Raw genomic sequence first — 144,179 nt, 5'->3', positions numbered from 1 at the left:
GCATTGGGTAATACCCTTCCAAAGATATTAAATCATATATTCTGAATCAATTGGCATCCTAGAAAAGAAGTCTTTGTAGTTAACATAATTAAAAACCCCAAAGAAAATGGCTGCTGTTTCCTATATTTCTTTATTTTTTTTTACATTTTTAATTAAGTTTTTAATTTAATTCCATTACAGTTAACATACAGTATTTGTCAGTTTCAGGTGTACAACGTAGTGATTCAGCATTTCCATCCATTACTCAGTGCTTATCACGATAAGTGTACATTCCCAGCACCTATTTCACACATCTGCCCCACATCCCCTCTGGTCACCACCAGTTTGATCTCTGTAGTTAAGAGTCTGTTTCTTGGTTTGCCTGTCCCTCTTTTTTCCCCTCTTTGTTCATTTGTTTTGTTTCTTAAATTCCACATATGGGTGAAATGATACGATATTATTTTTGAAATGATATGATATATGAAATGATATTATTTTTCTGTGACTAATTTATTTTGCTTAGCATTATACTCTCTAACTCCCATCTGTGTTGTTGCATATGGCAAGATTTTTAATCTTTTTTATGGCAGAATAATACGTCATATACAACATCATCTTTATCCATTCTTCAGTTGGTGGACATTTGGGCTCTTGCCATAATTGGCTATTGCTGATAGTGCTGCTCTAAACACTGGGTGCATGTGTCCCTTTGAATCAGTAGCTTTGTGTCCTTTAGGTAAATACCTACTAGTGCAATTGCTGGGTCATAGGGTAGCTCTATTTTTAACTTTCTGAGGACGCTCCATGCTGTGTTCCAGAGTGGCTGCACCAGCTTGCATTTCCACCAACAGTGCAAGGGGGTTCCTTTTTGTCTACATCATCGCCAACACTTGTTGTTTCTTGTGTTTTTTAATTTAGCCATTCTGACAATTATGAGGTAATATCTTAGAGTTTTGATTTGCATTTTCCTGGTAATGAGTGATGTCAAGCATCTTTTTTATGTATCTTGTGGCCATTTGGATGTCCTCTTTGCAGAAGTGTCTGTTCATGTCTTCTGCCTTCTTTTAATTGGATTATTTGGTTTTTTGTATGTGTTTGTTGTCTTGCTTATGTTTCTGGTAAATTCTTACTCCTTTTCCACTCTTGGTAAACAAAGGAGTCCATGAAGAGATAAGTTGATGTAATGGTGAAGGAAGTAGAGCAGGTAACAAATAGAAGTGTTCGAGACCAATGAATGGCATTTGAGTGTTACAAGCACCTCATTGTGGCATAGCTGTTTTAGCTGTTTCTATAGATGAAGGAGTAGGCTTCCTTCACCTTATGAAGAACTTCTTCCACCATAGGAATATGGTTTCATAAAGACAGTGCAGTTTTCTGGGAAGAAGTTTGAAAGACACAGGCCCTTCGTGAATTAGTGGATGTTCATTCAGCACAGTCCTTATTGAAATACATGTTTTAGTGCCATTATCAATAATATCAGAGACCCTTCTATTCTCCGGCTAAGGTGGGGAGAACTTTGCCTTTCAGTGGGTGTGGAGTTCTATCTGAATTTTTAATAATTTGAATAACTTCTCTTAAATAAGGAAAGTGAAAGCTTCAAAAATTTAAGTTTCCCTAGTGCATCATAATGGGAGTCCCACATGTGTGGCTCATTCCTCTCCTGAATGCACGATCTTATTATGCAGAGTTATACTGATAATAAATGGGAAAGCCAGAGGAAGTTTTCATTAATGAAACTAGCAGTTACTCCCTCAAAATCTCTTGGTTGCTCCTGTCACCTGACGTGGCCTTCTGGCTAGTGACTGAGTGATGGGCGGATTCACGCAGGCTACAGCTTCACCTCTGAGCGTCCTTCTCTGCCTTACATGTCTGGCAGCGGCAGCATCTGCAGGGAGGGACAGGGCAGGTGAGGAGGAAGTTGTCACTGAAGTTACGACCCAGTACTTCCAAGTCTTGCTCTATCTCCAACCTTGACATTATTTTGACGTTTGATAGGGTGATTGCCATCCTTGCCCCAAGTCTAGGTTGTACAGGTGCCTAGCACTTTGTAAACACCTCAGAACGCACGTGTTTAATAAGTGAGAAAATGAGGTGCCTGGCTGGCTGGCTGTGGAGCATGCAACTCTTGACCTCGAGGTCGTGAGTTCGAGCTCCACATTGGGTGTAGAGATTACTTAAATAAATAAACTTTAAAAAAAATGTGAGAGAAGGAATTAATAGCTAAGTAAAATAAACAAACAAAAAAACCCATCAAAAACCCCAAAACAGCAATTGAGAATGACAACACAGATTCTTTTTTTTTTTTTTTAAAGATTTTATTTATTTATTTGTCAGAGAGAGAGAGAGGGAGAGAGAGCAAGCACAGGCAGACAGAATGGCAGGCAGAGGCAGAGGGAGAAGCAGGCTCCCTGATGAGCAAGGAGCCCGATGTGGGACTCGATCCCAGGACACTGGGATCATGACCTGAGCCGAAGGCAGCTGCTTAACCAACTGAGCCACCCAGGCGTCCCAACAACACAGATTCTTAATCACACCTACTGGATCAGAGTTTCCAGGTAACCTGTATATTTAACAAGTACCCCACAGATGAGTCTTAACAGCCAAAGATGGAGCACGCTGCCCTGGGGGAGAAGTTTCCAAACTTAGTAATAAAAGTCACCAGGGAGTTTTTAAGACTCATAGATTTCTGAGCCTTACTTTGGACTTCCTGAATCAGGGTGAAGATCCAAGAATCTGTGTTCCTAAGACAACTCTGATGGTTTTAAGATACGGGAACCGCTATAGCAGAATATGTTGGGCTGAATTTGCTACACATGAAATTGAGGTTGGACTTAATGGGTAATGAGATTAGCTTGTTTTTAAAAAAATAAATGCTTTTCTGGTTTGAGTGACATAGTTATATGTCTTTGTGAAAACTTAACTAAATAATTTAAGATTTGTGCATTTTACTTTATGTAAATTTTATCACAAATACATGTGAACAAATACTAAATTCTAGTTCATAATATGCATGCTGAAGTATTTAAAAGAACAGTGCACTGATGACTGAAGCATACTTTGAAATGCATCAAAACTAAGGCAGAGGGGCGCCTGGGTGGCTCAGTGGGTTAAAGCCTCTGCCTTTGGCTCAGGTCATGATCTCAGGGTCCTGGGATCGAGCCCCTCATCGGGCTCTCTGCTCGGCAGGGAGCCTGCTTCCTCCTCTCTCTCTCTCTCTGCCTGCCTCTCTGCCTACTTGTGATCTGTCAAATAAATAATTAATATCTTAAAAAAAAAATAAGGTGGAAGAATGAATACATACGTGATTAAGCAAACAGCATCATTTTAGAATCTAGGTGAATGGTATATGGGTATTCATTCACTCTGTAATATTCTCAACTTACTGATTGAAAATGTTTATAACATGTTGAGGAGACAGTCCCTTCAAGCACACAGACATGACCCTAAAGCACCCCATGTGATTTATGCAGATCAGAATTTGGGAACCATTTAAATTTAACTGACTGGTGTATATCAGCTTTGGGGCTGTTCATCATCTTTTAACAGTTTCATAGAAAAAGGGTAAGAAATGGGAAAAGGTGGTTTTTGGCCTTTGTCCAGGAAATCTCTCTGAAGCCTGTGTCTTGTTGATTCATTTTATGTATGAAAACTTTTGGAAACAAAAATACATTCAGCCTGTATTCAGTGTAAAGACAAAAGGCTTTCCATGTACTGGTCAAGCCTCAGTTTCCTCATCTTTGGCTGTTAAGACTCATCTGTGGAGGGGGCGCCTAGGTGGCTCAGTCATTAAGCATCTGCCTTTGGCTCAGGTTGTGATCCTAGGGTCCTGGAATGGAGCTCCACATCAGGCTCCCTGCTAAGCGGGAAGCCTACTTCTCCCTCTCCCGCTTCCCCTGCTTATGTTTCCTTTCTCTCTGTGTCTTTCTCTGTCAAATAAGTAAATAAAATCTTTAAAAAAAAGACTCATCTGTGGGATGCTTACTAAATACACAGGTTAACTGGAAACTCTGATCCAGTAGGTGTGATTAAGAATCTGTGTTGTCATTCTCAGTTGCTATTTCGAAGTGAGTAATACTCACTTCAGGCTTATGGTTGCTATATTGTTATTTAACTTGTGATAGGCTATGATATTTTAATTTCTCTTAATTACCTGTAATACACAAGCATTGTAGATTCTAAAACAAAACCAGAGGAAATAAAAATAGTTTATATTTTGGTGATAACCCCTATTAAAATTCTAGTATTTATTCTTCAAGGTGTCTTCCTTCATAATAAATACTTTGTCACTTTTTTTTTTATAAAAATGGAATATCACTATTATGTAGCTTGCTTTTTTTGACTTCATATTTTTTAATGTTTACCCAATTTACAAATACAAATTTACTTACATTTGAATGGCTGCATATTTATTGTTTAGATACCCTGTAAAACTTAGTTAACCGATCGTCTATTGTTGGATGTTTATTTCCCCTGTTTTTCTTTTTTCTTGCATAAACAGTGCTGAGATGAATCCATATACGTATGCAAATTATATATGTAAGCACATTTATCCAGTGATTTCCTTAGGATAAATTATAAGACAGGGAGGGTCTCTTCTAAATTGGGGAGGTCAAAGTTAATGACACAAATTCCCCTATTTCCTTCGCAGGCTTTCATGCCCCTACCATGTCCTGGCCGGTGGCAGGGACTCTCATGGTTGAGCCTACTGAGTCAGAAGACAAGGCAGAGCTGGATAGATTCTGTGATGCCATGATCAGCATTCGTCAGGAAATCGCTGACATTGAGGAGGGCCGCATTGACGCTAGGGTCAATCCACTGAAGGTGCGTAGGCACTGGTACTTTATCCAAAATGTTCCATAGAGAAGATTGAGTATGGCAGTGTGCCAGCAACTCCCGAACTCCCATCAGAAGATGAGATTATTCTTGCCTAGAATAAGATGATTCTTCTGAAAAAATTCATTACTTGCAAATTTAAATCTTCTTGAACAACATAGTAGCAGTTACTCAAGCACAATGTGGATGTTTTGAGATACGTTTAAATTTTGTTTATGTAATTGTTTTGTCATTGTGGGAGGTATATCTCCCACATGCACATGACTGGTTGCCAAAGGAGGGAGCAGAGGCTGAAGAACTGTGTAGTTGGGGAGTTTTACCATTCTGTGTCTCTGTTTGATACACTCTAGTGAGATTATTTACCTCACAAACTCTGGATAAAGACAAGTTCTTATATTGGAGCAGTTATTGCTTAGAACAACTAATTGGTACTTGGCCTTTTATAATGTTATGGCCTATTTTGGAGAAAATCTGAAACATGTTTGTTGTGAGCTTGTGAGCTGTAAGTCTCTTGTTAGGTCCAGACATTAAGCTGGGGGTGGGGGATCATGAATTGAAAATACAGTGAAGACTATGGTTGTGCTATTATGGTCCCAAGCCAGAGAACAAGTCTGAGACGGTTGGGGAAGCTCAGGCAAGTTCCAGAGTGTCCAGCTGAGGGCGGAGTACCTGGGCTGGCAGGAAAAGGGATCTTGCTTATTGTTACTTCTCTTTTCTGTGGATACTGCTGATTCTAAGGACTTAGGCCATTTTTAAAAATGGCAGTAGAAATCTAAAGAACGTAATACTAAGTTACAAAAACAAGTGGGGAATAATATTCACAGGATGATAATTAAGATTTTAAAATTAATATTTTAAAATTAAGATTTTAAAATGCATTTATGCATATATGCAGTAATAGTATAAAAACAACCAGCATGGTGAACACCAAATTCCACATAGTGGTTATCACTGGGGAATAGGGTTAGAGATGAGATGGATGGGATATATAGGCAGCCTCAACTGTATCTGCAAGTTTTTTTTTTTTTTTTTTATTTGACACAGAAAAGGAGAGCACAAGCAGGGGGAGGGGCGGGCAGAGGGAGAAGCAGGCTCCCCACTAAGTGGGGAGCCCTATGAGGGGCTCGATTCTAGGACATGTGGTTCATGACCTGAGCTGAAGGCAGCTGCTCGACCAACTGAGCCACCCAGGTGCCCCTGTTTATTTTTTTAAAGACTTATTTATTTTGAGATAGTGAGTGAGCACATGTGGGGATGGGCAGGGGCAGAGGGAAAGGGAGAATTCAAGCTGACTCTCAGCTAAGCATGGATCCTGACACAGGGCTCGGTCTCAGGGCTCATGATCTGAGCCAAAACCAAGAGTCGGACACTTACCTAAAGGAGCCAGCCACCCAGGTGCCCGTCTGCAATGATTATTTTCAAAGGTTAAGCAAATAAGACAAAACATTGATTTATGTTGGTTGGGTGGTAGATGTTCTAATATATTACCATAACTTTCTGACATTTGAAATGCTTCACAATAAAAAGTTTCCTATCAGTTTTTTCCCCCTTAAGTTGAAATTAAACAAAACAACAGCCATGTGTCCCTGGGCTTCCATCAGCTCACTGGCTGAAACAAAGCACAGGAGGAGAAGGCAGTGTTCTAGTCTGATCCCTTTCCCATCTGTGTGTCTGTTTCAGATGTCTCCACACTCCCTGACCTGCGTCACATCCTCACACTGGGATCGGCCTTATTCCAGAGAGGTGGCAGCATTCCCACTTGTAAGTTCTCCTCTGAAGCTGCACATGCCAGCTGGTAGTGTTCATGTGTGTATGAAGGGCCATCGCCGATCCGGTGGGGCTCCCATCCTTGCAGCCGCATTATAGTAACTATATGTGGGATGCTTTTTTTAAATATAAAGATTTTATTTATTTATTTGAGTGTAAGAGAGAGAGAGAGCAGGGAGTGGGGAGGAACAGAGAGAGAGGTACAAGCAAACTCCACGGTGAGCACAGAGTCCAATGTGGGGCTCAGTCTCAGACCTTGAGACCATGACTTGAGCTGAAATCAAGAGTTGGATGCTTAACCGACTGAGCCGCCCAGGCGCCCCTATGTGGGACACTTTCTTAAATGGGTCATGACAAGTGATACAGAGCACAGGCATTGGCTTTGAGAGGTCTGAGGTCAGAGTGTCAGCCATAGGTTTGGGAATCCACCAGGTACACGGTGGAGGAAGACCAAATAGGAGTCCCTGCCAAATTTCTACTGTCATCCAACAGGGAGATCGCTCCAAGTGCACCAAATACAGTCTTTGTTTCCTTTCTGATTCTTACATGCAAAAGGTACTCTGTAGTCTGTTTGGCAGGGTGGAGACAAGAGTCAAAAGTTGGGGTTTTGGGGGACAGTAACAAAGGGGTTGCTTTTAGCTTTTTTTGTATTGGAATATAGTTGACAATGTTACATTAGTTTTAGGTATACCATATAGTGACTTGACAACTTGGTACATTGGGCTGTGTTCACCACAAGGGTAGCTGTCATCTGTCACCATACAAAATGCTCTTACAATACTCTTGACTCTGTTTCCTGTGTTGTATCTTTTATCTCCCTGACTTATTCATTCCATACCTGGAAGTGTGTACCTCCCACTCCCCTTCACCCATTTTGCCCATTCCCCACACCCTCCCCTCTGTCAACTGTCAGTTCTCTGTGTTTATGGTTCTGTTTCTTTTTTGTTTTTTAGGTACATGTAAGTGAAATCATATGATACTTGTTTTTCTCTGATGTATTTCACTTAGCATAATACTCTGTAGGTCCATCCATGTTGTTATAAATGGCAAGCTCTCATTCTTTTTCATGGCTGAGTAACATTCCTGTGTGTGTGTGTGTGTGTGTGTGTGTGTGTGTGTGCGCACGCGCGCACGCGTGTCTTTAAAATCTGTTGGACACTTGGGTTGCTTCCATATTTTGGCTACAATAAATAATGCTGCAATAAAATAGGAGTGTGGGTTTTACCTTCTTATACTTTTGGGCACTTATTGGGGGTTAGGCTGTGGGGACATCACTGTAATCTCTTCTTTCCCCAAGAGAAATGTTTCAGAATACCCCAGAACATTTCCATCTTTTGTCCCTTGCAGCCCTTTGTGAAACCAGAGAACAAATTCTGGCCAACCATTGCCCGGATTGATGACATCTACGGAGATCAGCACCTGGTTTGCACCTGTCCACCCATGGAAGTTTATGAGTCCCCATTTTCTGAACAGAAGAGGGCCTCTTCTTAGTCCTGTCTCCCTAAGTTCAAGCAACTGACTTGATGTCTCACTCTGGAGCATTCAATGGGCAAGAACTATATAATTTTCTATCCCAGACTCAACTTGGGGTTTTATATACTGTATATATTTTTGTAATCTCTGTCAAGGTAAATGTAAATACCATTAGCACAGTGAGTGGAAACTCATTGGAAGCCTGATATGCCTCAGTGGCTGCTTCCATATGTAGTAGTTGATGTTCAAGTTGCCTTGATTGGGGGCCATTTAGATTTTTGCATAGAAAATTTTGGGTGTGCTAGGAACTTTAACTTTCTATGTAGGAAGTTCAGAGACATGATTGATAGAGGTTCTACTGTAAACTCTGATAGATTCTTGTTCCAAATAAGTCCTTGTGGACTGTGCCATCTGTGAGGAATCCCAGGGCAAATGTTTACATTTTATATACACTGAAGAAAATTTTTCTCTAATTTGCCTAATCTATAGTAGCATTTCTGAGTGTTTTCAGTTTTCCATGTGTGTGGTTTGCATTTGTCTGCAATTATTAGTATTCTAATAAAAGCATTTCACTTTGAAGAATGCCTTCTTGGTCTGTCTTTTCGATCTTCTTTCCACATAGCCCAGGTTCGGAGAGATTTGAAGGGCAGTGAGAATACCCAGCCCAATAGCCATTTTTACATGATCAGTTTTGTCTAGCAGTTTTTCCTCATTAACATAAGAGATAATAAGACAAGGTCTAGTGTTCCTTCAGTCTTCCTCTTGTGCCTTCCTTTGCATGTTGTCATCATCCTCATGGTTTTCAGATGGCTGCTGCGTATTGACATCACATAACCATTTTAGATAGGAAAAAGGGAGGAGAACAAAAGGCAAATTCCATCCACATTAACTTCTTTTGAAATGCTTTCTCAGAGATTCCACCCAGTAACTTCTGCTTGCTTTTATCTGGCCAGAATTGTTTCACATTGCCGCTTCTAGCTGCAAGGTAGTATGAGGAGGTCTTTTACCTGGGTATGTTAGTGCCCCAAAGAAAATCAGGAGTTTGTTAGATAAATTAAAGGGAGGAAATGGGTTTTACGTACCCAACTACCACACCTGCCACAAAATAACTTTCCCCTAGAAACAGCAAATGTTTCAGAGTTTCTTCCCTGATTGTGAGCACTTGTTCGATTCCTGATTACTTGGTTCTTTGCAGCTCACTCAATCGACTGTTATTTAAGCTATTATGATAGTCATCAGAAGAAAGGTCTTAGTGCTCTATTGAATGCTCTGCAAGTGGTCCACTTAAACATTTGTAGAATAATTTATTACAGCCTAACTAAGCAGTAGAGAAGTGATGAGATCCATGTGTGGGTTTTTTTTTTTTTTAACATTATAATTAAATGGTTAATATTTACTGAGTTCTCTGGGGTCAGGTAGTCTAAACGTTTAAGTTGTATTATCTCATTGGAGCCTCACAACAGTCTACTTTTACACAAGAGGTTATGGTGCAATGCCTAAGGTCACACAGCTGATTAGATGGAGAATCTGAATTTGAACCCAGGCTGCACAACTCCAGTGGCAGCTGGTCAAAACAGGTTACCACACCACCATGGTCACTGCATACCTGGAGACTGTCCTTCCTGAGCTGGAAACCAGGCTGTCAACACAGATTAGCCTTCAGGGTATGGAAAAGTCCCTTTGGAAGAAGGACAGGATATGAAAACAAATCACCGAAGTGAACAGCAGCTCTTTTCTTTTCACTGTAAAGTATATCAGAGGTGCAGGTGAGCAAATATTCAAATTGTCCTTGACTGTTAAGTCGCTCATATGTTCCCAAGATGCTCGTACCCATCTTTACCGCCCCTGGGTCTCTGCCTGAGTGGTGTCCTCCACCTGGAGCACTCTCCCCTCCTATCTTTGCTTTACTAGCTCCTGTTAGTTCATTTTAGCATTTCCTTAGGAAGATTTTCCATAGTCTGCCCTCCACCCCTGGAGTAGCTAAGAGAAAGCAGAACCAGGTTTCATACATGTGGCCAGCCAAACTGGCGTTCCTAGCCCGCTTCAGAGAATGGGTCAGCTACAGGGAAGAGCCTACCGTGGGAATGAAGGTGAGCCCAGGCCAGTTGCGTCACCTCAGAAACATGGGCCGCCCTGCCACTTCCGGCTTCTTTCTGGACTTGGAGGCCAGGCTGATCTTCTTCAAACACCTATTGCTTCGTAGGCCCAGGAGGGTATTTGTCGTTTTTCGTAGTGCTGTCATGTTTTTGAAAATGACTTAACGCCAGTAAAGAGCTTCGTCCTTGGTAGATGGTTAAGAAAGATCACTTTTCCTCTCTCATCTTATTTGCTTATTCTAAAACCTACAGTTAGCAGGATGAGTAGTAGTTTAGTCCCATTTTCCAGATAAAGAAACTGAGGCCGGGGCGCCTGGGTGGCTCAGTGGGTTAAGCCGCTGCCTTCGGCTCAGGTCATGATCCCAGGGTCCTGGGATCGAGTCCCGCATCGGGCTCGCTGCTCAGCAGGAAGCCTGCTTCCCTTCCTCTCTCTCTGCCTGCTTCTCTGCCTACTTGTGATCTCTCTCTGTCAAATAAATAAATAAAATCTTTAAAAAAAAAAAAGAAACTGAGGCCACTTGATCAAATGACCTGTTGTCCTAGGCCTAGAGTCTGCAGCATCTTTGGAAGAATGCCCTGGATCTGTTCTCATGCTTTGTTGCTTACTGCATTGCCTCTCCCTGCCCACCCCCAAAACAAGCATGTTTAAGGATATCCTGGATCTAGGGGGCCCTGGGTGGCTCAGTTGGTTAAGCAGCTGCCTTTGGCTCGGGTCATGATCTCAGGGTCCCTGCTCAGTGACTCAGCAGGGAGTCTGCTTCTACCTGTCCCTCTGATCCTCATCCTTTCTTGTGCTGTCTCAAATAAATGGGTAAAATCTTAAAAAAAAAAAAAAGAAACAAACAAACACCATCCTGGATCTAAGTAGAAGAGGAGCTTCAGGAAAGAACAACACCTGAATGGTTTAGGGATGAGGATTGGTGGGAATCAACTTCTGAACCCTCCTAGGGGCTAACTGGTTCACACCAAAACCTGCCCTACTTTGAATAGGAAGAGACTGTTATGTTTAGGTATTGTGTGGAGAAATAAAGAATTCATTTAGGGGGAAAAAAAAAAGGTCTTCCACACATCTGTGAAATGTGCTATGATTTTGTATCTTGGCACTCAGCTTGCTTTCCTTTACCCTTAGCACAAGTAATTACCCTGTTTACTTGGTTTTCTTCTACCTTAGCAGACTAGGTTCCCTGAGAGCAGGGACTATAAATCTCATTCATCATTGGATTCCCAGTGCTGAGCCAGGGTCTTCCACATAGTGTATGTTCAACCACAAGAAATAGGAATTGAGTAAAGGAATGACTTTTTTTTCTTAAGGTTTTATTTATTTATGACAGTGAGAGGGGGAACACAAGCAGGGGGAGCAGCAGGCAGATGGAGAAGCAGGTTCCCCGCTGAGCAGGGAGCCCAATGTGGGACTCAATCCCACGATGCTGGGATCATGACCTGAGGCCAAGGCAGATGCTTGTCTTAAAAGAGGGACACTCTTATGGAAACCAGTATTTCCAGTGCCTGCTGCAAGTAATTGTTCAAGTACAAAATGCCAGGCCTTAAAGACAAAGCCTCTAGATAGGTTTTGTATCGGATGCTCCCCTGTCCCCACCTTTTTTTTATTGTGGTAAAGTATACATAAAATTTACCATTTTAAATTATTCAATTCAGTAGCATTAAGTACCTATACAGTGTTGTGTAGAATGCGCCTTTTCAGCAGTTTTGAAGATGAGGATCTGAGGTAGACATGCACATACTTCGTATAAATGGAGGCATTCCCCTCTGCCCTCTCCCAACCCTGGGACAGGAAGCCACTGATGGAGCAATCATTGCCTTGCTGCTGTGAATGATAGAGGGCAAGGGCCTAGTGTGGAAACCCCACGAAACCACTATGTAAACATAGGGGTCATGTTTTCCAATGACAAAACTGGTGCCTATCATCCAAATAAAGGATGGAGGTGCCACTTTGGGGTATAAGAAGCCATCTGGGACAAGTAGTTTGGGAGCTGAGATGTTAGCACTTTTGGAGGGTCAGAGGGCTCTGGCTCAGAATGTGTAGGGTTTTTAATTGGTCAGGAATGTGTCCTAAGGCAGTGATTTTTAAACCTTAGCATGCATAGACCACTAGGAGGGCTTCTGAGTCCCTGGCCTCAGTTTGATACAGTTCTTGGGCAGGACCAGAGAATCTGCATTTTTAACATGCTCCAGGTAGTACTTCTCAGCCTTCTTTGTTCACATTTCAGACTTTAAAGGATGGGTTTTGAGAGGCTGAAGGTGGGTAAGAGGCTGGATTTAGTCAGCCTTGCATTTTTTTGTGCAAATCTTACCATTTCGAGAAAAATGCCTCTTTCCCCTGCTGTCATCAAGGATCCTAAGGCAGGAGGAGGCTCTTCAGGAGTGGAAGCAAGGCGGGCTTTGGCCACGCTCTCTGATCTAGTAGGCTTGCTCCTAACAACGTGGTATCAAGAATCAAGGAATTTTTCTCTTTCTCTCTTTCTTTCTCCCTTTCTTCTTTCTCTTTCTTTCTTTTTTTGAGTTCAAAATAATCAGCTTTATTACTAATAAAGCTGATTGGTAAATGGTGTTTTTAGTTGAATCAGAAGGGCTTGCTCTCCATTTTTGTCACTCTGATGCTTCTCCAATCTAAGCCTGGGATAGCCACTCAGGAAGACAGTTTGGGTCTGTAGAGCAATGCACCGGTGCAGAAGTGCTGCCCCGTGCTGATCCCAGGTGAACAGGGGAGATACCAAGGGGTCTCCCCTTACTAGTGGAGCACCATGGATGAATGGATGTTATCATCAGTTGTCTCCTCAACGGACAGCAGTGAAAAGTAGGCCAAGAGGCAGGACAAAATCCAGGAAGCAGGACTTAGTGCCCAACACACAGTATTCCACTCTTCTTGCTTAGGGTAGTGCAGGATGGCAATTAGAGTACTTGCTCCAGAGTCAGATCCTAGCTTCCCCATATCCCAGCTGGATGACCTTAGGATAAATAGCATCTCTCAGCCTCAATCTTCTTACCTGTAAAATGATATTACCTACCACTCTTGGGTGAAGTGTCAATATATTGCTCCAAACAGTGCCTGACACAACATAAGTGTTTATTAAGTTAGCTCTTACTTTCATTTTCATTAAGGATCTTGTGTCCTATACTGTAAATCCCTGCACTCTCTTCTCCAGGAGTGGGATGCTGACCCCATTTGGACCTACCTTGCATTCAGATCCATTTCCTTTGCTTTCCTTTCCATTTCCTCTGGATGGCCAGAGAAAGTAGAAGGAACATGGGCTGAGACTTCATACAGATCTAGATTAAATTCTCAGATATGCCAATTTTTTTGAGACAAAAGGCAAATTCACTTATCACTTCTGCACTTGAGTTTGTTAAGGTTTAAAATAGCAATAATATAGTACTTATTTTAATCAGGCTTGTTCTAAGGATTAAATGAGTTAACACAAAGTGAGCACCTAGCATAGTGTTCATAGAAATCATGAACTTATTCTGCGAATTCTGATTGAGCCATTTTGTACCAGGCACAATTCTAAATGATAGCTCTTTCATGGTGCAGCAAAGCTAGATGGACAAACAGATAACACATCAATCAAGACTTCAGTGTTAAACATTCCTTAGAAAACAAAAATCAAATGATATGTATGGGGGATTTAGAACCTTTTCACACTGGTAGGTAGGTAGGTAGGGAAGGATTCTCTGAGGAGGTGATTTTTCAACTAAAATCTGAAGAAAAAAAGAAGCCAGCCATAACTAGATGTGGGGAAGGGGTAGGGGAGTGTTCAGGAATAGAGAGAAGCATGTTTGAAGCATGTTAGTATCTCTATTGCAGCACTTGGTTATTTTCATATGTAAAGGTTTGAATCCCTGGGAAATATGGAGGGGAGAGAGAAGATGAGGAATAAAAGCTGAGGCTGGGGAGATGTGTGGGACTCCTTCTAGGAGTTATGAATAGTGAGGAGGGGTTTTAGCCTAGAGTCAAGATCACAGGGAATGAAAATAGGGTCCAGAGAAGAAAGGGACACTGATTCAGGTGAAGGGCTTTGAGGAAAAGGAAAAGGAGAAAAGAAATGGGGTGGGTGGAGGTCCTTGGGTCAGGAAGAGAGGGAAGGATCTATAATCGGGGACAAGAAGGGAGAGAGTAGATAGAAAGTGGGAGAAATATGCAAGAAGGAAAGGGTTGAGGAGGTAGAGAAGGGCCTCTGGTAGGGATGGGGAGAAGGAAGGGATTAAGATGTGGAAAGAGAAAGAACATCATCAACTCAATGACTAGACAGAAGAGTCAGGAAGTGCTGGGGTAGGAGAGATTGGAGAAAGCTCTCACAGTGGGAAATAAGAGAAGAGAGTCAAGAGAACGAGAAGGCATGGATCAAAAAGTGAGAGACGACTCTGTCAAATTAGGAAGAGGACAGGGAACGAGATGAGACTGGGGAAGGGGGATGGTTAACAGTATGTTGAGTGCAAAACTCTGGGAGGGTCGTTGGTCAACTGCAGGGTGGCCTCTTAGTAAAGGGGTAGAGAGAGAAGCCCATGATTGGAAGGGAAAGGTGTGTGAGAGGGGAGGACCCTAAGAGAAGAGAGGAGGTAAATCTTTTTTGGAAACCAACTAGGCAGTGAGATTGTTGAAGTAAGGGAGCCTAAACCTGAGGCCAGAGGTAAGGAAGCAGGAGGCAGGAAGAGAATGCCCTGGGGTTAGAATGTCTGCAAAATTGAAATCTGAGCCCAGGTTGCAGCAAAGTCCTGAATATAAGGCTGGTGGAAACTTCCCAGGACTATTCCAGTAACCCAGAATGGGAGGCTGAGGTGCTGGAAGACCCACTTGCTCATTACCAACTTTATACATATACAGGTGCCCTGATATGCATGATTTGTGTAGTGTGTTTATATACATCAGAGTATGATGTGCTTTTCCTACTGCTGCCTTTTTCTTCCTGCTCCTGTTCATACGCAATTCTCATTGCTTGCTTCACTGAATACTCTATCTTACCCTCTTCTCCTCCTCCTGATGCCCTCGAGTCCTTCCAGTTCAGGGGTGCTTCCAAACTGTTGCTTTACCTTGCCAAGCTTTAACCATCCAATTTTGTATACATTGTTCATCTAGGGATTTTCACATAGCTCTCACCTCTCATACATACAACTCACTGGGGATGGAGATAAGTCTCTGATATTAAAGAAGTTACAATTTGTGCTCTTGGCTCACCCATCCCCAAATTTGGAGAAATTTAGTTGTTTTGGGACAGGGGATGGACTCTGGAGCCTGGGACTGGCAAGGGATACCTTTTTCATAAAAGCAGCTTTGCTAAATTATGTTTTAATAGGCTTCTATACACTAACCTGGGAACCTACTCTTTTTCTCTGTATCATTGTTCCTATAGGTAATATTTGTACAAATTCATACAGATGAGATTATTACATTTTCAACCTACATCGAGTCAAAGATCATGGCCTTCATTCTTTTACAAATTAACTTCTAAAATACAAGTTGAAGATTGCCTGATATTTCTTCTAAATTCAACAGAATGGATGGAGGGTTGAAAAAAATGAAGTACAAATTTTTTTAATGAACCAATCTATCTGACTTTCTGGGTGTCTGGACCTCTCTTATTTTCAGAACCAATGCAAGAGAAATTTTAGTGTGCTTTTGATCTGTTTGTTGCACTGTATTTTAACCTTACCAATAAAGTGTTATCATTCAGGGTGTGGAAGATCATTTGGAAAAAAAATACAAAACTTGGTGAGATTTGAAGATTTAAGGGCTTTAAGTAGCAGCCAAAGTTATAAGTTCCCGGAAAAAAGGGTGTAATCCAAAAGCACCAGGAGCGATGTCAGTCATCCTAAAAATATGCAGACTTTCCCCCCAGTAGTGCTGCCACTGGGAACTTGATCCAAAACTGCTACTCACTGAAGTATGAGCAGCCAAAGCAGAATTAGATGCAAACAGATCCTTTCTTTAAAGTCTGGGCATAAAGAATGGAAAGAAAAAAATAACTTGCTTATGTTCAAGACATTCTATCCAATGTGAACTACAGATGAATATTAAAGCTCCCCAAAATATAAGAACTAGATGTTTTTATTGGTTAAAAGAAGCTGCTTCAAATGCATTCCAAAGACAATGAGGAAAATAGTCACCATGGAAAGAGACAGCTGGGTACGCTGTTAAATAAACTCGCAAATAGCAAAGGAGTGAGTATAGTAAGTGGTGCTGGCCATGCTGGGAGGGAGGGGTGGACTGTGGGGGGTAGCGCCATTTCTGTGGTTTGTCAAAGATAGGCTTTAGCTTGGGACGTACCTGCCATTCAGAAAATTGCTGTCAATCTGAAGACTAACGGTCCTAAGATGCTAAAAGGTGCCACAGGCAAACAGGCTCAGTACAGTTCTTAAGACAATTTTAGGATTTCCCAGAAATTAGTTGCCTTTAAGAATGAAACCAGGAAAAAAAAAAAAAGAAACCAGGGTTTTTAAGAGTATGAAAATGAGAAGAGCCTTTAAAAGAAATATGCACCAGGCAATAACCATTTGGATATTTTGAGATGAAATTCAGTCAGGTTGCACATGACTTCCCTCTAAGATAGTGTCCAAACCTGGTTTTCAAAGGCAAAAGGTTGTAGTATAAATTTAAAGTAAATACTGTAGTAAATAAATAACACTGAAGCAGAAAAACTAGCAGAAAGTAACACATAGCCTTAAGTTTAAATTCTATCTGCTGCCAACTACCTGTGACTTGGGGTGAGTAACTCTCTGAAATCATTTTACCTTGTCTGTAAAATGGACATAATACTATTTACCTCACAGAGTGTGTATGAGAAGTGAAATAATGTTGAAAAATGCTCATAGCACTTTTTTGGACACAGACTCCACAGATGTGAAAACTATTGCCATCCCTGCTGCAAATGAACATGTTAGGAAAATACTTCTTCCCCCAATTAAAAAAACAAACAAACAAACAAACAAACAAACAAAAAACAGGAAAATAAGAACTGGTTATTGAGGAAGAAAAGGAAAACTCTAGGTGGCAGAATCGAAGAGAGAACCCATAGGGTCTGAAACTACCTGGGCCATAAGGAGACTGGACTAGATGTGTGTTTTATGATTGGGGTTTCAATGATGCCAGGGAATGAATGTTAGAATTTAAAGCTGCATTTATAATAGATAGTAAGGAACAGAAATGAGGCATGTTCAAAACTGGGAAAGCTCTATTCCAAGAGAACTGAGTTATCATTCTACTAGCCCAAGGTCAGGAAAGAGGCTTTCTATCTGAGGTCACGGGTGAAAACAGATTCAATAAAATTCACATAACAACTGGTTCAGTTTTAGGAAACCTCTAAGGGCCCTAGAAGAAACAAATCTAAAAATTTCTCCAAAGGAAGTGACTACACACAAAAATAAGCCATAAGGAAAACTCTCTGAGAAGAAAATGCCACAGAAGATGAGCTCACAAATTTACAAAACACAATGAAGTTCAATGTTAAGCACCAACAAATGGCAGAATTCTTACTTAAGGAACCGGAAATGACAGAAAACACCTTTGAAATAAGTATGTTTTAAATGCTCAAGGAGAAAACAGAAGGACTAAAATCCATAAATGAGAACAGGAGATTATGAAACAAGAACAGATAAATGTGACAACAAAATTAGAAGAAAACAGTTGTTAAAGTCAAATATAACATTAGATGGTTAAACAGTAGGCTAGATTAAAAAAGAAAATTCAGTGAATTACAAGATATGAGGAATCAGGGCGCCTGGGTGGCTCAGTGGGCTAAAGCCTCTGCCTTGGGCTCAGGTCATGATCCCAGGGTCCTAGGATCAAGCCCCGCATCGGGCTCTCTGCTCAGCAGGGAGCCTGCTTCCTCCTCTCTCTCTGTCTGCCTCTCTGCCTAGTTGTGATCTCTGTCTCTCAAATAAACAAATAAATAAAATCTTAAAAAAAAAAAAAGATATGAGGAGTCACCTAGAATACAGCACAGAGTGGGTAAAGAGATGAAAAATGTAAGAGATGTTAAGGTAAAGCAGATCAAGAAGGAGACAGAGGAAACAGGAAAAGTTCAATGTTTTTAGGAGAAAGTAAAAAATTGCCGAAATGAAGACATGCATTCCCAATTCAAAGACATACAATGAGTCCCAATACAAGCAAATAAAAACTAATCCACACCTAGGTGGATTTCAGTGAAACTCCAAAGCTATTAGAGAAGCTACATCCTTAAAAAAAAATGACAAATTGACACCCAACATTTCAGTAACAAGAGATGTCAGAACATAATGGAATGTCTATAAGACGCTGAACAAAGATAACTAGCAACCTAGACCTAAACCAAACCAATTTTTCTAACAGTGTGAAAAATAAAGACATTTTCAGACATGCAAGATTGAGAACATTTATTGAAAACAGACATTCACTGGAAGGTCTATGGTACAAAAACATCTTTGAGTATTCAACAAGAAATAGTGAACAAGGAAATAGACAAAACTTGTCAGTAAATCCATAAGTCACATATTTTAAAAAACAACTCAGGTTTTAAAGAGTTCTAACTAATATAATAAACACATGGAAAACAGATCAGAAAAGGTATTTGAAGGCTGGTAGTAAAAAATAGGGTGAGATACTTATTCAGGAAAAAACAGAGACAATGGCCATTTTATAAATATTTATATGCTCCAAAGTATAGGTATGTTAAAAACTTACGAATGAGTACAAAATTGGGGTGGCTGGGGGCTCAGTTGGTTGCGTGCCCAACTCGACTTCAGCTCAGGTCATAATCTCAGGGTCCTGGGATGGAGCCCTGCTTTGGCTTCTTGCTCAGTGGGGAGTCTGCTTCTCTCCCTTTCCCTCTGCTGCTCCCCCTGCTCTCTCAAATAAAAGATAAAATTATAAAAGAGTAAAAAATAATAACTGATTTAATATGTAAATAACTTTTGGTGCTGTGCAAGGGAAAGAGGGTAGGTTCAAACCCTCTTTAGAGGTAAGGACAAGAGGGAAAGTTAAGACAGGAATTACTCCTGCCCTTTTCATAATAAAGATAAATAGAAAACAAAATGCAATGAGAGGAATAAGTCTAAATATTTCAGTACCATAACAAATTTACCTTTTTTAAAAGAGAAAATTAACCCAAAGCACAAAGTTGGTAAAAAAGCTAATTGCAGAGTACATACAATATACCATTTACATAAAACTTAATACTTGAAATACTATATTTTATGAATACTTATATAAATGAATACATAATAAAAAGTAAACTGAGAAGGCATCACTAAATTCAGGATAATTTCTTGGGGTGGAGGGAAATATGGAAAGGATGACAAAGTTGTCAACTTCATTTGTAGTTATTTTGTTCTTTATTTAAAAAAATATGTTAACAATGACTGATACTGAGTAGTCTATATGCAAGGTGTTTGTTACAATTTCTTTGTAATTTTTTATACTTTAAAAACAATCAGGCAGGGATGCCTGGGTGGCTCAGCTAGTTCAACAACTGACTCTTACTGATTTTGGCTCAGGTGTGATCTCAGGTTCAGGAGATTGAGCACCTGGCTGGAGGTTCGGCTCAGGTACTCAGCGGGGAATCTGCTTCTCTCCCTCTGCCCCTCCCCATACTCACAAACTCTAATAAATAAATCTTAAAAAGCAAAAAAAAAAAAAAAAAGCAAAATCCCCACAGGCATAGAAGTTACTTTCCTTCCCCTGGCTCGAGTGTGTTTTATAATAGAAGGAAATAATCTTCTTGGTTTGTTGGAAATTTTTAATATTACTTAGTATAGTGTTTGATACCTAAGTGCTTAATGTCAGTTTCCTCTCAAATAGAGTTCCTTTAATATTAAACATGCTTTGGTTTCTCAGTAGGTAAAAATTCGTTTTTGAAAGGCTACTTGGGGGACTTCAAGTTTCACACAAGATGAAGTAAGTATATTCCACTCTATCCCTGCCGCTAAATATAACTAAAAACCCAGGAGGAAATACATAAAGCAACAATTAAGACTCTGAAAGGTGGGAAAAATGAAGGTAGCCTGAGGCTAGGCATTTTGGAGCTTGAGAAAATGATCTGGCAGTAGTTTCCTGGGGGTTTTCTTTTTTGCCTTCTTTTTACCTTCTTTGCTTGGGTGCAAGGAAAGTTATAACCTGAAAACATTGGTGGGCACAGCCACCCTGCTGCTGCTCCCCCCCCCCCCCCCAACTCCTCCCAACAAAGCCTTATTACAAAGCCAAAGGAATGGGAAAAGGGTGACCTGTATGAAAAACCCAGTTGATTTTACCTGCCCCACTCCTGGTGAACACCCATCTCCCTACTCACTGATGTGGCCAGGCCTATGGGGAGGAGCCTTGCAGACCATCCCTAAGTGACCAGCTGCAAAGAGGCAGCCCCTTAACTATCTCTACTGGAGACTGAGGGAGGATTAAGGAGGAAGCTGGAGAAAGGGTTCCTTTAAATCTGTATATGAAGTCCTGGGGAGTTCCTCAAGCAGACCATGCATGAAATAAACCATAATCAGCACAGCAAAATGAACTGTGTGGACTATTGCCCAGGTTTCAGATTGGGTGCTGGGTAAGACCCAAGTGGATGCAGACCAGAATAGCAAAGCAAAAGCTTAGAAAATTAAATTGACAAGGACCCACATAAGTGGAACAGAATATGCATTCTGAACCTAAGTGGTTTGACTGTCATATAAAATAGAAGATTTAAATAGGAACAAGAGTTTCATAATACTCAAAATGTCCAGGATACAATGCATAATTACTCATCATATCAAGACCAGGAAAATTCGAATTTGAACAAGAGATATACAGAAATTTTATTTTTTAAAAGATTTTGAGAGAGAATGAGAGAGCGCAAGTAAGGGAGAGCAGGCTCCCCACTGAGCTGGGAGCCTGACATGGGACTCGATCCCAGGACCCTGGGATCACGACTCAAGCTGAAGGCAGACGCTTAACCTACTAAGCTACCCAGGTGTCCTCCAAAGAGAAATTTGTTATGCTTTTCACCAGTATCATTTCTCATCTATGGCACTTCACCACAGATTTTTAAAATACCTGTATTTTCTCAAGGAGAGAATGCTATTGAGTCAAATTCTTGGGTATGAGGGAAAGAATACTTTCAGAAACAAAGTGAATTCAGGGTTAGGTCATTAGAGATCTTTTTTTTTTTTTTTTTAAAGTAAGCTTCACACCCAATACGGAACCCAGTGTGGGGCTCGAATTCATGACCATGAGATCAAGACCTGAGCTGAGATTGAGACCAGTGCTCAACTAACTGAGCCACCCAGGTGTTCCAGTCATTAAAGATTTTTTTCAAGACTTATGCATTTGAGAGAGAGAAAGAGGAGAGGCAGAGGGAAATACAAACAGATTCCATGCTGAGCATGGAGACCGACTTGGAGCTTGATCCCACACCAGTCATTAGAGACCTTATCTGAGTCTATCAATTACCTAAACTGGGGCACATTATTTTTTAAAAAGATTTTATTTGGGGGTGCCTGGGTGGCTCATTCAGTTAAACATCTGCCTTCAGCTCAGGTCATGATCTCAGGGTCCTGGGATTGAGCCCTAATTCAGGCTCCCTGCTCTGTGGGGAGCCTGCTTCTCCCTCTCCCTGCAGTTCCCCTTTCTTGTACTGTCAAATAAAGAAATAAAATCTTAAAAAGATTTTGCTTAGAGAGCTCAAGAACAAGCATGTGAGTGGGGTAAGGGGCACAGGGAGAGAATCTCAAGGAGACTCCCTGCTGAGTGTGGAGCCCGATGTGGGGCTCAATTCCATGACCCTGAGATCACGACCTGAGCAGAAATCAAAAGTCAGATGCTTAACAAACTGAGCCACCCAGGGACGTCTAAACTGGGGAACTTTATATATTTTTAGATTTTATTTAAATTCTAGTTAACATATAGAGTATTATTAGTTTCAGGGGTAGTAGTCATTTATCAGTTGCATATGCAATATCCAGTGCTGATTACCTCAAGTGCCCTCCTTCATGCACAATCACCCAGTTACCCCATCCCCCACACACCTCCCCTCCAGCAACACTCAGTTTGTTTCCTAGAGTTAAGAGTCTCTTATGGTTTGCCTCTCTGTTTTGATCTTATTTTCCCTTTCCTTCCCCTATGTTCATCTTGTTTCTTAAGTTCCACAGGAATTAAATGATATATTTGTCTTTCTCTTATTTTGCTTAGCATAATACCGTCTAGTTCTAATCTATGTTGTTGCAAATAACAAGATCTCATTCTTTTTGATGGCTGAGTAATATTCCTGTGTCTCTGTGTGTGGATACATACATCATCTTTATCCATTCATCTGTGTTCCATGTTTTGGCTATTATGGACATTGGGGCTATATACTTTATGGTGCATGTGCTCCTCTGAATCACTGTTTTTTGTAGCCTTTGGGTAAATCCCTAGTAGTGCAATTGCTGGATCACAGGGTAGTTCTATTTTTAACTTTGAGGAACCTCCATAATGTTTTCCAGAGTGGCTGTACCAGTTTGCATTCCCACTAATAGTGAATGAGGGTTTTCTTTTCCACATCCTCACCAACACCTGTTGTTTCTTGTGCTGTTGATTTTAGCCATTCTGACAGGTGTGTGGTGGCATCTGATTGTAGTTTTTATTTGGATTTCCCTGGGAACCAGTGATGTTGAGTTTTTCATGAGTATGTTAGCCATTTGTACGTCTTTGGAGAAATGTCGGTTCATGTCTTCTGCCTTTTTTTTTTTTTTTCTTAAGGTATATGTGCTGCCGAAGTGAGCACTCTTCTGCTCATTTCTTGACTGTGGATTTTTTGTTTTTTGTTTTTTTTAGGTGTTGAGTTTGAGAAGCTCTTTACAGATCTTGGATAGTAGCCCTTTATCTGGTAAGACATTTGCAAATATCTTCTCCCATTCTTTCAGTTGTCTTTTGGTTTTGTCAACCATTTCCTTTGCTATCCAAAAGCTTTTAATCTTGACGAAGCCCCAATAGTTCATTTTTGCTTGTTTCCCTTGCCTCCGGAGATGTGTCAAGAAGTTGCTGCAACCAAGGTCAAAGAGGCTCTTACCTGTGTTCTCCTGTAGGATTTTGATGGATTGCTGTCTCACATTTAGGTCTTTCATCCACTTGAATTTATTTTTGTGTATGTGTAAGAAAATGGTCCTGGGGTGACTGAGTGGCTGTCAGTTAAGCATCTGACTTCGCCTCCGGTCATGATCTCAGGGTCCCAGGATCAAGCCCCACACAGAGGTTCCTGCTCAGCAGGGAATCTGCTTGAGATTCTCTCTCCCTCTGCCCCTTCCCCCACTTTCTCTCAAATAAATAATATCTTTAAAAAAACAATAAAGATTTTATTTGAAAGAGAGAGCACACATGTACCCATAAGTGGGGTTGCAGGGTGGGGGAGAGGAAGGAGGAGAAGCAGATTCCCCACTTAGCAGGGAGTCTGATGTAGGGCTCAATCCTAGGACCTTCAGATCATGACCTGAGTCAAAGGCAGACAGTGAAACAACTGAGCTACCCAGGTGCCCCAAATAAAATCTATTAAAAAAAAAAGTGGTCCAGTATTCTTCTGTATATGACTGTCCAATTTTCCCAACACTATTTGTTAAAGAGATGGTCTTTTTTCCTTTGGATATTCTTTCCTGCTTTGTCGAAGATTAGTTGACTATACTATTGAGGGTCAATTTCTGGGCTCTCTATTCTGTTTCACTGAGTCTGTTTTTGTGCCAGTACCATACGGTCTTGATGATTACAGCTTTGTAATAGAGCTTGAAGTCCAAGATTGTGATGCCACCAGCTTTGGTTTTCTCTTTCAACATTCCTCTGCCTATTCAGGGTCTTTTCTGGTGACCAAAATTTCATAGAAATTTCAGAATTGTTTGTTCCATTTCTGTGAAAAATGCTGGTATTATTTGAGAGGGATTGCTGGGGCACTTTACAAGAGGAAAAGTGAATTGTATTCATAATCACGCTGGAACAACAAATACTAGTTGGGTTTGTCCTGGGCAAACTGACACTTAAGGCTACCCTATCTGAGTCAGTCATATATTGCTACATAACAGATTACCCCAAAGTTTAGTGATTAAAACAACATTCCTTATCACAGTTTCTGTGGGTCTGGAATCCAGCAACTGTTGAGCTGGCACCTCTGGCTCAGGGTATCTTGGTTGGAATGAACAGTGAAGTTACCTCAAGGCTTAACTGGGGAAGAATCCACTTCCAAGCTCACTCCTATGGCTTAGGACCTTGCCACATGGGCCTCTTTATAAGGCAGCTCAAAACACAGGAGATAGCTCTCTAAGTGAAAAAGAGAGGGTACCCAAAGTGGAAGCCACATTAGTTTTAACCTAACTTTGGAAGTGATATCCCATCACTTTGACTACATCCTATTTATTACAAAAACAAGTTCAGGGGTGCCTGGGCAACGCAGTCAGTTAAAGCATCCAACTCTTGGTTTCAGCTCAGGTCATGATTTGTGTCATGAGACTGAGCCCCACAATGGGCTCCATGCTCAGCACAGAGTCTGCTTAAGACGCTCCTTCTCGGGATGCCTGGGTGGCTCAGTTGGCTAAGCATCTGCCTTTGGCTCAGGTCATGATCCCCGGGTACTGGGATTGAGTCCCACATCAGGCTCCTTCCTTGGCAAGGAGCCTGCTTCTCCCTCTGCCTGCTGCTCCCCCTACTTGTGCTCACATTCTGACAAAATCTTAAAACAAAACAAAACAAAAACCCCAACCAGCTCTAGAGGGTGAAGAAACACTCTGCCTAGACGTGACACACAGCATTTATTAAATAACTCACTGATTAACTGGTCATATGACCCTAGCCAACCATAAGGAGGCTAAGATGTACAATCCTAACACATGCACTTGAGAGCCAGAAATACCAGAACAGTATTGATGACTGGTCACTAAATATTCAACCCATTCTTGTGTCCTACAGAAACTACACATCCTCCAGAATGGTTACAGTGAAGAGGACCAAAACAAAGTGTTAGTGAGAACTGTCATACACAACTGAAAGGAGTATAAAATGGCATAAACCACTTAGAGCATCTCTTCACTTGAGTAAATACTAATGAAATTGACAGGTTATATGGTAAGAACATATTTCATAGGAAACTTTCAAGCTATTTCCCAAATACTTACAGATGAAGGTTCATAGCAGCTATTTATAATAGCAAAATCCTGGAAACTCAAATATCCATCACCAGATGAAAAAACAAACTGTGGAATATCCATATATAATGGAATACCCACTAATACATTCAGACTTTGTCCACTGTTTTGTTACATTTTGTCTTCAATCATGTCCTTCCAAGAATTTTAATCTCAAAATACTTTTCATACAGTATCTTATTGTTTAGTAATGCAATGTAGTTTTATACTTGAGGATATAGTATAAAATTCATTCTTTCATTCTTTTTTTTAATAGTTGTTACTTGGTCTGCCTGCCTGGTCCCTCTAGCTAGTTCTTGATGTTTTGTGTTTGGTGTTGTATTTCCTTCTTTGTACTGTCTGATTAATCCAGGTTACTAAATAATCAGTTCTTTCAGGGATTCAATGTCTGGTGTGTGGACCAGTCAGCATACAGTAGGTAAGCATGGAATCATCAAGCTCAGTTCCCTGAAATCAGGAAGAGTCATGAGCTCTGTATTTCAGGGTGTCCTGAAGAGTGGGAAAAGGTTCGGTCCCTAACAAGCAGAAAGGAAATAGTACACAGTGGGCAAGTCAGAGCAGATCTCTTATCCGGTTCGTATATAGGCTCTATACTAAAATCCAAAGCTATAATACAGGCAGGTCCCCTTTCTGTTAGCCAAACTGTTCCGACAAGCTTATGAGAGAGCTTAGGGTGTTTCAGACTGCCAGCTCCCCAAAGTTTACCTAATATTCTTAAACATACTAGCACGTCCATATTTGTTGAACTCATTTAGAAATGAGTTCTACAACCAGAGGCACTGCATACGCTAATTAAAAAAAAAATCCTACCCATATGAAAGTGGCTGACTACTTAACAGGAATCACTGTCACCTACTACATATAAAAGAATCCAGTGAGAAGCTGCTCTTTCAAACTTGAGCCTAAGAGTCAACCAGATACTATATGCCACCCGAAAGGATAACCACACCACCTATGAAGAAGTGTTGGCTGGGGGTGTGGGGGGGTGTGGGGGCTGTATCAAACCTGAATCTGGTCACCTTGAATTCCAATTACCAATTTACATAGAATAAAGAGAAACAGGTTAAACCATACACATGGTTATAATGAGCAAAATCTTACTGTCAGAAAGCCTCCAGAATAATTAATAATTATTAATATGATAATAACACACAAATTGCAAAAAGTAAATTGAAGGGATATGTACAGATTAAAAGATATGTAAGTGATAGCAATTAATAATTAATACGTTGGTAAGGTCCTTATTGGATCCTGACAAAAATAAACCTAAAATATCTATACATGACATTTTAGACAATGGAAATTTAAACATTTACTAGATATCTGATGATACAATAACTTAATTTTTTTTCACATGTGTGGCAAAGGTATTGTGGTTATTTCCTAAAAGTCTGTATCTTTTATATCAAACCAAAATATTTATGAAAAACAAAACACCCCTGAGGTCTTTTGAAAAAGTTTAAAACCAACATAAAATTGCTTAGTTTTGGGCCATTCTTGGCTCCTGAACATGTTAAGCTGGTATCCACTTTCTTTCCTAGTCCATAATATTATAGCAAAGTTAAGATAAAACACAGCCTAACTGTGGGAATCACTTGTTTTGCTAATAAAAGCAGAACTAAACCAGTTCAAGTAGCTGAACTAGGGGATATTTGTTCCCCACCTTCACACAGAGAGATGGCCAATGCCAAAGGAAATACAACACTAGATGATACAATTTAATGCTTCATTTCAATCTAAAAAGGTTCTATTTGATTCTTCAAAATGAAAATGATTCCAATGTCCATAACTAGCCCTACGTAAAAACAGTTCCAATCACTATGCTGTTAAGTGATCCCCAGGACATGATTTTGAATTCAACTGAAGGCAGGAAAAGCACCCAAACTAGCTTGGCTTATATAGCCGGTAAGTAAAAGACTGCCAGCGTCTGTGGGCTCAGATTGCCTGTTTCTAGCACAGCTGTGCCACTTCCTTGACATACGAGCTTCGGCAAGTTTCCTAACATTTCTGTACCTCTGATGTTCATCCATAAGATGGGGATAATAGTACCTGCCTCTAAAGGTTGTCAGGAGTATGAAATGAATACACATAGAAACGTACAGGTGACTAGTGCAAAGCAATATTCAATAAATATTGGCGCTATATGTTGCTCTGAATTCAGAAGCAGGAAAACTGATGTTAAATCTTCACTCTGATGAAAATGTAACAATATACTTTCAGATGCTAGAAAGATGTTTTCTCATATTTAACTCTTTATATTAAAACTTTACTCCGATGAAACTATAACAAACATTAAAACTTCACTCTGATGAAAATATAACAATATACTTTCAGAGACTAGAAAGACGTTTTCTAATGGCTGTGAAACAAGTAGCACTAACAATACTAAAACTGAATGCAAGACTGAAGTTATTATAGATAAAAGAACAGTCACTGGGCACTTATTTTGAAAATTTTTCCAGTTTAGGAAAAGTTAAAAAAAAAAAAAAAATCAAACCCAGGGTGAAACCTGTCCTTAGTGTATAAGATTTCACACTAATTTGTATTACCAAAAATCAAGGATAGAGAATTATAGAAAATGTCTGTTTTAAAATATACAACGAAATACTCTGGAAGTGATTCTTAAAAATACGTACTATAAGCCAGACAAATGCAAAAAAGTGAAGCAAGATGAGCTATTTTTCTGGTCATAAAATATTTATTAAGGTATACTTTGGGGAATATAGTGAATATAAAATTTAGGATCACAATATGAAGCAATTTCAGTCCTCTCAAAAGTCAGCCCAGCCCTCAATGCTCTGCAGATGTAAAACCACTGGTGAGACTTACTAAAAGCAGTTTGACTAGTACAGAAGAGGCTTTTCATGAACATTTACAACTAGAGCATCTGAATACCTCTTTTAAGTGCAAAACCACACCACATTACACTAATGCAGCAACAATGCATTCATATTGTTTTCATTAGTCATTAGTAGTCAACTTGCATAAAACACCAGAAAAAAGCACAATGGAGCTCACAAAATGGGCTAAAAAAATGAACCTGTCCTTGCAAAACACATTGTAATGGAAGAAGACATTAAAAATGTATTATGCACAATACAGAAGCTGCGTTCCAAAGATCTTGAGTGTCATTTCCTCTGTAAAATCAAATTACACAAACCAGGCACAACTAATATTTGGGAGGCAGTGCGTAGCTAAAATTTCATTTAACTAATTACTCAATGACTTAAAAAATCCCCATAAGTCTTTTCTGTCCTGAGGTAGTTGCAAAATAAATCATAACTTGGATATCAACTAGAGCTGAGGCTTTGACTTTTTACTCATTTAAAACTAGTTGTTACTGACAGGAACTACCTTTTGATATTTAAAAGACAGTTGAGAAATGGGCCTCTTACTACACACACAAGATAATGGCTATGTAGGAAAGAGGATTAGCTGCTTCAGAACGTGAGAGATATGGTCCACCATTGCGCTTCCACCCTCCCCGCCCCCTCCCCCCAACCATTTTAGATTCTTTATTGTCCAAAAAGCCATCAAGAGCAACACAGTAGAAGTAGACAAATCATCGTCCTTTGCTGTAGCCAGGGAAGAAAAGCTCAAGTAGAGTCTGCAGAATCTCATTGGGAATCATGAGATAATTCTGGCCAAGATCATGCCGGCAAGCAGGGCAGGAGAAAACTTGAGCCTTAAAGGAGCGCTGTAAGCAATCCTAAGGCAAAATCAAAAAACAAACAAAAACATACCCAATTTCATAAGAGTAGTAATATGCAGAAAAGTCAACAACTTATGCTTTTAAATACGAACTAGAAACTTAAGATGAATAACTGTAAAAGCCTGAATCGGCACTATGAAAACTAGTCTACAGACATGGCTTCGAGTTCCACTTCTAGCACATATTGTGAGACTTAAGGTAAATGACTTTTGTGTCTTTTAATTTCCTCGTCCAATAAAATTAGAGTGTCAGAATTTATGGATAGTTTCCACTAGACTCATCTTCTAGGTTAGATTTTAATCCTGTTCTTTCATGGCAGAATACCTGAAAAAACACTTAAGATTTTCCTGGTTAGAATTAGATTTGATTTCATCAAATCACTTAAATGTAGAATATGTCTTCCAGAAATATATAGGTCAGGCACAAACATATGCAGAAGGTTTACTTCCATTTTACAAAATGAACTTCCATTTTACAAAAGAAACTGAAGTTCAGAAGTTAGGTCAGGGGGGCGCCTGGGTGGCTCAGTGGGTTAAAGCCTCTGCCTTCGACTCAGGTCATGATCCCAGGGTCCTGGGATTGAGCCCCGCATCGGGCTCTCTGCTCAGCAGGGAGCCTGCTTCCTCCTCTCTCCCAGCCTGCCTCTCTGCCTACTTGTAATCTCTGTCTGTCAAATAAATAAAATAAAACAAAATCTTTAAAAAAAAAAAAAAAAAAAAAAAAGAAGTTAGGTCAGGGCGCACAAACACTGAGCAGTAGAGCAGGATTCCACCTTGGTGTGACTAAAACTCAGTTTTTCCCTTTACACCACACTAATAACATTCAGCTCCTCTGGGCATGCTGCCAGACAGAATCTGTTTTAGATTCTATTATGTGGTTAGAATTCAGTTTGCACTATAATATATGAAACATACATAAGCTCTAACATAGAAAACATCAACAACACCTTACTTTCTTATCCATTTCAACCTCTCCTCAGTAATTCCAAACGTGACAGAATACCGCAACTATATGTATTTAACTATTACTCTAGAATTAAAACATGCATTACTGCCAAAATGTAATGAAATGGTTCTTAACTTACAAGGTTCCACAACTGTTCTGCTGCATGGAAAAATGCTTTACATGCTAAAAACATGTCTACAGGTTAGTGTACCCTCTTGTCCTAAACAAGGGAAAATGAGAAAAGAAATCTACTTACTTTACAGACATTATGAAGGCAATCTGTTGTCACAGGCTGGTAAACTAGCTCCTGGCAGCAGACACACATAAAAGATTGTTCCAATTTTTTCAGAAAATTCTAGAATGGTACCCAAGGGAAAGAAAAAAAGGTTAGCATTTCATAAAATATAATTAAGATTCTAAGTAATTAGGGGAAAAAATGTCTGTCACTATAACACATTTTGTATCAAAAAAAAAGGGATGATAACCATAAACAAACATATAAAACTAAAGAAACTCCATTCCATTAAGATATACACATTAATTTTAAATCCTAGAACTGGACTGGGAGAGGTGCAAAATCAAAATATGTGGTATTAAAAAGTGAACGTTCCCATTAAACCTCCTATTCCAGAGATTACTGTTTTTCCCTTTAAAACAATCATGGACATATTAACAAAATGGGATTTAAATAAAAACTTGAAAGAAAAAAAAATCATGGACAGCTTGTCTCAGTCATTACATACAGATTTTTTTCAAAAAAGCTGGGTGATATGTCAGTATATGAAAACATATCATTTATTCAATCTTCTGTTGTGAAACCTCAATATATATATATTTTTAAAAAATTTTATTTATTTGACAGAAATCACAAGTAGAGAGGCAGGCAGAGAGAGAGGGGGAGGTAGGCTCCCTGCCGAGCAGAGAGTCCAATGTGGGGCTCAATCCCAGGACCCTGGGATCATGACCTGAGCCGAAGGCAGAGGCTTTAACCCACTAAACCACCCAGGTGCCCCCAAACCTCACTATTTTTTGAGCTAAAAAGATAAAAGTACTAATACTCTGTAGTATTTCATACTCTGAAGAATCAACACATTTATTTTCCTAGAATTATTTTCTGTGGTATTTTAGTTCAATCTAAAAATCCCTATTTCCCTCATGCCAGTGTTTACTCAAATTGGGACTAAATCATAAAAGACAGAGCCATCTTGGGGTTCTTGGTTAGTACAGTTAGTTAAGTGTCAACTCTTGGTTTCTGCTCAGGTCATGATCTCAGGGTCCTGAGATCAAACCCCACATCAGGCTAAGCTCAGTGAGGAATATGCTAAAGTTTCTCTCTCCCTCTGCCCTTCCCTGTGCTCTCACACATTCTCTTTCTCTCTTAAATAAATCTAAAAAAAAAAAAAAAAAAAAAAAAAAAAGGTATTTGATAAATCTCACCCATTTCTAAAAGTTTAAGAATTAGGGGCACCTGGCTACCTCAGTCTGTAAAGCATGAGCCTCTTGATCCGGTGTTGTGAGTTTGAGCTCCACATTGGGGGTAGAGATTACGCAAAAAAAAAAAAAAAAAAAAAAAAAATTAAATAAACAGAGTAAACAGGGATGCCCGGCTCAGTCAGTAGAGCATGTGACTCTTGATCTCATGGTTCTGAGTTTGAGTCCCATACTGGGAGTAGAAATTACTTAAAAATAAAATCTTAAAATATATATAAATATATATAAATGAATATATAAATAAACAAATGGATGTTTAAAAATTGTACTAGGGAAGATTCTTCCTTAATATTGATGACTATTTCTCAAATAAAAAGCAACACAAAAACTGAGAGTTCTCTCTAAATTTAGACAGAAAACTAACCCCATTTCAGACACATGAGAAGTTCTGGCTAACAAATGGACAGAAATAAAGGGAAGAAATTACTAGAAGATGACAGGATAAAAATTCAAGAGAGGAGACTAATAGCTGCATGGAGGGAAAAACCCAGAAAAGTAACTGTACACCTAATTAGGGGTTACTATCTAATAAAATGCAATATTCTAATTTTAAGCAAAATTAAAGACATAATAAAAGCAAGTGAACAAAGAAGGAATAGACAATTCACATTTGAAAATTCCAGCTTCTGGAACTGGATAAGAAAGCTTCGTTTGCAAAATACAGCTTTAACACAAAATCAACCCATCCATTATAATTTCTTTTCACTTTAAAATTTCATGATGATTAAAAAAAAAATAATTCATGATTATTAAAAAATGGGAAAAAATCTAAAACATGTAAAGTATTGAAATAAAATTTTTTAAAAAAAGATTTTATTTATTTATTTGACAGACAGAGATCACAAGTAGGCAGAGAGGCAGGCAGAGAGAGAGGGAAGCAGGCTCCCTGCTGAGCAGAGAGCCCGATGCAGGGCTCGATCCCAGGGCCCCAGGATCATGACCTGAGCTGAAGGCAGAGGCTTTAACCCACTGAGCCACCCAGGCGCCCCATAAATAAAAAAAATTTTTTAACCACTAGGTTAAACATGTGCTGAATTGCTTAAAATTTACACCATCAGATAATCTTGAACTATAGCAAAAAATTTCCCGATGGGTTTTAAACTGTGTTATACAAATTGAAAATTCTTCTCATGTACAGTGCCTTCAACATAAATGAGTAAGTTCAGGCACAAAGAAGTCAAAACCAATAACTAAGAGGCCTAAAATCAATTTAAATGCATTTAGGTATTACTTTAGATTACTTCTGAAAGGTAGTGGCACTGGCTGAGAGGATTACATAAAAACATTGTTTTGACTGATTTGCAGAGAATATTATTTTTCACTATTTGTTAATATTAGAACATTATTATTAAAAAAACCTTTACATACTGGACCTTCCGCAAGAGATGCAAGCACTTCATCCCACAGCTTCTGGTTTTGGTGATCTTCTCTAATTAGATGTTGTTGTTGAGGGGTTAGTTGGAAAGCCTCAACTGCTTCTGCTGCTGAATCTGGTGTTTTTAACACTTTGGAGGCACTTGGACAATCATCTAGATTTATTTAAAAATATATAAGCAGACTTATGAGTGATTCCAAGCAGAACTATGAGATCAAAGAGTTAACTGGCACCAATAATGTTTAGCATGAAGATAACCTGCATAATAAGGCAGCATTTAACTTCCCTTGAGTTCAGAATACTACATCTGCTACTGTTTTGGCTCTGACACTACTAAAATATACAATAAGTCCCATGTCTCTCCACCACTCCCAAATATCGCATTTAATTTCTTATGAGTTTCTCAATTTATTCTCTTAATATTTTTATTAGTAACTATGTTTTTAGGACTTATGTCTGCAATCATTACCTACCATCTGCAGTCGGCCTTTTTGAGGCTCCACTGGCCTGCTTCTTTGACTGTCCTTTAGTCTTCTTCCCTTCCTTATCTGAAGGGTAACCTACTGGATACTGATGGGGGAAAAAGCACAATATAGATTAAAGCTTCACAAAGAAGTGGGGGAGGGCGGTTTCTAGATGCTGCTGAGAAATTTAAAAAGGGGGAGGTGAAGAGTCTATATTTTTCCTAAACTGAGAGACTTCTATAAAGGAAACAAACACTTAAAGGACAGAAAGAATATTAAAATCCCCAATTCAGTGTAAAACCATGTGGTTATAACTGTTAAGACATTTCTACCTTATAAAATAATGATCTTAGTTTCAGATCTAAAAGAGGAAAGTCAAGTTTTGAGGAGATTTGACTAGGTGGGTTAAAAAGTTTAAGGAAGAAAACAATCTAGATATGAAAGTAAGTGAAGTTCAACCACAGATGACAGTACAGTACTCATACAGATGGTATTACACTCAATTGTGGAGCCAATATTTAAAAAACCATACAAACAACTCCCACCCCCCCCAACATTAAGGACTAAATTTCTTATCTCCCAAAATAAGTGGGGGTGGGGAGATGGGGCTTTTGGAAGACCTAAAGCCACTAAATTACTGAATTCTTTATCAGCTAAAAACTTTAAGGAATAAAGTCTACCTATTTGTGTTTTCCTGACTACACTTTTTTGGGGGATATGCTCTGTTGATAACACTGATATTAAAAGCTCAACATGTTTTAGGGCCCATCAGTATAGTAAATTACCATAGTAGATAGGCTTATATGCTTTTATTTACAGTTTCAAATCTAACCTATCTAGAACACTGCTCTGCTGAACAATGAATCTGAAAAAATCTTTAAAAAATGGATTTAACAAGTTTTTTTTTAAATTATTATAAAAGGAATTATTTTGACAGTTATTTTATGTTTGACAGTTATTTTAACAGCCGATGTTTCATTTAATTAATGAAACAATTAATTCCACAAGTTTAAAAAAGAAAACAAAAACAGACACAGACTTGCACTAGAAAACACACACTCACCTGCCTGGGTGGTCAGACACTTGCCCATATTTCAGCCCCTACACATGCAGTGTGGGCAGAGCCAGGGGAAATGAAAAGCTGGTAGTCTTTACAGGAAGCACAACAATGGGGAATGATGGAGGATGAACTCAAACCATGCTCTGAAGTCAGTGTCAGGGACAAAGTCTAGGGTGCATAGGCAGTGGACGGGGAATGTAGCCATACCATCCATTATGCACACAAAACCAACAGTCTTATATGGGTTAACAGCTGAACATGGGCAAAGGGGGAAAAAAAAAGGCAAAGCACTAAAGGTGGTGACAGGACAGGGAAGCAGCTTTGAGGGGGAAGAGAAAAAAGGGGTGAGGAAAAGTGAGAAGGGTAGGAAGCAGACCACTCTTACAAGCCACCTCCCCCTTCCCCTACCAGAGACACACCCCCTGTGCCCTCTAGGATAAACTTCCCTTCTTAAGGTCTCCTTTAATGTAAATTTTATGTATCCCTCTCCCTCATTCTTCAAGTCATTTCCAAATTGAATTGGAAATATTTTACTTTTCATTGAAGGCCTGGCTTTTCCCAGGCATAATTCTTGGTCTTAGGGCAGTCTGACACCTAGAATGCTACCTTTTCACTTTTTTTCTTCTGTATACTTCCATGATTTCATTCCTCACCCCTTAAAGTTCACTGATCAATTGTCAAGAGTTGTATCCTGTGTTAAGGCACAAAGATACTACAGAGGTATGCATTTTTATGAACATACAAGTAGCCTAGACAAATGTAATCTAACCTGTAAACGTAGACATAATCTCCTTGACCGTTCTATTCCTTCTGAGGTCCAAGGAGCAGGTTCAACATCATCTCTTCTTAAAAGGTAGCGCCAAACCAAGAATCCATGGCTTGATGAAATTTCTGGCCAGTATTTCACCACCTAAATCATAATATTTTGTAGTAGTTTGAGATTTAATCCTTAAACTTATATTAATAGTTTCAGTACACTTGAGTGAACTAAATGCAACTTCAAAAGATACTTGCTTTGTCACAGAAACAATAAATAAAAAATATTCGCTAATTGTTTTGACTTTATTTCCCACGTTAGTTCCCATATAAGTACACATTGCTACAAATTTGAAATATTAACAAGATTATGGTCACAAATAAATTCCTGCATAATAGATAAAAATGGTGGCAGTAAATATTTCCATTTTTTAAAAAAAGAAAACAACCTATTTTACAAATTATTACGTGCTTGGCTTTGAAAATCTATTACAATTAAAATATTTGTAAAGATATAAGAATCAGTATCTACAATGGTCACATTTAAATAGTTTTATCACAGAGAACATATACTTATAAAAAGTTTAACTCAAAATATAACTCTGCCCTTATGGACTTCAAATAAACACTAAGAGAAAAGTATCAAAGTTAGGATCTCACTTTACATATCTGTTACATTTCCAGAAAAAGCAGAAGTACCAACTAAGGTGATCTACTGTTTCCTTTAGCCCACCCCAACAGAGTAGTTCCCTTTGGCAGCCCTGTCTTGACAGCCCAGGAAGAGTGACTAACAAGATGTCATGCCAGATAGAGCACCTTATAAATGCCATCATATCTGTTGCCTTCTTCAGGAGCATATTTGCTGATCTTCCTCCCTTTAAAACTGCGTATCACTCTGACTGGCTTACCAGCTCTCCAATTCCGAGACTCTGCTCCAATTTTATCATCCAATGGAGCATCACAGTTTAGGGCCAATGCCCTAAAAAAATAAAACAAAGTCTTTATACCAAGTAATCTTTAAGTATATAATCGCATTATTAGCTCAATTAAAAGGTGAATTATGCCTTACCTGATGGTTAAGATTCTATGATTCTTTCCATATTATTCCAGATAATAGGATTATGCTTTCCCCCACCAGCAGAGAAGACAAATCAGTTTTCTGATGTGACCCCCAAGCCAGGGGATTGGTTCTCAGATAGCCTGTAGGGTTCTTCTGAAAGTAATAACATCTGTGCCACGTATAATAGAAAACAACTAGAAATACATGGAATTTTTTTAAAAATAACGTTTGTTGAGGGAAGGGAGAAAGTTGGAAAACTAAAGCAAGTGATTGTTGTAGTATTTATTTTTGATAAGGGAGTGAGGTAAATTGCTGGAATAATGTAGAAAGAAATCCAGGAAAATAAATTTGTCAGCAAGGTACAAATGACCTTTCTAGGTCTACTTTCCACATTCCAGACAATAGAGAATCCTTAACATTTAGAAGCTATTAAAGAACAAGTTTAATAGGAGAATATCGTTTTAAGACTTTGAGTAAAAAGTTTAAATAAAACTGAAGTATTCAAATTCCTGTGTTAAATCATAACAATAGAGATTTTTGGCTCCTCCAGATCACTATTTTTACTATGACATGTGAACAAGGAGGAACAATGAGTGAGAAGTAGCACCTGAGTTAGCTGAAGGTCCCTTAGTATGTGTACTCACTTAGCAGTAATTAATCAGTAAGGTTATGTAAGAAGATACATAAGATACAGAACCTCTCTTTCCTGGGAGAACTTAGTCCTGCCAAAAAACAAAAACAAAAAACCAAAACAACTCCCCCACAAAAACCCCACCGAACTAGAATCTATTTAAAATTAGTATTCTTCTTCTCAGATAACTACTTCCTAACTTAAGTGAAAAGACACCGTTGAGAACATGTAAGGTTAAAACACATACATAACCAATTTGGTAAATTCAGATATGATACAAAATACTTTTTCAGGGTTTAATTTTATGTAGGCTCAAATAAAAAAAAAATTGACCTTATGACGAAATGTCTAATCTACCCAGATTTCTTAATCAGTTATATTGTTAAAGTAAATAAACTCAAAGTGTTTTGTTAAAAAAGAAAAAAGTTTATAAATGTGGTCAAATAAAGTTTACCAAGTTATCTTTTTTATCTCAAAGGGAGAAGCATTAAATCTCTGGGAGGGAGAAGAAAACGTAGCCAACCTTCTAGGGCTAGTATTCCATCTTATTTATGTAATACCTATTGAGATATACATACTTCATCTTAAAGAGCTAGGAGAAGGACAAATACTATTTTCACATTAATGAGTGGAATGCTTTGGTGCTTATAGGCACCTTCATTCAGAATGATTTCCACCACTAACTGGCATTATTAAATCACTTCTAGCTTCACATAAGTATGTAGGTTGTTCAAGTATGTGAAAAGAAGCTAAGATCAAACTAGGTGAAAAGAGGCTTTTACATTACTCTGCAGCTCAATCAATTGCTTCTAACTGCCCTGGTAAAGGAAGGCCAGGTTATCTTCCTGCCCTCTTCAGTTTCATAAAATAAAAGAACTGAGAAATAGGAAAAAAAACTTCTCAAAGCAAGAAGCAGGTGCCAAACTACCTCTTAGTGGAGAAGCAAAAATGAACTAGACTATATACTTGTCAAGAAAGAGTACAATGTGGGGCAGAGGTAAGGGTCTTTCACCTCAGTTTTCATGTTTATAAAACATATAGGTATCTTTGCCCAGAGGTCTTTACAATCACAATGTGTACTCAAAGCTTAATGTATAAATTAACTGAATGGATGTCAGAGTCCTTATGGTAAGTCAATCCTATATGGTTTCGAGTTAATATTCTATATTCACTACCTTCCTTTCAATACATTTTTACTACTTGTTAATTATTTTCTAATAGATTATAACATATGGCATATAGGGTTATACCTATTAGATTCTTTAAAAGCTTGGAAAAGATTTACCATGTATATTACAAGTGTAGGAAGTTAGGAAACAAATTTCATTCAAGCAAAATAATCTACTGTTATTAAGATAAATATAATTTTCAGATTTGAAAATGTGAAAAAGCCCTTTTGCAAATTCAATATACACTCTCACTGACAAAAACACATCAAAAAATTTCTAACTCCTTTTAAGATCATTCCTCCTGAAGAGATGCTATTTTGCTAGAGAAAAACTAGCTAGGGACTGGACTCCTGCCTCAGGAATGTTTTCACCAGCAAATCTGACCTGTCTCCTCTGCTGGTTCAGTTAAATAATCCTACTGTCAGAAATAATATAGAAGGAAGACATAAAAACAGACTCTATGTAATTTGGTATGCAACAAATTCTTGAAATCATACTGGTATATTCTTCACACGGTAATCAGAAATTAAGGGCACACTACTTAAAACCGAGTGATTTAGACTCAAGAAAGAAAAATACTCATTTTTACTCAATAATCCATAAAACACCCTTAACAATAGGATATAAAAATTTCAACTTTATGAAATTGATCAAAAAATTATCACTATGACAAGTTATAATGTGGTCGGTGCTATCTGTTGGTTTGGGTCACTTTTTTATTATTGCTATTAGCATGCACGTATGAAATAAAACATTTTGCAGTCATTTTTTGTTCCCATGGAAGCTGGAATATCATTAATACATCTATAGAACAAAGGTCAGCACAAGGTGGCTCTTTTGTAATGCTTTATAAGTATTTACTTAGAAAAGGTCACTTTTGTAACTAAACATTCTCTTTTATAACACTTGAGACATTATTATAAATTCTAAAAACACCTTGAGTGTGGTTTCGATTAAGTTTATCTGATGTTTCACTTATGCCCACAAATGTGGCTCCCAAACTAAAACCGATCTCACACTGGTGAGTCTCTTAAAAAGAAGTTTGTTAATTTAAAAGGTAAATCTGTGTCAAGTAAAACATAACTTTGACCTATAGCAGACAGCCACCTTGTCCTCAATTTCACTTATATAAGACTGGGAATTACATCATTGAGAAAACAGTATGAAGAAATAAGAATGCTTAAAAACAATTATATGATCAGGTAATGGGATTTTTAATTTAGATCTTTAACTCTCAATTTAAGATTCTCCCCTATAGTCTAAGTTACAAATTATATTATTATAATCAAACTTTTATACAAAGCCCAAATAGATAGTTTTTACAAATTCTAACAATAAAGAGTACCTGTTCATGTTTGTTAATGTTTGATCAGCCGATGGTGCACCAATTCTTTTATTACCAGCAAGATTTTTACCACCACTCCCAGTGTATGTGAATTCATCACCTCGGTCCTACAGGAAAAGATTTTCAGCATTAAAATACATAAACCCAAGTATAATTTCATCAATTCTTAATTTACAGTCAGAACATCTGATTAGAATGTTATGAATTTATATGTTCTCTCTCAAGATATCTTGAGAGATATCTGCTGAAATATCTCAAATGCAGCTGTGCATATAGTACATCTTCAAGTTATATCAAGTTACATCACTTGATCATTTTAAAGGTAGAGCTTCCAATACCTCCAAATGTGGCTATTCTCATGCTATATATATAACTGAATAATCTCTAGAATATTATAAAAAAAGATTTTATGCACTGGAAATATTGTTTCATTTAATTCAATGGTATTAAAATAAACATCAATATTATCTTGTAGGTTTTTACAGAATACCATTTTAGTAAATATTTCATGTCTGATTTCCCATCAGTAATCAACACGATACCCAAATTTGCTGTTAAATTTCAAAACTAAAATCCTAACAGCACAATAAGTTCACTTACTGTGTTCACCCAAATTTCACACTGTATATATAGGTTCATTTAAATTACATATAGGTGAAATAATTGCCCATCATTAAAAGGAACATTGGAAAAGAATTTGAAACTTATAATTTGTATAAAGTGTCTACTAAATGTGGAAAAAAAAAACAACATGCCAAAGGAAGGAGATGTTACATAAACTCGGACTACAAATATCTCTGTACTAGCTACAAATTTCTATTGAGATTACTAAATCTCTGATTCAGTACTCAAAAATCAGTTGAGAAGAGTATCAGTATACAAATTAACTGGACTACTCTTTTTTTTTTTGACAATGTTAGTCTCAGGTATATAACATAGTGATACAAGTTTATACATTATGCTGGGCTCACCACATGTGTAGCTACCATCTGTCACCATACAATGCTATTACAATACCACTGACTGTATTTCTTCTGCTGTGCCTTTTAGTCCTGTGACTTACTCATTTCATAACTGGAAGACTGTATTTCCCACACCTCTTCACCCATTTTTGTTCTTTCGCCCACCCAACAGTGCTGCTTCTCTATTGTAAGATTTTAATTAGTTTAAATTAAACTTGAGATAAGGATGTTTTCTCTACTAAATAATCCATTTGTAATAAAGGTCAATTATTTTGCATCTTGTCTTGGATTAAGTCATAACTAAAATCTCATGGTTTTAGAAGTGCTTTTATTGATCCAAAATGACTTCACTTTTTGTTGACCTAATATTGAAGTCTGTATTTTAAAGACTTAGGCATTAAGGAATTTCATCATTAGTGTGTATTCCATTTGAAGGAAATCTAGTAAACAACTACATCTAGAGCAGCCCAGAACGCTTCTTAAACAGTCTTCCAAATGGTATCTAGATTGACTACACAATGCTTATATTCAAAACTCTCTCAATTTTTTTTTTAAAAGATTTTATTTATTCATCAGAGAGATAGAGAGAGCTCACACAACCAGGGGGAGCAGCAGGCAGATGGAGAAGCAAGCTCCCCAGATGCCTAACCAACTAAGCCCTGCAGCCCTCCTGTCAACTTTTTTTAAAAAGATTATTTATTTATTTATTTGACAGAGAGAGAGAGAGAGAGAGAGAGAGAGAGATCACGAGTAGGCAGAGCAGCAGGCAGAGAGAGGAAGGGAAGCAGGCTCCCTGCTGAGCACTCCATGAATGTTATACTTAAGTGCCTTTCCCAAAGGTCAAAGACTATTATGATTCCACCTATAAAATTTTTTTAAGAAGATCTTTAGAGAAAGAGAGAGGGAGGGAGAGTGCATGAGCATGTGAGGGGAGGGGCAGAGGGAGACAGAAACCGAGAAGCTCAAGTGGACATCCCATTGAGTGTGGAGCCCCACTGACTGAGGGCTCCATCCCATGACTCTGAGATCATGACCCAAGTGGAAATTAAGAGTCGGATGCTTAACTGACTGAACCACGTAGGTACCCCTCCACTTCTAAAAATTTTGAAACAACAAAATTATAGAAATGGATAACAGATTAGTGGTTGTCAGGTGTTAGGGAGGAGTTGAGGGAGGGCAGATATAGTAGGTGTGGCTATCAAAGGGCAATATGAGGGATACCTGTGGTAGGGAAATGTTCAGTGACCTGAATGTATTAGTATCAATATCCTGGCTGTGACACTGTACTATAGTTTTGTAAGAGGTTACCACTGAGGGGGAAATGGGTAAAGGGCACAGAGATATCTACAGTATTTCTAAGGCTACATGTCAATCTACAACATCCCAAAATAATAAGTTTAATTTAAAAAAAAAAGAGCTCCACAGAGAATGTATTTTCATTGCAGTAATCAGTTAACACATATATACATAAATCTGTATATGTGAAGATTGAAGACTGCCAACTGACTTGTAATTTGTACAGAAGTGACCACTTCAATACAAAAACTGCTAAAAAAAAAAATGGGATTTGATATATGCTAGAAAAATCTTCTGTATTTTTCTGAATGATCAAGCCAGGTTCTAAAGAACAAAGTTGTATCATGACTTACTACTTCATCAGCAAATCCACCAGCAAGGACAAGAGAATAAGCCCCATCATTACTTCGACCATGAATTCCACCCACATGGGGCCTATGGACACCTGCTTCGCTCACCTATAAAATAAAGAGAGTCTCAAAATACCTTTGAATAGTCAAGTTATATTTACAAAAATGCTGCCACAGGTATTATTGAATCTTAAAAGCTGCTAAGAATTGAATGTCACCCAGAGTTCTATCATTTGCTCACCAACTTTATTTCTTCCCAACTATGTATCCCTTAGATACAAGCTGGTAACCTTAAAACTGCTCAGACCTAGAATTCTGAGTTTCAAAATAATTATTAAATACCATTTTATGTCTACTCGTCATTACAGCTCAACTTGGGTAGAAAAGACTTTGTTTATCAGTTGTCCAGATCCCTTCCTATCTTATTTCTTCTCTTCAACTACTGTGCTCCTCCCTAGCCACATCAGAAAGGCAAGAGTTACTTATTCTTTTTTTTTTTGAGAGAGGGTGTGTACAAGTGGGTGGAGGGGGTTAGGGAGAGAGACAATCTTAGCAAGGGCTCAATCTCATGACCCTGAGATCATGATGTGAGCCAAAATCAAGAGTAGGATGCTTAAACGAATGAGGAGCCCAGGCACCTCAAGTAGGAGACATTTTAGCCTCATTCTTCTCCTCTATTTTTCAAACCCATTTTGGTCATAAATACTGCTGATCAATCTCCTAAATCCCTCAAATACATCTTTTTCTACTTTAATTGCTATAATCTTAGTTTGAGACATGAATGCTATAAACATCTTTTTTCACTGCCTCCAGTTTTTCTCTTCAAACCCCATTCTACCCATCACAAACAATACTTTTAAGAACAAATGTGCTTTTAATATTCAACATACATTAAATGGTCATATTATATATCAAGCTCCAAGTATTATGTATTACCCTCTCAATCTGGCTCCTATCTACTTTCCCCACTTTAACTCTTATCTCCTCCAACTTTTTCTTCATAGAGCATGTATGTCTGAGCTAAAACTACTCAATGTTACCCAAACATGCTTCCCGATTTGTTAAATTTACTCATGGTATTCTACTACTTCAATGCTTCTTCCCATGTATCTTCAATTTTAGCTCACTGGAACAGTGTCACTTTGTGGACTTCAAACTCCCTGAGAGAAGTATTAGAATTCATTTGTTCTCTCATGTAATTGTTCTTAGAGAGAAAGAAGCTGAAATCCAAGCCTGAATAGCGGAGTAGGGAAAGATACATATTAGAAGTGATGAGAAGCTAATAAAAGCATCAGAACCTGAGTTCAGGTCTTGAAAACACCAGGTACTCGAGAAGACAGGACCACTTGATTCCCAACCTCACCAATCCTGATGAAAATAAATTTGACTCTTCCCCACTTCCTAAATGGCAAATCCATCCCTGTAGTTGCTCAGGCAACAACCTCAAACTCATCTGAGATCGTATTAAGAGGACTTTTAGAATTTGGGAATAAATTAGTGACAGGTATACTGAGGGGTGGTGGTGGGGGAACAGGAGCAAAGAAAAAGGAAAAAATCAAGGCAATTAAAAATAACTAAGTGTACTTTTCATTGTATTTATAATGTTGTATTGTATTTATTTGTAGTATTTTTTTTTACTGTATTTAAAGATCTGAAGTCATAAAACATGCATATGGATTTAGCCAAAATTATAATATAACCATTGCAAGGATGGGAAGACAGAGTGTGTTAAACCAAATGTTCATCTCCTATAGAAAGAAGTTAATGAACTAAAATATGAAGACAAAAGCAGTAGAAACATGCTGTTTAGAAATAAGGTATATCTCGAAGAAACAACTAAAACTTTAAAGTAGTTGTCTCTGAGAAACAGGAAATGAAGATGAATAAATTTTAAGTTCTCTATAATGATAAAATTACCATTCTAAAAGAGGAAGTTAGAAATGAATACAATAGAACCTTTAAGAGGAAAAGAGAAGTTATTTTATCCTTGGGTTATCTGGGCACTTCCTCTGATCAACAATTTTAATGCTCATTCAGGAGGATAAGCCCGGAACAAAACACCTGAATGAACTTTCTTAGACTTTAATGTCATTATTTTAAAGACAAAAAAATTTAATATTTCAAATATTAAATTATCAGCAAGAAAAATTCTCTTAAAAGGTTTAACAATAATGTCAAGTATTAGAAGAGTAAAACAAAGTGATGAAAAGGCGTAGGTGATGCTCAATTCCATGATGTGTGTTTCTCTGTCTTAAGCTATGGGAAGAGTCTATCAATCCTATAGGAATCTTTCATTCTAACAACTGAATGCCATGTGATGAAACCTAGGTTAGTCCACTTAGATTCAATAGAAACTGAAACTGCTGCAATTTTAACTATATCCGACTTTACCCTTTCAACAAAGCCAATTTAAAACATACCTGAACTCTAAATCTCCATGTTGATCCAACAGGAATCCCAGGAATAGGTCCATAATGATTAGAAGGAACAATAGTACATTCTCTAGTGCGACCAACACAGGCCATTCCCTACAAGTCAACAAACAAGCTATTTGAGAAACTGGTTATGTCAAATCTTAAAGGCCTTAATTCCCAAAAATGAGAATAAAATAGAAACTAACTATATGATTAACAATATATAATTTATATGATTTCATTAACATACAGCTAATAGTTATAGCAAATTAACAACTATATACTTAAACAATAAAGTTATTTGTTAATGTTTCTGATATGGAAATATAATTTATGTCACCACTGCTGCTGGTATTGAAATGTTGTAACTTGCGTTATAGTCATAAATGTTATAGCTAGGAAGAAAAGAAACTTTCTTCTTTACCCTGCCCCAGTCTCTCCGGCTTTCAGTACTAGCTGATGGCATCTTTGCTTTCTTTTTACTCATCTTGAGTCTTTCACCAGCCTTTACAACTTCACTGGAATCAGTTTTACAGGAAGGGCAGTACCTTTAAAAGAAAAAGGAATTTTGATAATACCATATTAAAGCCAGTAACAGAATGACCTTTCTAGGTCAGAACAAGTTTTAAGAGGTAATACTTGGGTGTGTATTACAGATCTTCGGCTGGCATTTAAATATTAAACTTTTGAAAATATTTACAAGGATAAGCTAGCAGGAAACAAAACAAAACAAAACCAAAACTTATCACTCCTTTAAAGAACGTAAAGCATTATAGTATCATAAAATCTCAAATTCAGTTCAAAAGCCAGACAAAGCTGTCCAATTCAAATAGCACCATGAACTGATTTTTTTTTTTTAAGATTTTATTTACTTATTTTTGCTAGAGAAAGAGAGAGAGTGAGCATAAGCAGGGGGGTGGGGGGGCAGACTCTCCATTGAGCAGGGAACCCAATGTGGGACTGGATCCCAGGACCCTCAGATTACCACCTAAGCCGAAGGCAGATGCTTAACAAGTAGCCACCCAGGCAGCCATGAACTCTAATCTTATCACTAACCTAGAGAATGGAATTATTCATTTGAAATTCTTATTATTAAAACAAAAGTAGCAAGAATAGATAATCCTAGACTGAATGTTCAACTATGCAATTGAATTGGTTATATCCCCATCTAAACTGGTTATTAAAACTCTCAGAGTAAAAAATGTATACTCCAACACAACTAATATACAGGATCCAAGGATGCTTGTTTATATTAGCCTTATCCCTAGGTTGTGTTTTAATTGTCTATACTTTTTGTCCTTTAGCCTGTTTGTAGCTGGTCAACCTACTATATAACTTGCATTATCATTATAAGCTACCTTAAATCATTCTTAAAAAGCAAAGTATAAATACGTCTATAGAATCAGATGAGGCTGTTCCTCTATTACCAAGGAATGCGAACTCGAGGGATGTCCTAATAAAGATCAACTGGCCCCTGCCCCTGTTAATATTAAATGTGCCTATATACTTTCCATTTCATAATTACTCCATACAGTCTATAGAGTGCAAAACCATCCATGCCCACCAGTTAATTCTGAGTGCTTAATTATGAGATATTTTGTTTACTATTAGAGGAAAGAAAAATATAATTTAGTCCCTGATTCTGAGAAAATCAGTTAGGTTGTGATATACACATGCAAAATCGAGGCAAAAATTAAAATGTAGGAGAAAGCAATAAGTACTATCAAGTAAAATCCCTTCTTATTGGGAAATGAGGAGGCTTCCAAAAATTAATTTCTTCTAAGACCAGATTTTACCCAACGTGATAACCTTTAAAACTATATTTTTTCAGAGATCTTAGGGGCAAAGCAGATACTATTTATGGTGAGAAAATGATTTCAGAGGTTAAATATGTGAACAACATGATTTGGAGAAATAGAAAAGTTATACCAGGCACTATTTTGGTGCTGGGGATAAATATAATCAAAATGTTTGTACAGAGTAAAGAAAACTACTACCTACAACAAAACAATTTCAGGAAGTCGGGAAGTTCTATAAAGGAAATACCTCAAGGTTATGTGGGTGTTAAGAGTGATTAGAAATGATGTGTGTCTTTATTTATTTATTTATTTTTTAAAAAGATTTTATTTATTTGACAAACAGAGATCACAAGTAGGCAGAGAGGCAGACAGATAGAGAGGTGGAAGCAGGCTCCCTGCAGAGCAGAGAGCCTGATGTGGGGCTCGATCCCAGGACACTGGGACCATGACCTGAGCCGAAGGCAGAGGCTTTAACCCACTGAGCCATCCAGGTGCCCCGATATGTGTCTTTAGATAGAGTTCTTTTCCTTTTTTTGTTATTTTTTTAAATTAACATATAATGTATTATTAGCCCCAGGGGTACAGGTCTGTGAATCGCCAGATTTACACACTTCACAGCACTAACCATAGCACATCCCTCCCCAATGTCCATATCCTCACCACTCTCTCCCTACCCCCTCCCCCTGGCAACCCTCAGTTTGTTTTGTGAGATTAAGAGTCTCTTATGCTTTGTCTCCCTCCCGATCCCATCTTGTTTCATTTATTCTTTACCTACCCCCAACCGCCCCCCGCCCTGCATCTCCCCTTCCTCATATCAGGGAGATCACATGATAGTTGTCTTTCTCTGAGTTATTTCGCTAAGCATAATACCCTCTAGTTCCATCCACGTCATCGCAAATGGCAATATTTCATTTCTTTTGATGGCTGCATAGTATTCCATTGTGTATATATACCACATCTTCTTTATCTATTCATCTGTTGACAGGCATCTAGGTTCTTTCCATAGTTTGGCTATTGTGGACTTTGCTGCTATAAACATTTGGGTGTACGTGCCCCTTTGGATCATTACATTTGTATCTTTAGGGTAAATACCCAGTAGTGCAATTGCTGGGTCATAGGGTAGCTCTATTTTCAACTTTTTGAGGAACCTCCATGCTGTTTCCCAGAGTGGTTGCACCAACCTGCATTCCCACCAACAGTGTAGGTGGGTTCCCCTTTCTCTGCATCCTCGCCAGCATGTGTCATTTCCTGACTTGTTAATATTAGCCATTCTGACTGGTGTGAGGTGGTATCTCATTGTGGTTTTGATTTGTATTTCCCTGATGCCGAGTGATGTGGAACACTTTTTCATGTGTCTGTTGGCCATCTGGATGTCTTCTTTGCAGAAATGTCTGTTCATGTCCTCTGCCCATTTCTTGACTGGATTATTTATTCTTTGGGTGTTGAGTTTGGTAAGCTCTTTATAGATTTTGGATACTAACCCTTTGTCTGATATGTTCTTTGCAAATATCTTCTCCCATTCTGTCAGTTGTCTTTTGGTTTTGTTAACTGTTTCCTTTGCTGTGCAAAAGGTTTTGATCTTGATGAAGTCCCAATAGTTCATTTTTGCCCTGGCTTCTCTTGCCTTTGGCAATGTTCCTAGGAAGCAGTTGCTGCAGCTGTAGTCGAAGAGGTTGCTGCCTGTATTCTCCTCAAGGATTTTGATGGATTCCTTTCTCACATTGACGTGCTTCATCCATTTTGAGTCTATTTTCGTGTGTGGTGTAAGGAAATAGTCCAGTTTCATTTTTCTGCATGTGGCTGTCCAATTTTCCCAACACCATTTATTGTAGAGACTTTTTTTCCATTGGACATTCTTTCCTGCTTTGTCGAAGATTAGTTGACCATAGAGTTGAGGGTCTATTTCTGGGCTCTCTATTCTGTTCCATTGATCTATGTGTCTGTTTTTTGTGCCAGTACCATACTGTCTTGAACATGACAGCTTTGTAATAGAGCTTGAAGTCTGGAATTGTGATGCCACCAACTTTGGTTTTCTTTTTCAATATTCCTCTGGCTATTTGAGGTCTTTTCTGGTTCCATATAAATTTTAGGATTATTTGTTCCATTTCTTTGGAAAAAAAAAAAAGGATGATATTTTCATAGGGATTGCATTAAATGTGTAGATTGCTTTAGGTAGAATAGACATTTCCACAGTATTTGTTCTTCCAGTCCATGAGCATGGAACATTCTTCCATTTCTTTGTGTCTTCCTCAATTTCTTTCATGAGTATGTTATAGTTTTCCGAGTATAGATTCCTTGCCTCTTTGGTTAGGTTTATTCCTAGGTATCTTATGGTTTTGGGTGCAACTGTAAATGGGATTGATTCCTTAATTTCTCTTTCTTCTGTTTTGTTGTTGGTGTAAAGAAATGCACCTGATTTCTGTGCACTGATTTTATATCCTGACACTACTGAATTACTGTACAAATTCTAGCAGATCTGTAGTCTTTTGGGTTTTCCACATATAGTATCATATCATCTGCAAAGACTGAGAGTTTGACTTCTTCTTTGCCGATTTGGATGCCTTTAATTTCTTTTTGTTGTCTGATTGCTGAGGCTAGGACTTCTAGTACAATGTTGAAGAGCAGTGGTGATAATGGACATCCCTGCCGTGTTCCTGACCTTAGTGGAAAAGCTCTCAGTTTTTCTAAATTGAGGATGATATTCGCTGTGGGTTTTTCATAGATGGCTTTGATGATATTGAGGTATGTGCCCTCTATCCCTACACTTTGAAGAATTTTGATCAGGAAAGGATGCTGTACTTTGTCAAATGCTTTTTCAGCATCTATTGAGAGTATCATATGGTTCTTGTTCTTTTATTAATGTATTGTATCACACTGATTGATTTGTGGATGTTGAACCAACCTTGCAGCCCTGAAATAAATCCCACTTGGTCGTGGTGAATAATCCTTTAAATGTACTGTTGGATCCACTGGCTAGTATTTTGGTGAGAATTTTCGCATCTGTGTTCATCAAGGATATTGATCTGTAATTCTCTTTTTTGATGGGATCCTTGTCTGGTTTGGGGATCAAGGTAACGCTGGCCTCATAATATGAGTTTGGATGTTTTCCTTCCATTTCTATTTTTTGGAACAGTTTCAGGAGAATAGGAATTAATTCTTCTTTAAATGTTTGGTGGAATTCCCCTGGGAAGCCGTCTGGCCCTGGGCTTTTTGTTGGGAGATTTTTGACGACTGCTTCAATCTCCTTAATGGTTATGGGTCTGTTCAGGTTTTCTATTTCTTCCTGATTCAGTTGCGGTAGTTTATATGTCTTTAGGAATGCATCCATTTCTTCCAGATTGTCAAATTTGCTGGTGTATAGTTGCTCATAATATGTTCTTATAATTTTTTGTATTTCTTTGGTGTTGGTTGTCATTTCTCGATAGAGTTATTTTCTAGTGATAGTCCAGCTGAGATCAAAGGGGTCAGTCCTATGAATGCCAGGGAATGCATTCTGGGCAAAAACACATTAAGTATACAAGTCCTAAGGCATAAGAAGAAGTAGTATGCCTTGCAAAACATAAACGTGGGTAGATCCGAAGTTTAGCAAAATAAACTGCACAGAGATAAGCAATGAGGTTATAGAGCAGGCAGGGCCATGTCAGAATAAAACCTAAGCTCATGCCATCTAAGTCCAACAGGACAACACTAGGGGATTTTAAACAGATGAGTAAACCAATTCAGGACTTAGTAAGATCATTCTGCTGCTGTGGGAGAAAGGACAGCTGGTAATCAATATGAAAGTAAGGAGACCAGCTAGGTGTTTTATTATACAGTTCAGGGAAACGACATTAGTTTGTACTGAAGGGTTAAGAGCAGAGAAAGATTATGGAGGACTAGACCTGCTCATGTATTACTGGATATAGAATATGTGAGGAGGGCAAAGAGGAAGTTTAGCTCTTCAGCCTGAACAAGTAGATGAATTATAGCATTTACTGAAGACTGGGGAAGGAGCAGGATTTTAGGGGGTGTGTTTATGGAAATCAAGATCTCCATTTGGCCTAATTTTGTGATGTCCATCAAGTAAACAGTTGAATGAATACAGGAATATACAACCCAGGGACGATTAGATAGAAAGATATTGAAAATTTAGAACCATGAGCTCGGTATTTAAAGTCCCATGATTGGATGAGATCATCTAAGAAGCAAGCATGAAGACAAAAAAAGCAAGTGAGCAGTGCTTTGGAAAACTCTTAAATCTGATAGATATGGAAAGGCGAAGTGAGGTACAATGAAAATTAGGTCATATGGTATCACACAATCTATAAAAACAGAGAACTGAGAAGTACAAGTAAGGAGAGGACTTAGAAGTGACCACTGGATTTTGCAACATGGAATGGTCTTTGAGCCTAACATAAATGTAGTGGAGTTGTGCGAAGGAAAGTCCAACTGGAGAGCTAAAGCAAACAAGACAAGAGAAAACAGAAATCATCAATGAAGATAGCTCTTCAGAAGCTTTGCTATAAAGGAAGCAAAGAAATGGGATCAAGGGAAGGGGTGTGTCTGTCTGGAAGACTGAACAGATTCCAGGATACTAATGAAATGAACCAGTACTCGCAATGTGAGAATTACCTATAGGAGTGAAGTTCCTGAAAAGGCAAAGGGTTTTGGAACTGTGAGTACAGGTAGAAGGGTCTGCATTTTAGAGAAATAGGAACTATCCGCCACAGAAACAAAAGGGAAGAAAAATATATGAGACAAAATATATGAGACTTTAGAGGAAATATAATTACTGTTTATAGATGGTAAAATACAGCTTGTGACCATGCGAGGGAGAAGGAGGGGGTAAAAGGAAGAAGTTAGATCCCTTTGCTTCTCCCATTCTTACAGCTTCTGTGGTAATACAATAACAACCTTCTCAACAGGTGGGGAGAAGCCAAAGGAATGGAAAACAATCTATTCTTCACAATAATACCAGCTACCCAACTGTGATATTACAGGCATGCCTCATTTTATGGCACTTCAGATACTGTGTTTTTTACAAATTGAAGATCTATGGCAACTCAGTGTTGAGCATGTCCATTGGTGCGATTTTTCCAACAGCATTTGCTCACTTTGTCTCTGTGTCACATTTTGGTAACTCTTGCAGTATTTCACACTTTTTCATTATTATATTGTTAGGGTGATCTGCAATCAGTGATTAAGACTTGCTGAAAGCTCAGATGATGGCTAGTAATGGTAGCAATTAAGTATTTTAAAAGTATCATATGTATTTTTTTAGAAACAATGTTACTGCACACTTAATTGACTATAACATCATGTGTAAACATAACTTTTACATGCACTAGCAAGCAAAAAAATTCATCTAACTTGCCTTATTGTGGTATTTATTTAATGTAATGGTCTGGAACCTGTACTATATCTGAAGTATGGCTGTATTTCTGAGTGTGATATTCCTTAACTTAACCCTGCACATCAGCAACACTCCACAGCTTAAGAAGAAAAAACTTCTTAGTATGACATGAAAAAGTTTATTATTATTTTGGGTATGTTCTTCCCAGTCTTTTTTCTAATGATTTTGTTTTGTAGCTAAGACTATTTAATAGATGTAGTATAGGTTTCAGGCAATATATTTAACCCTAGTGCCTGGTTCTACTTATTAACCTCAAAGGATTAAATACAATAATCCAAATAAAGCAGTTCATCGGTGTCTGCATATATTAAGCATTTAATAATCATTAAGTACTATTAAAGGCACATCTAAAATAACTGGGGAGTCCCTGGCCAGACTTTTCAAAAAGAAAAGAAAAAGGACTGAAATAAATAAAATCATGAATGAAAGAGGAGATATCACAACCAACACTGCAGAAATACAATTATAAAAACCTATTAGGAGCAACTATATGCCAATAAGTCAGGCAATCTGGAAGAAATGAATGCTTTCCTAGAAATGTACAAACTACCAAAACTCAAACAGGAAGAATACTAAACCTGAACAGACCCATAGCCAGCAAGGAAATTGAAGCAGTAATCAAAAATCTCCCAACAAACAAGAGCCCAGGGCCAGATGGTTCCCCAGGGTGAATTCTAATTCTTTTGAAACTGTTCCAAAAAATAGAAATGGAAGGAAGACATCCAAACTCTTTATATGAGGTCAGCATTACGTTTATCCCAAAACCAAAGATCCCACCGAAAAGAATTACAGACTAATATCCCTGATGAACATGGAAGCAGAAATTCTCACCAAGATATTAGCCAACAGGATTCCAACAGTACATTAAAAGGATTATTCTCCACAACCAAGGTGGATTTATTCTTGGGCTGCTAGGTTGGTTCAATATCTGCAAATCAATCAATGTGAGACATCACATTAATATAAGAAAGGACAAGAACCAAATGATCCTCTCAACAGATGCAGAAAAAGCATTTGACAAAGTACAGCATCCTTTCTTGATGAAAACACTCCACAATGTAGTGACAGAGGGTATATACCTCAATATCATAAAAGCCATCTATGAAAAGCCCACAGCAAATATTCTCAACAGGGAAAAACTGAGAGCTTTTCCTCTAAGGTCAGGAACATAATTGGGATGTCCACTTTCACAACTGCTATTCAACATTGTACTAGAAGTCCTAGCCTCAGCAATCAGACAACAAAAAGAAATAGAAGGCATCCAAACCGGCAAAGAAGAAGTCAAACTCCCACTCTTCATAGATGATACTCTGGGGAAAACCCAAAAGACTCAACCCCCAAATTGCTAGAACTCATATAGGAATTCAGTAAAGTGGCAGGATATAAAAATCAATGCACACAAACCGGTTGCATTTCTATATACTAACAATGACATAGGAGAAAGAGAAATTAAGTAGTTAATTCCATATACAACTGACCCAAAAACCTAAGATACCTAGGAATAAACCTAGCCAGAGGCAAAGGATTGGTACTTAGAAAACTATAGAACACTCATGAAAGAAATTGAGGAAGACAAAAAAATGGAAAAATGTTCCATGCTCATGGACTGGATGAACAAATATTGTGAAAATGTCTATGCCACCTAGAGCCATCTATACATTCAATGCAATCCTTATCAAAATACCATCAACATTTTTCACAGAGCTGGAACAAATAATCCTAAAATTTGTATGGAAGCAGAAAAAACCCCCAATAGCCAAAGGAATGTTGAAAAAGAAAACAAAAGCAGCAGGCATCACAATCCTGAACTTCAAACTCTATTACAAAGCTGTAATTATCAAGACAGTGTGGTATGGGCACAAAAATAGACACATAGATCAATGGAACAGAACAGAGAAGCCAGAAATAGACCCTTAACTCTATGGTCAACTGATCTCTGATGAAGCAGGAAAGAATATCCAATGGAAAAAAGACAGTCTTTTCAACAAATGGTGTTGAGAAAATTGGACAGCCACATATAGAAGAATGAAACTGACCATTTTCTTACAACATACACAAAAATAGACTCAAAATGGATGAAAGACTGAAATGTTAAACAGGAATCCATCAAAACCCTAGAGGAGAGGGATGCCTAGATGGCTTAGCCAGTTAAGCATCTGCCTTCAGCTCAGATCATGATCCTAGGACTCTGGAATCGAGTCCTGCATCGGGCTCCTTGCTCACTGGGTAGCCTAGTTCTCCCTCTGCCTGCCACTTTCCCACTTGTGCTCACTCTCTCTGGCAAATAAATAAATTACAATCTTAAAAAAACCCCCAAAATCCTAGAGAACATAGGCAGCAACCCCTATGACCTCAGTTGCGCTGCTTGCTAGACACATCTCCAAAGGCAAGGGAAACAAAAGCAAAAATGAACTACTGGGACTTCATCAAGATAAAAAGCTTTTGCACAGCAAGAGAAACAGTCGACAAAACCAAAAGACAACCAACAGAATGGGAGAAGATATCTGCAAATGTCTTATCAGATAAAAGGCGAGTATCCAAAATCTATAAAAAACTTATCAAACTCAATACCCAAAGAACAAATAATGCAGTCAAGAAATGGGCAGAAGATGGGAAAAGACATTTCTCCAAAGACATCCAAATGGCCAAAACACCTATGAAAAAATGCTCCACATCACCTGTTCTATCAGGGAAATACAAATCAAAACCACGATGAGATATTACCTCACACCAGTCAGACTGGCTAATGTTAACAAGTCAGGAAATGAGTTGAGATGTTGGCAAGGATGCAGAGAAAAGGGAACCCTCCTACACTGTTGGTGGGAATGCAAGCTGGTGCATCACTCTGGAAACAGTATGGAGGTTCCTTAAAGTTAAAAATAGAACTATCCTATGATCCAGCAATTGCACTACTAGGGATTTACCCCAAAGAAACAAAGTAGTGGTCTGAAGGGGCATGCACCCCAGTGTTTATAGCAACAATGTCCAAAATAGCCAATCTAGGAAAGAGCCAGATGTCCATCAACAGATGAATGGATAAAGATGTGGTATCTATATACAATTAAATACTACTCAGCCATTAAAAAAAAAAGAAAGAAAGAAAAGAAATCTTGCCATTTACAACAACGTGGATAGAACTGGAGGATACTATGCTAAGCAAAATAAGTTAATCAGAGAAGACAATTAACAGATGATTTCACTCATATGTGGAATTCAAGAAACAAAACAGAGGAACATATAGGGGAAGGGAGGAAAAAATAACAAGACAAAATCAGAGAGGGAGATAAACTGTAAGAGATTCTTAATCAAAGGAAACAAAATGAGTGCTGCTGGGGAGGGGATGGTTGGGGATTGGGTAACTGGGTGATGGACATTAAGGAGGGCACGAGATGTAAGGAGTACTGGGTATTATGTAAGACTGATGAATCACTGAACTCTACCTCTGAAACTAGTAATATACCATACATTAATTGAATTTAAATGAAAAAAATTTTTAAAGAATTTTTAAAAGAGCACAAAAAAATAAAAAAAAATAAATAATGGGGATAGAGGGGCCCACCCATAAAGGCTTTCCCAGGTAAAGTCATAGTTAAGTGAAAACCTGAAGAATAAATATCATCCTGAAAGTTAAGCAAAGACGAAAATGCTTCTAAGAGAAAATGTGTCCAGTGTAAAAGCCCAGAGGAGAGAAAGATGACGACTTACTTAAGGAGCTGAAAGATATTTAATCTGGCTAGGGTACAGAGTATTTGGGAAGATGAAAGAGAAAAATAAGAAATACACCTGGAGAAATCAATTAAATAGTATTGTGGAAGGCCCTCTAGGGCACTGTAGGGGGACATAAAGGGGTTAACGCAATCTGGTTTGTATTTTTGAAAGAACACAGACACCATATTAGAAGAAGGACTGCAAGGATTAAAAAATGGAGCTAGAGACCGGTTCCCAAACCATTATAATAACCAAATAAGGTTATCAGTAAATAACCAAATAAGGTTATCAGCAAGTAAACATTGGCTATAAAATTTTTAAGCACTTTAATACACATTCTATATCTTTAAAAATCTTCTTTTGGTGGTTCAAATACATATTGCACATTCAATTCTTAACATAGTAACAGTAACAAAAAACCTTGATAATCATACCAGTACTCCTCTTCAGGGACCTTATCCAAAGGTGGATTCAGGCAGTAAATATGATAGGCCATGTTACATTCATCACATAGAAGCTGCATGTTAGGTTCCTGTTTTCCACCACATATATGACAGGAGCAAGAACGACATTTCTTATTTGGATCTCCACCACAAATGTCACACTCAGGATCATTTTTCCCTATTAAGAATAAATTTATAACAAGCCCAGTGTTAGGATCATTTTTATATCTATGAATCTTATAAAGAAAAACACATGAAAATAGCATACAGCTTTTTTAATAGAAAAAAAATACAAAGAATAATCAAGTGTGGGACTTTATGAATAAAATGTCTAAGCTTCATTCTATACCATCAAAATAATAGGGATGAAGCCCATGCAGAGCAGCCATCTCTACCTGCAAGAGGATAATGTATACTCTTGCCTTTATTTTTTAATTTTTTTTTACTCTTGCCTTTAAAATTTGTGTTGACCAGACTGAGAGTTCCAGGGGCAATGCAGAGAACTCACCAGGGTACCTAAGGTATCTTCAGACTTCAAGGGAATACAACATTCTGTTGCACAAAGTTGTCTGGATCTAACTCCTTAATAAATGGAACTATTAAATACCATGTACTCTGTAGACCTAAATCTTTCCTTGAGTGGGCTAAACTAAATGGGGAGGGCTGATTTTAAGAGTTAGCAAGCCCGTTTTGGTTCCCATTCAAGCTATGCCCCCAAAATACTTTTTATCAGTAATAGAAATTAGTATTTCTAACTTAGTTGATTTTTATCTTATTTGTCAATTGGTTCAGAATTCTGGCATGTAAGAGGTGTAGCATTTATTGCCCCCCCCACCTATCTAAATCCAAACAGCTTTTGCCAAAGTGTTTCTTTGAAATTGTAAGATATACATATGTATACAAAAACCCTTAATGTTCATAATACAAAAATTAACTTAAATGTCAAAAGAGAAATGGTTGGAAAGATTTTATTAAAAATAGGTAAGTTTACAAGAACCATAATACAGATGTAATCAGGTATATGAAACACAAAGGGAAACTGCAGAATTTTATTTTTAAAACACAAAGATGAATTATGTAGATAGTGGAAGATGTCTAGAATGATATACAATGTTAGAATGATTACTTCCTGGAAGTCCTATATTTACATTTTTAAAATTATTATTTTGAAGGAGAGAGAATGAGAGAGAAGGAATGAGAGGGGGGAGGGTCGGAGGGAGAAGAAAACTTCCTGCTGAGCAGGAGCCCAATGTGGGACTGGATCCTGGGATTCCAGGATCATGACCTAAGATGAAGGCAGTCACCTAACCAACTGAGCCATACAGGCACCCCCTATATTAAAATTAATATTGTTCTGGATTTTGAATTTCTGACAAATGTACACAATACATTTGTGGAAAATTTACCATATCAGAACTGATCTAGCAATATGAGGGAAATGGGGAAACATACTGGAAAAATGAGAGAGGGGTAAGGGAAAAGGCACTAATTTCAGTACTGTCTGACTGGTCACAACCTATTCCTGCTAATGAATGGCAGATAAAATTCTGTTTCACTTTCACTAAGAGAGCTGTGACAATACGTAACTAATGGCTGTATAACAGACCTAAAAACATGCCTTTGACATGTTTAGATTTTTGGTATAGAGAGTGATGTGATCAAAGGCAATCCGGTTGTTGCTGTGAAATGATTTCTTTACATACAAGTTTAAAGCTGTAGCTATAAGGTGATTAGTATTCCGCAGAGGAGAGATATGGAGAATGAGAACAGAATACAGATGTACTAAGAGATAACAGAAAGATAAAAAATCCTCATCTATCTTGGACTTGTATTGTGTTTTACTGAGAATGACTAACTTCACATTAAATAGGTTTACTCAGGGGCACCTGGGTGGCTCAGTTGGTTAAGCATCTGACTCTTGATTTTAGCTCAGATCATGATCTCTGGGTTGTAAGATCAAGCCCTGCATCAGGCTCCACACTCAGCAGGGAGTCTGCTTAAGATTCTTTTTTCCTCCCCCCTCTGCCCCTGTCTGCGCACCCTCCTCGTGCCTCTAAAATAAAATAAATAAATCTTAAAAAAAAAAAAAAAAAAAAAAAGAAAGAAACAGCTTTATTCAAGTTACTTTTACTCCTAGGATATAACCACACCAGTAATCATACAGAGTATGCCTGAAGGCTATTAATTCAAATCTAGATATATCAGCATTGCAGTATCAAAGAATGAGAATGGCTTAGACTAGTAACATGAAAGTCTATTTACTGATCTGTTAAAGGTATTGTCTTGCTATTATCTTGCACAACTGCGGTAAGAAAAAATTAAGCAGAAGCCTTTAGTTGGGAGTATTTTTCTAAAACAATACTAGATATTGAGGCTCCTGGCTGGCTCACCAGGTAGAGCAGGCAACTTTTGTTCTCAGGGTTTTAAGTTTGAGTCCCATGTTGGCTGTAGAGATTACTTAAAAATAAAATCTTAAAAAAAAAAAAATACTAGATATTGACATGTAGCATAAAGTCAATAAACTACTTTCCCCAAAAAATCCAGAATGAAGAGAGTATGAGACAGTAATCTATTTGGAAAGATAGTGAGTGAGCCATGAATTAAAAGACCCCAAATCTACTCCTGCCTCTGTTATCAACTAGCTGTATATTAAGCAAATACAATATGTACAGTGAAATACGTACAATTCTCACAATTGTTTATACCTCATTTATTACCTCTCATAAACTCGTGGCTCAACTGGCATTGTCAGACTCTACTCATATAAAAATAAGTCTCATTATTAAAAATCAATCTGGGGTGGCCACAAAATTACTGAGTGGGTTATTTGGACAGAATCTATAGTCAAGAAAACAAAATGGCAATAAAATGCCAAGAAAAAATTTTTTTGAAAACAAATTTTGTCATTTGAGAAAAATCCATTAAATCCACTAAGCCAAAATGATCAAAATTGTTGTTTTGCAAATGTTTGTATGATCTACACTCTTATACTTTCTCCGAAGTTATTTCCTGGGTGGTTAAAATACCAATCTAGTACAACACATGTAGTCTAAACCCATAAGAAAAATCCATACTTAAAAACTTTCCATCTGCCAATGACAGGGGATGAGCTCCAGGTTTCTCGATCTTAAAGATTTCATTTACAAATCTTATCTGGCAGTCATTTAATTTTCCTTCAGAACCCCTGTTTAAAAAAAAGGAGAAAAGTTAACTTTTGCCACAAAAATCTAAACCATAAACAATTAAGAGTCATTTCAGAAACCCACTGACTTTACTGATTTAAAACTGGGATTCTAGCTATTCTAATCACCTTGAGCTATTGTTTCCAATGGCAGGAAAAGTCCAACAGTGATTAGTTACTATTCAAAGTAAAGTGTTAACTTTACTGCAATATTGGGAAAAAAAGTTAGACTTCACCTAGGTTATAAACACTAGGTCGAATGGTACTCTATGAATCAAAATATAAGATTTAAACATATTTCCAGTAAATACAGTATGTCTCTGGGTAAAAAGATGACTTATTAAAAAGAAAAGTCCTTCAGATTCTAAGCCATATTCTTCAAAGACACAATTTATACCTGTTTACACATGCTTCTTCAAAGTTTCCTATTATTATGGATTTACGTATAGACTTTTCCTTTTACTCTGTCAACATTGGTTTATATTTTGAAGCAATATTATTGGGCACATACAGATTTAGAATTCTTAAATTATCTTACGAAATGTCTCTATCTCTAGTAATGCATTCTATATCAAAAGTGTACTTTTTTTTGGTTAGAATTTGCTTGATGACTTTTTCCCACATTTTCACATGCAACACGTTTAAAACTTTTAATGTCAGATATTCATAAATGCAGAAAACTGCATAAATGTACAGTTTAATCAGTTATAAGGTATACATCCTCTAGTCACTGACCACGACAGGAGGTAGAACAGTTTACCTCAGAAGCCCTTGGCATGCTCCCTCCCAATCTCAATCTCTTTTATTCCCTTCCAAGAGCTGTATTTACCTTAATTTTCTTCAGTCTTATCACCTGTCTTCCTAAGCATATTATATAGTTTTGCCTGTGTTTTAAAGACTCTAATCCATCAATTCCCACATTTGTTGTAGACCTTTCTTTAAAATTTGTTGAAGAACCACCACCATTTGTCCTATAGAGTTGCCCAGTATCTTGATTCTGGTATCTGCATTCCCAAAGTATAGTTTAAATAGGTTTTTTCTGTTATTTGCATTTCCAGTAGTTGGTAGCTGGATCCAGAGTAGAGGTCAAAAACCCTGTTCTGCTGCCTGCTTTGTAAATAAAGTTTCACTGGAATACAGCTACATCTACTCACTTACACATTCTCTATGGTTGGTTTTGTGCTACAGTGGCAGAGTTGAGCAGCTGTGATGGTGGAGACCATTTGGCTGTTAAGGGCTGGCCCTTTACACACACACACACACACACACACACACGCACACAAAAAGTCAATCCTTTAGAAAGGCTTAATCAAACCCAGGTTCATGTTTTGGTAAAACTATTTATAGGTCTATTCTCTTAGGAAGCACCCAGTTTATTTAGTTTTCTTTTCCTATAATGATAGCAGCTGTTGATACTCAATGCTAAGATTAATTCACTGGGGTTTAGAAAATGTTGATATTCCAGTTCTAGCATTCTTTTCTAATTTATTTGCTAGACTTCAATAGAAAGAAACCTAACCTCATCAATTATTTGGTGACTCAGTAATACATTGTGTAAAAAATATGGATTAATTATTTTCTTTGGCAACTTTAAGAAATAGTTCCCTAATGTCCTATATAGGTGACCAATGAGTTTCTGTATTACTACGAATTCACATACATATTTGAAGTGTTTCAATCCATTTTAACTATTTTCCTTGTTGATATTCAAACTGTCTATCTTTGGCCAATAGGAACTTCCAGTTGACTCCCAAATTTTTCTGATGAGAAATCAGCTGTCTTTGTGGCTTTCCTTGTCATCCCTAAGGCAAGATGTTTCAAGTTCATCTTGCACATTTTCTGTCTCTAGTCTGGGGTCTTATCTATAAGGAAGCCCAATTTCTTTTGGGTAGAAATACTTCAAAGCCATACTTCAGGCACTAGAAAAGCTTACTGCAACAAGACTGATCACTGTTTCAAGGCTTCTTCAGTGGACAGAGCTACAAAATTTAAGCATACACATGAACACACATACAAAATACTTCCTAAGTTCACACAAATGCTTTGCTCAAAGTCAGAACTAAAGGGTAAATTTACTTTTTAAAAAACAATTACGTGTCTGTTTCTCCTTCTTCCCTAATCAGAAAATACTAATTATCAAAGATACCAGGGATGTCTAAATTAGAGTGTTACATATATACTGCTTTGCTGTATCCCACAGTACACACAAGACATTCTTACTAGTTTTCATCATGATTACTGAAAACAGTTTTAAATTCTTTTGTGTTATTTCCACCCACATCCTACAGTTAGATCTATGATGTCAGATCATAATAATCATTACATGCTATACTTTCTTCTTTGTACCTACTTTAGTCCTAACTTCTAAATGTAAAAATATTTTAAGATTTTTTTTACTTGTGTGTGTGAGAGAGAGAGTGAGCATGCACAAGCGGGCAAGTGGCAGGCAGATGGAGAAGCAGGCTACCCATTGAGCAAGGAGCCTGATGTGGGACTCGATTCCAGGACCCTGGGATCATGACCTGAGCCAAAGGCAGACGGTACTGAGCCACCCAGCTGTCCCTAAACATAAAAATATTTTTAATGTTTATCACTGTACTTTATGTCAAATTTTCTTCAGTCACCTTGATGGCCTGAAGCTAGTTCTCTAGAACATTTCCCAGGAAGTATTCATGAGAATAGCTACCCTAGTTCTTCCAAAGTAATGGCAGTTTGTCTCCAGCCTTTATTCTGAAGGCCATTTTGGCTAGACATAAAACCCTTGGTTCATCTTTTCTTGACTCATGAATGTCTTTCTGGGATACTTTCCTTAAAAGGAATGAGGATAACATCCTTACATTTTTTTCTCCTTTTTCTTCTAATTTAGTATGTAATTTGACATCAATGCCTTTTAAAAAGAAAAAAATTAAATGTACTGAATCCCTGGAGGGCATAATTTCACTTAGCTTTATTAGTTCACAGTTATAGAGGTCCATAGAATTCATTTATTTTAATTATTTTTTGGAGATGCATTCACTACTACAGAAACTAAAATCTAATCTGACAAAAAGCAAATGAGTAGTTGTCTGGGGCCAAGGCTGAGGGTAGTGGAGATATCTAAGGGACCCCAAAAGAACTTTTTGGGGTGATGAAAATGTTCTAGATCTTGATTACAGTGGTGGCATGGGTGTATGTACTTACCAATATTCACTTAAAATATATAGTATTTATATTATATATATATTATACATTATATATTGTATTATATATTATACAATATATATTATACATTATATATACATTATACATTATTACATTATATACAATATATTATATATACATTATATACATATTATATATTATACAATATATTATACATATATTATACATTATATATATATACATTATATATATAGAAATATATACAATATTGTTGTATGTAAATTACGCCTCCAAATTATTTTAAAAAGGTACTATGGAAGCTTATGTTCTTAAATCTCCTGGCTCTATTCTCTTTCCCTATTTTTAACTGAATCTTTTTTATTTTTGTCTTTATTGTCCCTATCCTACTCAGTGTGGACTGAATTCCCAGTAGTTTTTCTCAGTGGGGCTTTGTCCTGGAATGGTTTTAGCTAGATAATTTTAAGAGCTTGCTGGCTGCTAATGCCTTCAAAATTTTATTGCAAATTGCTTGTACTCATCTAAACTGGTGTGCATACCCCTTCTAGCTTCAGTTGCTGCCTTAGTCCTCTTGTCACATTAACAAATCACATTAAAACTAGCAGCTTAAGACAAAAATTACCTCACAGTTTCTGCGAATCAGGATTTGGGAAGCAGCATAGCTGGGTAGTTCTGGCTCAAGATCTTGCACAAAGTTTCAGTTAAGCTGTTGACCAGAGCTGTAGTCTCATCTAAAGGCTCAACTAGGGCAAGACCACCAGGATGTATGAAATCCTCATAAAACAGCAGCTGGCTTCCCCCAAAGGAAGTTATCGGAGAGAGCCCAAAATGGAAGCTTCACTGTTTTTATAACCAAATCCTGGAAGTAGTAAACCATCACTTCTGTCATATCCTATTGGTCACAAGAGTAACCCTAAGTAAAATATGGGAGGGAAAATGCAAGGTGTGAATACGAGGAAGCAGGAAATACTGGGGATCATTTTGAGAAATGGCCATCATACCTGCTTTTCTCAAAACAGCTTGCTAAGTTAGTTTATTGTTTCAGAGTTCTTGGGTCCATCATATATCCTACAGTTACCCCTTCCTACCTCTTGCACAGCTACCAGTAACACACTGGTCTTGTAGCTTTTAAGTTATTTATCCCACTAGCTTTTTTCTTTTTTTTTTTTAGGGGATACCACAACACCCTGAATGGTTATACAAGTTGCCCATGAATTCTGGATTAGATATTTTAGTTGTTCTATATGTATAAGAATATCTAGGGAGATTAAAAATCTACACTGTTATCATCTACCTGGAATCCCATCCATCTTTGTAATGTCAACTTGTGTGACTTCATATTTAAGGAATCTTTCTTATAAGCAGAATATGGATTTTTTGTTTTAATCCTGTTCATCTTTAACTCTAATATCTAGCTCATATTTAGTTAATATAAATGGCTGAAATATTTGGGTTTGTTTCTATCATTTTATTGTTTTCCATTTTATCTACCTTTTTGTTTTTTATTCTTGATTGCCTTCTGATTCATTCTAATAATTATTTCATTTCACCTATTAATATTCTAATGTTTTAATATTTTATCATTAAAATTCTATTTAGCTACATTACAATTATACGTATTAAATCATATACTTAATAATTCTATGAAAATAGTTTAATTCAGTGGTTCTTAGAGAATATACCATGTAATAATACCATGTAAATAAACCCAAGAAATCAATCTTAAGTTTTACTTCACTACTTCCTTGATCATGTCAGAATTTCACAGCTTCCTTTATCAACCCCCATTTTTTACACTGTTGTCATCCATTTTATTCTACACATAAACTTCACTAGTGAATAGTCTGTTTGTACTATATTTGTACTAATAGTTATCCTTCCTCAGTTCTTTAATTCCTTTCTGTTTTTCCTTGTTTCTGCAATTACCTTCCCTGTGCTTAAAGAATTCTTTAGTATTAATAGTCTACTGGTACTGAATTCTTGGGTTTGGTTTGATAACATCACTATCTTGGCTTCATTTTTTTGTAAACTATTTTCACTTCTAAGTTGAGAATTTTTTTAGCAGTGTTTTCAGATGCTGTTCCATTGTGTTCTAGAGCTTTTATTATTTCTGATGAAAACTCAGCTCATATTCCTTCTGTTTTTACCTTTAAATTTCACCAGCACCGCTGTGCTTTCTTTATATTTATCCTGCTTAGTGTTCACAGGTCTTTAACTTGGGCTTGGATCTTCTCACTTTTGAAAATTCTAGAGATTATATTTTCAAATATCGTTTTCACCTTTCTCTTTTTCAGGAACTACAAGTAGATGTAATGCATACCTTTTACCAGGTCCCCTATGTCCAAAAGTCTTTTCTGTATTGTTTCTCCTATTTTTTTTCCATGTTTCAATTTATCCAAATTCTTCACTGACTTGCCTTTGAGTTCATTACTCCTATCTTCTGCTATTAAGTCAATCTAATGAAGTCTTAGTTTCAGATTCTGTATTTTTCAGTTCTAGAGTGATTTCACAGATTCAATGTGATTATAGATTCCAATTCTCAGTTGAAATTCTCCATCTTCTCATTTTCTTGAGCATTTAAATCATAATTACTCTAAAATCCCTGAGAACTTGAATTATCAGGACCAGTGTTTTTTTAATAGGTTTTATTTATTTGAGAGAGAGCAAGCGAGCATGTGGGAGCACACAAGTGGGCAGAGAGAAAAGGAGAGCTGAGCAGAGAGCCTGTTGTGGGCCACGATTCCAGGACCCTGGAATCATGACCTGAGCAGAATGCCGAAGCTTAACCAACTGAGCCACCCAGGTGTCTCAAAGATCAGCTTCATTTTTATTGCTGGTTTTTCATTACGTGGCCCTGTCTTTTTGTAGTGTTTTTGGCTTCATGGCAGGATAAATATAAAGAAAACACAGTGGCTTATTGCAATAATGTTGCTGAAAACTAAAGATAAAAACAGAGGGATTATAAGCTGAGTTTTCATCAGATACAGCATAAGCAAGAATACAGAACAGCATCTGAAAACACAGATGAAAAAATTCTCAATTTAGAAATACATTTCTAATGAAAAACAGGTTACAAAAAGTGAAGCCAAGATAAAGATGTTATCAAACCAAACCTAAGAATTCAATAGTATAAATATAAAACATTAGAGGAGGCTTCAGATATTTCTAAACCATAAGGAGGGAGTAATCTTCCTTCTGCTGGGAGATACTCTGGTGTTTTAACATTTTATTCAGCAACTATGCCAAGGCAAGTCTTGTTTATAGTCTTAGTTAAAATTTAGGCTACACACTTGTCTTAGCCATCCACTAAGAGCCTTTTGTATACTCTGTGGGACCATTCCACTAGTGATCCCAAAAATCCATGTTTGTCTCCTAAAACTGCTGAAAATTCCACCATGTTGTTTACTTACATTTTTAGCCTCCTGCCCAGCGAAACTTCAGTATTTAGCAAAAGTTGTGTCAGGAAAACAGGCCATCCCCATTATCTGCCTAAAGCTCTGATTTCTGTCTCCAACATGCCCCCAACTGCTTTCCATTAGATATGCTCTGCATCTGTAATTAGCAAAGCTCCCAGGGCAAAAGCAACTACAAATACCAACTGTCTTCTAAAGTTCTTCCCATTCCAGAGTCCTAAGCCCTGGTGGTTCTCGTTGCCTCTCTGTTGCCTTCAGATGATAATGGTATTTGATCTGGATCTTCTAGTTGTTTTAGGTAAAAATGCTAATTATTGCTAGCTAGTCCATCCTACCTGGAAACAGAAACCTTCCATGTATTTCAAATAGATGCTTCAATAAATATCACAAAAACAGTTTCAAAACGAGAATCACGTTTTCACTCTTTTATCATTTTAGTTGAAGGCTTACCATACCCATTTCTTCTGTACAAAGTTGATGAAGCATAAATAATACCAAAAAACATGAAAATTCCATCAATACTACATTTCATTTTAATCTAATAAACCAACAAATGTAAAATACAGTATTTTATATTCTACCAAAAAAGAAATTGGCCTGCAATGGAGTAGTCTAAGAACCACCCCCAAAGTTGGTACTCTAGATGGAAACCAACCAACTCTAAGACACACTATTTTATGAAATTATAAGAAAGAAAAAAGTCTGAGATGAGATCTAAGAAGGACCTTCAAGTAAAGCTAGGATACCAAACAGTTCTTCTCACAGTTTAAGATAAATGGTAAATAAACCACCTTGCAGGTAGAGACAGAAAATAAACAGGATTATTTCGATGATATCACTGAGTAAAAGGAGAAAAAGTATCCCAAGAACTGAACCACAAAAGGTATGAGTCATGCTGTTTTGCAGATACAAATTCTTACTACCTGTGTGGTCTAAAGCTCAGAGAATGTTAAGTTAGATGGTACTCCAAGGTGCCTAGCAGAAGCAAACTCAAATCTCTGAAAAGAACCCAACTGTGTTCTAATAGAAATTTTAAGATACATTTTGAGATGTTAAAAACAAAACAAAACAAAAACTGTTGATCTCAGATTCTGTGAAATACTCTATTAACTGAATATGCATTATAACTTGTACCTAGAACAGGGCCTGGCACACAGCAGCCACCAAAAGGGCATTAATGTTTCAGTAGTATGACAGGCAGAATAAATAAGTGCCAAAGATCTCAAGATCCTAAGTGCGGGAACATGTGAATATTACGTTACATGGCAAAAGGGACTTTGTAGACAGGATTAAGTAATGACCCTGAAATAGGATTATGCAGGTAGGCCCAAGTTAATTACAGGGAAACTTAAAAGTAGGAGAGTCAGAAATGTAATGTTAAAAAGGGAGGAAGTGGGCAATGGGCCAAGGAATTGGGGTGTAGGGCCTCTAAAATCTGAAAAAGACAAGGAAACAGAATTCTCTTTCAGAGTCCCCAAAAAGTAACACATCTTTGCTGACATTTTTAGCCCAATGAAATCCATACAAGACTTCTGACTTACAGAACTTGTAAAACGGTGAGTTATACTATTTAAGCCACCAAGTTTGTGGTAATTTTTTGCAGCAAGAATAGGAAAACTACCACAAGTAGGCCAAGAAAGACAAAGGTCAGATGAAAATCAATATTACAAAGAAAAATAAGAGTAAGGAAAGAATTCAAGGAATCTATGCCTGGCATGTGCATATACAATTTTATACAACACAATCAAGAAAGATGTCTTCTGAAGTGAAGTCTGAACAAACACCTGTGACAAGAGACAGAGCAAGTATCTGTGCGGAGCAGAACAGGCAAAGGGAACACCAAGTGCAAAGGTTCTGAAGCAGTAACATGTTTACATATATGATTAAGCACCGCAAGGAGACCCATATGGTTAAAATATAGTGAGTTTTGATTTATAACTTGAAAATGGACTCCAAAGTTGTACTGTGTAAGAATGTTAAAAATATCACTAAAGAGACTTGATGATAAAAGAGTATGGATAAAATTTAGTAAATAAAGCCCTTAAAAAATGGCACTGAAAATAAAGTCACCCATAGTTTAGTTTTAGCTTTAGATAAATTATTTTGTTATAGAATTCAAATTCCACTCATAAATACCTACACTAATATAACTTCATGTGGTATTAAATACAATATGCATAACAGTAACTGAACAAAATATTATAAAAAACAGATTTAAACTACACAAACTTTTGTTCTGAATTTTCTTCAATGCTAAAACAGAAACAGAAAATGACACTAAAAATAGAATTTGATCACTAGAAGTTTAAGCATATTCACTTTTTGGTACTCAGAAATTTAAATAGATGGACACCTGGGTGGCTCAGTTGGTTAAGCATCTGCCTTCGGCTCAGGTCATGATCCCAGGGTCCTGGGATTGAGTCCCAAATCAGGCTCCCTGCTGAGTAAGAAGCCCACTTCTCCCTCTGCCTGCTGCTCCCCCTGCTTGTGCTCCTGCCCTCTCTGACAAACAGATGAAATCTTAAAAACAAAACAAAACAACAATAAAAACAGAAACAAGCATGGACTTTAATTCCAAGTTCCCTTGTCAAATATCCAAGATAGATTAAAAATGATGTCCTGTATTTCTCCTTTTGTACCTTCAATATAATAATATAGAGTGTATCAAAGCTGTAGGCTTATTATCTGCAAAAGCTTAATAAAATTCATAAGCCTCTGGTGGGACAGATTAAAAAGTCACAAACTAAACTCAGGAATAAAAAAGGGAACATCACAATAAAGACTGCACATTAAAAAATGACATTAAACTTGTGACAATAAATAAAATTTAGGTAAAATCAAGTTCCTAAAAAAAAAAAATTTTAGGGGTGCCTGGGTAGCTCAGTAGTTAAGCATCTGCCTTCAACTCAGGTCATGATCCTAGGGTCCTGGGATCGAGCCCTGCATCAGGTTCCCCGCTCAGTGGAAAGCCTGCTTCTCTCTTCCACTCCCTCTGTTTGTGTTCCCTCTCTCACTGTGTCTCCTTCTAGCAAATAAATAAATAAAATTAAAAAAAAATTTTTAATTCAAGAAATAGAAAATCAGAGTCTCCCCATCATTACAGAAATTGAGCCAATCATAAAAATCCTTCCACAAAGAAAGCTCAGCTCCAGAGGGCTTTACTGAGAAGTTCTACCAAACAGTCAAGAAAAGAACACAAAACTTCACAATAAGACAAATATTATTCTGATTATTTTATAAAACTGAATAATTTGTGAAGGATAGCTAGACAGGAAAATTAACTTGCAAATTTTACTCAGTGACACAAATGCAAAAATTCCACACAAAATATTGTCAATGCAAATCCAGGACAGCATTTATCCACAAAATGCTTATGACAAATACTGTAGTAGTTGGTGGAATTTTGAAAAGTTTTTCTTAGAGATAAGGGAGAAAAGAGATGTCTGTTATCATCACATCCTTTCAATAATGTACTAAAGGGCAGCTGGTGAATAAAAAAGATTAAAAGACAAAAATGTCATAATTCAGAGATAATTATAATCATAAAAATTCCCCCCAAAATCTATGTGTTCATTAAAACTAGGAAATTCAGTAAAGCTACTAGATCCAAGATTAAAGGTTACTTATATACCAGTGACTGCCCGCCCCGCCCCCCCGGCAAAAGCATTTATAGGAATAGTAAGTAGTACCTAAAGTTAAATAAGGATAAGATCAGATGTCTGGAGAGTCCTGAATAGGTTCTACCATATAACTGCCATCACTGATTTATTTTGAACCTATAAAAACATGTTATATGGTTCAACCTAATAGGAGAAAAACACATTAAAGACCTAAACAAATGGAGAAAAAGCACATTCCTGGATTAGAGTCAACACAATATGTATTAAATTCCCAATGGTTTTTAGGTTTAAATTACCAACATGACTTGGAAAACTCAAATGAAAGCACAAAGACCTAAGAAAACAGAGAACTACTGAAGAGCAAGGTAGAAAGCCCTGCTCTGTCGTATCATCAAAATGTGGAACTGACAGGATACACAAAAATAGACCAATGGTACAGAATGGAAATCAGATGGATCCATCAAATTACATACTTGATATGAGGTGATACTGAAGACCAGTGAGGGGAAAAATGGGCTTTTTAATAAGCAATGCCAGGAAAAATCATTATCTATATATATCAAGGTAAGTCAAACCCTTATCTCAAAACCTACATCGAATGGATTAAAGACCTACCAAAGAAAGGCAAAACCACAAAGCTTTTTAAATAATATCTTAACTCATTTTGGGTAGGAAAAGTTTCTCTCCTGCCCACTCCATGTTCTACTGAGCTATAACAGACATACACTGTAAGTTTAAGGTATACAACCTAATGATTTGATAGATGTATATACAGACAAATGTTTACCACAAAAAGTTAGCTTCCATCACCTCAGATAGTTATAATTTCTTTTTGTGACTATAACTTTTAAGAGCTTCAAAATATAAGAAAACTATAAAAGTGAAAATATTTACCCTTTACATAACTGAAATGGTCAAGTCTTCATAATTAGAACTCCTTAAAAAATCAGTAATACAGACTAACCACAAAACATTAATGTTTGGAACAGGGTCGTCACAAAAGGTATCTAAATTGACAAACATAAGGTTATCAATCTCATTAGTCAAGGAAATGCAATCAAAACCATAATGATATACTATTTTATTATATACCCCTCCGATTAGCAAAAATTCAAGTGTGACAAAATTAACTGTGAATGAGAATGCAGAGCAATGGGACCTCTAATACTGCTGTAGAAGTGCAATCTGATACAGCTACTTAAATATTTGGTCCTATCTATACAAGTCAAGATATACAGGTTCTCGAACCCCAAAATTCTACTTTTGGGCAAGATGCACCCTACAAAAACTAATGCACATAAGCAATAGAACATGGGTATGATGTCACGACAGCATAGTCTGTAAAAGCCCAAAACTGTCAATAGCAGAATACATTTAGACTTTCGTTTCGATTATTTATCCACTATTTCCAGTAAAGAAAAAAAAGATTTCTAACCATGGAAAAAAAAATCCTATCCATACCACATGCCACACTGACTCCTTTTTAAGCTTTTAACGTTCCTAACACATCTAGTAAAAACTTAAATGACACAGAATATAGTATTTTACAGGACAGTGTGTTTTACTGTTGGGATATCTATCACATGTTTTCTCTAGTGAGTCATTATCTGCCTATCTATAATTTCCACTCAATCTTAGTTCTAAGTCCCTAAAGCCAGGATGCTCCACTCTAACTATACTTCAGAATCCCTCAGGAAAATCTTTTAAATAGGAAGCTTATTTTTCTTTTTTTTAAACTCTGTGAGTACTTTTATCTCCTCCTATTGTATACACATGCTGTTTTGTACTTCTTACACTCAAGTATGTTATAAGATTCCCTATCTAACCCATTTATGTACAGGCCTTTTCCTTTTCTTCATGATTTGTACCCTTATACAAATCTGAATTTGTTCAGAAGTCTGAGTTACATCCTTACCTGTCAAGAGAATCACACTAGTGTTTGTAGAAAGTTCTGAAACTGTTTTCTAAAATATAAGCTATTTTCAGCACCCTACAACATTCTTTTTATCTTAGGAGTTAGCGAACTTTTTCCATGAAGGGCCAGAGAGTAAAGAGTTTAGGTACGCAAGCCAGGTGGTCTCAGCTGCATCACTGAACAATGCTGAATACAAAAACAGCCATAGATAATGTGTAAATGGAGGGCATTATTATGTTCCAGTTAAGTATTTTCATAAAATCAGGCAACCAGTAGGCTGTTATTTACTGACCCCTTTCTTTGTATTATTAATTGTAAGCAGATGCTTAATCTCAGATTTGGTATAATACATCCATTATATTTAACATATACTCCATATTATATATCTATACAACATATATATATATATATGTTGTATAGATACATATATATATGTGTGTGTGTATATATATGTATATATATATATATATATATATATATATATATATATATATATATATATGTTACATACAATAATCCTGTTAAACAGAACTTGATAAGAATCTTGGTGTGGCTGCTTCCTACAAACACACACACATACACAACTGCCAGGGACATTCTAGAATCCCCAATGCTCAACAGAAATGTATAAAAATTCATTCTTAAAAAAAAAAGCAAAGCATAAAATACATATATGAGATTTTTAGTTAAATACTATAAAAACTAGAGTTTAACAGACTTAAAAAAAAATAAATTAGTTACTGTTCATCCAATAAATTCTACTCAAAAGAATCGGACACAGAAAGATGATGACAATATTTTCCTATGTGTAAGAAAGTAGCTGTTAAACAATGCATGGTACTTTATCACTTGAGTGAAACACCAGATTATTTTTTTAAAATTTTATTTATTTGCAGAGAGAGAGAGCGAGCGCATGTGTGCACACACATGCACAAGCAGGGGGAGTGGCAGGCAGACAGAGAAGCAGTCTCCCTGCTGAGCAAGGAGCCTGATGCGAGACTGCATCCCTGGACCCTGGGATCATGACCTGAGCCCAAGGCAGACACTCAAGTGACTTAGCCACCCAGGCACCCCAACACCAAATTATTTCTTAAAGAATTAATGATAGAAATAGTGGAGTAATTTGGAATTTTGGGCGACATTTTATATTTCGAATTCTCTTTATTAAGCTTGTTAAATTCTGTAAAATGAAGAAAATTACTATAAAGAAAAATTTCAGCTAGTCTTACTAAGTACAGCAGATAGGTGGTCAGGCTGATATTCACTGCTATTATATCAACATAAATCCTCATAACAACCACAGCTATTGACATGCTTTTGTATATTACCTGTTAAGAATCCTGTGAGGTAAGCAAGGATTTCTTGAATAAAACATTCAGTTATTTCCAAGATGCTTTCAAATAATATCTCCACAGCCTTAAAGCAGTGATGGACATTTAACGGCCATCCTTAATAAAAAAAAAATCTCAAGAATTTATATTAAAAAGTTCTCCTTTAGTACGTAAATTTCTAACTTTCACAGATACCTTTTTTTTTTAAACTAAGGAACATGTGTGTAATACCTAAAAATTACATCCTTGATTACTTCAGTAGCTAAAGGGCATCAGTGTAAGTAAGTAATCTTACCCTAAGATAATATTCACACGAAGTTCTTTTTTGGTCCTTGAGATTGTCTTCAGTGCGGTAATTTCTGCATCAAACCAAAATCCTCTATTACCAGGATTTTCTACAGAGTAATTAACCATTACCACATCACCAACATTTAGTTCATTCCACTTCAAATTGGTTCTAGCTCGTGGTCGAAGATCCTTGACATTTATTTCTACTGTACCACTTTCTGGATATCTGAGGAGAGAAAAAGAGGAGAATCACAAAATGCTGCTTATGATTACTATCAAAGACTAAAGTATATTCAACACATATAAAAAACCCAATCACTCTTAATTCCACTTAAATGGTATTTTTTTCATGATTGTAACTGCCAGAATAAATAGTTTTTGGTAACATTTTAGTAAGACATTCTTTGCCAGCTTAAGGGGTAGGAGTAGGTTAAAATACAAGCTCTTCTTGCTCCACATTTTCTTAACCTAAGCTTAAAGATTACTTTAATAGGACCACATGACCTGTTCTTGAAGAGTTCACTGAGATCTGCTATGTGCTTTATACACAGTAAGAATGAACTTAGTACATTTCAATAACCTCCATTTTTCCAGGAGAGGCAAAATTCTAGTTCTTACATGTAGCCATGTAGTCTCATAACGATTAAAAAAAAAAAAAAAGGACCCATGTGAAATAATTCTAGCAGAATATTGGTTCTGTGCTTCTAACGGTAAGCTTAACTTAAACTGAAACTTGATCTAAACCTAAAGCTTTACAAGTTTCCTAAAATTTAGGCCTAACTTCTGGCATTAACAAGCCAAAGAGAGCAATGTAACAGTAACAATAGCTACAAAATCAAGACCTGTAACTCTTGGTAGTAGGGGAGCCAAAGAAATAAGTAATGTCTTGTTCCTACTCTTGGAAAGCTCAATCCGCTGGGGTAGGCCAAACTTTTATAATGGTGTTTCTCAAAATATGAGCCCCACACCAGCAGAATCAACACCATCTGGGAACATGTTACAAATGCAAACTCTTCGGCTCCACTTTGGATGAGTCAGATCATCTGGGAATGAGGCCCAGCAATCAATTTTCACAAATCCTGTCAGTAATTAAAAAGCATGCTCCAGTTTGATAAACCTAGTGCATTATAAGAGTAAGTATCATACCCTACTGTGACTGTATTAACAAGGTAGACAAGACCATTAACCCTTAACCGTGAGTCCAAAGTTGGAAGCAGTTCTAGCAGGAAAGCCTTGGTTCTTCTGAAGAAACCAAGTATTATTGCAAACCTAGGACTCTCATAGTATACCTAACTCATTTAGGGCATAAATCCTGGGTGAGATCTTTAGTTAATCATCCAATTTAACAAAGTCTCTTCATATTTTAGTTAACTGAAAAAGAAAAAAATCTCGCGATCAGCAAAGGGCCTCAGTGTAGATCTGGTCCATTTACCTTCTTAGTGCCATAACTCCCTTATACCACAAGCCTTCAAATAAGCGTGTAACCTCTGCTTGGACAGTAAGTGATAACGGGGCAGTTTTAATGCTCAGAAAAACCCTTCTATCTTCATATAGCTCTGACATAGGGAAGAGAAAACACTTGATACTGGATCAAACATAAGCTTTGCAACTCATTTTGTACCTAAGTCCCAAGAGGAAACTTAGACACTGTCCACAAAAGATGTAATACTGGACAGTCTAAATATCCTTGCCACCCTCAATGTTCTCTTTTAAGTAAAAATATTTTAAGTGGATTTCCTTCAACGTATATAAAACTTATATTTTGAGTCCTTTATCATCCTGGTGTCTTCACTGGCTGGATTTAAATTCCCATTTTAGCTTTTTACTACTGGATATCCTTGGGAAAACTCTGTATCCATATTAAACCTTGCCCTATGTAAAATGTAGCTTAATGTTAACTAAGTGTATCACATGTGGTTGTTTCCATAACTAAAATAAGACTTGTAAAGTGCTTAAAACAGCATATAATGAGTTAAGTAAATGTCAGTTAATATTCTGTCATTATCCCACAGAAATAATCCCAAAGAAACTGAGAAGTACAAAATCATGTCTATGGTTCTGCTTTTCTCCCATTTCAATCCCATTTTTTAATGGTCAAACCTAAATTTAGAGGTCTCTAGCCGAACACTTGTGTTTATACACTCATGTTGCTTCACACTGGTTTGGTCACAAAAATAACCAACATCTCTCCCAATCTGTAAAGTGAAGTTAAATTAGATTATTTAAGGACTTCTCTAATTTGGAAGTTTGTGAACTTGTTTCCTTCTTCAATATCCTTAAGACCACAGGATAGGAAACTATTAAAATTCTTTTCTCAGCTGTAATGTCATGATGCCAAAATATAATTTTCACATTATATATGTTTAATACAGTTTAGTATAGTAAGAAAGCATACACAGTTTAATACAGTAAGAAAGCATATTTCAATGGCAAAAAAATTCTCCACTTGTCCAAGCTTGTCAAAGTTTGCCTAAATAGATACTAAGAAAGGAAATATTTTAAACAAATTAGAAATCTTGACCCAAGTTTCAAAATATTATATGAAATCATGTTTACCAGAGATAAAGCAAAATAAATCATCCCATACATCAGAGCAAGGGAATTTGAGCTATATTTGCCCTGGAAATTTGTACAATTTCATAACAGAATTATATGTATATATACTCTACATATATACATTAGTCTATAAAAGGTAACTCATGAAAACGAAGTACACTTTTTCTAATTCCAGCCAAAGAGATGTTAATTAAGTCCATGCTCTGTATAAAAACAGACATGGAAGGGACACATAGAAAACTTTTTTAAAAAAGATTTTATTTCTTTATTTGACAGAAAGAGATCACAAGTAGACAGAGTTGGAGGGAGAGGGAGAAGCAGGCTCCTCAGTGGAGCAGGGAGCCCAGTGTGGGGGCTTGATCCCAGGACTCCAGGATCATTATCTGAGCTGAAAGCAGATGCTCAACCAAGCCACCCAGGTGCCCCTAAAACTACTCTTATTAAAGTCAAGAACATGCCAAGTGCTCAAATATTACTCTATTCCTGCGCATCTTCATCTAGAGACATCCTAACACACACAGAATGGGGACACACAAGCTCCACTATAACTCCTTTTTCTTCAGATTCAGATCTCCAACTACATTTCTCTAATAGATAATTCAGAAGCACCTGAAATTCAAGGCATCCAAGATGGAATTCCCCATCCCATAATCTGATGTTCAGTATTCTCTAGAGGAAACTATTTATACTCCCAGAAACTTAGGAATTATCCCCAATTCCTCTAATAATGCCTTCATTCAGTTAATAAGTCCTCCTTATGCTGTACCTTTAACATCTTTAATATAACAATACCCTCCTTAACGAAGACTTGCATTTCGCTAAGCCTACTGTCAAAGCCTAACATAACTCCCTGTCTTTAGGATCACATCTTAAACACACACCACACTTTTGCTGAAGTTTAAAAACAGGATAAACCAAAACTAATAAATATAGTTATATTGTAACTATAAAAAGAATTAAGAAATAGAAGAAACCATGATGGTCATTGTTTCTCTTCATGTATCTTGTTTTGGAGATCTGCCTATAGAACTATGTAATGTTTTTCACAATTATAAAGCAGAATTTAAAAAATTTAAGAAATTCCTAAAAAGCAAAGGCATGGTGGCTTAACTACATAGGGAGGAACTATTATAAGTGACTTAAAAACACTAGATTAACAATACATCCTAAATAGGGTTACTTCCTAAGAACATAAAGTAAAAAACAAAACCACCAACTTTTCAGTAATCATATTGTTTGCAATATTACTATTGCCTAGCCTAAAAGTATAATGAGTAGGGTAAGTCAAGTCAATGATGTTGTTCTTTGGAACTGTGATTTTTCAAGGTAAGAGAAAAAATAACAAATGGAAGATTAAAGAGATTAAATTTTTAACTCCTTTCTCTCAATTTAATTGGAAATATCAATATAAACCTATGGTATATTAAGTTATTTCCTGGCTGTATCCAATGAGAAGACCTAGAAACATGATTAAACAAGTATTGATGAGCAGCTCAGACTATGTGCTCTAAATGCGATCTCTAAAAAGAACTAGAGTTCCTTGAAGAAACGGCTGAAGCCAGGCCTGGGCAGGACATAGAAGGGCTTGGAATATCCTACTACACCTGAATGCAAAGAAACCCTCAAGAATGGTTATGTCAAGCTCAACTTGAAGGAGCCTCCACAGGCCAGAGATAGGACAATTTGAGTACCAAAAACTTTAAAACAGGTGTTAAAAATCTATTAGTTCAAAATGATACTTGTAAGTAAAAATCTTACTGGCCAACCTTTGGAGGATGCTAAAGAACTTAACACTCAAAAAGTTTAGGAATCAGGGGCGCCTGGGTGGCTCAGTGGGTTAAAGCCTCTGCCTTCGGCTCAGGTCATGATCCCAGGGTCCTGGGATCGAGCCCCGCATTTGGCTCTTTGCTCAGCAGGGAGCCTGCTTCCCATCCTCTGCCTACTTGTGATCTCTGTCAAATAAATAAATAAAATCTTTAAAAAAAAAAAAAGTTTAGGAATCAATGGTTTATCTTTTTAATTTAAAAAAAAAGTTTAGGAATCAATGGTTTATCTTTTTAATCTTTTTTTTAAAAATTTTATTTATTTGACAGAGATCACAATTAGGCAGACAGACAGAGAGGGGGTTAGCAGGCTCCCCACCGACCAGAGAGCCAGATGCGGGGCTCCATCCCAGGACCCTGGGATCATGACCTGAGCCGAAAGCAGAGGCTTTAACCCACTGAGCCACTCAGGCACCCCAACAGTTTATCTTTCTATATATGAAGCTGGTTGTTAAAGTTCTTTATGAAAGAATTATAGCTAATAAATGAAGGAAAGATAGAAGGTGGCGTTCTTTTTGCAACACAACAAAATAGTGGATTTAGGTAAAGATTAATGGCTGCTAAACCATTAAAAGCTAATAGCAAATTTCACAATAAATGGATCAGAACCACAACACTCAATCTTAAGACCCCCCCCTCCCCAAAGGAAAGAAGCAGGTATTATGTGCCTCCCCATACTATATAAGTAAGTAAACACCATCTCTCAACTAGTCTTATCAGGTAAAGAATTTGAATCCAATCAAATCTCTAGATAGAAGTATAAGCTTTCAGGAAACTGAAAAGTTAAAGTACCACTACAGGGATGTAATCAGTAAGGCCCAGACTCTGGGAAAACTGAATGAACTGAACTGAATGAACTGTCACAAATAAATTAGCAAGGAGGAAAAAATAGATTGTCTCAACTTACAGATTTCACCCATCAATTAAATGTAATGGGTAGATCTTGGTTTTGATCCTTACTTGGACAACCTAAATATATTTTTGGAAAAGACAAGACTACTGATTGGTTATTTCATATTTATGAATCATTACAAATTTCATGTGGGATTTGTTGGTTTGTCAGGGTTTCCAAACCATCTTTAGGTTCCGTGATTTACTAGGGAAACTCACAAGACTCTTTTTCATAGGGCAGCATATGGTTGTTTCCATAGCTATGATTTACTACAGTGAAAGGATACAAAGCAAAAAGCAAAGTAAAAAGGCACATAGGGTAAAATCAAAGGAAACCAAGTACAAACTCAGAATCCTCTTCCAGTGGAGTCACATAAAATGTGCTTAAATCCTCCAGCAACAAATTATAACACATGTGAAACATTATCTATTAGGGATGTTCAGTAAAGAATACATGATTTTTATTAGGGGCTGATCACATAAGCACTCCGAGAAGCTGGTGTTCAGCACAAACCAAAACTGTCTGCAGGTTAGGCACAGTGAATTATTGTTTTGTTTTTTATTTTTTTAAAGTCATGGAATGATGAGAATCCTCCTGAAAGCTAAGTTCTCAAACACCAGCCTAAGGTCCACTGCACAAACACCTTTTAAAGAAAATCAGTCTGAGATCTGGTATGTTCTTTTCTTACACACTTCAAAAAGAATGCTTTCAGCTATTTTGCCCGTTGAATGCTCTGAGATGTTAAGATGAAGGTGAACCTATAAAAGATAGGGAGAAAGAGTTAGGTCTAGGTAGCAAAAGACTATGTTAGGTCACTTCGAAGGGAGAATTCAGTAAGAAAAGCATGAGAATGTGTTACAACTCTGATAAAGTCTTGACCAGCCCGATGGTAAGCTATGGTAGAGACCACACTTGCTCACTGGTTGGACGGTGCCGCCGGGAGAGTGTGGTCTTGGCTCAAACACTGTAGCAGGTCTCCAAAGTGGTGCTGCTAGTAGTTTTCAGCTAACTGCATTTATTTCTTGAAGCTGGTCAATTTTTTTTCTTGAAGGGAGGAGCAGTGCACCCACCATAGTACTAAGGCCATTTACTGGTTGAAATGAGGTAGGGTTTGGGACTTGCTAATAATCCAGCAGTGCTTAGGGATGCTAGTTTAGATTTAAAAAGACTGGCCAGGAGTTCATAAGGTTGAAGCTAGGGGATGGGTTCATTATACTGTTCTTTCAACCTCTGAATAAATTTAAAGATTTCTATAATAAGTAATACAGTGCTTTGTGGTTAAGTTAAAATCCAAACAAAAGGCTCATCCTTTTTCAGTTTTCCCATATATGTACAAAATTCAAAAAGTCAACACTCAAGCCTTACAATGAAGACAAGTAGTCTCCTGCCCAGCTCACCATATTCCTACTTTATATTCCCCAGATGCAACCATTTTTAATCCTCAGCTTTTTCTTTACATCTATATTTTTAAATAACATGCTCATACTTTGCTTTTTACTTTAAACTATTATTCTATCCATTCCTCATGCACAGTTCATTTGTCTCCATTCTCCTCTTCCTTGTAATTGGTTAACACATGGCCCTGCTTTAAGTGTTCACATATTTACAATTCTTAGGATATAAGTGCCATTCTACTCCCTCCCCAGACCCTGCCACCCCACCATGTATTAAAGATGAAGCACAGAGGGTTCTTTTGCAGAGGAACAAGAAGCAGACAGGATTCAAACTCTGATTATCTGGGTCTAAACCCATATTTCTGCAAGGATGGATGAACTTTTTCTTGCTCTTAAGTACATTATACAAACTTTGTAAACTCAGTATTTTTTATGATTTTTTAAATTTTTTAAATGTTTTATAATTTTTTAAACAAGTAGAAATCACAGATAAATAAAGAAGTATGCTTTAAGACCTATCCTTTCTTCCACAGTTTGTTTCCGCTGAATGCTTAACTGTTCTGCATCATTATTTTATCTCCATTCTGCCATGGTTGTTAAACTCCTGTACATTGTAACATTTCAGGCACTCAACCAATTTTTTTGGCTTCAAAATATCTTTTAGAGAAGTTGTTGTAGTCTAATCAGGACAGCTTGCTCTGTAAGGCCTAGACTTGTTCCACAGCTTTATGCTGGGATCTCCTTTCATTATTTCCTGTTTCCTTGAATGCCACTGTGTTCTTTCTTGGTTTAAACCCTGAATGGGGTGGGAGTGGTTAAAATGGTCTTTCATATAAATTAACCAATCCTTTTGTTCTCAGTTTTATTTCATATGCCTACCTCCAAGGTACTTGGTAAATCCAAGGCCTGAGCCTTTCAAAGGTTGTTCAATGCCAGTTTAGTTGCTTGTTGTTGGCTTCTCATTCCTAGGTTCCAGTTTTCTCTGACTTGTTAAGTTAGGTACCATTTACCCATTAGCTTCTTACCTTCTAAAAGTTCCTTGCTCTCTTTTCTGTGTCTTTTCTTCTGTCTTTTGTGTGTCTCCTATGTAATTTTTTAATCCTTGGCGGGGTTTATGTATTGATTCTTTTATGGTCTGGAAGGTTTAAGAAGGACTGGAGATAAACAGACATCTTCCTCATCCATGTTTAAATGAAAGCCTTTTAGTTTCACTTACTACATACCATGTACCTACTACATTCCAGCCACAATAATGTACCCTCAGGTAACTGTTATTTCCTACTTCTTTATCCTTGGTACTCTGCTATTCTCCTTCAGGAACATGGAAGTTATTTCCTCTACTTTGTACTCTCGGAGCCCTAGGTACTCTAGAAACTAGGGATACATATTTCTAAAACAGTAAAAAAGCAAGTTTTCATTGAGTAGGTACCATGTTCAAACTTTGATGTATTTGGGATGTACCAGGACTACAAATGTTTGAAGGCATGCAACTTATTAAATAGAAAAGTCGGCTTTTAAATAACTAAGGCTCTTAACTATAATAAACTATGACCACTGTATTTTGAAAAGATCCTCTTGATTTTGCTATGTCTCCTCTTTGTCCTTTAACTAGTTAAGGAGGACCACAGAATCCAATGAAGACCTAATAAAGGCTTTTTAAAGATTGCTTTTCATGTTAAAAACAAAAAACCTGTAGTCAGTTCAACTGTTAATTATGCCAGTATTCAATTTAAGTACAGGGAGTCCCCAACACAGCATTCTCCCTGTCCCATAAGGTCTAATGTATAGTGCAGGACAACCTCTGCAAATTGGTCCAAGCAACTAACTTCTTTCAGCATTTGCACTGAGCAAAACTATGTAGGAGACTATTTGAAATATTTTTGTTTTTTTCGTTTTGTTTTTGAATTATTTTGGAAAGTATTAGAACCTTGAACAACTTCTAAAACCAAGAACTTCCAAAATCAAGATATCCTCAAAGATTGAAATACAGAGAGTTAGGAATCTATCAAGGCCAACTTCACCTACATGGTGCTGAGGGCCAATCCTATAACCTATGCAAGTATGAAACTAGGGTTCTTCCTTCTCTTATACTATGACTTCCTGTTCTCAGAACCTAATGTCAAGGTTATTCTAATATAAGTTATTATAATTAGGTACTTTGCATCCTTTAGAGTTTAGACAAAATCAGATAACCCTTAAATATCCCTAAGCTTATTGCTGAATCACTATATTGTGCACTTGAAGCTAGTAACATTTTAATTATACTGGAATTAAAATTTAAAAAAAAATCCCTAAGCTTAAGTTTTTCAGTAACATTTTCATTGGTCCAAATGTTTGGATAGCTTTTAGAGCTATCTTTTGGAGTACATGCTTTTGATTAATCTTAACTATGTGATATCTCAGCCAAAGCCAACGGTTTTCAGCTGACAAAACAATCATTGAATAAAGCCTAAGGAGTTAAATCTCAGGGAAACTAAGCATTATTCCTCAAAAATAGATTATAAATAATAAACTACATTTCCTTAGGTGGCTTGTAGGCTCATACTAATTTTAGACTCAAAATGTATTAAGCAAAATAGTATTAACAAAAACTTCCTTCAAAATATGGCTTCCTGGAGCTAATATGCTTAAGTAAGAACACCATTCACCTGGAGGCATGTTCTAATTTAGCAAATCTTTAATGTCATACCAAATGCAAAAAGCAGTTATTCTAACAGATAACACTACTAAGTTTCACACCTTAAATGTAAAGCATACTCAGACAATTAATTTATAACTGCTTGTAGTAGGCATGGAAATAAATCTCATTCCTATAACACATTAACAACGGTAGATAACTGCTTTAATAATGTAAACAACATATTTATGTTACAAAATACCTATGCCAAAGATGAAACTATATTTAAGAGTATTTACCAACCTGGCTTTATTAATCAATGAAATGCAGAAAGTTTGATTCTATTATTCCTGGGTATTTTTCAAGATTATTAGGGAAAAAAACAGGTCAAGTAGATATTTACAGATGAGGAAATCAAAGCTGCAGGAGTTCAAACAAAACAAAAAAACTTAACAAACCAAATTCTGATTCTAATGCCTGAACTATAAAATAACTACTACTCTGAATTCTTAACAAATCTCTGGGGGTACTTACTCGAAAAGCAGATTCTTGGGCCTTACCCCAGGCCCAACCCAACGCAGGAGTACCCCCCGTGGGAGTACCAAGGGTTTTGGGGTCTCTCTGGAATCTACATTTTAAACATCTTTCCCCATGAATCTATAGCACTGCTGTCCAACCTTTTCGGAAACATGGTTGTAAAGGGAGGATGTATACATTTGAAAAGGTGAAATCAATCCATAGAGTCATTCTTTTAGGCACTAAGTGATCTTATAACACAATAGAAGAACAATGACAAAGCCACAGTCTTAACTTCTTCCACCTTCCTTTTGATTATGATCTATTCAGAACATGGCATGTCAGAGAAAGCTGGAAGAAATATTTGAAGTCTTTGGTAAATACATTAGTAACATTCAAGTAACAATGGGGCAGACTGATTACGGCATGTGGGTTCTGAAATTAAACCTCTCATTCTTGTTGTCTATACTCAACAATCAACAGAAAACTGACTTGATTAAAAAAAAAATCTGCTACTCTTTCTCTCCCATCAAAACCCAGAAATCATTACATTCTGACATTGCTTAAAATATTTTTCAGACTCCTCGGGACACCTGGGTGGCTAAGTCTGTTAAGCATCTGCCTTCAGCTCAGGCCATGATCCTAGGGTCCTGGGATAGAGTCCTGCATCAGGGTCCTTGCTCAGTGGGGAGCCTGCTTCTCCCTCTGCCTGCCACTCCCCCTGCTTGTGGTCTCTTCCCCCTACTTGAGCTCATACACACACTTACTCTCTCTCTCTGACAATAAAATCTTTAAAAAAAATTTTGGGGACTCCTTCAGAAATAGAACAGTACATCAATACAGTCAAGAAAATTAGTTTTGTTACTTTATAGAAAAAAGAACTTTTATCTAAAAATACCACTTGTTTTATTCAGAACTGGCTCAATGACTTCTATATGCAATAATTAAGGCTACTCAAAGACGTACAACACAGGCTGAGAATAGCTTGAAAAATCTTAAAGAATGCTGAAAGCAATGACAACATTATACTAAGATACTTGCCAGATGAGCTTTTAATAATAGTTTAGCGTAAGTTACACTCTAAGTCTTAAGTGATGCTAGGACATTTCCATTTGACTCAATCCCATGGTAGAGCCTTGACACTGTGTTAAAAGCAGCAGTTTAACCTATTTGATTTAAAAAGTCATATACCACTAATGAGCTATGGATTCTCCCCACAGAAAAAAAGGCACACAGGCACTTATGGACAAAAAGAACTTTCATTCAAGGTATCTGTTCCGCAAAATCATCATAACTGGAAAGACAAAAATTTTTTTAATTATGTAAACAACCCTACATATGTTATATGTTACATATAGATGTTTTATTTTATAACCATGCTTCTTTCAAAATTATAGTATGGTAGAATGGTTCCAAGTATGTGCTTTTGTGAACTGGGGTCTAACGCTTACTAGCTGTCCATCAGGCAAGTTAAAACCTCTCTAAATCTCAGTTATCTCCACTTAACACATAAAAATATCTACACCTCACTGAATTTTTATGAGGATTACAAAAACAGTCCAGGTAAAGTACTTGCTAAAATAACACTGTCAGACACTATATGGTTATTAAATTAAGCTACTATACTTTAAAAAGAATATTTTTAAAAAGATTTTTATTTATTCACTTGAGAGTGCGAGAGAGAAGGAGAAAGAGAGAGAGAGAGAAACTGAGACAGAGGGAGAAAGAGACTCCCTGCTGAGCTGGGAGCCCAATGAGGAGCTTGATCCTAGGACCTAGAGATCATAACCTGAGCCAAAGGCAGACGATTAACCATCTAAGCTACCCAGGTGCCACTTTTAAAATACGTTGGAATAATTTACTAAAAAGTAAAAACAAAAACATTTGTATCTGAGGTAAACTGATTTTTCTATTTTAATAGGAACACTACAGAGCATATGATTACAAAGACTCTTAGCTAACATTTACTCATGTTTAAAGATTTCAACTTCACCTAACTATAGAAAATACTCATTCTTAACATACAATATAGAAATAAGGGGTGCCTTGCTGCTCAGCCGGTGGGACATGTGACTCTTAATCTTGGGACTGTGAGTTCAAGCCCCATGTTGGGTGTAGAAGATTCCTTAAAAATAAAATCGTTAAAAAAAACAAAAAACAAACCTCAAAAACCATTTTCCTTCTTTACATATACACTTCCTTATCCAACCAGGTGTTTTCTAGCTTACTTTTCTATTTACAGAAATGAGCTAAAATTTAGGAATCAAGATCTCTACGTTAGACTGCTAAGTTTAATAAAGCAGTAAAGAAAGCAAATCACTTGGGACGCCTGGGTGGCTCAGTTGGTTAAATGTCAGATTCTTGGTTTTGGCTCAGGTCATGATTTCACAGTTGTGGAATCAAGCCCCAAGTAAGGCTCCGTGCTCAGTGTGGAGTCCCCTTCAGATTCAGATTCTTTCTCCCTCCCCCTCTGCCCTTCCCTGCTTAGAGTTCTCGGGTGTGCTTTCACTCTTTCTTCTCTAATAAAATCGTAAAAAAAAAAAAAAAAAAAAAGTAAAGAAATAAAGAAAAAAATTACCTACAAGAATAGCATTCGTAAATTCACTTGTTTGACCCTGTATGGGATTCAAGACTATAAGACTTCTTTTTTGGGGGGGGAGTGCCTGGGTGGCTCAGTCGGTTAAGCGGCTGCCTTCGGCTCAGGTCATGATCCCAGCGTTCTGGGATCGAATCCCACATCAGGCTTCCTGCTCTGCAGGGAGCCTGCTTCTCCCTCTGCCTCTGCCTGCCTCTCTGCCTGCCTGTACTCTCTCTATCTCTCTGACAAATAAATACAATAAATAAAATCTTTAAAAAAAAAAAAAAAGACTTTTTTAAAAAAAATTAACATATAATGTATTATTAGCCCCAGGGGTACAGGTCTGTGAATCGTCAGGCTTACACACTTCATAGCACTCACCATAGCACAAACCCTCCCCCACGATGCTATAAGACTAACTAAAGGGGATGCCTGGGTGGCTCAGTCGGTTAAGCAATTGCTCAGGTAATGATCCTGGAGTCCCAGGATGGAGTCCCATGTTGGGCTCCCTGCTCAGAGGGGAGTCTGCTTCTCCCTCTGACCTCTCCCCTCTCACGCTCTCTCTCTCTCTCATTCTCTCTCTCTCCCTCTCAAAATAAATAAATAAAATCTTAAAAAAAAAGAAAAAGAAAAAGACTAACTAAAGGTGCACTGTGAACTTTAAATGCAAGAAGGCATCAGGGAAGACTGAGATCTAGTTTAACCCTAGGTCAAATTCAGAAAGTTCTTAGAAGGACCAACTGTATAATTACAGTTTATTAGATTAGAGCCTAATAGAGTTAAATTAGAGCTTAATTTAACAGGAAAACCAGGATTAGTCTCAGAACAAATATTCGACCATTACAGAGTATTTTTCCCCCACTCATGAATTTACCAACACCTCATAATACATCAATTTTCCATAAACATGTATGGACTTTGCTTTCTATGCAAAGCTAGTACAGATAATGACTGCATAGTAGAAAACAGTCCCTCATTCAAAGTTACATACAGATAATTTAGCTAGACTGAAATACTCTTTTGGAAAGAAACTTATTTCTAATAATTTTGTCTATATGAAAACAAAATGGGAAAAAACAAGCCACAAACCACCTAGACATGTGCAACATAAGGACAAACAGATTCCTCAGATATTACATATCACCTTTGGCCTATCAACCCATTTTCCCATATTATTGTTTAGTAGCGGGTGTCTGTCAATTGCCTTTGGCCCAGCCTTACTAGCGGTTATCAATGAGTGGTCTGCAAATATGAATGTGCAGCAGAAATCACCCAGAGAACTTATTTTTTTTTTTTTAAAGATTTTATTTATTTATTTGACAGACCGAGATCACAAGTAGGCAGAGAGGCAGGCAGAGAGAGAGAGGAGGAAGCAGGCTCCTGCAGAGCAGAGAGCCCGATGTGGGGCTCGATCCCAGGACCCTGGGATCATGACCTGAGCCGAAGGCAGAGGCTTTAACCCACTGAGCCACCCAGGCGCCCACCCAGAGAACTTATTAAAACAGATTGCTGGGCCACTCCAAGATTGATTCATTACATCTGGCATGAGACCCAAAATTTACACTTCTAACAAGTGATGCTGATGCTGCTGCCCAAGGAATATACAGAGAACCACACTAGTCTGAGGGCAGCTGTTCTCAACCACAGCTGCATGTTAGAATCACAGGGAAACGATAAACACCAATGCCTGGGAGTCCCACAGAACAATCATACTAGAAGTTCTGGAGGGAAGTCCTAGAAAATTAATGGGTACCCAGAGTTGAAACACACTAGTCAGGCTAATTAAAAGAAATCTAAACCAAATCTACTGAGAACAGATGTTGCCTAAGACAAAAGCAGGTTAAGATTTTTAGCCCTTATCTGCTGATAAAAGCAGCCAAATAAGGAGTCAAGATTAAATTCAGTATGGTGGCCTCAGTTGCTTACATACCTAGGGCTAAACTCAACAGAAGCTGGATGTATGCTGCCTGCTTTAAATCCTAGGCTAAGTCTAAGTAAGTCTTTAGGGTCACAAAATGGTTGACCTTTGAAGACAACAGAAACATAGGTTACTATCAATCCCAGGTACCAAGTTTAGGCTGAGTGGTAACATTGCATATTGGTTAACTCTTGGCTCTGGAGTCAGAACATTTAATAGATTTTGCCTTTGGCAAATTAAATAATTAGACCTTGGTATCTTCATTTGGGAGTTAATGAAACTAACACTGGGGCTAAAGATCACAGGGCATCCATGTAAGAAGGTACATCAGAATCTGGCACCTAAGATTTAACATAATCTAAATCGTTGTAAGCTATGCCATACACATACTACCTTGATATTAACCTACCAGAAACACTTAAGAAATTACTGTCCTTTCCAAGTCTACTTTTTTTTTTTTTAAAGATTTTATTTATTTATTTGACAGACAGAGATCACAAGTAGATGGAGAGGCAGGCAGAGAGACAGAGAGAGGGAAGCAGGCTCCCTGCTGAGCAGAGAGCCCGATGTGGGACTCGATCCCAGGACCCTGAGATCATGACCTGAGCCGAAGGCAGCGGCTCAACCCACTGAGCCACCCAGGCGCCCCCCCAAGTCTACTTTTTAACTTTCAGTCATCATCAGGGTGTTTACTCTTAAAGATGACAGTCACATCCTTATGGATTTAGATGTTCAGGACTGTTAAGTGTTAAACTTTAAATACCTTACCTATAGAGAGAGCAGTTAATGGAAATAAATACAACTTTTAGAAAGCTTGAAAGTATATAGTACAAACTTACTATGAAATAAGGGAAAACTTCATGTTCTTTCTCTTGACTGCTTAACCATTTCATGATTTATACTTGCCTGTATTACCCTGATGTTTGCTCACTTCTGAATCCCTTTCCCCCTTTTTTTGGCCCAAAATACCACTAAAAATACACTTTCATCGGGCATAGTTCTCTCCCGGGTAATCATAGCTTTGGGAGGAAAAATGGCAGCTCTCCTCACAGCCATGTTGTACATTCCCATTAACCAGGTACGTTTTAAAAACCTTAAGGAGGGGGCACCTGGGTGGCTCAATAGGTTAAAGCCTCTGCCTTTGACTCAGGTCATAATTCCAGAATCCTGGGATAGAGCCCCACATGGGGCTCTCTGCTCAGCAGGGAGCCTGCTTCCTCCTCTCTCTCTGCCTACTTGTGATCTCTGTCTGTCAAATAAATAAATAAATAAATAAATCTTAAAAAAACAAAAAACAAAACAAAACAAAAACACCTTAAAGAAGATTTCAGAATTTCTTAGAATCTAAATCTCTTAAGTATAAATTTAATATTCCTACTACCAACTCTTTTCCTAAGTACTTATGACATTGGTTGAGTTCTAAAAATACAAAGCCCTTGCTAAGACAAGGGTAAAGGATAAGTGGTATCAAACAGCAATTAGGAAAAGAAAACCCCCACAACTACTATTTTGTAACAGGGACTTTGATGTATTTGCAGTAGATGTGAACCATAAAACTGACAAGCCTAATCTAGGCCTTATGACTGATGAACTACAAGATCTTCACTAGAAACCTTCAACAATTCAGTCTATGTCCATCAAAGAATCTACAGAAAAGGGACCTTCAGAGGGCACACTGGCGGCTCAGCTGGTTAAGTGTCTGCCTTTAGCTCAGGTCATGATCCCAGAGTCCTGGGATCAAGCCTTGAGTTGGGCTCCCCGCTCAGCTGGGAGTCTGCTTTTCCCTTTCCCTCTGCTCCTCGCCCTACTAGTGCTGCACGTGCTCTCAAATAAATCTTAAAACAATAACAACAAAAAGACCCTTACAAACAGTAAAACTCTTAAATCTTAAAATATTTCAGATAAATCTCAATCTGTTTATGAATTTACAAGGTTTTCATCTTTAATTTTTGAAGGAAAAATAAAGATTAGGAAAACAAATTTATGTTTTAGAACCATGTCTACCACAAGATTTTATTTGGCTTTTTGGGGTTCCTTGGTCCCATATACTTCTCTGCCCTGGCTAAATGACAGCCTGCTCAAATTATGTTATTATACTCAGAGGTTTGGAGATATGATTATTAATTAAGCAGATTACTTTCAGTTTACTCTAACAGGAGAGAAATGAGGTTAGTTCACTGAGGGAAATGGTAACACTTAATCAGTACAAAAAGGGAATGGGATGGTAGCTTTTAAGTACTTAACACCTATTCAAGTAAGCTTAAGTCCAAAAAAACTGAGAACTTCTGTTGCAGAAGTAAAAATTAATCTAAGGGGTCACTTAATCCAATCACTTAAACTTTATAAGTTCTCTTTGCAATGTAGTATCTCTAACTAATCTCGCTAACTATATGACTGAAGATGGCCAATGCTTGTTTATTGCTCACTCTTCAGGGCAGATGATTCTCTCTTCAGAGATCTGTTTATAACTACTTAATAGCCACATTCTATTGACTCACTTGGAGCTTACAAAAACAAGAACAAAAAACAACAAAATAAAACAAGAAAACCCCCACAGTCCAACAGCACTCCTCAATGCAGCCTCTATCGAAGGAAACAAGAATCAAGAACTTGTTTATTAACTTATTGAGAACAACAGGCACTTTACTACAGTTTTTAACTTACTTTCCAATAACGATAAGGAACGAACCTTTGAAAGATTTGTTACATCCATAATGGGTCATGATTCTTTCTAAGTCATGATTCTTTTCAGCGTTCTGTTCCTTGAGACTCTGATCCAAAAGCTCATCTATTTTACTTTATAGTTTGTTTTATATAGTCTTTTTCTCTTTTTGAAGATGTGAATGACATTCACCTACCACTTAAGCTTTTGTCATCTTTTATTTCTCAAAGACAGTTCAGCTATCATTAAGTTGCCAGCTGTGAAACATTTAATACTATCACATAAAAGTATTTAGGAAAAATAATTTTAGTCTTCTCATGCATGTTGGATTTAGACTCTTTTATTAACCTTTATTCTAATCAAGATAAATTTCTCCTTCCAAAAACAAAAACAAAACAAAACAAAACAAAAAAACCACCAAATACATGCTAAGGTATAGTAATTTGTGCCCTAATATTACACCAAACTCAGGCCTATCCCTTGAAAGTCTCACTCCAAAACCAAGTCCCCTAAAATTGTTAAAAATTTAATAAGCCTTAGTTCACTTACCGTTTAAAGATTACACTATTTCTCACAGTGATATTTCATAAAATATTTTTTTCGCCAAATAACTCTTCTTCTATTCTCTAAGAAATAAAATTCAAAGCAAATCAAGAACTCTACTTGTTGATACCAGATATACAGATAGCTATAGTCCTCAATAGTCTTTGTTACACATTCAGAAACTCAGAGACGGATTACTGTCAACACACCAACTCTAATCCCTTTCTATCCCAGACTCAATTTACCAATATTGCCAGTTCTGGCCAATTCTGGATCTTAATATTCATTCAACATGTTGGTTACATGATACTCTATTCATTGTATGAGGTCTCATTTGAAATAAGCCATGTTGGCAAGTTAGACACACCATAGGAAGTATCAGAAAAGTAATGACTAATGAGATCTAACTTTGAACCCTTTCTAGGCATCCTGGAAATCTGGGTTAACACCAAAGTCTTTTACACGATTTTATGGGGGGGGGGAGAAATTAAAACCATTTAAGGATCTTGAGCTCTTATATTTGATAAAGATTTGGTAGCCTAATATTTTCCATGCATATTAAGGTTATCATTTGAGTGATAACAAGTTCCTTTAGTGTGCTGAATACTAAATCTGCCCCAATGGAAACTTTTATACTAGAATTTTGAAAATAGGTTTAAAAAAACAATAATCAATTTTGAAATCTCAGCCCTCAAGGCAAGTTCTTAATACTGTTTTCATAAGAACATTTAAAAATGGGACACCTGGGTGGCTCAGGTCATGATCCCAGGATCCCAGCACTGAGTCTGGCATCGGCATCCAGCACCCTGCTCAGAGGGGAGCCTGCTTCTCCCTCTGCCTGCCTCTCCCACTTGCGTGCAGATGTCCCTCTGACAAATGAATAAAATCTTAAAAAAATAAATTTTGGGACACCTGGGTGACTCAGTCGGTTAAGCGGCTGCCTTCGGCTAAGGTCATGATCCCAGGGTCCTGGGATTGAGTCCCACATCAGGCTCCTTACTCAGCAGGCAGCCTGCTTGTCCCACTCCCTCTGCCCCTGCTCATGCGCGTTCGCTCGCTCTCTCCCTCTCTGTCAAATAAATAAAATCTTTAAAAAATAAAATAGATTTTAAAAAAGAACATCTAAAAACATTTCATTGAGAAGACAAGAAAGGGAGTGACTGCTGGGTATGGGTTTTTTTGTGGGGAGGGGATAAAAATGTTCTAAAATTGGTTTGTGGTAATGTACAATCCTGTGAACACAATAGTAACAGTGAATTGTACCCTTTAAATGAGTAAACTGTGTATGTGAATTTTCTCAATAAGTTATTTAAAAGCATTTCAACTTCATCCTAATAGCTATACTACTCTACATGTTATTAAATACCAAGAAAACCAAACCAAAACAACCCCCCTCAAAAAAATCCCAAAAACTAGATCTTAGAGGAAGAGACAAAGAAACCCTTACACACTAACTTAAGCCAGGCATTAGGATGTCAAAAACAAACCACTTAGGAGCCAGAGATGACTGAGCATTAAGAAGCCCTGTTACAACCACTAAAAGGGTAACAGACTGAATATGACCCCTAAAAGATTTCTTCAGAAGGACTATTACTTGAAAACAATCTTGAAATGGAAGGCTTTGCGTCTAGAAACAAAAATATGAATGAAGTCCTCAATAGCATGAGCACTTACTCATCATACTCGATATGATAAATAACGTCTTCATCAGCAGCAACAGAGTCTGAATTAGACGTAGAGGGTACACTGTCCAATTTATTTGTGTTCTCTTTGGAATTATGATTTACATTTCCATTAGTCCTTTTACAAGAACTGCCATTCTTCAGTGGAGTTTTGCCACGTGAATGTCCATCAGAAGCTCTAGTAACACTACGTATACGGGCTTCAAACCAAGCACCAAGGCCGACATCTCTGGCATCCACCAATTCATTTACCTAAAAAGAGTTTAAAATTAGTTAATGAAGCTTAATTTCATCTATTGCTTCAAAAACCATACTATAACTCAAGTTATTTTGAGAGTTATCACGGTTAACAACATTTACAGCTATTCCTGTTTAAAGTAATTAGAAAGATTAGATCAAAACTATTCTTTTTGGATTATACTGTCAAATCTGTTATTTACTATTATGAAAATTAACTTTCCTTCTAATTTCATTCAATGAAATAGGTATTTTCTTTACTCCTTGCCTGGGTCTACATTAGACTTTTAGAAATATCATTCTTGTGTACCTAAGTGTTCCAGAAAGTCATTAAATAAGAATGTCACTTAGTGAAAATCCAGGACTTCCTAGTATTGTGGCTGTTACTGATTTGTTTAATTTCTTCAGAATCCTAGAGATAACTTATAGTCAGTCTAACAGAAAACAGTTAAGTAGCAGAAAAAACTTGAACACGGGGAATTATAAACATGTATAAAGGGAAGAATCCAGCAAACCCATCTATAAAAAAATGGGGTAAGTTCTATCACCAGTTAGTAACTCACTAGCAAATGCATTATTTAGTACCTCAAAAGAGAAAATAAAGAGAACAGAGCTGCAAAGATGCAAAATAGATGTATTCAAGTCTAGTGGATAATCTAGAACTAAAACATGCAATCTGACAAAAGGAAAATAGTGCATTAGAAACCATGTGTATCAGGAGAGTTACAATGTGGAAGCTGGTTAAATAAAACACACAAACACACACAAAACCTCTCCAGAAAAAAATCAGGCAATTGGTCTAAAGGTGAGGTTCTTTCAAGAGCAATAACCAAGAGTCCTAGAGACCGCCCCCTTCAGCTTTTTTCATTTTTTAAAGCCCTTAAAAATAAAAAAAGAAAAAAGACCTCATTAATACAAGATGATCATCTAATCAAGCTAGTTCTTCCTGAGGGTATTAGAGACCACTTAAGTTATCCAACAGAATTCTGACGGATTGTATAGCTTGGGACCAGGGTGGAGTTTATACTCAAAGTTAAATATCCATATATTAATGCAAGTCTCTCTTTAGGCTTGTTGAACTCTAACAAGCTTAATAATTCCTCTTTAACAAGATAAGAAATTAAAAGCTCTGACAAGTTAACTTGCTCCAAGTGAAAGCTCATGAAATGTAAAGCTAGAATTTGCAGACATCAACCTTGAGGTTTATGTTCTTGCCACTGTGTTAGGAAGACTGATGAGAAGATGACAAGATAGGTAAATAGGAACTCAAAGGTTAAGTGATGAAATAAGGTATTAAAAGATAAAAATCAGAGATGAAACACAGTATATATTACATACATTAATCTATGCATTAAATGGACACAAGTGCTTTTCTTCCTAATAGTCACTGATAAGTTTAAAGATACTTTTTTCTTTTTTTTTTTTTTTAAGATTTTATTTGACCGAGATCACAAGTAGGCAGAGAGGCAGGCAGAGAGAGGGGGGAAGCAGGCTCCCCACTGAGCAGAGAGCCCGATGTGGGGCTCGAACCCAGGACCCTGAGACCCCAGCCCGAACTGAAGGCAGAGGCCTAACCCACTGAGCCACCCAGGTGCCCCTAAAGACACTTTCTTACAGGCAACATTAGCTAAAACAAAAATAATGTGAAGGTGGATCATACTTGGGAGAATAAACAGACTACTCTTTCACAGCAAATCAAAATGTAAGGTTTTATGTAGCACTTTGCACTTATTATAGCAGAGAATAGAGGGCATACAGTTGATACTGAAATAGGTAACAGAAACATAAGGCAATCTGAAAATACTCCATTGCAGATTCAAAAGAGAACTTACTATCTCATAAAAGGTAGGGCATTGAGTAAAACAACCTTGGACTTACAACTGTAAACAAGAATTGCAAATTCTCTAGTTGACCATTCATGACAATGCATATAAACTGGGTGGGAAAAAATGCTTCTAAATTTAAAAAAGGATTCTGCACATTACACAGACATACTGAATTACGTCAAATTTGAATGGGTCAAAATGCATGCAAGAGATTAAAGATCCTTTGTAAAGCCTGGGTTTTGAATATGGAGAAGAGGATAGTTCAACTTACATAAATAACATGAGAACAGGATACTGCCATGGTAATTTCTTTGATCTCATAGTAATCCAGTTGAAAATTAAGAACTGCACTGATATGATATCAAGTTATGATATGCTATGATTAAAAAAAAAAAACCTCTGTAAAGTAGGTCTAGAGGGAACATATCAACATAATAAAGGTCTTATATGGAAAAACCCACAGCTAACATGTTACTTAATGGTGAAAAACTGAGAGCTTTCTCCCTAAGTTCAGGAACAAGACAAGAATGTCCACTTTCATTCAATTAGCACTGGAAGCCCTAACCACAGCAATTAGACAAAATTAAAAGCCATCCAAATTGGTAAGAAAGAAGTCAAACTCTCATTATTTGAAGACGACATACTATATTTAGAAAACCTGAAAGACTCCACCAAATAACTGTTAGAAGCAATAAATGAATTCACAGTAAAGTTGCAAGGTACAAAAATCCATGTACAGAATGTTGCATTTCTATACACTAATAATGAAATAGCAGAAAAATTAAAACAATCCCATTTACAACTGCATCAAAAACAGTAAAATTAGCCAGGAATAAACTTAGATAAAAAGATAAAAGACATGTACTATGAAAACCATAACACCCTGATATAAGAAATTAAAGATGACACAAAGAAATGGGAAGACATTCCATGCTCATGGATTGGAAGAATATTGTTAAAATGTCTATACTACTCAAGGCAATCCACGCATTCAATGTAATCCCTATCAAAATACCAACATCATTTTTCACAGAGCTAGAACAATCCTAAAATTTGTATGGAACCACAAAAGACCTCGAATAGGCAAAGCAATCTTGAAAAGGAAAAAAAACAAAGCTGGACGTATCACTATTCCAGATTACAAGTTCTACCACAAAGTGGCAGTAATTAAAACAGTATGGTACTGACACAAAAATAGACACACAGATCAATGGAATAGAAGAAAAAAAAAACGGAAATAAATCCACAATTACATGGTCAATCCTCAACAGAGGAGGAATAAATAGCCAATGGAAAAAGATGGTCTCTTAACAAACAGTGTTGAAGATTTGGACAGCTACATGGAAAATAAAACTAGACCACTTTCTCTCACCATACACAATAATAAAATTAAAATGAATTAAAGACCTAAATGTGAGACCTAAAGCCATCAAAAACCTAGAGAAGAGCACACGCAGTAACGTCTCTGACATCAGCTATTGCAACCTCTTTCCAGATATGCCTCCTAAGGGAAACAAAAGCAAAAACAAAGTATTGGGACTACATCAAAATAAAAAGTTTCTGCAAAGGAAACAACTCAAAGGCAACCAACTGAATGGGAGAAGATATTTGCAGATAACATTATCCATAAAGGGTTAGTATCCAAAATATACAAAGAACTGATACAATGCAATATCCAAAACCCTAATAACCCAGTTAAAAAATGAGCAGAAGACATGAATAGACATGTCTGCAAAGAAGACATACAGATGGCTAACAGACCATGAAAAGATGCTGAACATTACTCATCATTAGGGAAATGTAAATCAAAACTACAAGGAGATACCACCTCACACCTTTCAGAATGGCTGAAATCAAAACCACAAGAAGCACCAAAGTGTTGGTGAGAATGTGGAGAAAAGGGAACCCTCTTGCACTGTTGGTGGGAATGCAAACTGGTGCAACCACTGTGGAAAACAGTACAAATTTCCTCAAAAAATTAAAAATAGAACTACCCTATGATCAAGTATTCACACTAATGGATATTTACCTGAACAATACCAAAACACTAATTTGAAAGGCTTTATTCACCCCTATGTTTATAGCAGCTTTACAATAGACAATTGCAGAAGCAGCCCAACTGTTCCTCAATAATCAATGTATAGAGAGGTACATGTACATACACACAAACACACACACACACACATGCATTGTGAATAGGAATATCATTCAGCCATAAAAAAGACCGAAATCTTGCCATTTGCAGCAACGTAGATGGAGCCAGTGTGTATTATGCTAAGTGAAATAAGCCAGTTAGAAAATCAACAGAAAAAGAGAAACCATGAAACAGACTTATTGCACACCTGAGGCTAATATAACTGTGTTAACTATACTGGAAATAAAATGAAAACTTTAAAAAATAGAAAAATGTAAATCTCTCTACATTTAATAAATAAATTGAATACTTAAATAAAAACCATCCTACCACCACAGGGGAGAGGAGGGCTCAGACAAGTTGTTTACTGTCTCTAGAAAGAAGTCCATCCTTAGCCAGAAAATACCTCCCCCAAAGATGTCAAATCGTAAAAGATACAGGAAAAAAAATCAATTGGGTTGGAGTATTTGAGCTGAAGTTATGAGATAAAGTTAAAACCAAACCCAATCACATAAATGTTAGCTGAAGAGTTGGATTTATTCATATTAAAAATACAGCCACATTTAGAGAAGAATCTTCCATATCCAAGTAGGTGAGAGTTTAAAAAAAAAAAGTATGGGAGACAAGGTGAAATCATTAAAAAATGAAATACCAAGAAATACTGGAGAACTTACTATATCAGGTATATTTCTAAGTACTTTATATGTTCCATTTAAAACACACCAGCTCTCTCATTTAAGAACTAGCTCCTAACTTAGATACACACACATACACACACAAACACACACAACAAAAACCCTACACCAGCTCTGCAGATAACTTAGGTTTAAGTTTGAGTTTATCATCTACTATGTATAACCTTGAAGAAATTATTTAACCTGTCTCAGCCTCAACTTCTTTATACAATAACATACTTTGCTGTGTATTAAGAGATTAGGTAACTAAATCCATCTGATGTGCCAACTAGCAAGCATAGGCACAGATGAAAACAACTGTCTCCTTCCACTAAGGAGACATATGTACAATTTTAAGACCCATTAAGTCTCAGTATAGTCTTAATACCATAGTCTTCTTAGTAACAATATTAGCAATTTACTGTTATGTATATTACCTCCTTTAATAACTAAAATACGAAGTCCTTATTTTCCAATGAGTTATAAAAGAAACTAGAGTTCTAAGGGGATACACACCTGTAAGTGGGAACTAAGCTGATAAAGATTTCCGAATTAGAACATGACTCTCATTTCATGTTTTTTCTAAAATTTACAAATCAAAATACAACGTGGTTCCATTTACATAAACTTAAGAAAGAAAATAAAGGATGCACACATAGATTAAAGGTTATTAAGAGGTAATGACGGGATCAAGTTAATAAAAAATGAAGAAATAACTACTCAGAAGTCTGGGTATTAGTTATAACTAGGGAGAAAGGAGTAACAGTCAAGAGGGGGCCCATGGGAAGTTCCCGGGATACTGTTTTATATTTCCTAATTTGGTGGTATTTACAGACACTGACTTCCCATTTCACTAAGCTCTATTTTTTGTACTGTCTATTATGTTTCATAATCAAAAAGGTACCAAATCAGGAAGCACAGCTGCACTGTGTTATAAAAGATAGGATATTAAAATATCCATGACTTCCACTTAGTAATTGAGGGGTTTCCCCTTTCCTTTATTTCCTATAATGAACGTCAGAATACATGTAAAAAGTTTATCTAAAAAAGTTAACTTATCTAAACTCTAAAGCCTTATTTATCTTCATTCTAGAATTTAGGCCAAGATGACAGTCATTTCAACAGTAGGATCTGCTGTGAGTCATTCAAAGATTCTACATCCAAAACCAGAACTGAACTATTTATTTATTTATTTATTTATTTATTTTTTAAAGATTTTATTTATTTATTTGACAGAGAGAAATCACAAGTAAGCAGAGAGGCAGGCAGAGAGAGAGGAGGAAGCAGGCTCCCTGCTGAGCAGAAAGCCCGATGCGGGGCTCGAACCCAGGACCTGGGATCATGACCTGAGCCGAAGGCAGCGGCTTAACCCACTGAGCCACCCAGGCGCCCCAGAACTGAACTATTTAGATATCAAAAGTCCACCTTGTTTGAGAAAATCACCTCCCAGAGACCACAGAAAGGGATGTACCCAGCCTCTGCACGATCTTCCACAGGCCCTCTGAGTGTGATAACGACATACCCGGTTTCTTACAACATATGAAAAGATAACTGAGCAACATTTGGTCCATTTCAGACCTCAAATAGCACAAAACAAGAATTATGGTGGACAAGAACTTCAGTTTAAAATTCTATTTTTTAAATAAGAGAATTATTAAAAAGATAGATTTAAACATTTTTTTAAATGTTAAAATTTTTTAATGTTTAAATGTTTACCTATGCCAGTTTTGAGAAATACTGACTTGAAAATTCACTTTCTGTATCCACTTACATGAAGGCCAAGGAAAATTTTAGGCAAAAAGGAAAAGCTCCGAATCTGTTTGCTCATCCATAAAGTAATTTTAATTATAGAAAGCCCTATATCTATAAAAGGAAAATCTTTACATAGCACAAATGACATAAGCAGGAATTCAAGATAAAGGCAAAACAAAACAAAACACAACAACAAAAAAACCCCAAACCTAACAGAAAAACAACAAAATCTCCCAATATTAGTGATCTAGGAACAAATTAAATTTTGATACAGTAGTCACAGACTTGCTCAAAGGAAAACATTCACAACAAATAAACTTAAAAGTAGCAGTTTCTAAGTGTTTTCAGGTTAGCCAAAGGTTAAGTTTTAATAGCTAGTAAGATTCTGTGAAAGCAGGGGGCAGTATCATTTGTTTATCCTCCCATCTCTAATATCTAGTACAAATATATAAAAGATAACCAAATATTCATCCAGTGGATGAATTATCCAGAAATAAGCACTTCTATGTTAAAAAAAAAAAAAAATCAGGTCACCTGGGTGGCTCAATTGGTTAAGCATCTGCCTTTGGCTCAGGTCATGATATCAAGAGTCCTGGGATTGAGCCCTAGTTGGGCTCCCTCCTCAGTGGGGGAGTCTGCTTCTCCTTCTCTGTGCTCTCATGTGCAACCATGCACGCTCTTGCTCTCAAAAAATAAAAATCAGTGAAAATTTCAAATACCTATGACAATTACTGAACTTCATTAAAAAAAGCAAATAAATCTGATAGCCTCTTCAACTAGTAAGTTAAATGCAGCTCTGATTAAACATTATAAACAACAGTATAGCCTTTTCAGAGTTTAAGTTCCAGATTTCATGCATGTTTCTAAATGAGGAAAAGACAATATAAAATGTAATATGTTTGTACAAATGGGAAGAAGCGGAATCGGAATTTAAAAGCATATCTGATGGGGCACCTGGGTGGCTCAGTGGGTTAAAGCCTCTGCCTTCCGGTCAGGCATGGTCCCAGGGTCCTGGGATCGAGCCCCACATCGGGCTCTCTGCTCGGCCAGGAGCCTGCTTCCTCCTCTCTCTCTGCCTACTTGTGATCTCTGTCTGTCAAATAAATAAATAAAATCTTAAAAAAAAAAAAAATCTTAAAAAAAAAAAAAAAAAAAAGCATGTCTGATGACAAAGCTAAATTTCTTAACCTCTGTGCTATATATATTAATATGAGATATAAAGGTTCTTTAAAAAGTGAGGTATCAGAGAGATGAGTGGCCAACGAGTCAGAAGCACGTGACTCTTGATCTTGGGGTTGTGAGTTCAAGCCCCACAACGGGTATAGAGATCACTTTAAAAACAAAGCAAAACAGGGGTACCTGAGTGGCTCAGTAGGTTAAGCACCTGACTCTTGATCTCAGCTTGGGTTTTGATCGCAAGGTAGTGAGTTCAGGCTTGTTGAGCTCCATGCTGGGCGTGGAGCCTACTTTAAAAAAAAACTCAAACAACCCAACAACAAAACAAAGCCACTCCTGTGTCATCCTAGAAATAAAATACTTATTTATTTTAAAGATTATATTTATCTGAAAGAGAGCATGAGGTGAAGGGAAAGAGGGTCAGAGGGAGAAGCAGACTCTGCTGAGCAGGGAAACTGATGCAGGACTCAATCCTCAAACTCCAGGATCATGACCTGAGCTGAAGGCAGTTGCTTAACTAACTGAACCACCCAGGAGGCCCAATAAAATCTGCTTTAAAATGAAACAAAAACAGGAGTACCTGGGTAACACAGTCTGCCTTTGACTCTGGTAGTGCAGGGTCCTGGGATCAAGCCCTGTGTCAAGCTCCCTGCTCAGCACTGAATCTGCTTCTCCCTCTGCCCCTCCCCCTGCTCCTACATGCTCTCTCACTCTCAAAATCTTTTAAAAAACAAAAAAAAACCATTTTTTTAACAAGTTAGGTACTAGAAGTAGTTGATAGTCGAAGTGCTAATAATGAAAAAAAAGCACAGATCTGCTGAGAGTCGTAGTTTCTCTTAATGCTTTTTTGAATTAGGGTGGAGGTGGCAGGGTATGGAGATATCCACTCAACAGAATTTTTTTTTTTTTTTTTTTAATAGATTTGAGAGAGAGAGCGCTCAAGTGTGTCAGCAGGAGGTGGGGGAGAGGGAGAGAATCTCATGCAGATTCTGTGCTGAGTGCAGGGCCCAACACACAGCCTGAAACCATGACCCTGAGATTGAATGAGAAGTTAGACTGCTTAACTGACTAAGCCACCCAGGCACCTGTGCTAAAGAGAAAGAATTTAGGTTGACTAGAACTGCTTCAGCCCAGACCTACAGATATATAAGCTGGCCCTCTTTGAAAATAAATTCATGCCTGCACTGCCTAAAACATATTAAGTCAAAAGCAGCAGCTTCTGAACTACTGCCCTTAACCAGAAAGTTAAAATAATGTAAGCTTAATATATAGATGGCTATATACTGAAGATACAGGGATATATAAGAATCTGTAGTAGTAAGGAACATACCTAGACCCTAGATCTTGGTTTCTAATACCATTCTAGGGCTGGGGTAAGAAATAACTAAGATGATCCTGATGCATCTTCTAGTGCGTGAAAGTGCTTTAACAAAAGCAACAAAAATCGCCCACAATAACGGAGGTATATCAAAGGGACACAGGGGAAAATATTCCTACTGATATGAATGACTAACTGAATAAATGAGGGCAAAGAGACAAGTTTCCCATGTAGAATTCCCAGTACATTTTGTAGATAATCTGCCCTCAAGAAGTAGAGTTGTAACCAAGCCACCTCCTTATATGTGGGCTGCATATGGGCACTTCATCTCAAAGAATATAATGTGAAAAAAGGGTAGGGGAGGAGTAACTTCACAATGAAGAAACTTGACGAATGCTACTTCATCAGCCAGGTGATTAAGGTTCACATCAACAGTACAGCAAGTTACTACTGATGTAAAAACCTAAGGTATAATTAGCACATAGAATGTTGGTAGTTTGTACCCTAGATAGAATGTGATAAAAATAGCACTTTACCTCTGTGGTCTTCCTCCAAAAAATATGTAAATCCAGTCTAATGATGAGGAAAACAAGATGAATCCTAATAGAAGGGTATTTTACAAAATATCTGACCAGTACTCCTCGAAACTGTCAAGGTCTTCAAAAACAAAGTCAGTCTGAAAAACTGTCACAGCCAAGAGGAACCTAAGGAGATTCAAGAGCTATTTAGTATAGCCACTAATGTAATATAATGTGGTATCCTAGATGGGATTCTGGAACAGAAAAAGGATGTTAGATAAAATCTAAGAAGATATGGTTCATTTATAACTAATGTATCATATTAATGTAAAGTATTGGTTAACAGGGCAAACCAGAAGCTGGATATATGTATCTTCCCAACTATGCTATAAATTTCAAATTGCTCTAAAACAAATTTATTTAGAAAACAGAGGGGCACCTGGGTGGCTCAGTCCATTAAGTGTTTGCCTTCACCTCAGGTCATGATCCTGGAGTCTTGGGATCGAGCCCCACACTGGGCACCCTGCTCAGCAGGGAGTCTACTTCTCCCTCTGCCCCTCAATCCACTGTTATACTCTCTCTCTCAAATAAATAAAATCTTAAAAAAAAAAAAAAAAAAAAGAAGAAGAAGAAGAAGAAAACAACACAGAAAATACTGGTTACTCAAAGGGGTAGTATCAATGTAGACAATATGGAAAGTGGGCATTCAATATGAAGAATTCTAAATTTGGGGGCACGTGGGTGGCTCAGTTAGGCGTCTACTTGGCTCTGGTCATGATTCTGGGGTCCTGGGATGAAGCCCTGAGTTGGGCTCCTAGCTCAGTGGGGAGCCTACTTCTCCTTCCTGCTTATGCTCACTTGTGCTCTCAAATAATAATTTTGCCTTCTCCAATAATTCTACTTTGTTGTTGTCCTGCCTATCTCCATCATGTAGAAAGATGTTAAGTAACAGCATTAAGTGGCTGCTTTCTTGTCTGGCTCCTGTCTTTAATGGGAATGCTTCTGGCTTTTCCCCACCATTAAACATGATGCTGGTATGGTTTAAAAAATTCATCTATTCTATCTGTTCCACTTACAAAGGATTTAAAAAAAAAAATCAGAAATGGATCTCTTTTTTAGATTAGATCATTTGGTTTTTTTGGCTTATTACTATGATGAATTATATTAATATTACTATATTGAGGGCTGGGTAAGATGCGTGAAGGGTGTCAACTGTGTGGTAATGGATAGTAACTAGACTTACAGTGGTGATCACCTTGTAATGTATTGAATTCTAAAGCTGTAAATCTGAATTTTAGAAGACAAATGATAAAGTTATATACCTGCAAATTATATATATATTGAAAAAAAAAATCCAAATAATGAACTATCCCACTTCCTACAAACCATCCCTGGCCAAGGTATTCTGTTCTTTTAACAAATAATCATAATTTTATTTGTTAAATATAACTTCGGTTTTACATCAATATGTAGTGATACTGGTGTGCTTTTGTTATATTTTAGTATCAGTGTTATATTAAGTTTTTAAAAACAATGGGAAGCTTTCCTTTTTATAAATTGTGGGTCAATTTAGCTAATATAATTATCTATTCTTTAGAGGTTTAAGGTAATTTATCACTGTAGCCATCTAGGCCAGGTACTTTTGACATATAGCTCTTGGCCAGTTTTTTTGATTCTACATATATGGATTTGTTTCCATTTTTTCTTAGATCAAAAATTACCTCCATCTGCATTTTCCTAAGTAATTTACTTCAGCTAATTTTTAATTTTAGCCTTAAAAATGCTCTGGTCTTGGTCCCAATTTGTCTCAACCGGTAAGAATTAAGAAAAAACAGTTTTAAGGATAGGACAGGATGAAGCAAAACTGTCATTCAGTTATTTCTACAAAATTTATTAGCATTTGAAAAAGTTGGTAGATACAAGGGTCAATATATGTATCAACTGCCTTTCTATATGGAGGCAAACAAATCACAATTTTAATAGATAACCATTTATAATAGCACTAAAAATGCAGGCACTAGAAATAAGATATACAGAAAAAAATTAATAAAGCTATCAAAGATCTAAGTTAGTGGAGACATCTATCATGTCCATGAATGAAGGACTCAACATTGTAGAGTTGTCAATTCTCCAAGCTATTCTACAGATACAATCCCCATCAAATCCTTTATTACTTATCGGTAGAGTTTGACAAACTAATTCTAAAATTTTTACATGCAAGTTTTAAAAGCCAAACACCAAGACACCTTAAATAGTAATAGATTTGGGAGATATGGGTTAGGGAGATAACAGTATACTAGGCTACAGTACTTAGAATAGCAAGCACAGTGATACAACAAGCAGACCAAAAGAACACTGTAGAGAGCAATTTGGCAGTATCCTGGGAGTAAACCAGCACTCCCATTTCTAGGTAAAAATTCCTAAAGATATTCTAGAATAGTGCACCAGGATACATAAAGGAGGTTCAAAACAGGTGAAAACTGGGAAAATTTATCTATTCATCCTTGATTAAATATGTTATGGTATGTTAATAAAATGAGAATCAAAGCTGAGAAAAAGAATTGTTATATAAACTTCAAATACAAGCAAAACAAAACATTTTTTTTAGAGGTAACAAAAGTAGTAACACTACAACAAAAAAGATCAGAATACTCAGAGTAAGTAGTTTACTCCTTAAGGAGAAAGGAAGATATGTTCTGGTAGTCGCTTTAAAAAGGAATTGGCATTATTCTACTTAGCTTCAGTGGAATTACACCAGTATTTGTTTTGTATTTTTTAGGCTGTATGTACACATTTTATACATTTAAAGTACATATTGCACAATTCTGTGAGACTTTTAAAAGTTAAAGTATTAACAGCTCAGTCTTTACTTTCAAATGACAATCTTCACTTATTTGCAACATCCTTAAGAGAAGAGACATCTGTATTTTCACAACTATCAAGTCTAAAGAAGACAACATACCTTATATAGCCCAATGCCAGGATCAATAAGAAAATCACAAGTTGATGTAGACGGCTGACTAGAAGGTCCCACCCTTGGGGTTTTCTTTACTTTAGGTGGGCTATTAGAACACGGTTTGGCCTGTACATCAATCTGTTTAGATGTGCTAGGAAGATCTGGGTCTGGGCGAACTAGTAGCTGAATAATGTCATTCAGTCCAACATCATAGTCAAATAAAGTATATCCATTTTCCAACTGGAAAAAAAGGATAAAAAACATTAAAAGATTAAAATGCTTCTCTCAAAACTTGATCTTTCCACATCGTTAGTCACCCAAATGCCCTAGCCCAATTATTAAAATAGCAAAGCAATTTATTGATACTTAAACCATTCTTATTACTTTATGGCCTCTTTTGATGGCAGTAGCATCTCAGGACCTCAATAAATTCTTGAGAATCAATCCACATTAGCTATCAGGAAGGCAGACAGCCACCAAAACCAAAAACATATCATTGCTTACATGACTTCAACATGTAAGCAGAAAAACCCTAGGTTTCCCACCAAGTTTTATTTAAATTAACAGTACCTGAATCCACTGTTAAGAAAGGTGAATTCTGAAGGTGAGTGGTTTTATGACCTTGTGTTCGTATTTAAGTTAACAATTTTATGTTTCTAAAGCACTGCAATTTTTTTTTTTTAAATCAAGCAGGAATTCCAAGTCTTGTTCATGCTATTCCACTTGCCTAAAGTTCTCTAATTCTATTCATTTGTAAAGGTAGTCAAGTTGTATCATGAAAAGTCTTCCAGGATGAATAATGAATAAATTATCTTGCAACTTACCCATATTTTGGCAAGGTCTCTGCAATGGGTTAAATTGTGACCACCCCACCGCCCCATTATACTAAAGTCCTAATCCCAAATATCTCAGTACGTGAGTATTTGGAAATGGGGTCTTTACAGTAGTAGTAATCAAGTTAAAATTAGGTCATATTGGGTGGGCCCTAATCCACTGTAATTGACATCCTTATGAAAAGTGTAAATTTGACCACAAAGATGTGAAGGCAGCCATGTGACTAAGGCAATTATCTACAACCAAGGAATTTACAAAGGATTGCTAGCAACACTAGATGCTGAAGGAAACAAGGAAGGATTTTCTATTAGAGCCATCAGAGAGAACATGGCACTACTGATACTTTGCATTCAGACTCACAGCCTCCGGAAACAGGAGACAATAAATTTTTGTTTTAAGCCACCTAGGTTTTGGTGGCTTTTTTTTTTTTTTTTTTTTTTTAAACAGAAGTCCTTGAAAACTAAGAGTCTCCCATTTTGTTTCTTTATAAAATTCCGTTGGCCATTTTACCATAATACAATAAGAAAACCAAACTCCATTGAAGATCAAAACTAGCATTTCCCTGGAAACATTACCAGTTTAATCACTGTTCATTTTCCCCTTCTTTGTATGTAATAACCATCCTCATTCTCAACTCCCTAAACACAGTAAGACTGTATTTCCGAAGTCCACCAAAGGGTAGAATGAGTTTGTCCTTAAATGATAAACTTACTAGTATACTAAATAAATAATTTTAATTCAAGTTGTCCCAAAACACATCTCGCACAATCCTACACATTATACATATTCACAGTTTTAACTATAATAAGGGATCAAACAATTCACAAATTTCCCAGTAGGGAAATCAGACACTATCCCACAGGTTGGTTCACATGCTTATTCCAAGTAAGTCCAAAAGAGTTTCCCAAGTCAATAAGCAGATAAACCCTTACAGGGATTAGAGAACACCACTGCTTACTTTATTAAAAAAACAACAACAACACAACTTCCACCTAATTCTGAACTCCTGGAGAAAAATTCAAGGAGCCAAAAACCTATACATTCACACCTTCACTTTTGACATTCTCCAATACCCCTTTGCCCCAAAAAGGTAAGAACATACTAGTCTGGAACTGTTAAAAAAGTACAACTTGATTAACCGTACAACTATTGCACATTATGAGTGTCCAAGTAGAAGATAAAAACAAACTCTTAACAGTATAGAACATGCAAAACAAAAAAACCCCCAGTAATACAATATGCAAATTAACAGGAAAGACATTTCCCAAAATGAAGCAAGCTGTTAAGGTGGTAAAATAACTGGAAATTCAAAGTGCTTCCACAAGTAATTTTCCTTCGAAATCTGAGGCACAAGAATCAGAGTGTCGGCAGGGACACTCTTATACTCAATCCCTCTGATGAGTTTCTAAGTTACTGGTCAAAATCACATAAGCTGCTTCAAATGGTTATTTGGTTTGAAAGGAAAAGCAATGTCTTAAGTCAGGAAAACACTGCATATCAAGGCATGAGGCTCTATTCTGAAGTTAGGCCCACATTAACATGTAACTTTTCCTTCAATTATTCATGCCTGCTAGGACAGCCACTTTTACCCGAATTATCTACTTCTTCCCTAATTCAAAGGTATTCTTCCAGTTTTCCTAAAATAGTGATTACTATCCATTGCATAATTAACTTCCACACAGCTAGGTTTTTGTGAAGAATGCTGGAATGAATTGTTACTTGAAAAGTAGTGAAGTTTTCCCAAATTTAGCACAAGTGTTGGTTGGAAGTTACTGTCACTTATATCCCAAGTGGAGAAGGGACTGAGTCACTTAGAAATCACAAACACCTGTGAGTTTCAGGCATGTAACAATATTCCATCAATGTCTCACAGGACAAAATGCTTGGGAACTGCTGTCCTAGAAGATGGGAGCACAGTATTTAAAATACTATAGGTGTAAAAATGGCCCTAGAGTGTTTTGTTTTTTGCCAGACTTCAGTCTTGCGTCTAGTATTGGGTTGAAGTAAGAAATTCCAGATAATAGGAAGAACTACAACAGTGATGCAAAATAAAACTAGGAAGCAAACACTAACTGACAATGACTGAGAAGGCAGTGAGAGAAGTCTTTCCAAAGGGGTTACTGACAACTTAATGCCCTCGACCTGCATCCCTTAAACAACCTTCAGGTATCTTCCACATCATATATATAATATAGATAAGACACACATTCTCTCTCCCCGTTTAAATAGGCAAATGTTTTTACTTTGCATTCCGTGTAAAAATTAAGAATCCAGGGGCAAAAGGGTACTTCAGCTCTGATTCATGTCCTACCTATAGTGGTATAAACAAAAGCAAGAGGGGAAGTGACAGAATCCTTTCAAATTAGGAAAAGCTCTGGATTCTCAAAATATTTAGGGATTCATAACGTAACTCTTCCTTAAAGAGCTAATCCTCAGGATGCATGCTCAACCTCCCAGAGTAATATACAAGTGAGGTTACTCTACTCTAACCAGAACTTTTAAAACCCTGAATTGCTGCCCTCTATTTTGACCCTCAAAAGTGGAGTTACTCTGCTTTTCAAATTTAATTTGCATAGAGATCACCTGGAGTCTTTATAAGTGATTCTGACATATACCAAAAACTAACAGCAGCAAACCTCACATAAAAGGGATGAGGAATAAGGGGGAAAGGGTACCATTTACATCAGAGACACTGTAAATTTGTTTTTATTTACATTTTTCACTATGTAGCAGTAAAGGGGTGACTTTTTCAAATAAGCACAACGGCATTCTATAAACTAGGGGCAGCACTGTGATGCAAATCTAGTAGTTGCTCTGTCTACGGACTATGAACTCCAAAGAGTAAAAGAGAATAGAGATAATAATCACTGCCATGGCTACTCCTCAGCTCACAAAGTATACACAGCTGAAGCAGTGTCTTCCTTCTGTCTTCAACTCAATGGGGCACCAAAGGTCCATACTGGTTTATCACTGAGCTGCAGAAATCAAAGTAGTGAGTTATCAACTGTCCTAGGAGAAAGGGTAATTATCCTTAACAGTTTTTCCCTAAACCTGGAACAGAATTTCCTGGTTTACCGGAAGTCTACTTTGTTGACCTGAATTTAACTCAATTTCTACTTTTTCCTCAAGACAGCCAGGTGCACTTTTTTAGTATATTTGATATTTAGACTTTGGGAGTTTCCCAGGAACACATGAGAATGTTTCATTTCTATCTCTTGTGCTTAAGTCACCAAAGTATCCCAGCAATTCATGTACTATTATATCCTTAGCTAAAAAACAAAATTCGGAAGACGTGATCATATAATTCTTATCTTTGACCAAAAGATAATAAGGTATCAGTCACTGAAGGTATAGCAATATAAAGCTAGGTAGTGTTTAACACGTATGATTTCAAAAGCCAAGTTTACAACTGAATGGAACACCCTTTTTTTTTTTTCAAGTCAAACAGTAAAGGATCAATAAAACAGCTTCGAACACCTATCAAAGATGCTATCACTTATTTAAAAACAAATTAAAATAAACCCTGGCTCTTTCTCTCTCAAAGTATAATCTTGTTACTGACATTTCTGGGCAGTTTTTGAAGCTAAGCCTATGAAGGGAAGAAAAATATTCCTTTCAAATCCTTTGTGGCTATAGGAAAATCGTACTTCCACTAAATCAAAGAGCTACATTTATTCCAAACCACAGAAATGAAGCCAAACTGTAGGCTAACCAAGTGGAGAATGCACCTTTTTAGTTGGGGGTGGGGAAGACAAAACTGAGTACGCTTGGGTCTCTAGGTGTAGACTTGTCGGATAAGAAAAATCTTTAATGGGCCAGAGCATGGTCATACCATACAACTACCAGAGACACCCACAGACACCCTCACTGCCAAAACCACTTTCAGCCTTCAAGTATGTACCGCTGGCTATGCTCCAGTTGCTGTTTTAAAAGTTTGTGTGAGGGGGGCTACATCAGAAGGGGAGAAGCAAAAAGAGCAAACCAGTCAGTCTTTCACACTCCTTTCCACTCTGGGAATAAATCACCCTCTCTTGCCTATACCTAGGAGTTTAAAACCGATCCCGAATTACATCAATGGCTCTCCCCTTCAGCCCAAGTTTCTAATCTTCAAGACGGATTCCAATTCCAGAAAAGAGGTGAAGGAAGAGAGCCAGAAGTTTTGGAAACCCTTCGAATCTTCAGTGTGCTCAAATCCTTTCACAGTGGAGAGTCAGAACTAGGGCTCTTGAGCCTAAGAGGAAACGAGTTGTAAGTTTCCCCCCTGCTGTCTGAGAGCCGAGAGCGCAGAGGAGCCACGAAAGCCATGCGAGCCGTTAGTCGGGTTAGCGCTGCTGGGAGCCGGATCCGTCGGCCCTCCCTACCGGCGCTGAGGCATGGCCGCCAGAGCCCGCTGCCCTCCCCGCCTCCAGGGGCGCCGACCCCGCCAAGGGCGGGAAGCTAGGGATCCCAGGCGCTACCGCGGGCTGTGCCAGCGGCTACCGCCCCACTGAGAAAGAGTGTGTGTGGGGGGTTAGGTCTCCGCGCTGTGGGCGCCTCTGCCTCTGACCCTGCCAGGAGCACCTGCACTTCGGGGCTGGTACGGACCCTGCTGCGCCCCCTCGGCGGGGCCTGGGCCTGCACTCTGAGCCTCGCGCGCTGCACACCCGAAGTGGAGCCAGGTACTCTCTACGCGCGCGGCGCACCAAGCCCTGGGGCCCGTCCAGCCCACGCGTTCTAGAGGCGCCCTGCAGCCCTCTCCCCGGGATTCCCGAGGGGTGCGGTGGGCTCGCCTCACCTGCTTGCCCCGGTAGAAGAGGCGCTGGCACTCGGGCCGCACGTCGAACAGCGCCCACACCCGCTCGCGCAGCTCCTCAATTGTGGCTTTGCGAGACACGTCTTCAATGGTGCGCGTCTGGGAGCCGTCGATGGTGCGAACCTGAATCCACATCTTGGCGGCGGGAGAGGAGACTGGCCCGGCTTTGTCTCCCCCTGCGTTCCGGACGCCGCGCCCCGCCCGGCCCGGCCCGCTTCCCTAGCAGCTCCGGCTCTCCGCGGGCAGCGGAAGAGCGCGCGCACAAATGAGGGAAACCGACCAGACGCCGGGCCCCACAGGCAGCGGCAACTCCTAATCCGCGCGCCTGCCCAGCGGAGCTGAGAAGGAAAGGAAACCGGAACCAGTCGGGCCGCCACTACCGCAGCGCCCGCCTCACGAATAGGAAGAAGCCTTGTCTGCGCCGCGCGGAGTGTTTACTTATAGAGCTCTAGCTCCCACATGGAGGTCACGGCGCCAATCCGGATCTCGCGAGATCGACGCCTCGCTCCGCCTTAAAGAGGAAGCTGCGGGGGGGGAGGAGGCGGGGAGGAGAGGGCTAGAAACCAAAGAGATCTAAAATGGGCGGGTGCGGGGAGGGCGGGGTGATAGGGCGGGGCTGCGCAGAGCCGTTACTTGTCGCTTCTCTTGCCCCTGGGCCCTGGAAACTCCCTCTAGTCTTTGGGGGGCTAGTGACTCCTCAGGCTGAAGCGGATACGGTTTCTGTGGTCTCAATAACACACCCAAAATAAGCGGGCGCGGCCTAAATTTCTGAGAGCGCACATAAAGAAGTGAGCTGCTCCTCCGCGCTTAGCCGAACACGGCCCGCCGCGGCTTAGCTGGGCCCGCGGCTCGGAAAGGACCCAAGACCCTTCTGCTTCGCGAACTTCCTACCCGTCCCCAATTTCCCGCGGAGCCTGAATATTGCCTTTGCGCGCGGAAACCAGCTTCCTGTGGTTTCCCGCGGCTACGCCGAGGTGGAGGCTTCAGGTCCGCAGGCCGCGGGTCCCGCTGGTATCGCTTTCTGATCCACGCGCTCAGGCCTGGACCTTTGGCCACGGAAGTTTGGTGTTGCTATTAAGGAGGGCCGCTTGCCAAAATCGGACGTTTCTTTTTGTGGACCTTCCTTGTTAGTATGCCTCTGACTAAGGGATTGAAGGGTCATGGAAAACACTTATAAAGGATGCAGAACTACACACCTCAGGAGAAAAAACTCCAAAGACTCTACCAGGAATAAATTCTCGGAAATAGGCCCAACGCAGGATTACCTAACAGTGGGTTTGTTTAAAATGAAAATGTTTTCATAAGAAGGAAGAGAACACATGAAAGTAGAGACATATAGAGGGATATAAATAGAAAATAATATATATCACAAAATTTGGACTTTATACTTGCCAAAATCTGTAACTTGAATATTCAGACTGGTGCTAATTATTACCATAAAGGTAGAGAAGCAATTTTGTAATAACCAATTCAAATAATTATAAGTCTGGTGAAGTCCAGAAGTAACATAAAAGAAGGATGGCCCAACATGGGAGAGAATGGAAAAAAAAATATATATATATATATATATATACACACACACACACACACACACACACACACACACACACACACATATTTTGGGTCTCTGCCCTTCCCGAAAATTTTATAATCACTTATATCCTCCAAATATAATTCATCTGATCTCCTGATTTAAGTACAGCAAATATTGAATATTCATTACATGTGTAAATGAGATGACGGAGATATGTAAAGCACACTTCTAACCTGCCCCAGTAAGGAATAGCTATTTGCTATTATAAAAATGTGCTATACTTTTGTGAAGACATGTTAAGAATTTCTTTAATTCCCTGCATACAGAGAATTTGCTACCTAGTTCAGTTAAGATTTAGAAAAGATGAAAATACTAAAGAATTGTTTAGTACTAAGTAATTTGTTGTCAGTTTAAACAACAGTTAATAATGATACAAAGGAGACTAGAATGATCTGGAAGTGTAAGGATGGGGTACAACTTGACCTAAGTTAGATGGCATATTGTAATGTAATTGAACATTTAAATATTCAACTCATAGATTGAGATATATCTGAATTATAATCCCAGTTTTTTTGTTTTTGTTTTTTTTAAATTTTTATTTATTTTTAAAATTCTTTTCAGTGTTCCAGAATTCATTGTTTATGCACCACACCCAGTGTTCCATGCAATACATGCCTTCCATAACACCCCCACCAGGCTCACTCAACCTCCCAACCCCCGCCCCCAAAACCCTCAGACTGTTTTTCAGAGTCCACAGTGTCTCATGGTTTGTCTCCCCCTCCAATACTCCCCAACTCCTTTCTCTTCTCCATCTCCTCATGTCCTCCATGTTATTCCTTATGCTCCACAAATAAACGAAACCATATGATAATTGACTCTCTCTGCTTGACTTATTTCACTCAGCATAATCTCTTCCAGTCCCGTCCATGTTGATACAAAAGTTGGGTATTCATCCTTTCTGATGGAGGCATAATACTCCATAGTGTATATGGACCACATCTTCCTTATCCATTCGTCCGTTGATGGGCATTTTGGGTTCTTTCCACAATCTGGCGACTGTGGCCATTGCTGCTATGAACATTGGGGTACAGATGGCCCTTCTTTTCACTACATTTGTATCTTTGGGGTAAATACCCAGTAGTGCAATTGCAGGGTCATAGGGAAGCTCCACTTTTAACTTCTTAAGGCATCACCACACTGTTTTCCAAAGTGGCTGCACCAACTTGCATTCCCACCAACAGTGTAAGTGGGTTCCCCTTTCTCCACATCCTCTCCAACATATGTTGTTACCTGTCTTGTTAATTTTGGCCATTCTAACTGATGTTAAGTGGTATCTCAATGTGGTTTTGATTTGAATCTCCCTGATGGCTAGTGATGATGAACATTTTTTCATGTGTCCATTAGCCATTTATACATCTTCATTGGAGAAGTGTCTGTTCATGTCTTCTGCCCATTTTTTGACATGATTATCTGTTTTGTGTGTGTTGAGTTTGAGGAGTTCTTTATAGACCCTGGATATCAGCCCTTTGTCTGTAGTGTCATTTGCGAATATCTTCTCCCATTCCGTGGATTGCCTCTTTGTTTTGCTGACTGTTTCCTTTGCTGTGCAGAAGCTTTTGATCTTGATGGAGTCCCAAAAATTCATTTTCGCTTTTGTTTCCTTTGCCTTTGGAGACATATCTTGAAAGAAGTTGCTGTGGCCAATGTCGAAGAGGTTACTGCCTATGTTCTCCTCTAGGATTCTAATGGATTCCTGCTTCACTTTGAGGTTTTTAAATCTATTTTGAGTTTATCTTTGTGTATGGTATAAGAGAATATAATCCCAGTTTTGATGTTTACTTCAAATATGATCTTGGACCAATAATTTGTTTTAATTTCCTCAGTGTAAAATGGTGTTTATAACATTTAATGAATGTATAGTGTAGTATAGCATAGCGCCCATCCCTTGGTAGTACACAATAAGGTATTTTCATGGTATTATTATGGAGAGGATTTAGATAAGCAGAGAATGCCCAAAGAGAAGAGAATGCTTACACATAGAAGATTTGCATTTTTACAGGTCAGGAGATACTGTGTATCAGAGAAAGATTTGGGCAGAGTGTGAAGATTAGCATTCAAAGCAGGAGACTTTGTAGGCCCTAGGGAGAAACTAAAACTTTAAGGGGTCCACTGATGCATTAAATATGCATTTGGAAAGATAACAGAAGGAATTTTGAAGGATGCCTTAGGGAAAAACTAAGGGACCAGTTGGAAAGTTTAGTGAAGAGGTAATTGCGTCAATTTCAATGAACTTTTGTGGCAGTGGATAAGAGAAGAAAGAGCAAATTCCAGAATATTCTAGAACTTCAAGCCTACCAGACTTGTAAAATGTGTGAATATGAAGGATGTAGAAATGTGAAATGCTGAGACTAATTCCTGGGTTTCTAGTTTAGGAGAAAAATGCATGTCTTGGATAGATGGTGATGCTCTTAACTGAAGTAGGTGGAGATGTATAACTGACCACTGGAAATATAAGCCCAAAGTTTTGAAGGGAAGTAGAAAAGTTATGAAAGAGGAACTAGTCAAGACTTTCTGTACTGCCCCCCATGAGGAGATTTATTCTTGTTACACTGGTGAACTTTTGGGAGAAAACCATCAAAATTGGTATCTACTTGGACTATATAGGATTTGTGTTAATCTAGTCAATATAGATCCCAAAGGATAAGGACTTAGAGGTGTGAGACCCAAAAAAGATACACTGTCCTGTGGAAACCAAATTAATTACTTCTTGAAACATAAGCTTATGTGTGTAGTAAGGTACTTAGGATATAAATAAGTGATTGCAAATAGTAATTCTATATGTAACAAAATACACTCTTCTGCGTTTCTCCACACAGTACAAAAGGTTTCCCCTTTTTCCATATATGCTTTTGCTTACTTAGGAAGTTGCCCAGTTGAAAAAGCAAGATAGAAGTTCTTTGACAAAAACCAAAATATCAGACAGTTCTGACATAACATACTTTATTATCACATGAGTAGCTGAAACAACTTGGATGTGACCAGACAAAGAAAAGAGGAATTATTTATATAGATAAAGAGCAAATACTGAAATTTATGCCATCAGTCATGTCTCAAAATTTATTCAAGTCAAAACAGGTAAAACAGGAAAAAAATTGATTTTTGAACTAATTATTCCAGACTCCTCCTACCACAGAATATCTCCAGTTTTCCCACCTAATGTCCCAAAGTCAAGAACTTTCATATATACTAAAAAAGCTAATTTCAATTTGCTCTCTGAAGCTATGATTATCACCTTTTCATTAGCACTTCTATGTTAGTGGTCTTCCTTTTGGTACACCAGAATCACTCTACCAGCTTGTTATCCTGGGGTCCAAGGGCAAGGAGTACATCAATGGAATCAGTACTCTCAGGCTTCCAGTTGAATCTGGCCAGAGGGAAGGAAGCACAAACAGAACACTAGAACAATGAGGTCTGTATATTTATTCCACTGGGTTTCCCCCTGAAAGGTCACATCTAGCTTCTGTTGTCTTCCTGGGAAATCACTACTACTCTTAAAGTAGCCTACTCTACATGACTCACTTTCATATTTTGATAACCTTTCCTTTTTCTTATTACTTTGGGTCTGCACATTGTAGCAGTTCTACAGTCCTAGATTCATACATATTTCTTCAGTTTTCTGTACCGTGGCCTGTACCCTTTCAATTGAACCCTTGCATGTGTGCGTTTTGGGGGGGGGAGTGTCATCAAAGTACCTTAATTAAAGGTTTTGTTATAATCTCTAGTGCTATTTCTGAAAGAACTACATGTTATGAGATGTGAACTAAAATTTCCATTGGTAAAAAATACTTTTTATTATGGCTCATTACTTAAATTAGCTATTTATGCTCCTTCTTTTTAATAGAATCACAGATTTTTACTTTGGACATCCGCTTTAGAGGTAATTCCAGTCTATCTTCTCTTTAACAAATAAGAAAATGATTTGTACAGGACATGTAATCAATGAACGACAGTGTTAGAGCTTAGACCCCTGTGTCATTCCTCTTTCGCCAATGTTCTTTACCCTTTAGCTGTCCCTCTTTTTTTTTTTTCCTCTCAGGCTTCTCCATTCACTTTGTCTAGAGAATAATCCTTGTCCTTCTTGCAGTGTGTGCTTCTGGTTCTTTGATGACTCAGATAGAAGTGGGAACCTGGGATTCTCACTAAAAACTTACAGTTTATCCATGTTTTCAGTCACATGCTTTCTCCTGCCTAAAAAAAAATTTTTTTTTTTTTTAGATTTTATTTATTTGTCAGAGAGAGAGGGAGAGAGAGCGAGCACAGGCAGACAGAATGGCAGGCAGAGGCAGAGGGAGAAGCAGGCTCCCCGCCGAGCAAGGAGCCCGATGCGGGACTCGATGCCAGGACGCCGGGATCATGACCCAAGCCGAAGGCAGCTGCCCAACCAACTGAGCCTTTTTTTTTTAGGGTGCCTGGGTGGCTCAGTGGGTTAAAGCCTCTGCCTTCAGCTCAGGTCATGATCTCAGGGTCCTGGGACAGAGCCTTGCATCAGGCTCTCTGCTCAGCAGGGAGCCTGCTTCCTCCTCTCTCTCTCTTTGCCTGCCCCTCTGCCTACTTGTGATTTCTGTCTGTCCAAGAAATAAATAAAATCTTCAAAAAAAATTTTTTTTAATATTTTAAGTAATCTCTACACCCAACATGGGGCTCAAACTCACAACACTGAGATCACGAATCACATGCTCTACCAACTGAGCCAGCCAGGCACCCCTCCTGTCTTTTAGAATTAGCCCTCCTCTCTAAGGGTCTTTGGATCAATTCAGCTCAGATTTCCCCCACTGGAGGCAGGTAAGGCTCTATTTTCTAGTGATGGGGTCAATTCTAGTTACAGCTTGCTCTGTGAAACAAATTTTAGAAGTTTAAAATAACAACAGTGACCTTCCTGTCTTTCATATTTTCTGTAGCACAGGATTTCTGAATTGGCTCAGTTGGAAAACCTGAGTTCTGGCTCAGAATTTATTATGCTATTGTAATCAGATGCAGCTAAAACTGGAAGAATGGAGGCTAGAGCAATTGGAAACTATCTAGGTATCTCTCGCTAGGAAGTCTCAGGACTTCTCCATGGACTTCTCTCTGTGGGGCAGTTTGGTCTTTCTCACAACATGGCTGCCTCAGAATAGTCAAGCTTCCTACATGGTAGTTGAAAACTTCAAGTGTGAGAACTCCAGTGAACATCACTGGAGGTGCATCACTTTTTATGACTTTGTTTGAAAGACATATAGCATCACCTGTACCATACTCTTCTGGCCAAAACATTTATAAAAGCCCATTCAGTTTCAGGAGGAGGGGATACATACCCCATCTCCTGATGGGAGGGGTGTCAAAAGATATGGGATGGAAGATATTGTTGCAGCCATTTTAGGAAAACAAACTTACATAACTTCTCCACTAATTTTTTCCATCTTTCTTTTTTTGTATAACCAGAGTTTTTAAATTATGAAATACATCAGTCATATAAAAAAGTATAGAGAATAATATAATAAATACTTTGGCATTCACCAACATGCTTTAGAAATAAAGCATTTCAAGTATTTAAAATCCCTCTCTGCTTATATTCTCTCTTTTCTAGAAATTATCTTGAATTGAATATTTATTATTGTCATGCCTGTCTTTATACTTTTAATACATGTATCTCTAAAAAATATTAAATTTGAGGTCTTTTTACAGTTTATATAACATGATTCTTTGTAATATTGAAACATGTTTTAACTCAATATTATTTTTCTGAGATTTATTTGCATTAATGTATAGACTCTAGTGCAAACTGTATTAAAGATTCAGATGGGAATATGTTAAGCTGAACAGATGATATCTTGCAATTTTTCATCCTACACTTTTAATACAGAAGTGGCTACTTAATATGTAAATGAATGGTGTGCCTGTGTTCTGATAAGACTTTATGAAAATACATGGCAGGGTGCACAATTGCTGACCGCAGATCTAATATAAAAATTATAACACTACAGATATCTCATGTTCCCTAAAAGTTGCTTTAGGTTATAACGCATCCCCAATCTATCCTTATCATATTCCTTTACCTTAAGAAATTTTTAGCAACACTGACGTAGGAGTGAAACTGGCAGATTTACTAAATTTTGATTTGTGGAAAGCGTCATTGAACTCTAGTTTTCACCTTTTATTCTTGATGGTAAAAGTCAGTAAACCCCTATAATTAGACCCCTGTAGCCACCCTCTTTTAAACTTGGCCAAGCTCTTTCTTACCATGCCTCTCTGCCTAGAAAATTTCAACTCCTTTGTCATGATTTCCCTCAAATGCCACTTCATCCAGGCTGACTTTCCTGATACTCCCCAGCTGAAGAAAATGCTTCACCTGCATTATCAAACTTAGTTCATGTCTCTACTCTAATATTTAACTCAGAGCTGTAATTTGTTTGCATGACTGTCTTTCCACTATTAAATTTTTGATTCCCTAGAGGACGGGGACTTAGTCTATTTATCTTTGTTTCCAACACAAAAATCAGTGCTTGGTACCTAGATATACTTAATAAGTGGTTGTTGAAGGATGGAAGGGAGGGAGAGAGGAACCAGAGTCTATTCAGATGTCTAGTTGGATCAAGAAAAAAATTTGCATAATCTTCAGCCCTCTGAAGGTAGAGATACCACTTTCTTTACCATTCCATTCCACCTCACCCTAGAGCATTTCTTCAGGCCCTCCTACCTCTTCTTTGCAGGGAGGTAGTTATACAGATAATTATAATTTTTGTGTGGAAAAAACTTTACATTTTCTTATGATCTAAATTTCCAGCTTCTAAGAGATTGAATGCCTTTAAAACTAACAGCTCTTTATGAAGAAGGATAAGAAAATTGAGGTAATAAAAAATAGATTTTTGTCTAGTACAGAGAAAAAGATAGATTGTTTCAATCTCACTAATATAATTAGTTTGCTGTGAGGATTACTGCCTGTGAAGAAGGAAAGGTTATTAACATAAATACATTCTATAGAAAGGTGTCCCCCCCCCATTTTCCAATTGAAAACACATGTTGACATTATTTTGCTGATTTGCATGAGCAAGCAATCCTTTATAACTGATCTATATCCGTTTAGTAATTGGTTTGTTTAATGAAGGTTTAATGAAAGTGTGTAGCATGATGGAAATATGGGCTCTAGAATTGGAAAGACCTCAATTTGACTCTGCAGTCTGCTAATTGCCTGTCACAGCATTGGGCAACTTGCTTAATTTCTCCAAACCTTGATTTCTTTTTCTTTCTTTTTTAAGATTTTATTTATTTATTTGAGAGAGAGAGAGAGAGAGAGAGAGAGCATACAAGCAGGGGCAAAGGGCAGGAGAGAGAGAAGCAGACTCCCCACTGAGCAGGGGCTAGATCCCAGGACCCTGAGGTCATGATCTGAGCTGAAGGCAGCTGCTTAACTGACTGAGCCACCAGGCACCCCATCCAAGCCTTGATCTGTATCTGATATAGAGTACCACAAGAACCAAATGAGGCAAACTCTTCTTTGCACAGGCACTTGATAATGGTTACTTTCTTCTGTTTTTGTCACAATATCTGAGTGCATTCTGTCAAAAGAATTTATTCTGGTTTTCAAATGATTCTTTTGGTGATTGGAGACAATAAAGAATGTGGAATGGAAAGCTGTGTTGTCATTTTTAGTCCATTTGGGTTTATGAGCTTGAAAAAGCTCTTTCTGATAAGGTTCCAGTCAGCTTAAGATGGAGATGAATTATGAAGTGCTAACTTCTGCTTGGCAAATTGGCATATATCTAAATTATTTTTGTGTTTAGTTAGTTCGACAAGCGAATCATAATATTTATAAGGCACTTTAAGAAGCTTTCTATCCTCTTATGAAATCCCAAAGGATTTTCAAACTTAGAAAGATCTACTATTTAACTTCTCTCTGAATTATCTAAAAATTATCTAAAAAATAATTCTGTAAAGACAAAAGAAAAAACGTCACAATACAATTACACAAATATTTATGGTGATATAATAGTCCCATTTTCTCATTTTCTTCCTAGTATTTAAAATGATATTTACACTGTGCAAATAAACCAAATATATCTGTGTACTCCCTATAAAACTGTACTATTAAAATTGCATTTTATAAAGTTTCCATACAGTGAGGAAGTTTTGTTATCCCTTTTAGGTCGTTGAAAGATAATTTTTAGAGGATATTTAGCCTACATATTTTCCTTATAAACTACCATGGAGATTTTTTATCATGAACATTAATATAATTTATAAACCTCACAAAATTTTAGCAAAAGACTAGGAGTTAGCTGGGACTGCTTTGAGCAAATCATAGTTTTTCTTGGCTATTGATTATCTATCTCTAAAATAGTAATGAGCAGGAAAAGTAGTATTGGGTTAGAATAAACCACTAGTGATTAGCTGGTAAGGAGGCTGATAGCTTAAGCTTTACTCTGGAGTCAATTCTGTGAGGCAAATCTCAGTTTTCTCAACTGTTATCTATTATTTACCTAATAGATTTACGGTAAGAATAAATGAGATATCGTATGTATGTACTTAACATACCATTCAGTGAATGTTGAGTACCATTGTTAGTAGCAGCAACTATCGGCAGACTCAGAAGCAACTTGTGTTGGAGTTTTTCATGATAATTAAGAATTTTTTTCATCAGGTACTTATGATATACTTCCTGTATTTGTTAGATTTTGCTGCATAACAAACCACCTAATATGGCTTAAAACAACAGCCACTTACTTAATTCATTATTCTATGGGTTAAAAATTTGGACTAGGCTCAACTGAGTGGTCTAGGATGGTCTCACCTGAAATGATCTGTTACTGAACCATATGGGTCTAGCCTGTGCTTATTCACATGATAGATATGCAGGGTTCTAAGAAAGCCAGTGGAAACCTCCAAGCCCTCTTGAGGTCTAGGCGTAGAATTGGCACAATGTCAATTCATCAGATTTTATTGAACAAATCAAGTACACAGCCAGCCCAAATCCAAGGAGAGGGAGAATTGACTCTCCCTCTTGATAGGAGGAACTGCAAAGACTCATTGTCAAGGGGTAGGGAGGGAAATAATTATGGCCCTCCATAACTATTTATATAATATATAAATATATTTTATATTTTAATAAATATAAATATATAATCAATATATAATGAATACAAAATTCTTAATTATAATTATAAATTATGTATAACCATATAAAATTAATATACAATAAATAATAAAATATATAAAATTTTTAATTTTTAATACTTTTATATATAATTATATAAATGATTATATATTAATAATTACATGGTGATTATATATAAATATTATGATAATTATATATGATTATATATAAATGTATAATCTAAATGTATTTAGATTAATTTTTTAATTAATCTAAAACACCATCTCCTATTAATCCTAGATGTAATAGATTATCCATTGGTAATCTTTTATAATATTGGTAAGCTTGTTTCTCCATTTCTCATAATCCACCAATCTCTCAATCTAACCACAGATTGCTACTATAAGTGTGTTTCATGTATTTGCTGGTTTGGGCTGAATTTTTTGTCACATGACCAGTTGGTGTTGCTAAACTTTGATCTACCTCAAATTTATGGTCCAGTATCATTTTATCTAATCCCGGCTAGGGCAAATTATATACTTTCTTGAGTAACCCCTCAGAATATATCATGGTACAATCTGAAAGAGGTTAGGAATTATTGTTTTGTTTTATGTCCATAACAGTAAAAATGTTTTTTTTAAAAAGATTTTTATTTATTTATTTGACAGAGAGAGATCACAAGTAGGCAGAGAGGCAGGCAGAGAGAGAGGAAGGGAAGCAGGCTCCCTGCTGAGCAGAGAGCCCGATGCGGGGCTTGATCCCAGGATCCCAGGATCATGACCTGAGCCGAAGGCAGAGGCTTAACCCACTGAGCCACCCAGGCGCCCCAACAGTAAAAATGTTTTCAAGAATATCACAGCAATGTTTAGTTTCTTAAAACTTACCACAAGTCTCAAGAGAATAGACTGAAGACAAAGACTGACGATGTTGAATGTTAGAAAGAATAAAGAGCAACTGGGAGTTTCGTACCTTACAGAATGGGAACAAAGATTGATTCAATCAAATTTGAAACCTGGGCAGTTTCTACATATCTATCCTAGGAGCAATTCTACTCACAGTTATATATGCAATAGAAATTAATGCATATGTTCAATAAAATATATATAAGAATGTTTGTAGTAGCTTTATTATAATAGCTCCAAGTTGGAAACCACCTAAATATAAATAGGAGAATGAGTGAACTAATTGTAGTATATTTATACCATGGATTACTACACAGCAATAAAAAAGAATGGGCTACAAATATATGCCTCAACATGAATGAATCTCAGAATCATTATGTTGAGTAAATGAAGCCAGGCACAAAAAACATATATTGTATGATTTCTTATATAAAGTTCAAGAAAATGAATTTAATCCATAGTGTTAGAAGTCAAAACTTTGGAGGATGAAGGAATTGGCGGTGTTGACCAAGAGAGTACAAGAGAAACTTCTGGATGATAGTAATATTCTAGTTATGATCTGGATGGTGGTCACAGGAGAGTTTATATATGGAAAATTTTACTTATGAGGTGTTCATTTTATGTATATTGAATGTTTATATGTACTTACACTCACACAGTTATATTGATAAGCTTCTTAGAAAAAGTGGACTTTTTATTTCTATCTGTGGGTAATATAAATGAAAATATAAATCCTAGCTTTAGCATTGATCTGTATAGAGAAATTAACCTTCCACACTTCTCCCTCCTTTTTCAGAGATTAATTAGGGAGAAAGTCCAGTATAAGAATTTGATCTGGTCAAAGATAAAGAAAAATGAAATTTAAAAGCTTCTGCAGGTTCTGCAATTAAGGATAATTTTTAAAAAGATTTTATTTATTTATTTGACAGACAGAAATCACAAGCAGGCAGAGAGTCAGGCAGGGGGGTGGTGGGGAAAGCAGGCTCCCCGCTAAGCAGAGAGCCTGAAGGACTCAGGGCTCAATCCCAGGACTGTGAGATCATGACCTGAGCTGAAGGCAGAGGCTTACCACTGAGCCACCCAGGCACCCCTGCGATTAAGGATCTTAGATGAGAGTGGTTGGTTGTTCTATATTTTGGGGAAAGGTATGATAGTGTGTGTACATGCATGTGTATAAATACACACGCATGTGTGTGACCATGTGTGCATATGCTGGGTACACACATTGCGCCCGTGACTGTGTACGTATGTGCATTTTGTTTTCTACTGGATTCCCGTTGGAGGAGCTTGGAGGCATAGCTTTCCTCTAAAATATCAAAGGTTTCATGAAAGGGTGCATGCTTTGAGTTAAGTCCCAAAATTTTGCCGAAGATCCTAAGTACTATTATCCTAGATTTAACAATGCAGACTTGGAGAAATGTTTAACCTCAAGTGAATAGCTCTAGGTGAAAGTGAGCACAAGGCAAGAGCCTAGGACTAGTATATCACTCCTGTGTTAGGGAGTATGATATTTATAAAGTAGTATTAGAATCTCGTTGGTAAAAGGAGAGGCGCTCTGGGGCGAAGTGACCTTTGAAGGAGGGTGAAGCAAGTCTAGGAACTATGCTACTCCCTCAAAAGAAACCTTATTTCTGTTCTTTGGACCTATAGCATCCAGTTCTTTGTTTTTTTCCTACATTTTCTCTCAATTCTTCAGAAAAACGTAGTACCTATTCTGCTGCCTTATGTTGGTGGTGTCGGGACAGTAGGCAGGGAATTAAGAGACAAAGCAGTAAATGGAAGAGCAGCCTTTCCATCTCACCTCTCCCTGAGACTAATGTAACTGGAACCATAAGGTATAGAGAGGGAGGGCAGTGATCTTAGAATTCATGAGGCCACCAGGAATGAAATGAACAAAACCCCACGTGACAATAGAGAAGCTGCTGCAACATGGACAAATGCAGGAGGGGATGGGAGACCACCCCGCTAAAGTAAGGCAGGGATGGGAAATGGGGGTAAGAATGAGCAGACATTTGGCTCACAGTATGGTTTAGGATCTTTGATAAAGAATATTGGAATAACATGTGAATGAGATATTCATATGTCCTATTGTGACCTGTCTGTCCAAAAGAGACCTATTGGATTTTTTACAATGTGTTGAAATACCCCATATGTACAATTTAGAAGGCCAAAATAGGTGTGCCTGGGTGCCTTCATAGGTTAAGTGTCTGCCTTTGGCTCAGGTCAAACCCCCTGCATCGGGCTCCCTGCCCAGTGGGGAGTCTGCTTCTCCCTCTGCCCCTCTCCCTCTGTCTCACTCCCTTTCTGTCTGCCCCTCTCCCTTTCCCTCTGTCCCTATCTCCGTCTACCCCTCCCCCTACTCATGCTCTCTCTCTCACTCTCAAATAAATAAATACAATCTTTAAGAAAAAAAAAAGCCAAAAATACATTTGTATTTAGCTTCCTGATATGTAAGTATGGGAACAAATTGAAACGAGATACAAATTTTAAAATAATAAGTAATACTTAAAATATATTCTTTGAGGATTTCAATTATTTTGAATTATTCATAGATCAGTGGGAAAAAATCATGGATTTGAAATGAATGTAGTTGAAATTGTGTGTATCTTCAGCAGTTTTATCCAAAGTCAGCAGAGAGGCTAACTACTTTTTAATTGTCAAAAATGTCAAAGAAACCTAAGGAGAGTAAATGTAATTGAGGCAAGGACATGCACTTGTCAGATTTTGTATTCGGCAACTTCAACAAAGCAACTCTTAAAATATTACAAGAAAAATTTTATATGTCCCATGGTCGTGGAATGTAAGTAGAAATAGAATATATGCCTCTGAATGTCTCCTTTGAATCAGAAAGTCTAATCAGACTAATACTAGAAGTAGTATGATTTCCCCGTATCTTTTCAGGACTCAGTCCCAGTCCATATATAGTGATTAAGATGGTAACTCTGAATGTGGTCCAGTTTTGGAGCAGTCAATTTAACCATGCTGTAGTCAGTCATTAAAGCATCCAAACCCGCATGGTCATTTTATTTGCAGTTGTGTATAGAACTAGTCTATTATTTTCTCTTAAATTATTTGCAAGATTCCTAAAGTGTTTTTTTTTTTTTTCTGTTCTCATTGGTAGGCATTTATTTGTGGCTTAAAAATACTTGGTGAATATTTCAGATATTTTATTAGTTCGCTAGGGTTTCCATAACAAAGTACCACAAACTGTTTACTTGGTGGCTTAAACAACAGAAATTTATTTTCTCAGTTTGTTGGCTCGAAGTCCAAGATCAAGGTGTCAGCAGGTTTCATTTCTCCTGAGGCCTCTCTTCATGGCTTGCAGATGGCCACCTAGTTGTTTTTTTTATTCACATGGTCTTTTTTTCTGTGCATGATCTTTCCTGGTGTCTTTCCCTCTTAGAAGAATATCAGTCATAATGAATTAGGGTCCCATCCATAAGACCTTTTTACCTTAATTACTTCTTTAATTAAGGCCCTATCTCCAAATACAATCATATGGGGGCTAGGACTTCAACATTTAAATCTGTGGGGACAGGGACACAATTCAGTTCATGGGAGATGGCCATACTCATGAACTTGAAATTCTATCATCACCCAGTTTTGTTTTAAGATTACAACTTACTGGTAATTGTAAATAGCATAATACCCTAAGTAAAGGAAGAATTGCTATTGGAAAAACCCTTGAAACTAATTTAGGGATTTTAAAATTTACTTCAGGCAGGTAGAGCCTCAGATCGTTAAGAGCTAAATGATTATAACCACATGTTGAATATTAATCTTAGAAAATTCAGTTATCTAAGTGGAGTCAAGATGGCGGAGAAGTAGCAGGCTGAGACTACTTCAGGTAGCGGGAGATCAGCTAGATAGCTTATCTAAAGATTGCAAACACCTACAAATCCAACGGGAGATCGAAGAGAAGAAGAACAGCAACTCTAGAAACAGAAAATCAACCACTTTCTGAAAGGTAGGACTGGCGGAGAAGTGAATCCAAAGCGACGGGAAGATAGACCGCAGGGGGAGGGGCCGGCTCCCGGCAAGCGGCGGAGCAACGGAGCACAAAATCGGGACTTTTAAAAGTCTTTTCCGCTGAGGGACATCGCTCCAGAGGCTTAACCGGGGTGAAGCCCACGCAGGGTCAGCGTGGCCTCAGGTCCCGCAGGGTCACAGAAGGATAGGGGGTGTCTGAGTGTCGCAGAGCTTACAGGTATTAGAACAGGGAAGCCGGCTACAGAGACAGAGCCGAGGAGTAAGCTCTAAGCTCGGGGTTACCTTGAACCGGTCGCAGGCTCGGTCAGCTCAGAGCGCGGCTGGAGGCAGGGTGACGGGAGTAAATCGGCGCTGTTCTCTGAGGGTGCACTGAGGAGTGGGGCCCCGGGCTCTTGGCTCCTCCGGGCCGGAGACCGGGAGGCCGCCATCTTCATTCCCGCCCTCCGGAACTCTACGGAAAGCGCTCAGGGAACAAAAGCTCCCGAAAGCAAACCCGAGCGGATTACTCAGCCTGGCCCCTGGTAAGGGCGGTGCAACTCCGCCCGGGGCAAAGACACTTGAGAATCACTACAACAGGCCCCTCCCCCAGAAGATCAACAAGAAACCCAGCCAGGACCAAGTTCAACTACCAAGGAGTGCAGTTTCAATACCAAGGAGAGCAGCGGAATTCCAAAGGAGGAGAAAGCAAAGCACGGAACTCATGGCTTTCTCCCCATGATTCTTTAGCCTTGCAGTTAATTTAATTTTTTTTCTTTTTCAATTTATTTTTCTTCTTCTGCTAAATTTTTTTAACTTTTACCCTTTCCTTTTTTAACGTTTTTTAACTAGTTTATCTAATATATATATTCTTTTTTTCCTTTTTATATTTTTTCTTTATTGGTTTTCTTTTTTTAATTGTTTCTTTTTTTTTCTTTTTCTTTTTCTTTTTTTTCTTCTTTCTGAACCTCTTTTTATCCCCTTTCTCCCCCCTCACGATTTGGGATCTCTTCTGATTTGGCTAAAGCATATTTTCCTAGGGTTGTTGCCACCCTTTTAGTATTTCACTTGCTCCTTCATCTGCTCTTATCTGGACAAAATGACAAGGCGGAAAAATTCACCACAAAAAAAAGAACAAGAGGCAGTACCAAAGGCTAGGGACCTAATCAATACAGACATTGGTAATATGTCAGATCTAGAATTCAGAATGACGATTCTCAAGGTTCTAGCCAGGCTCGAAAAAGGCATGGAAGATATTAGAGAAACCCTCTCCGGAGAGATAAAAACCCTTTCTGGAGAAATAAAAGAACTAAAATCTAACCAAGTTGAAATCAAAAAAGCTATTAATGAGGTGCAATCAAAAATGGAGGCTCTCACTGCTAGGATAAATGAGGCAGAAGAAAGAATTAGTGATATAGAAGACCAAATGACAGAGAATAAAGAAGCTGAGCAAAAGAGGGACAAACAGCTACTGGACCATGAGGGGAGAATTCGAGAGATAAGTGACACCATAAGACGAAACAACATTAGAATAATTGGGATTCCAGAAGAAGAGGAAACAGAGAGGGGAGCAGAAGGTATATTGGAGAGAATTATTGGAGAGAATTTCCCCAATATGGCAAAGGGAACAAGCATCAAAATCCAGGAGGTTCAGAGAACCCCCCCCTCAAGATCAATAAGAATAGGTCCACACCCCGTCACCTAATAGTAAAATTTACAAGTCTTAGTGACAAAGAGAAGATCCTGAAAGCAGCCCGGGAAAAGAAGTCTGTAACGTACAATGGTAAAAATGTTAGATTGGCAGCAGACTTATCCACAGAGACCTGGCAGGCCAGAAAGAGCTGGCATGATATATTCAGAGTACTAAACGAGAAAAACATGCAGCCAAGAATACTATATCCAGCTAGGCTATCATTGAAAATAGAAGGAGAGATTAAAAGCTTCCAGGACAAACAAAAACTGAAAGAATTTGCAAATACCAAACCAGCTCTACAGGAAATATTGAAAGGGGTCCTCTAAGCAAAGAGGACCCTAAAAGTAGTAGATCAGAAAGGAACAGAGACAATATACAATAACAGTCACCTTACAGGCAATACAATGGCACTAAATTCATATCTCTCAATACTTACCCTGAATGTGAATGGGCTAAATGCCCCAATCAAAAGACACAGGGTATCAGAATGGATAAAAAAACAAAACCCATCTATATGTTGCCTACAAGAAACTCATCTTAAACCTGAAGACACCTCCAGATTTAAAGTGAGGGGGTGGAAAAGAATTTACCATGCTAATGGACATCAGAAAAAAGCAGGAGTGGCAATCCTTATATCAGATCAATTAGATTTTAAGCCAAAGACTATAATAAGAGATGAGGAAGGACACTATATCATACTCAAAGGAACTGTCCAACAAGAAGATCTAACAATTTTAAATATCTATGCCCCTAACGTGGGAGCAGCCAACTATATAAACCAATTAATAACAAAATCAAAGAAACACATCAACAATAATACAATAATAGTAGGGGACTTTAACACTCCCCTCACTGAAATGGACAGATCATCCAAGCAAAAGATCAACAAGGAAATCAAGGCCTTAAATGACACACTGGACCAGATGGACATCACAGATATATTCAGAACATTTCATCCCAAAGCAACAGAATACACATTCTTCTCTAGTGCACATGGAACATTCTCCAGAATAGATCACATTCTTGGTCCTAAATCAGGTCTCAACCGTTATCAAAAGATTGGAATCATTCCCTGCATATTTTCAGACCACAATGCTCTGAAGCTAGAACTCAATCACAAGAGGAAATTTGGAAAGAACCCAAATACATGGAGACTAAACAGCATCCTTCTAAAGAATGAATGGGTCAACCAGGAAATTAAAGAAGAATTGAAAAAATTCATGGAAACAAATGATAATGAAAACACAACGGTTCAAAATCTGTGGGACACGACAAAGGCAGTCCTGAGAGGAAAATATATAGCGGTACAAGCCTTTCTCAAGAAACAAGAAAGGTCTCAGGTACACAACCTAACCCTACACCTAAAAGAGCTAGAGAAAGAACAAGAAAGAAAGCCTAAACCCAGCAGGAGAAGAGAAATCATAAAGATCAGAGCAGAAATCAATGAAATAGAAACCAAAAAAACAATAGAACAAATCAATGAAACTAGGAGCTGGTTCTTTGAAAGAATTAATAAGATCGATAAACCCCTGGCCAGACTTATCAAAAAGAAAAGAGAAAGGACCCAAATAAATAAAATCATGAATGAAAGAGGAGAGATCACAACTAACACCAAAGAAATACAGACAATTATAAGAACATACTATGAGCAACTCTACGCCAACAAATTTGACAATCTGGAAGAAATGGATGCATTCCTAGAGACATATAAACTACCACAACTGAACCAGGAAGAAATAGAAAGCCTGAACAGACCCATAACCAGTAAGGAGATTGAAACAGTCATCAAAAATCTCCAAACAAACAAAAGCCCAGGGCCAGACGGCTTCCCGGGGGAATTCTACCAAACATTTAAAGAAGAACTAATTCCTATTCTCCTGAAACTGTTCCAAAAAATAGAAATGGAAGGAAAACTTCCAAACTCATTTTATGAGGCCAGCATCACCTTGATCCCCAAACCAGACAAGGATCCCATCAAAAAAGAGAACTACAGACCAATATCCTTGATGAACACAGATGCAAAAATTCTCACCAAAATACTAGCCAATAGGATTCAACAGTACATTAAAAGGATTATTCACCACGACCAAGTGGGATTTATTCCAGGGCTGCAAGGTTGGTTCAACATCCGCAAATCAATCAATGTGATACAACACATCAATAAAAGAAAGAACAAGAACCATATGATACTCTCCATAGATGCTGAAAAAGCATTTGACAAAGTACAGCATCCCTTCCTGATCAAAATTCTTCAAAGTGTAGGGATAGAGGGCACATACCTCAATATTATCAAAGCCATCTATGAAAAACCCACTGCAAATATCATTCTCAATGGAGAAAAACTGAAAGCTTTTCCGCTAAGGTCGGGAACACGGCAGGGATGCCCGTTATCACCACTGCTATTCAACATAGTACTAGAAGTCCTAGCCTCAGCAATCAGACAACAAAAGGAAATTAAAGGCATCCAAATTGGCAAAGAAGAAGTCAAACTATCACTCTTCGCAGATGATATGATACTATATGTGGAAAACCCAAAAGACTCCACTCCAAAACTGCTAGAACTTGTACAGGAATTCAGTAAAGTGTCAGGATATAAAATCAATGCACAGAAATCAGTTGCATTTCTCTACACCAACAACAAGACAGAAGAAAGAGAAATTAAGGAGTCCATCCCATTTACAATTGCACCCAAAACTATAAGATACCTAGGAATAAATCTAACCAAAGAGACTAAGAATCTATACACAGAAAACTATAAAGTACTCATGAAAGAAATTGAGGAAGACACAAAGAAATGGAAAAATGTTCCATGCTCCTGGATTGGAAGAACAAATATTGTGAAAATGTCTATGCTACCTAAAGCAATCTACACATTTAATGCAATTCCTATCAAAGTACCATCCATTTTTTTCAAAGAAATGGAACAAATAATCCTAAAATTTGTATGGAACCAGAAAAGACCTTGAATAGCCAAAGGAATATTGAAAAAGAAAGCCAAAGTTGGTTGCATCACAATTCCAGACTTCAAGCTCTATTACAAAGCTGTCACCATCAAGACAGCATGGTACTGGCACAAAAACAGACACATAGATCAATGGAACAGAATAGAGAGCCCAGAAATAGACCCTCAACTCTATGGTCAACTAATCTTCGACAAAGCAGGAAAGAATATCCAATGGAAAAAAGACAGCCTCTTCAACAAATGGAGTTGGGAAAATTGGACAGCCACATGCAGAAAAATGAAATTGGATCATTTCCTTACACCACACACGAAAATAGACTCAAAATGGATGAAGGATCTCAATGTGAGAAAGGAATCCATCAAAATCCTTGAGGAGAACACAGGCAGCAACCTCTTCGACCTCAACCGCAGCAACATCTTCCTAGGAACATCGCCAAAGGCAAGGGAAGCAAGGGCAAAAATGAACTATTGGGATTTTATCAAGATCAAAAGCTTTTGCACAGCAAAGGAAACAGTTAACAAAACCAAAAGACAACTGACAGAATGGGAGAAGATATTTGCAAATGACATATCGGATAAAGGGCTAGTGTCCAAAATCTATAAAGAACTTAGCAAACTCAACACCCAAAGAACAAATAATCCAATCAAGAAATGGGCAGAGGACATGAACAGACATTTCTGCAAAGAAGACATCCAGATGGCCAACAGACACATGAAAAAGTGCTCCATATCACTCGGCATCAGGGAAATACAAATCAAAACCACAATGAGATACCACCTCACACCAGTCAGAATGGCTAAAATTAACAAGTCAGGAAATGACAGATGCTGGCGAGGATGCGGAGAAAGAGGAACCCTCCTACACTGTTGGTGGGAATGCAAGCTGGTGCAACCACTCTGGAAAACAGCATGGAGGTTCCTCAAAATGTTGAAAATAGAACTACCCTATGACCCAGCAATTGCACTGCTGGGTATTTACCCTAAAGATACAAACGTAGTGATCCGAAGGGGCACGTGCATCCGAATGTTTATAGCAGCAATGTCTACAATAGCCAAACTATGGAAAGAACCTAGATGTCCATCAACAGATGAATGGATAAAGAAGATGTGGTATATATACACAATGGAATACTATGCAGCCATCAAAAGAAATGAAATCTTGCCATTTGCGACGACGTGGATGGAACTAGAGGGTATCATGCTTAGCGAAATAAGTCAATCGGAGAAAGACAACTATCATATGATCTCCCTGATATGAGGGAGAGGAGATGCAACATGGGGGCTTAAGGGGGTAGGAGAAGAGTAAATGAAACAAGATGGGATTGGGAGGGAGACAAACCATAAGTGACTCTTAATCTCACAAAACAAACTGAGGGTTAATGGGGGGAGGGGGGTTGGGGGGGTGGGATTATGGACATTGGGGAGGGTATGTGCTATGATGAGTGCTGTGAAGTGTGTAAACCTGGCGATTCACAGACCTGTACCCCTGGGGATAAAAATATATGTTTATAAAAAATAAAATTTAAAAAAAAAAAAAAAAGGTCTCAAGAAACTAACATCCAGCATAGTATCTGGCATATTGAAAATGTCCAACTAATACTGCTAAATAAATCAAGGAGTAAAGAAAAAAAAAATTCAGTTATCTAAGATGTTAGTAAATTCATTGGCAAATAAATAAGAACTGTGAGAAATAATACAATAATCTTTTTTAGTTTGCAGATTTAAGAAAATTCTAGATGAGCTTTTTTCAGAGCTTTTCCCTTTTTTAATCTTTTAATTTTTAATTCATTTTTTTTGTTAGGTTCAATTAGTCAACATATAGTACAGCATTAGTTTTTGATGTAGTGTTCAATTATTCATTAATTGTGTATAACACCCAGTGCACATCACAACACGTGCCCTCCTTAAAACCCATCACCCAGTCACCCCATCCCTCCACGCCCCTCCCTTCTGTAATCTTCAGTTTGTTTTCTGGAATCCAGAGTCTCTCCCGGTTTGTCTTCCTCTCTGATTTCTTCCCATTCAGTTTTCCCTCCCTTCCCACATGGTTCTCTGGGCTACTGCTTATATTACACATGTGAGTGAAACGATATAATTGTGTTTCTCTCATTGACTTATTTCACTTAGCATAATATCCTCCAATATTTTTCCCTTTAAAAAGAAAAAAGATTTATTTATTTATTTGAGAGGGAGTGAGTGGGGCAGCAGGGAGGGCCAGAGGAAGAGAATCCCTAAGCATAATTCCCACTAAGTGTGAAGCCTGTCCCAGAGCTCAATCTCATGACCCAAACATCATGCATGACCTGATCCAAAATCAAGAGTTAGCCACTTAACCAACTGAGCCACCCAGGTGGAAACCCCAGGGCTTTTTCCTTCTAATGAATCATGTTAAATCCTAAAATAGTCAAGGTAAAGAGCTTTGCTTTCTAAAGCTAAATATTTAAGATGCAACATTTCCCTTAAGAAAGCAAAGAACCCAAAAATGTAAATTAATAAGTTCTAAAAATATGTAGTGAGAAAAGAAAGAGCTTTGTGTGTATATAACCTAAAGAGATAGAAGTTATCTGTATGTTTTGTCTTAAGAATAGTTATTCCTTGGGGGGGCGCCTGGGTGGCTCAGTGGGTTAAAGCCTCTGTCTTCGGCTGGGGTCGTGATCCCAGGGTCCTGGGATCAAGCCCCGCATCGGGCTCTCTGCTCAGCACGGAGCCTGCTTCCCCCTCTCTCTCTGCCTGCCTCTCTGCCTACTTGTGATCTCTCTCTCTCTCTGTCAAATAAATAAATAAAATCTTAAAAAAAAAGAAAAAAAAAAGAAAAAAAAAGAATAGTTATTCCTTGGGGCACCTGGGTGGCTCAGTTGGTTAAGCCTTTGCCTTAGGCTCAGGTCATGATCCCAGCGTTCTGGAATCGAGTCCCACATCGGGCTCCTTGCTCAGCGGGAGCCTGCTTCTCCATCTGCCTCTGCCTGCCACTCTGTCTGCCTGTGCTCACTCTGACAAATAAATAAATAAAATCTTAAAAAAAAAAAAGAATAGTTATTCCTTTTAGAAAAAGAGGCAAGAGTACTGAGGTAAATAATTTTGAAAGATGATTGTTGTTCTGATTTGGCTTTCCTATTTTTTTTTAAGATTTTATTTATTTATTTGACAGAGAGAAAGAGATCACAAGTAGGCAAGCAGCAGGCAGAGAGAGAGAGAGGGAAGCAGGCTCCCCACTGAGCAGAGAGCTCCATCCCAGGACGCTGAGATCATAACCTGGGTGAAAGGCAGAGGCTTAACCCACTGAGCCACCCAGGTGCCCCTTGGCTTTCCTACTTTTAAAATAAATATGGTGTGGATACAAGTAAAGAAACCTGTGGTTTTTCTGCAGATCTGGAGTGGATCTTGTGTGTTGGCAAGTTTTGGTGTGCTTGTTCTCAGAGAAATTCTTCCTACACTGAAAATCTAAACCCTTAAAATATGATATTATGGTCACATAAAATTATAGTTATAAAGGACATTTTAAGTTACTTTTAAAATTAAAGTTAGAAAAATTTACAATCTGTTCCTTTTCTCAAACACTTGTAACCACAAGTTTTATTCACTGTAAATATCTTAATCTTCCTTGAAAGTCCAGGTAAGATGTTTTTGTTTAAGCTGCTTAGTGATGTTTTCTGAGAGAAAAGAATTGTTTATATAATGGTATGCCTAACTTTAATAATTTCTAGAATGGCATCTGAAAATAAAAAAGAAAGTCTTTTCCCTTTGACATTGGTAAGTAAATACCATTCAGTGATATAAAGCAGTGATAAGAATCTATTGCAATACCTACAGAAACCCCATTATGAGAAGTTGCTTTCTGAAGATTGTGGTACCTTGCTTGTTAGGAGAAAATTTAGAGAACATTTTTGTAATTTCTATTGACGTCCACAAAGATAAATATGGTTTTAAGTAGTCAAAGAATCAGAATTGGTGAATTTTAAAACAACAAAAATTATCTTTTGGAGCTTCAAACTTTTCCATTTGTCTTTTATTATCTTTAATACCTAGGTAATACATATACATTGTAGAAATTAGGGAAACTTACTTGAATTTCTTCTGTCTTCTAGAGAAAACCACTGTGGATTTTTAAAATATAAATACTCTAGACATTTTTCCATGTGTATGTGTATGTAACTTAGCACTTAACAGAATAAACTGAACGTTTCCTCATTACTCTATGTAGATTTTGGTATTTTTGATGGTTCTGCATAATATTCCATTGACTGGATAACATACTTAACAAAATCCCATTGATGGATATTTGGGAAGTTTCTAAGTTTTGCTAGTATAATCAATGCCTACGTGAACATATACATATGCACACACACATTTATATAGCTATATCTTTATATTTATATATCTATTCCTATCTATCTTTATGATAAGTGATAAATAGTATTTCTTTAGAATAAATTCCTAGATATGTATTTACTGGATGAAAGAGCTTGCATATTTTGACAGATAAAAGCCCTCTTAACCAAAGAAATAAAAACTGGTAAATGTCCTATTAATCAAAATAAGTGACTAAAGAGGGAAATCATAAAAATATGATATATGTATATATAAATGCACACATATATATGTATAAAATATATGTAAACATACACATATATCTTAAGCATTTTATTTTTACTTAAAAATATAAATGCATATTCATTCATTAATTTAGATGAAATTTTAAAATTTCTTTTTAGGACTAAGAAATTTATTGTTGTTGTTGTTGTTGTTGACAATGAGACCCATGATTAAATTCCACATAATCTTCTTGGATGAATGACATCTGCAATGAATTGTTTAGGCTTTTTAGTTTCCCTTTTTCTAAGGTGGAGCAAGAACTGAAAAAGTGTATACTCCTCCAATCTTTTGCTACTAATTTGGCATTTGTATGTGTGTGATCTGCCTTTAGAATCTATCCAAAGCATTCAAATTAGTTTTCCCTGAAACATATCTTTTTCTTTTCTTTTATGTAATACTGATTAAATAACATAATTATAAAACAAGTATAGTTGACATACATGTATTTTTTAAGAAACCAAACCACTGACTCTTGATAAACAAAAAACTCAAAATGTCAAGAGCAGATCAGAGAGTACTCTACTGGTATAAAGGACTCAATGGGTCCCGGCCAGCTATGTGTTTTATAGAATCAATAGAGTGTCAGTTTAATAATTTAGTTAATTCAGGGTTGGTTGAGAGAGTTTCTACTAAATTGCCTTTCAGGAAAGTACCGTTGACTTACCCTCTTCCAGCAGTATATGCAGTATATGAGAGTGTTTCCATCCACTCTGGCTCTCAAACTTTAGTGGTCATAAGAATAACTTGGACAGGGGTGCCTGGGTGGCTCAGTTTGTTAAGTGTCTGTCTTCAGCTCAGCTCATGATCCCAGGGTCCTAGGATTGAGCCCTTCATTGGGCTCCCTGATCAGTGGGGAGCCTGCTTTTTCTCCTGTACCCCTGCTTGTGCTTTCTCTCTGTGTCAAATAAATAAATAAAAATCTTTAAAAAAAAGTAAGAATCATTTAGACAACCTGTTAAAAATGCAGATTCTTGGGTGCCTGGGTGGCTCAGTTGGTTAGGCAACTGCCTTCGGCTCAGGTCATGATCCTGGAGTCCCAGGATCGAGTCCCGCATCGGGCTCCCAGCTCCATGGGGAGTCTGCTTCTCCCTTTGACCTTCTCCCCTCTCATGCTCTCTCTCTCTCTCTCTCTCTTTCTCTCTCTCATTCACTCTCTCTCTCTCAAATAAATAAATAAAATCTTTAAAAAAAATGCAGATTCTTGACACACCATTCTAATAGATTTTGATTTGGGGCAGGTCCCAAGAATCTGCAACATATCAACCAAAGTGATCATGTCAAAATATTTAATTGAAGGATGAGATTCAATGATTCTCATTAATCCACAGAGAGTCTTCTAACAAAATTTGATTAAGGTAACAATATTATCCATTTAGGTAATTTCACCTCTTTGATCCAACCTATTCATTCTAGAGAAATAACTTTCAGGAAAAGAATTCTCTTGGTCCATCCAGCTTTTCTATGACAGAGATTTTGACAATCTAAATATTCAGATTTATTTTTGAAAAATCAAAACTAGATATTTGAAAAGTCTAAATGCATCTTAGTAGTAGGGGGTAGATCCTCTAAAGCACACCATATAGGATTTTTCAGAGTTGGATTAGGATTCAGATGGAACTCAGCTTCTTTTTTTTTCTTTAATTTTTAAATTTGAGTATAGTTGACATACAATATTATATTAGTTTCAGGTATACAACATAGTGATTCAAATTCTCTGTATGTTATGCTGTGCTCATCATAAGTATAGCTGTCACCCAACACTGCTATTACAATATCATAGACTATATTCTCTATGCTGTCATTTATTCATTCCATAACTGGAAGACTGTATCTCCAACCTCTTCACCCAATTTGCTCATCACCCCATCCTCCCCCTCTCTGGCAACCATCAGTTTGTCCTCTGTATTTATATATCTGAGTCTGCTTTTTGTTTGTTTAGTCATTTGTTTTGTTTTTTAGATTCCATTTTTTAATGAATTCATATGACATTTGTATTTCTCAGTCTGACTTATTTCACTTAGCATAATACCCTCTAGGTCCATCCATATTGTCACAAATAGCATGATCTCATCCTTTTTCAGGACTGTGTAATACTTTGTTTCATATTTCATCTTCTTTATCCATTCACCTATCAATGGACACTTAGGTTTCGTCTATATCTTGCCTATTGTAAATAATGTTGCAATAAACATAGGGGTATGCATATCTTTTCAAATTATTGTTTTTGTTTTCTTTAGGTAAATACTCAGTAATGGAATTATTGGATCATATAGTACTTCTATTTTTAACTTTTTGAGGAACCCCCTACTGTTTTTCACAGTGACTGTGTCTATTTACACTCCCACCAATAGTGCATGAGTATTCTTTTTTCTCCATATCCTCTCCAACACTTGCTATTTCTTGTCTTTTTATTTTAGCCATATGACAAACGTGATAACTCAGATTCTTGCCTATATATTAAACAGCTTCATAGGGGCAATCTCACCTTAGTTTTTACCCAAGTCACTTTGCCATTAAATGGAATTTAAATAAACCTACAGCCAGGTAATGAAGGAATTTTTTTCTCTAAAAACCATGCCTTTAGTAAGCCAATGATACTAAAACTCGATTTTTTTTTATTTTTTTTATTTAAAATTTTTATTTATTAATTTTAAAATTCCAGTATCATTATAAAACCTGAATTTATAATAAGAAGTTAATGTCCATTATCACCTAAAACAACAGCAACAAAAAATATTGAAAATTTTTTTGACAATAGAAAACCACAGTTAATTTATTAATACTTTTAAATGTTTTTTTTTTAAAGATTTTATTTATTTATTTGTCAGAGAGAGAGAGAGAGAGAGAGAGAGAGAGAGAGACAGCGCGAGTGAGCACAGGCAGACAGAGCGGCAGGCAGAGGCAGAGGGAGAAGCAGGCTTCTCGCCAAGCTAGGAGCCTGATGTGGGACTCAATCCCAGGACACTGGGATCATGACCTGAGCCAAAGGCAGCCGCTTAACCAACTGAGCCACCCAGGCGTCCCAACACTTTTTAAATGTTTAGGGGCTTCATTAATCTTAACTAAATTACAGTATAGCTACCTAGTGTCTTGCAGAGAAGGGGGCCATGCAGGGATTTTTATCAGGTTTTTTTTTTTTTTTCAGGCTTGAGAGTTTGCAAAGAAAGATGATTTTCATACTGGAATAAATGTTTCTGAAATTTTCTTGCCAACTTAGGGCCCTAGGACACTGAGATCCTGAAGAGCCACAGCTGGCCTGATGGAGTCAATGGATATCAGGAAGAGATTGTCCAGAGGGTAAGGAAGAGTTGAAATTTGAAGAGGCTATCTGTGGCTCTAGGAAGCTGAAGCAGGAGTCTTATTTAAAGGTGCTTGAGCCTTTCATTTTTGAGTCATGCAGGAAGTATTAAAGTCTTCAGTTTGCTCAGAGAGGTGGGGGAGTAAATAAATATATGTGAGCATCAGGCTGAAAGTCCAGGGCTCCACTGATCCATTCAATCCCTCAGGTTCCATGGCTCTTGGTTGTTTATCAGAGTAACTCTAGGGCCTTGTCTGATCCAGCTGGAACCAGTGGATGTCCAGAGGGAATGAGGAAGTACGGGGCATTGATATTATATAGGCAAACATGACTAAAGAGAGATAGGAAACAAAGGAATCAGCAGATAAATTGCCCACCCTAACAGAAGATTTCAAGACAGAGTGGCTCCATATCGCCTTTTTCTAAGGGGTCCTGTGACACTGAGCAGTCTATTGCTATGACCAGTTTAGTAATTCATTATTGTGTTTGCCTTCTCTCCTTACCTGAATGAATTCTCTTTTATTTTTCACTCTTGCATTTCTGAGATTATATTCCCCAATAACACATTAACACAAAAGCTTTGCCTCAGGCTCTGTTTGTTTTTGTTTTTGTTTTTTAATTGAGGCTAAGAAAATGGATTCCAGGATAGCCCTAAAAAGAAAGCTGTCAGGATGGAATTTTGGAGTTGGGTTACCTAGACTAAGGGCAATAGAGACTCCACTTCTGGTGGTAAGTGGGAGGATAATGACCCCTGGCAGTGAAATCACAATGAAGTATTGCCTGTGGTTAGTTGGGCAGTGATGCAAGGTATAAGACAAGGCATTCTGAGATCATTATGTGGAAAATAATAATTATAAGACTTATAACATGGTGTGACTGCCTTTGATGGCAGTAGAAATCTTATATATAGAAAATGATACTTTCCTCAACTGCCACTAAGGTGCCCAGTCCTTCTGAGGAAGCTAAGTTGGCATTGGGGTCAGGCCCTTACTTTATCCAGCAACTAGCACTGAACCCGGCAGTGACCACTCAGCATTTGCCTGCATCATGGCCTCCATCTAGGAGCTCACCTGCGTCTCCTTGGCCCTCATTGTGCATGATGATGAAGTGACAGTTATGGAAGTTAAGATCAATGCCCTCATTAAAGCAGAAGGTGTAAATGTTGAACCTTTCTGGCCAGGCTTATTTGCAAAGGTCCAGGTCAATGTCAACATCAGAAGCCTCATATGCAATGTAGGGGCTGGTGGACCTGCCCCATCAGCTGGTACTACCCTAGCAGGAGGTCCTGCTCCACCACTGCTGCCCCAGCTTAGGAGAAGAAAGTAGAAGCAAAGAAAGAAGAATCGGAAGAGTCTGATGATGACATAGGCTTTGGTCTTTTTGATTAAACCTCTTCTGTAAACTGTTCAATAAATAGCTAAACTCTTGGGCACTTGGGTGGCTTTCTTGGTTAAGGATCTGCCTTTGGCTCAGGTCATGATCCCAGGGTCCTGCTTGGCAGGGAGTCTGCTTCTCCCATTGCCCTTCCCTCCACTTGTGCATACTGTCTCTCTCTCTTTCTTTCTCAAATAAATAAATAAATAGAATTAAAAAAATAGTTGAACTCTTAAGAAAAGGGGGGGCGTGCCTGGGTGGCTCAGTCAGTTGAGCACCAACTCTTGATTTTGGCTCAGGTCATGGGTTTGAGCCCTAAGTTGGGCTCTGTGCTGGGCATGGAGCCTGCTTAAGATTCTCTCCCTCTCCCCCTCTCCCCTCCCCACTCTCCCTCTCTCTAAAAAGAAAAGAAGAGAAAATTATATACTCAGGGAAGCTAATGGCATACTTAAGGGATCCTCTGAAAACCAGAGGTGTCAATGGCAGTCCAGTCTCAGGGTAGACTGGTTTGAAAATCAGATCCAGGTTCTATTTATAAGGACAGTAGAGATGTAATGGAAATTAAATTTGTAACTTCTATGTATATAAACTATATTAAAACCAGGACCCAGATGGGGAAGAGGGCACAAAAGATCTGTGATGAGGATATTTGAATGGATAAACCTAAAATACTGAACTAAAAAATTCCCTGGAATATTCCTGGGCCAGTGGAATCCTCTTGTTTTCTTTGCCAAAGGAAAACACCCTCCCTTTTCCTAGAATCTGTACAATGGCCTCACCCAAAGCTGGTGCTATTAAGATGATGCTTGTTATTTTAAAAACTGCCTCTACAACAACTCATTGCCTTTGGGCCAATAACCAGGATCATATTTTAGCACAGCCTGAGAGGAAAGGTACAGTTCCTGCTTAGGGAAGAAATAGATTACCTATTAAACAAATGGCAGAATCTAGCTATTTATCAGCAGACAACAAGGGAATATGTATAGAAGTGGATTTTGAGGATATCAGATCAGGATAGTTTGGATAGAGGAGAAGTCAAAGGTAAGGGGATATCTTCTATGACTGAGGATTCAATGTTCCAGGACCTAGAATTGCTCTAAATATACTATCAGTTTGGTTCCTTGAAATTTGTTCATGACAATGGCCTAGAGTATGTGAGGTGAAGTTGCCAGTTGTCTTGGGGTTATAATGAGTAATGAAGACATATGGATCAGGGAAGCAGGAATGCTAGGATGGATTTACTATGTACAAACTGAGGACCTATCACTGATTCTGATTATAAGGTCCCTGAAGGACTCAGATCTCACTCCTATCTCTAAGGCAATAGGGAATATACTAGTGCTGGGTATGCCAGTTTCTTTAGAAAGCTTAGTGTTGTCTCTTTTCTGCAGGCGATGACTGAAGATGTGGCATGCAAATTAGGCCATCTAATATAAATGAGGACAATGGGATTCCAGAATGACAGAGACCAGTGGCATTAACTAAAGGGGAGACCCAAATTTCCTTGAGGAAGAACCTAGCAATGCCACTAGAGTATATAGAACAAATATTCTTCTGATCCTTCCCTAAGAGGACCTTCGGTCATTTATGAGTGTGCCAGGGGAAAGGGCAATTACCAGGCTTTCCAAATCTGTTAGATATGAAGTCTGAGCTGGCACTGGCATTAATAGTAAGCGGCCCAAAATACCATCCTGTCTTCCAGTTAGAATGGGAGTTATGGTAGCCAGATGATAAATTGAATATTAGTGGAAGTCCAATTCACAATAGTATCAATGAGTCAGGAGACCTGTCCTGTTAGTCCTTGAATATATAAATGGAATAGTTATCAGCTGAAATGGGTATCAGAACTTTTACATGGGATTCCTGTACTGTGTAGATTGAGGGCCATTATTTTCAGGCCAAGTGAGAGTGCCAGAAACTGACTATCCCTGAGTAAAAAATGTAAATTATAAATAATGCCTTATCCCAGAAGGGATTGCAATGATTTGCACTATTATCAGTCTTGAAAGATGTGGGGGGTTGTGGTCCCCATTGTAATTCCTTTCAATTCACCTCTATTCTCTCAAAACCAAAGGATGTTGGTGGATGGTGGTGGACCACCATACATTCAGTAGTGACAATCTTAGTCATGGCTTGTGGGCAGGATATGGTTATCTTGACAGAAGCACATTAATTTATCCTTTGGCATTTGTCATGTGGGTATTGGTGTAGTGAATGCTTGTCTTCCAATCCTCATCTGTAGGGAGTATCAAAATCTGTTTGCCTTTATAAGGTAGGATGGAGTTAAAGCTTTAATGGGGCAAACTTTTACTTATGGGAAAGGGGAGGTGAAAAAAAACTGAAAGATAAATTGCCTGCCCTCCAAAGATTATAAGATGCAGTAACTCCAAAATGTCTTTCTGGAGATATCCCCCATTACCAAAGAACTCGTTAAGTCTCTTATAAGTATGCCCAGCTCAGTAAATACACAAAAGATTGTATTACCTTTTTGTCCTTCCTTGCCTCATTTACATTTTCCCCTTGTTCTGCCTCTCTGGGACTGAATCTCCAAGGAAAAATTAGCAGAGTTTTGCTTCATGTTGTTTTCTAAGAATCTGAGCTAATAAAACAGCCCTCTACATCCTACTTAACCTAACACCAACTGGTTGAACTTAGAAAGGGAAACATAAATGTGTAGATAAGCACATATTAGTTTTGAAAGTCAGCTGCTCTGCATTATTTCTATGAAAATCAATGGAGAAGATGAAGTAAAAGGCAAATATGTTGTTTAAAAATTAACTACAGATCACATTTAAAAATATTTGCACAGGGGTGCCTGGGTGGCTCAGTGGGTTAAGCCTCTGCCTTCAGCTCAGGTCATGATCCCAGCGTCCTGGGATTGAGCCCCATATCGGGCTCCCTGCTTGGCGGGAAGCCTGCTTCTCCCTCTCCCACTCCCCCTGCTTGTATGCCTTCTCTCGCTGTGTCTCTGTCAAATAAATAAATAAAATCTTAAAAAAAATTGCACAATAAAGGAGTGCCTGAGTGGCTCAGTCTGTTAAGTGACTGACTCTTGATTTTGACTCAGGTCATGATCTCATAATTCTAAGATCAAGCCCTATGTTGGGTTCTGAACTTAGTGGGAAAATGGCTTGAGATTTTCTCTCTCCCTCTCCCTCTGCCCCCCCACCCTGTTCCCCTACTCTTATTCTCTAAAATAAATAAGTCTTTAAAAAATATTTGCACAATAGAAATATAAATTCTATTTATGTCTTTAATAACTGGTCAGTTTAGACTATAAATTAATTTACTATTCATTAATAAAATTAATATCCCTTGGAGCTATAGACCTTCTGAATAGCCATGTAGCATCTGATCATTTTTATTTATCTTTATCATTTAGTTTGTGTCAGCAAGCCAGTGTCTATGAGCAACTCTTTTAAGATTGCAAGTACCGAATATTCTAATCTCTGCACCAGAATCAAAGTATGATTGACATTCTGATTTGGAAAATATTTTAAGGAGATGGTTTTGACCATCAGCAGTAAAGGTTGTGTTGTAGCATTAGTTTGCTGGGGACTTATGAAGTGCTAGATTTAATCCTCATAGGCACTGAGTTTATTGGAAGACTAGGAGCAAGTTCCTGAAGTTTCATCAAAGAAACAAGAATAAATGTGTGTTGAGGGGAACTTGAGCTCTGAGGTTCCCTTCATTTCTAGTTTAACGGGGCACAGTTTCAAAAGCACTGCTTTTAATTTAACCTTTTTTTTCCCTGGGCAGACCTAACCAAACATGTTATTTAATAATTATTTTCAATGTCATTGTACTCAGGGATATGCTGTGTATCACAGGCTCTACAGATGTACATACCAGTGGGAGTCACTGCCTCAGGAGGGTAGACCTGGGAGAGGGATCCTTGCAGACTCTAGGAGAAAGCTTGATGCTCTTTGGACAAAGCTTTCTGCGGTCCCAGCAATTCCATGTGTGATTTAGAAGAGTGGGAGGTACTGGGTCTTGGTAGGCAAGTCTCTTGACTTGTGGACCTCATTCTACAGGGAGGAGCATGGATGAAGGAAGGCTAGATGAGCCCCTTTAAAGTACAGGGTTTGAGGCAGGGACTGGGTCTATGAGTGATATGCAAAGTTGGCATGATCAAGGAACAAAAAGACTGGTGAATCTGGAAGGAGGTCATGAGAGGCCATGGTAATAGGATGAAATTGATCAGATAAGCCTTGAAGATCATGACAAGGCATTTAGATTTTTGTTTTACTGGTATGCTTGTTTGCCAGTCAGACCACATTAGGTCTGCAAACCTTAAGATCTGATCAGGACCTTGTCTGAGGCTTATCTTCAAAACTTTGGGACAGGAGACTGAAAGAAAGGGCTTGAGATTTTAGCTAGTCTGTGGTGAAGGAGAGGTAAAAGTATATCAACATATTCTGATGGAGCCAAGATAATATCATAGCACAGAAAAAAGAACTTTTTCATAATATATTTCACCATGTATACACCAGGGCCTGGAACTAGAGACAAGATTTATTTTAACTCACCTAAGAGCTGGGTAGGAGACAAGGCTATGCTTTGCTATGAAGCTGACAAATGTTTATATTTCAGGTTGTCTTGGTCTTATTTACAAACACCCTGATGTTATTTATAGCATTGTCCTTGGACCTTTCTTTTCTTTCTACCTTCCTGTAAACTGAACCCCAGTTTGCCTGAATCTCAAATCCTGGTTCTGTTATCCCAGCCTTTGGCCTTTGGGTTAAGTTTAGCTCTTTATCTTGCCAGATTTCCAATAAGCTTTCCCTA

At 37.6% G+C, this 144,179-nt stretch overlaps 2 protein-coding genes and 1 pseudogene across 3 annotated transcripts in view; 2 read left to right on the top strand and 1 right to left on the bottom strand.

Moving 5' to 3' along the window:
* LOC111156624 (glycine decarboxylase) overlaps positions 1 to 8,631 on the top strand; it is a 93,532-nt gene extending 84,901 nt beyond the window's left edge. Inside the window, exons 23-25 of the mRNA XM_022517622.1 lie at positions 4,628 to 4,800; positions 6,493 to 6,573; positions 7,927 to 8,631. Coding sequence (XP_022373330.1) covers positions 4,628 to 4,800; positions 6,493 to 6,573; positions 7,927 to 8,070 — 398 coding nt within the window. The 3' untranslated portion in view covers positions 8,071 to 8,631. The remainder of the gene's footprint in view (positions 1 to 4,627; positions 4,801 to 6,492; positions 6,574 to 7,926) is intronic.
* A 19,312-nt stretch (positions 8,632 to 27,943) lies between these two features.
* Positions 27,944 to 110,364, bottom strand: LOC111156579 (ubiquitin like with PHD and ring finger domains 2). 2 transcript variants are annotated; one of them, XM_022517566.1, is made up of 17 exons: positions 109,925 to 110,364; positions 104,323 to 104,556; positions 91,718 to 91,977; positions 72,552 to 72,770; positions 72,254 to 72,265; positions 58,712 to 58,821; positions 55,629 to 55,815; positions 44,720 to 44,843; positions 44,302 to 44,409; positions 41,885 to 41,989; positions 39,274 to 39,380; positions 35,885 to 36,047; positions 35,082 to 35,222; positions 33,262 to 33,358; positions 32,782 to 32,942; positions 30,179 to 30,277; positions 27,950 to 28,974 (listed from the first exon to the last, which is right to left on the bottom strand). In XM_022517566.1, exons 1-17 carry the CDS (start codon positions 110,075 to 110,077, stop codon positions 28,828 to 28,830), a joined length of 2,427 nt encoding a protein of 808 aa, XP_022373274.1. In that variant the 5' UTR covers positions 110,078 to 110,364; the 3' UTR covers positions 27,950 to 28,827. The 2 variants fall into 2 exon arrangements, with proteins under 2 accessions (XP_022373275.1, XP_022373274.1); XM_022517567.1 differs by lacking the exon at positions 72,254 to 72,265 and having other exon boundaries at positions 27,944 to 28,974; positions 109,925 to 110,363.
* Positions 110,365 to 139,064: 28,700 nt separating this feature from the next.
* Positions 139,065 to 139,405, top strand: LOC111156637 (annotated as a pseudogene).
* The last annotated feature ends 4,774 nt before the right edge of the window (positions 139,406 to 144,179 follow it).

Source organism: Enhydra lutris, unplaced genomic scaffold, assembly GCF_002288905.1.
Source record: "Enhydra lutris kenyoni isolate GAN:26980312 unplaced genomic scaffold, ASM228890v2 scaffoldscaffold47, whole genome shotgun sequence".
Classification (NCBI taxonomy): Eukaryota; Metazoa; Chordata; class Mammalia; order Carnivora; family Mustelidae; genus Enhydra; species Enhydra lutris.
The sequence above is the reverse complement of the archived record's forward strand: the minus strand, read 5'-3'. Positions and strand labels throughout refer to the sequence as shown.

What these genes read in the sequence shown, in the direction of transcription:
- LOC111156579 (XM_022517566.1), bottom strand. Translation starts at nt 110,077, where the DNA reads ATGTGGATTCAGGTTCGCACCATCGACGGCTCCCAGACGCGCACCATT. An exon ending in CATGGAGATTTAGAGTTCAG is followed by an intron (nt 41,990 to 44,301) that starts GTATGTTTTAAA and finishes TTTATTTTATAG; the next exon opens with GTGAGCGAAGCAGGTGTCCA. An exon ending in GATATGATGGCATTTATAAG is followed by an intron (nt 35,223 to 35,884) that starts GTGCTCTATCTG and finishes ATTATGATTTAG; the next exon opens with GTGGTGAAATACTGGCCAGA.